Source organism: Carcharodon carcharias, chromosome 10 (assembly GCF_017639515.1).
Source record: "Carcharodon carcharias isolate sCarCar2 chromosome 10, sCarCar2.pri, whole genome shotgun sequence".
NCBI lineage: Eukaryota > Metazoa > Chordata > Chondrichthyes > Lamniformes > Lamnidae > Carcharodon > Carcharodon carcharias.
This window is the reverse complement of record NC_054476.1, coordinates 148572256-148716434: the sequence shown is the minus strand read 5'-3', so window position 1 is coordinate 148716434 and position 144179 is coordinate 148572256. Positions and strand designations below refer to the sequence as shown.

General features: G+C 42.4%; 2 protein-coding genes across 5 annotated transcripts; both read left to right on the top strand.

Annotated features, from left to right (window-relative positions):
* The first annotated feature begins 6576 nt into the window (after window positions 1-6576).
* Window positions 6577-31637, top strand: dhx40 (DEAH (Asp-Glu-Ala-His) box polypeptide 40). Of its 4 annotated transcripts, none has more exons than XR_005944233.1 (17): window positions 6577-6849; window positions 7496-7641; window positions 9349-9468; window positions 10766-10999; window positions 12282-12348; window positions 14569-14700; window positions 16073-16172; window positions 18603-18689; window positions 19194-19376; window positions 21443-21523; window positions 22383-22540; window positions 24183-24297; window positions 25563-25671; window positions 25866-25960; window positions 26059-26106; window positions 26845-26914; window positions 28381-28442. XR_005944233.1 is itself a non-coding variant. In XM_041197835.1 (17 exons), the coding sequence occupies exons 1-17, from the start codon at window positions 6666-6668 to the stop codon at window positions 30526-30528; spliced, it is 2235 nt and encodes a 744-aa protein (XP_041053769.1). In that variant the 5' UTR covers window positions 6577-6665; the 3' UTR covers window positions 30529-31637. The 4 variants fall into 4 exon arrangements, 3 of the variants coding, with proteins under 3 accessions (XP_041053769.1, XP_041053770.1, XP_041053771.1); XM_041197835.1 differs by lacking the exon at window positions 26059-26106 and adding an exon at window positions 30404-31637 and having other exon boundaries at window positions 28381-28609; XM_041197836.1 differs by lacking the exon at window positions 26059-26106 and having other exon boundaries at window positions 26845-27034; window positions 28381-28509.
* Window positions 31638-54171: 22534 nt separating this feature from the next.
* On the top strand, window positions 54172-141858 carry LOC121283003 (clathrin heavy chain 1). The gene is made up of 33 exons (XM_041196900.1): window positions 54172-54329; window positions 54450-54666; window positions 89161-89368; window positions 93418-93686; window positions 94223-94384; window positions 95379-95492; window positions 97586-97759; window positions 104479-104676; window positions 105209-105409; window positions 107299-107451; window positions 111803-111925; window positions 112660-112797; window positions 113849-114013; window positions 114211-114391; window positions 115714-115877; window positions 119279-119404; window positions 119824-119966; window positions 120779-121013; window positions 121627-121749; window positions 122823-122968; window positions 124512-124695; window positions 124786-124978; window positions 125152-125309; window positions 125834-125998; window positions 126520-126627; window positions 126957-127124; window positions 127205-127354; window positions 127995-128126; window positions 130212-130322; window positions 130626-130796; window positions 131637-131858; window positions 139723-139798; window positions 140866-141858. Exons 2-33 carry the CDS (start codon window positions 54625-54627, stop codon window positions 140985-140987), a joined length of 5025 nt encoding a protein of 1674 aa, XP_041052834.1. The 5' UTR covers window positions 54172-54329; window positions 54450-54624; the 3' UTR covers window positions 140988-141858.
* The last annotated feature ends 2321 nt before the right edge of the window (window positions 141859-144179 follow it).

The window sequence follows — 144179 nt, the reverse complement described above, 5'->3', positions numbered from 1 at the left end:
ACCCGAGCAGAACATCTCCAATGGGGTGTTTCAGGACAGTTTCCTCAGCCCATCCAAAGTGAGACAATTTGTGAACACTCTGGGTATGCAGGAGCAGACCAAAGGTCTGGAACTCTCAGAGACAACAGGTTTGGTAAGAGACTAATTGCTTTAAAATGGGTGTAAAGATTGTATCCATAAATGTGCATAGCATTAAATCTACTACGTGATGAGGTGTGACCTTGGAATATCTTGCCAAGGTCAAAGCTGACCTGTTGTTTCTGCAGGAGTGTGCGATACCGCACCTCAGCTCCTACAGGCAATGGTCACGATGGTGGTCCCATGGGCCATGGATCTAGTCGGGAGGAAACGACTATTATTCCTCCGGCCTGGGGATTCTGCTGCAGGGAGGCAACTTCACCGTCTCCGAGGTTAAGGAGGTGGTGGGCGGGCACCTCCTCGTAGCAGGCATAATGTACAAGAATGCTCCACTCCGGGTAATTAACATGTACACCCTGGCACAAAAGGCCGAGCAGCTGGTGGTTTTTCAGCAGCTCCCAGTGCTGCTGGCGACCTCCAGGCTGGTCATTCTGGGCGGTGACTTCAACTGCATCATTGATGCGGCTAGACGATCCGGCAGGACTAAAAGCAGCTTGGACACTACATCCAGATCCCTGATGGAAACAGTTAAGGATGCCAAGCTGCATGGTGTCTTCAGCAACCCTGCAGACGGAGCACAGCGTAGATACACCTGGTCGCGGCCAGACGGGTCCATCCGTTCCAGGATAGACTTCCTGTTTGTGTCCCGTGCATTCGCAGTCAGATCCACTGACGTCAAGCTGGAGTTCTTCTCTGACCACTGCCTCCTACTGGCTTACTGTCACATAGAGAAAGACCAGAGGGTTGGCCAGGGGACATAGAAGCTAAACATACAACTGCTGACCCCACAGAACATTGAGGAGCTCAAGAGGGGTTACAAAAGTTGGAGAATTAAGAAACCCCTCTTTGAGTCCCTGACACACTGGTGGGAAATGATCAAGGGAAACATCAAGAGGTTTTTCATCCTCAAAGGCACCCAGAAAGCTAGAAAGGAACAGAGGGAAATGTCCCGACTCCAGAAAAACATGCAGAATCTGCTCCAGCTGCGGTCGATGGGGGTCGATGTCAAGGGGGATCTCCAAGAGGTGAAGAGCCAGCAATCTTCGCTCTTTGCCTCGGAGGCCTCCAAGATCATCTTTCGGTCCAGAGTCCACTCCATGGAGCAGGATGAGATGTGCTCACGTTTCTTCTTCCAAAAGGTACACAGAGAGAGCTCTGTAATCAGCAGCCTGAAGGAAGAAGATGGCTCAGTAAAGTCATCACAGGCCGACATTTTGAAGATCAGCAAATCCTTTTATGCCAGATTGTATGACGTGAAGTCCACAGACAGCACGGCTTCCCAGTCCTTCCTGTCCTCTATCATGGAGGTCTTAGACAGTACACGGGAGAGCCTGGACAAACCGCTAACTCCTGACGAACTGACTAAGGCCCTTGAGTCCTTCGATAAGAGTAAGACTCCCAGAAGCGACGGCTTGCCGGTGGAGTTCTATTCAGCTCTGTGGGACTGGATGGGCCTAGACCTGCTAGAAGTGTACGAGAGCATGCTCCTGGCCGGCAGTATGTCAGAATCCATGAGGAAAGGCATCATCACCCTCATCCACAAGCACAAGGGGGTAAGGGAGGAAATTAGAAATTGGCGACCCATTTCACTGTTGAATGTGGACTATAAGATTCTGTCCAAGGTCATCGCCAATCGGGTCAAGTCTGCTCTGGAATTGGTGATTCACCCTGACCAGACCTGCACTGTGCCGGGCAGGAAGATCTCTGACAGCCTCGCGCTGCTCAGGGATACGATTGTCTTTGTGCAGGACAGGGGTGTGGACACCTGCCTCATCAGCCTGGATCAGGAGAAGGCCTTTGACAGAATATCACACACCTACATGGTGGATGTGCTCTCCAAAATGGGGCTTGGGGAGGGAATTCACAATTGGATCCAACTGCTCTACACTAACATCAGTAGCGCAGTCTCAATCAATGGGTGGGAATCAGATAGCTTTCCGATTAAATCTGGAGTCAGGCAGGGTTGCCCCCTCTCGCCTGTTCTTTTTGTGTGTTGCATAGAACACTTTGCTGAGTCCATCAGGAAGGATCCGGGCATAAGAGGAGTGACGATCCCAGGCAGTGGAGGCACTCAGATCAAAGTCTCCCTGTACATGGACGATGTCGCCGTCTTCTGCTCGGATCCGCTGTCGGTGCGTAGACTGATCCACATCTGCGACCAGTTCAAACAGGCCTCGGGCCAAGGTAAATCGTGGGAAAAGCGAGGCCATGTTCTTTGGGAACTGGGCTGACCGATCCTTTGTCCCCTTCACTGTCAGGGCTGATGGCCTGAAGGTGCTGGGGATATGGTTCGGAGGGACTGGGGCATGTGTTAGAAACTGGAAGGAGCGAGTGTCTAGGGTGAAAAGGAAACTGGGCATGTGGGAGCGACGGTCCCTCTCCATTGCGGGTAAGAACCTGGTCATCAGGTGTGAGGCACTCTCGCTGTTGCTGTACGTGGCGCAGGTCTGGCCTATTCCACACTCCTGCACGATGGCGATCACTCGAGCCATCTTTCGCTTTATCTGGAGGTCGAAAATGGATCGTGTCCTCAGGGACACGATGTATAAGCCTCTAGATAAGGGGGGACAAAACGTTCCCAACATCGCCCTCATACTGATGGCCACCTTTGTGTATGGCTGCATCAAGCGGTGCGTAGATCCTCAGTATGCAAACACTAAGTGTCACTACATGCTGAGGTTCTACCTGTCCCCAGTGTTGTGAAGGATGGGTCTGGCCACGATGCCGCGGAACGCTCCAGTAGTTGGACCTGTCCCTCGTGGAAAAATTTATGCAGAGAAACACCTTTGCCCACAAGTCCATCAGGCAGTGGTCGGCACGTAACATCTTAGAGGCCCTGAGGGAAAAGGAGATGGTGGATCCTGTGGGATGGTTCCCCGAGCAGACTGTCAAAGTCATTTGGCAGAATGCCTCATTGCCAGAATTTTCCAACAAGCACCAAGACATAGCTTGGCTGGTGGTGAGAAAGGCCCTCCCCGTCAGATCCTTCCAACACACCAGGAGTCTCACCCCCTCTGCACATTGCCCTCGAGGTGGCTGTGGTGGGGAAGAGACCGTTGTTCACCTCCTTGTAGATTGTGCCTTTGCAAAGAAGGTCTGGAGAGAGATGCAGTGGTTTCTGTCGAGGCTTATCCCGAACAGTTCTGTGACACAGGACTCTGTACTCTACGAGCTGTTCCCAGGGACACACACTGAGACGAACATCAACTGCAGCTGGAGGATCATCAACTCGGTGAAAGACGCTCTTTGGTCTGCCCGAAACTTGTTGGTATTCCAGCGCAAAGAGTTGTCCCCGACCGAGTGTTGCAGACTGGCACATTCCAAAGTCCAGGACTACGTGCTGAGGGACGCACTAAAGCTTGGGGCAGCCGCCACAAAGGCGCAATGGGGAAGGGTCACTGTCTAAGACCTTTCTGCCATAGTGCACCGAGGGTCTGGGAACTGTTGAGAGCCCCTCGGGCTGCACAGCTCATGATGAATGTCTGCAGTGAATACTAATTATATTATAATTGTATTGAAGCACCTCAGAGTGCAACATGATGTATGTTGATAACTCCAATACCATTGTCTGATTGTCTGCGTTGACCATATTGAAATGATTGTAATATTCATTGATTGTATTGATGCACCTCGTGATACATGTGTAAAAGTTGAATCTGATTGTACTTTTGTGATTGTGATTTTAAAATGTTTTGGAATGTTCTTCCAGATACTTTATGAATGATGTATATTTTTCAAAAAAAAAAGTTGGGCTGAATGGCCTGTGTCTGTGCTGTAAATACTGTGTAATAATTTGTAACCTAATTTCTGAGGTATTACCCAGGGATGGAATAAAAGCAAAAGGGAACATTTACTGAAAAATATCCCCATAACTTTAAATCCCTAGATATGATATGGCTCTGATTTTTTGGGGTTACACCTTAGATTCGGAGACTGGGAGCTACATTTGTCACAATAGGAACAGAAGGAGGCCCTTCAGCCCCTCGAACCTGTTCCACCATTGAATTAGATCATGACCGATCAGCATCTTAGCTCCTTTTACCCACCCATATCCCTTGATAATCTATCGATTATTGATAATCTGTCAGTAAAAATCTACTGATCTTAGTCTTGAAAGTTTCAAGTGTCCCCAAGCACTCTCAGCTATTTGGAGGAGAGAATTCCAAATTTCCACTCCCCTTTGTGTGAAACCATGATTCTTAATTTCACTTCTGTACATCCTGGCTCTAATTTTAAATTTATGTCCCCTTTGTTTTGGATTTCCCAAAGTGGGAAAAAGTCTGTGTCTCAGAAATTACCTCTTTCACTTTGAAGGGAAGCATAATTCACTGAAGTGATCAAAAATGAAGGAAGAGTCAATATTACTTCTCCTGAATTGGCCTTTTCGTGAAACCTATTAATCCCAACACTATTTTACACCTTCCCACATTACATTGACAATTGGCGACCTCTGCTGGACAGCTCAAGATTTACATCTTCGGTCTGTCCGTAAGCATGACCCAGACCTCCCTGTCGCTTGCCATTTTAACACTCCACCCTGCTCTCATGCCCACATGTCTGTCCTTGGCCTGCTGCATTGTTCCAGTGAAGCTCAACGCCAACTGGAGGAACAGTACCTCATCTTCCGACTAGGCACTTTACAGCCTTCCAGACTGAATATTGAGTTCAACAATTTTAGATCATGAACTCTCTCCTCCATCCCCACCCTCTTTCTGATCCCCCCCCTTTTTTTCCCAATAATTTATATAGAGTTTTCTTTTCCCACCTATTTCCATTATTTTTAAATGTATTTCCATCCATTGTTTTATCTCTACCTTTTAGCCTATTTCGATCCCTTCCCTCCACCCCACCCCACCCCACCCCCACCAGGGCTATCTGTACCTTGCTTGTCCTGCTTTCTACCCTTAATTAGCACATTCCTTAGATAATATCACCATTTTCAACACCTCTTTGTCCTTTTGTCTATGACATCTTTTGGTTATCTCCACCGATCACTGGCCCTCTATCCAGCTCTAACCTCCCCTAAAACCAGCTTTTATTTGACCTCTTTTCTATCTTTACTTAGTTCTGTTGAAGCGTCATACGGACTCGAAACGTTAACTGTGTTCCTCTCCGCAGATGCTGCCAGACCTGCTGAGTTTTTCCAGGTATTTTTATTTTTATTTTGGATTTCCAGCATCCACAGTTTTTTGCTTTTATCAAGATTTACAATATCTCCGCTGTCTTGCTGTGTGAGTACTGGGGCCATGGCCAAACCAGGAAACTCACTGAACAAAGCAAAATGCTGCGGATGCTGGAAATCTGGAACAAAAACAAAAATACCTCTCCGCAGAAGCAGTCAGACCTGCTGAGTTTTTCCAGGTATTTTTGTTTTTGTTCACTGAACAGTAACTTGGGTCACAGGCGCTAGAATCATAGAAGCTTATATTACAGAAGGAGGCCATTCGGCCCATTGTGTCTGTGCTGGTTCTTTGAAGAAGCTATCCAGCTAGTCCCATTTCCCCTGCTCTTTGTTACTCTGCAATTTTTTTCCTTTTTGAGTATTTATCCAATTCCCTTTTGATGGTCACTTATTGAATTTGCTTCCACCACTCTTTCAGGCAGTGCTTTCAATTTTTCAATGCATTAATCTCCTCAATTTCCTCTCGGTTTATTTGTCAATTGTTTTAAATCAGTGTTCTCAGGTTATCAGCCCTTCTTGCACTGGAAACAGCTTCTCCTTATTAGTTCTTCAGCATTTTGTACACCTCTATTAAATTCCCCCTTAACCTTCTCTGCCCTAAAGAGAACAATCCCAGCTTCTCCAGTTCCTCCACATTCACTGAATTCCCTCAACCCTGGTACGGTTCTGATAAATCTCCTCTTCACCCTCTCTAAGGCCTTGATATCCTTCCTTAAGTGTGGTGCCCAGAATTAGACACAATACTCCAGCTGAAGCCTAACCAGTGATTTATAAAAGTTTAACGATAACTTTCTTTGTACCCCATGCCTCTGTTTATAAAGCTAAGGATCCCACATGCTTGTTGTGTGGCTGTGAATGCCAGTTGAGGACACAGACACCTTGGCCGTGCTGACATACACCGGCTCACTGGTGAGGCTCACATGTGGGTCATGCCCACTTGGGGGTGAGGCAATGGAGAGGGTCTAATGGCTCAGGAACTGGAACTCGCTGAGGGAGAAGGGGCAGGGTGGAGAAACTTGTAAACAGAAGAGACTGGCTTAAGCTCAAGATCAGACTCTCGCAGATGGCAAAGAAACTGGAAGGTCCTTTCCCCCCTTAGTTGCGGCTTGTTTATGTAGGTAGTTGCCCTTTGTTTGCAGCAGAGGCTGCTGTTCTGGAGTGAGGCGCCAGAGGGCGGAGGAGTGAGGCAGCAGCTCCTCCGAGGCCCCTCTTTGCCTTGTTACATTCCTTGTTTGTCTTGGCGTGATGATGTCATCAGAGTGCGACATGTTGATGTTCCCTGTTTCCTTGCAGAGAGAGAGAGAGGAGCCGTTGTTCAGTGTACGGTGAAGGGGACTGAGGCAGGATGCCCCGGAAGAGCGATGAAGGAGAGGGTCCATCCCCAAGGGGAACCGGGTCCGGGTCGCTGCCCATCCACCGGCACAGGGAACGGCTGGTTCAGGCGGTCAGGGACCATCCGTTCCTCATAGTGAGCGGAGAAACGGGCAGTGGGAAAACCACACAGTTACCGCAGTATCTGTACCGGGCAGGTAGCAAAGGATTTATATTCCTATAGGGCCTTTCCCCAGGGTTACCAAACCTCGGGAAGAAAGTTAAGGGACACTCTGGGGGGGGAACCTGTGAGAAGAGGGGGTGACGGACTTAGGAACTGGGGATGGCCTCCGGAGCGGTGGGGGTGGGGGTGGGGGTGGGCGTGGCCTCCGGAGCGGTGGGGGTGGGGGTGGGCGTGGCCTCCGGAGCGGTGGGGGGTGGGGTGGGGGTGGCCCCCCGGAGCAGTGGGGGGTGGGGTTGGCCCCCGGAGCGGTGGGGGGTGGGGGTGGAGGTGGAGGTGGCCTCCAGATCATGTGCAGAAGGCACATGTCCAAATCTGTGGAATGGGACTTGAGCTCATGGCTTCCTGATTCGGAGGTGAGAGTGCTATTCACTGAGCCACGGCTGACACTATTGGTTTGGGTGTGACGCCCTCTGCAGTTGAACAGCTGTGACACAGTCTAACCTCTTGTGGGAATCAGAGACGCTGTACACATCCAGTGAAGGTTTCCTGTGTCAGGGTTGGGGGGCAGGGTGTTAATGTTTCTGTTTTTTCTTCTTGTGAAGCGCACAGCTGGTAGTTTGCTTTTGCAATTTCCAATTTTTACTTGTGAACCTCACTCCACCCCTTCCCTGGTTTTTCAGGACTCGGAAGGCATGGAATCATCGGGGTCACACAGCCGCGGCGGGTCGCTGCCATTTCCGTGGCTCTCAGAGTAGCAGAAGAGATGAACTGCACTCTGGGAAAGAGAGTGGGCTACCAGGTTCGCTTCGATGACTGCACCTCCGAGGTGAGAGGTCACCAGATGGGCACGATTTACTTTTCCTGTGTGAAAGGACGTTGACTGAGCTTGTTTGCTGATCAGGCTAGAGGTCAAAGATCAACAGATGTCTGGACACTAAGGGATGAGGAGATAGTGTGGAAAGTGGTTGAGGACCTGGCCTGATCTTATTGAAAGACAAAGCAGGCTCAAGGGGGCCGAAAGGCCAATTCCTGTTCCTGTTTCTTATGAATGTCACTGCAGAACTGCCTGAGATTGAACCTGAGCAGCCTTCGTTCTGTGCAGTCCTTAGGGGTTGCCTGAAGAGTTCATTGAAAAGTGTGAAGTGTTTACACCTCTGTCTCTCATCTCTCTACTGCTATTCTCTTTACAGATTTTGATGGCCACTTGTTGCTGCTTTTCCTGACCTAATAGTTCTGTTGCTTGGGGTGTCCACCTTTCTTGTGTTTTTTTGCTCTCTTGTTCTCGGCCATACTTTTTACGCAGAGATCTAATTAGAGCTAAGAGCTTCAGGAGCAAAATCGGGAAGCATTTTTTCACACAAAAGGTAATAGAAATCTAGAACAATTGCCTCCATGGTTCGACCACATTGTGTGCAGTTCTGGTCATAAATAGATTGCTGTAACACTGGAGAAGCTGCATAAAAGATCTACAGTGATGGTACAATTACAGGCAGTATACTATTTAAATGGAGAGAACCTGGTGGTACAGGGGGATCTGGAAGTCCTAATATATGAATCACAAAAAGTTGCTATGCAGGTACAAGTGATTAGGAAGGCAAATGGGATGTTGTTGTTTATTGCAAGGAGAATGGAAGATCCTGTATTCGTTCATCAGATGTGGTCATCACTGGAAAAGCCAGTATTTGTTGCCCTTTGAGCTGAGTGGCTTGCTAGAACATTTCAGAGGGCAGTTAGGAGTTATGTTGCTGTGGGTCTGGAGTCATGTGTAGGCCAAACAGACTGGGTAAGGATGACAGATTTCCTTCCCTAAAGGGCATTAGTGAACCAGATGGGTAGTTACAACAATCGATGATAGTTGTAATGGTTACCATTACTGAGGCTAGCTTTCAATTCCAGATTTATTAATTGAGTTTGAATTCCACCACCTGCTGCAGTGGGATTTGAACCCATGTCCCCAGGGCATTAACCTGGGTCTCTGGATTACTTGTGACATTACCACTTTACCACCATCTCCTCAAAAATCGGGAAGTTTTACTGCAGGTGTACAGGAGTACTGTGTACAGTTTTAGTCTGTTTATTTGAAAAATGATAAATTTGTGTTAGCAGCAGTTCAGAGAAGGTTCACTTGACTCATTCCTGGGATGAGGAGCTTATCTTATGAAGAAAGGTTGAACAGGTTGAGCCTATACCCATTGGAGTTTGGAAGAATATGAGGTGATCTTATTGAAACAGAAAATCCTGAGGGGACTTGACGGATACAGGGAAGATGTTTTTTGTGGGAGAGACTAGAGCTAGGAGATTCAGCTTATAAATAGGGGTCTCCCTTTTAAGACAGCGATGTGGAGAAAATTTTTTGTGTAATTCTCTTCCGCAGAAAGCCTCTAGATTACTAGTCCAATGACATTACTACGCCACTGTCTCCTCACTGGGAGGAAGCTTGTGTGGAGCAGACACACCGGCATAAACCTGATTGGCCGAATGGCCTGTTTCTGTGCTGTAAATACTGTGGAATGACTGACTGCTTTCTTCCCAGGATACTGTGATAAAGTACATGACCGACGGCTGCTTGCTGCGGGAGATCCTTCAGGACCCAGATCTCAGTCGGTACAGCATCATCATACTGGACGAGGCCCACGAGAGGAGCCTCAGCACAGTTACGTGACATTTTGCTCTCGGAGATTCTATCTGGTATGGTTAGTGACGGGAGTGTTGGATTTTAAATGGGAACTTGATTTTTGTAACTAATGTATTTCTCTGCTGCACCATAAGCTCCTTGCGCAACTGTTTCGTACTGAGGTACAGTTGTGCAGGCACCTTCCCCACCGCACCTGCGCCCCCTCACCCCCCCATACCCCTGGACCTGCATCGTCGCTGCAGTGTGTACAGAGACTCGGCAGCACCTCCAAAACCCACGACCTCTGCCACCTCAAAGGGCAAGGGTAGAAGGTGCATGGGAACACCACCATGTCCGAGTCATGCACCATCCAGACCTGGACACAAATTGGCTATTCCTTCGTCGTCGCTGGATCAGAATTCTGGAACACTCTACCTAACAGCACCATGGCAGCGTCTTCACTGCCCAGACTGCAGCAGTTCAACTAGGGATGGGCCATGCCAGCAGTGAGGATTAGTTTTTTTAAAAAGCTGTCATTTCTCATTAGGCTCATTGGAGACGACCAGCTGCGGCAATGGCTGAAATCAGCAAATTCCACATCGAACCTGGAATTGTGCACTCTCTTAGGTGTCAGTTTGTAGAACTGTATAGCATAGAAGGGGAGACTACTCAGCCCATCATGCTTGTGTCAGCTCTTTTGAAAGAGCTGTCCAATTAGCCCACTCTGCAGCTTTTTTCCTAAGCCCTGTATGTGTTTTTTTTCCATTTCCAGTATTTATCCAGATCCCTTTTCAAAATCATTATTAAATCTGCTTCCATCGACCTTTCAGGCAGCACCTACAAGATCATCATAACTCGCTGTGTAAAATAACTTCTCATCTCTCCTCTAGTTCTTCTTACAAAATCTTAAGTCTGTGTCCTCTGGTTATCTGCCAGTGGAAACAGTTTCTCTTTATTTACTCTGTCAAAGTACCTCAGGATTTTGAAAACCTCTATTAAATCGCCCCTTATCTTTCTATGATCTAAGGGGAACAATCTCAGCTTCTCCAATCTCTCCAAGTCCCTCATCCCTGATACCATTCTGTTAAATCTCCTTTGCATCCTCTTGAAGACCCTTGACATCCACACATGGTGGTGTGTTTGCCCACTGAAATCTACAGATGTGAATGCAGGGCTGGCATCTATCACAGGCAAGCACCCATCGCAGCTGTTGTGCTCAGCTGGTTTACCACAGAGGTGGTGAGGAAGTCAACCCCATTTGCGTAGAATTGTGATAATAAGCAAGGTTTATTGTGCCAAACCATTTTTCCTAATGCAGTGTACTTTCTTCTCTTAGGATATTCTCTTCGGTTTGCTCAGGTCCATGTCGACATGGGTGCCATCGTCACAAGAGCGCAAGGTTCCCCTAAAAGTCATCGTGATGTCGGCCACACTGGACACCAAGAAACTCTCGGAATTTCTGGGCGGCTGTCCCGTCTGCCATGTGTCTGGCAGGACTTACCCTGTCAAGGAACTATTCTGCAACCTGATTGGACCGAAAGACAAAGAGAGCTCAGGGTTTGTTAAAGAGGTGACTCCTAATTACCTACCCCAATATATCAATGTGAGCACATCTCAACAAGGCGGCGACCTCCCGATTTGAGCTGGTCTGTTTTATGGTGGCAGGGGAGGAGTATAGTTGAGTGTTTAACACTTTCATGTTTTTAAATTAGAAGCTGCTGCTTTCAGGACTCAATCTAGGTTGAAACTCCAGTGCTGAGGGAAAGCTATATTATCCGAGGTGCAGTCCTTTGGATGAGACGTTAAGCCAAAGCTCTGTCTGCCTGTTTGGTTAGGTGTAAAAGTTCCCATCGCACTTATGGAAGATGATTAGGTAGTTTTCTCATTCTTCTAACTCTGAGCTCTTGTGCATCGCTCACTTCCATCACCCCATCTTTAGCACCTGTGCCTTCAACCGTTTAGGCACCAAATTCTGAAACTCCCTCCCCTAAATCTCTCGGCCTCTCTGTCTCTCCATCCTCTCTAAAAGCACTCCTTAAAGGCAACCTCTTCAATGAAACTTTTAGTTGCCTATCACGATATCACCTCCTCTGGCTTGGTGTCACTTTTTGTCTGAATATGCTTCTGGGAATTGTTTTGGGATGGTTTCTTAACTTATATCACATTGTGCTACATAACTGTAGGTTGTTGTTGTCCTGGCATGATGGCGCCCTGGAGAGATGGTAGCGTAGAAGTAATGTCACTGGCCTAGTAATCCAGGGGTTTAAGCTAATGATTTAGGGACATGGGTTCAAATCCTCCCATGGCAGCTGGTGGAATTTAAATTCAATTACTCTATCTGGAATATAAAGCTAGTCTTAGTAATGGTGACCATGAACCTATCATTGATCATCATAAAGACCCATCTAGTTCACTTATGTCCTTTAGGAATGGCAGATTTTCTTCCCTACCAGTTCTGACCTATAGACTCTAGCTACCTTCTGAAATGGCCTAGCAAGTCACTCTGTTCAAGGGTAATTAGGGATGGGCAACAAATGCTGGCCTTGCCAGCAATGCCCACATCCCATGAAAGAATAAAGGGAAAAAGTATTTTTGCCTCAGCCAGCAGCACCAAGAACTTGGGTTAACTGGCCTTCTATCTCTGTTGGTCGTTTATCTAATTCTGAGACCTTGCCGTATGAAATAGGCTAACAAACTTGCCGCCATGACAGTAATGGCACTGCAAACTTAATTGACTGGGAAGAACTCTTGCGATGCCCTAGGAATGCGATAAAGCGCCATATAAATGCAAGTTCTTTCTAAACCACAGTGTTTGCTGAATGTCACAATCCTGCCTTGTTCCTCATTTCCAGGTTGTAAATGTCACTTTGGACATTCACATGAATGAATCAGAAGGAGACATCCTGGTGTTCTTAACAGGTGGGTCACTGTGTAATGGGCTGATTCAGCCTATCAGATCATCCCTCCACACTATAGAGCAAGGCACATCAAAGGAACTGAAGTTGCCAGCTTTGATGTCCTTTTGTGTTTATCAGCCATGTGCATATTTTTGCTAGCTGCAGTCTTGGAAAATTCCCGTTATCATGTTAGGCTAGGTCATCATGACTCAGTGGGTGGCACTCTTGCCTCTGAGTCAGGGTGATGGGTTCAAGCCTGAGAGACATGAGCACATAATCTAGGCTGACACTTCAGTGCAGTACTGGGGCGCTGGCATAGGTGCTATCTTTTGGACGAGATGTTAAACTGATGCTCCCTCCAGTGGATGTAAAAGATCCCAGAGTTCTATATGGAGAAGCCCATGGGAGTTCTCCCTGTGGCCCTGGCCAATATTTATCCCACAAACTGCATGACTTAAACAGATTAACTGGTCATTATCAAATTGCTCTTTTTGGAACCTTTATGGAAATGCAATGTGCACTTTAGCAGCCGCATTTCCTACATTACAACCTTTCCAAAAATACTTCACCGGCTGCAAAGCGGCTTGGGACATCTGAGTTCATGAAAGCCACGGAATTTGCACCACCCTTAACTCTTACATTGCTGTCCAGTGCAGGTGGCTGTGCCTTGAGTCAGTTTATGAAATTTTCAGGTCCTGCACGTGGAGTAACACTGTGCTTTAGACTAATAAAATGACCTCAATGTCAAGAATAGTTTTATGATGTGATGTTTACCATAAACTAATGGATTTTAAATAATTCTGTTCAATATTTTAGTTTTTATTTTGTGTTTTCTGTCTTCATTTATTTATTCAAATTTTTTCTGACTTTTTTTTAAATTAACCCTTGTAGCTTCTGTCAGCCATTTTGGATTTAAGCAACTTTTCACCTTTTTTAAAAAAAAAGGAAGGGAATAAAAAGATGGTAGGAGTAACAGTGACCATGAAACTTTCAGACTGAGGTAAAGACCCACCTGGTTCATATCCTTTAGAGAAGGAAACAGATTATCCTTACCTGGTCTGGCCAATATGTGACTTCAGTCCCACACCAACGTGGTAGACTTTTGACAGCCCTCAAAAGTGGCCTAGGAAGTCATTCAGAAGGGCAACTTGGGGCACGGGCAATCAATGCCTGCTTTGCCAGTGATGCCCACATCTTATGGATGAATATATATTAGAAATTAATTTATTTTGTAAGTTCAAAATCCTTGAACGTTTTCTCTAACAGCACTGAGAGTGTATATGTGGTATGTTCAGTAGGCTTCACAAAGAGATTCCGAGTCTTGTATGGTTGAACATTGTATTTATTGATAGCAGGTAACTATGTACATATATACAATATGATTGACTCTTAACTGCCATCTGAAATGGCCAAGCAAGCCATTCAGCTGAAGAAATATTAAGGATGGGCAACAAATACTGACCTTGCCACTGACGCCCACATCCCATGAAAGAATAAAGAAAAAAGACAGGGAATAGCCCAAACTATGAACTAACTCCACCCTTGCTTCTATGCAGGTCTCTGTCCAGTCTACAACTGACTCTGGTCTTGGGTTATGTTTCTCTTTACATCACATGTGGGCGGTGCTGTTTCCCAGTCTCGCATTAACCCTTGCTATATTAGATACACTTATACTACAGTACCTACACCTCAAGGACTGCAGCGGTTCAAGAATGCAGCTCATCACCTTCTCAAGGGCAATTAGGGGCAGGCAATAAATGCTGGCCTAGCCAGTGACTCCCACATCCCATGATTGAATAAAAAAATTAGTACCCAATTTTCTTTTGAACAGTGAAGATTAAGAGGTGACCAAATAGAGGTTTTCTAGATAGGTTTTGATAGAGTTAAGCTATATTCCCCACATGTGGATTAATAACCAGAGGTCATAGATTTAAAATCGTTGGTAAAAAATCTAAAGGGGGATGATAAATGAGTTCACTCTGAGGTGTTGGGACCTGAGAAGGTATTGGAAGGTGAATCCATAAATTTAAAAGAGAGTTGAACACATAATTATGAAGAATTTTGCAGGATTGCAGGCGAAAAGCAGGGACATGGGAGTAAGCACGACTGTTCTTTCAAGATGTCAGCACAGGCATAATGGACCGAGTGGCATCCTCCTGTGCTGTAAGTTTCTATGATTTAAAATGTTCTGTTGCATTGGACGAGTCCCAACATGTGCCACTTAACCATTTTCATTTTATAGGGCAGTCTGAGATTGAGCGAGCATGTGACTTGCTTTTCCAGAAGGGAGAATCAATTGATTACCAATATGATGTGAGGGATAGATCGGTTGAAGGGCTGCTCATACTGCCACTATATGGGTCTATGTCAACAGGTAATGCCAATAGCAAAAAAGTATTTTAAAAAAGAATGTCTTTTTGTAATTCATTTTCTTCACTTCTCTCTCTGGTCTCCTCACTCACAGTCTGTGGGTCAAGGGTGAGTGAATATCTGCTCCAGAACACTGATAGAAAAATAAAAGGGCAGTCACATTGGGCAGAATTTTACAGCCCTGTTTTGGCGGGGATGCGGCTGTAAAATACGGCGAGACATTCTCATTGGCTTCGGTAATGTAAAATCCCACTGCCGTAAAATTTCGCCCATTAAGTTCCTGTCATGTGGGATGGCTCGACTGTCCTTCATTGTCCCACCTGCTAAGGGTGAAGCCTTGGCCCCTAATTTGTGTCTCCCTCATTGATGTAACTGGGCGTGAGGACTCAATATGTGGAAAAATGTGCCTGAACTTTAGTCATTCCCCTCTTGGCCAGACAAGAGACAGGTCATTGGAAAAGCAGGAGAAAAGGAAAATCATATAAGGGCAAAAGCAACTAACGGTTGCTTTGAACGTGTGATGGGGATCACCTACTTATTAAAAGTAGGAATATCTCAAACAGATTGTGAAATTTATAATGTTGGACTTACCGGGTCTAAAATTTAAGTATCTTCACCAATTTAGAAAAACTGTCCCTGCTGCAGATTGTAAAGTAGGAGTTACTGGGAGATACCACGTGTTACACGCTGTCGTTTCAACCCTGGGACCTGAGTTGTAATTCAGATTCCACAGATATGGTGAATTATGCCCCCTCTCACACTTCCACTGTCTCTGTAGCTTCTCAGTGAAAGGAGCTTGCAGTGGTTTCCATCTGCTTATTGGCCGACATTGGTCCCTTGCATAAACTGATAAATTCTCGGTGAAACTCTGAGAGCTCATGAGACTGGCTTCTGTGGAAAATGGAGAGAATTGCTTTGGTGCAATATAGACTTCTCATCTCAAGTCGTTGAGCACACACTCACTAAAGGGAGCTTTACTGTGCATCTGATTGGTGATGTATCTGCAATGGGAGGGTTTATTTGGGCAGTGCAGAAGGAGCTTTACTCTGTATCTAACCTATGCTGTATGTGCCCTGGGAGTATTTGATGGAGCCAGTATAGAGGGAGCTTTGCTCTGTATCCAACTCCATGCTGTACCTGCCATGGGAGTGTTTGATGGGGCCAGTATAGAGGGAGCTTTACTCTGTATCTAACCCTGTGTTGGGAATGTTTGATGGGGGCACAGGGATAAAAAATATATATCCATGCCCAGCACTGACAGTCTCTCTCAGGCAGACGGTTAAGCTAATAACAAACTGTGTCCGACTGTGGAAGCACTGTTTTAGTTGGCATGTACGATTTTCTGATCTCAATCCCAACTGTGATTTCTCCTTCAGATCAGCAGAGAAAGGTTTTTCTTCCTGCTCCACCCCACATCAGGAAATGCGTTGTTGCTACTAATATTGCAGCCACTTCCCTGACCATTGACGGAATAAGGTAACAAAGTGCAAGCTTGAATTTATTGTCTGCACCTAATTATCCTCGATCATTTCGACCTCTCTTTCAAAGGTACTGACATATTGAGGATCCAGAGACACCATCAGCCTACCTCTCTACAGTACCTCGTGACATTGGAAAATCACACACAAATCTAGACTGAACATTGATGTTGTTTGGACGTGGGGGGAATTATTGAACAGATCAAACCTGTTGCCTCTCATGCCCACATTAACTTTCCAAAAGAGGTCATTGACTAATGAGAAGAAGCAGGAGCACTGGTCAATTTCTTCTGTATAGCTGCTGGCTTTGTCAACTGAACCTTTGGTCAGACCCTTTAGCAACATGTTAATGAATGTGTCTGTCAAGTTCCAGCACAGGATGGTGCCCCAACCTATTAAATAGTGCTGAGGGAACTCTGCCAACTGAAAGGGAAAGCATTCCAGAGACTTTAGCGCATTATCAAAGTGAATACTTCAGTGTTGTACTGAGAGAGTGCTGCACTGTCAGAGGTGCTATCTTTTGTTGAGACATTAAACAGAGGCCCTTATCTACCATCTCATGACATTATTTGAAAAAAGAGCAAGAAGTTTCTCAGCTGTATCCTGGCCAAATGTATCCCACAAGCAACACCACTAAGACAGATTGGCCCATAACCCTTGAGCTCTGGGGTGTCATAACTGGGAGGTACCCTGAAGACGTGCTGGGGAAACCCCCCAGAAGTTCCTCGGTAAGGTTTGCATGGCAATTGCCTGGGAAGTTCAGTTGGGCAATTGCTCTGCAATGGGAACCATCTGATATTGCAACTTAAATCTCAAACTTCAGACGGTTCGGACTGTCCTACAGTAATAGTTACCCAGAAAAAGAAGAATTAAAACCACTTCTAACTTATGGGTAATTATAGTACTGACCCTGACTTCTCCCATCACACCGCAACCCCCGATAAACACCCCACACCGTGCCCCCACCCACACAACCATCAACTATCCCCTACAGGACCATCCTGACCATCCTGCTGAGCTCCCATGGAACTCCCGGTCCCCTACAGGATCCTCCCAAATACCCTCCACACCCCTTGCTGGCCACCTAACCTCCCAAGCCTCCCCGCTAACCCTACCTCATCGACCTCCCGACTGCCCCGTACTGACCTCTGGAACCCCCTCATTGATACCCCCTGACTGACCAGCCGACCCCACTGATGACCTGATCCCCACCAAAGACTACCCCCTCTACTGATGACTCCCCCACTGATCACCCTCCTCACCACCTGACGCCCCCCCCCAGCTCACCACCCAAAGTGCCCCCCCCAGCTCACCATCCGACGCATCCCCCCCAGCTCACCACCCGACGCCTCCCCCCAGCTCACCACCCGATGCCCCCCGCTCACCACCCGAGGCCCCCCACCCCACTCACCACCCGACCCTCCCCGCCGCTCACCACCCGACGCCCCCCACTCACCACCCAATGCCCGACAATTGACGACCACCTGAATCCCCCCCCCCCTCAAGACGATCCAACATCTCCCCCCCACTGGCCACACCCCCTGACCATCTAACCCCCCCACTGACCACTCATTCCCACTGGCCACACCCCTGACAACCTGACTCCCCATTAACCACCACTTAACCTCCCCCCCCCCACTGACCTCACCACCTGAAGCTCCCCCTGTCCACCCGAAACCGCACCACTGACCATCCGACCCTCCCTCCACTGACCACCCGATCGCCCCCCCTCCTAAATCCACTTACCTTTTCCCTGGTTTCTCAAAGTGGCTGGTCCTTTAAATTTACCTGCTTTACAGCAGCTAGTGCTATAAAAAAGGGGCGTGAATCCCTTACCTCCGACTCTCCAACCTTCAGCACAAGGCGTCAGGAACTAGACTGTATCACCTGGCCTGAGTTGGAAGTTCAGGTGAGAATGGAGCAGCTTCATTTCTGGCTATGTAAGTAAGAGCGAAGTGGCATTCTGACTCTGCCACTCCATGGACGTTACGGGCCAATATCTGATCATATCTCATTACATGTTTTTAGGACCTTGCTATGTGTAAATTGGCTGCTGTGTTTCCTATGTTACAGCAGTGACTACACCCCAAATGTACTTCATTAGCTGTAAAGCACTTTGGGACATCCTGAGATTGTGAAAGATGCTATATAAATGCAAGTTCTATCTGTCTATCAGTTAAAAAGTTTATTTACTGGTAAGTCAGATGATAGACTCCGGAATTACAACTCAAACATATAGCAGGATAGAACTGGAGTTCAGCCAAGGAATGAGAGATTTAGTTTTTCCTCTGAAATATTCCAATATAATTGAGTATCCCTTCACCCAGACTGTACATTATCAGGCAATGTGTACTGCATTTTGTGATTGGGGCTAGTTGCTGGTTGTGTGTAATGTTGAATAACAGGCTTCGCATCCCGTTAATTACAGGTATGTTGTAGACTGTGGCTTTGTAAAGCAGCTGAATCACAATCCGCGGGTTGGACTTGACATACTGGAGGTGGTTCCGATCTCAAAGTAAGTTTCAAAAAAATAATTAAAATTCATTCCAAGTAGACAGAATTTCAGTCTGTTCCCGATGAGTCTCATTCTATAGAGTCCCAATGTTCCAAAACCTCCTTATTTATACTGTATGTGAAGAGAGTGCTGATTGGTTGGTAAGTGGCATTGCCATGGAGAATGCACCACTGGTGACTGACAGTTAACTGCCAAGCATTGTTTGAAATTTAAACCTGACAGCTTAATCCTGATTGGTCAAGACATTGGCCTGAGGAATGAGTCAGCGAATGGCTGTCACTTATTTTGTTTAGTTGAAACAGGTGCAATGTATGGACATGTTCTTTCTGTCTGCAAAGAACAGGACCCTGTGTATGAATATATGTAGCTTCCAGTACACACAGATGCATCACACTGCGAGCCCAGCTGACAATCTTAACTTGGTTGTCAGTGTAATTCTTAGCACACTGAGGATTATTTGTGGAATAGTTCAAAGCCTAATCCCCTTGCATTTGCCTGTTGCAGGAGTGAAGCTGTGCAACGAGCAGGAAGAGCTGGAAGGACATCTGCTGGGAAATGCTATAGGATCTACAGCAAACAATTCTGGGAGATGTGCATGCCTGATCACATGGTACCGGAGATCCAGAGAACAAGTTTAACGTCCGTGATCCTTACCCTGAAGTGCCTCGGAGTAAACAATGTTATTGGGTAAAGTAGTTCAGATACCATTCCTATTCCTCCTCCTCCCCCCACTTTCTGGAGGATGTTGTCTGGAATCTGTATCTCTGCACATGAGTGAAGTGTGGAAATAGGGACTGTGTATTTTGTAGTAACCAGTTAGAGATAAGCAGCTACAGAGACCCTCTGGTTACTGTAGAATCTTAATAAGCCAAACCGCATTCCATTCTGCTGTGTAGAATCCCAATGGACCAAACCCCTTCTCACTCACTCCCATTGTGTAGAATTCCATTGGACCCCACCTTTTCTGATTCACTTCCATAAAGTAGAATCTCAGTGGACCAAATCCTTTCCCATTCTCTCATGTTGAATTCTTTTCACACTGAGGGTTTACATGTAGAAGGTGGGGGTTAATTAAAAAGAAACGGGCCATCTAATTGATTCTGCCTGCTGTAGGACCTCCGTGCTCTCTCCTTAATGGCCCTGAACTCATTGAAGAGCATAATTTAACCCTGGCTGACAGGTCTATGGTCCTCACAGCTACAGCTTCCCACATCATACAGGATCTCACTGCTGAGGGCACTAGCCTGCGGTTCTTTCAAGGCTGCATTGACTGTAGAACTGCAGTCCTAGCACAAAGTGAGTTCTCTTTACATCAATATTATAACTATATGATAAACTTAGTCAAACTTCAGAGTCCAGCCCCAACTGCTTCCCCTCTCTTTGAGGAGCTTCTCGCCCTCTATTCATTGCCTCCCTGGCAGCCCCGGCTTTGACAAGTTGAACAGATTGACAATTTGCACTGTAATGGACTGAGCTTGTGAGCTGTCTTCTCCCAAGAGATTTGTGGATGGATTTCATCAACCAATGATATGCCAATGAGCTTGGGAAATTAGTCCCATCTGAATATTGTCTCCTGAAGCTACCATACCCCACTGGCCGTTTTTCATGAGCATGTAGCAGGATTACCAACTATGGAAGGCATCACAGCTAATCACACTCGTGTTCCCTCCAGGTGTCCATTCACATGCACATTCCAGCAGGTATCATTGGTTAGTGATGCATTATTGGATTTCTAGCTAACTTTCCTCTCTTCCACCTCTGAGGGGCACCAAGGACATTTTCTTTTGTTATCAACTGGTTGCCTTCGTTTCTCTGTGCACCAAGAGTCTCGTGAGAAATTTATGCCTGCCAACCGCCAGACTTTTCCTTTGCCTGGTGTGAAGTGCAGACTCTTCATCGGGGCTTGTTCAACCTTGACAGCGCTTTCCAAACCCACGACCACTCCATCTAGAAGGAGAAGGGCAGCAGATAGATGGGAACACTACCACCTGGAAGTTCCCTCCAAGCCACTCACCATCCTGACTTGGAAATATATCACCGTTCCTTCACTGTCGCTGGGTCAAAATTCTGGAACTCCCTCCCTAACATCACTATAGGTGCACCTACACCACAGGGACTGCAGCAGTTCAAGAAGGCAGCTCACCACCTCCTTCTCAAGGGCAACTAGGGATGGGCAATAAATGCTAACCTAGCCAACAACGTCCACATCCCGTGAATAAATTAAACAAAAACCCAAGCCTGGAGGTTTGAGGGGCCAGCTGGCAGAGCCGGAATTCAGTGCTGGGGGTCCTGCTGAGGCTAACCAGCTAAAATGGCATTTTACCAGCAAAGAGCACTGGTAAGGTAAATCTTGCACCATTTGTCCAGCTAAGACTAACCCACTCTGGTTAGGAGGATTATCCAGACTAGAGCGCAAAGGAGTGATAGGTCTACCTGTCCGGGCTCCTACAATGAGAAAAGCTAATTGTCATCAGGATTATTGCAGAGCCTATTGGCTCAGGGATGAAATCAAATCAGCTACTGTAGTTGACCCTAAATAGACCTCACCCCTCCAAGACAACTAGGAAAAGCCAATTAGAGCATCCTGTAGACTGAGATCAAATACAGATGGGGTCTCCCAGATTGGTGCAGCTTGGCACTAACTCACACAGTCAACTGTCTCACTTAACCACCCACCACAGGGGGAGCTGACAGAGAATATCATTCTCATGGATGTTTCCACTCTTCCTGATGTTTGTTTGGTTACTCCCTAGGTTTCCATACCTTGACAGTCCAGAGGAGAGGCATATCCTGGAGGCGCTGAAAAAGCTGTACCAGAATGATGCTATTGACAGGTGAGTGAGTGACCCCACCACTGACTGTGTTCAGTTTAGCAATTCATGTAAAGAATACCAGTGTAGGCCTCCCCCAGTACTGCATTGCAAGTGTCAACCTGGATAATGTGCTTATGTTCTGGAGTTGAGCTTGATCCCACAATTTTCTGACTTGGGTAAAATATGCTGCCAACTGAGCCAAGCTGACATTTGGTCACTTTGACCAAAAACCTACCCAAATTGTTACACTAACATTCTCTTGCAGTTGCTAAATAACTGTTGGTATATTTCTGACATGTTCTGATTTTATTTGAGGAACCCTAGCTTATAGCTAACCTAGTCCCGCCCCCAGGACTTGGAGGCAAATTGTAGCTGCCTCCCCATCATTGAAGGCAGCTGGCACTTTCGAGACTGGGAATCTAACCTGAGGCACATGGGGTGAATGCTAATCAGTAATACAACAGCATACCCATTGGGGACCCGCATGCTCTCTCCTTAATGGCCCTGAACTCATTGAAGGGCATCATTTAACCCTGGCTGACAGGTCCCCATTAACTTTCCTCCTGAAAACATAAAAGGTAGAATGATTTACATTTTCATAACGCCTTTCATGACCTTAGGCCCAAAGCATGATTGGAATATAGCAAACATGGTAGCCAATTTGTGCACAGCAAGCTCCGACAAACAGCAATGAGATATTGGCTGGATAATCTGTTTTAGGGATGTTGGTTGAGGAATAAGTTTTGGCCAGGGCACCGGGAAGAATTCCCCTGCCCTTCTTGGAATAGCGTCTTTGAATTTTTAACATCCACCTGAAAGAGTAAACAGGCCTCAGTTTTTTGAGTCATTTCTTGTCTCTGTTTCTCCTTCCCCTTCTCAGGACAGGCTGTGTGACCAAACTCGGGCGGCTGATGGTGGAGTTTCCTCTCCTGCTATCTCTGACACGGGCGGTAATAAAAGCAGCGGCGATTGGGTGCGAATGTCTTTTGCTTCCGGTGGCTGCTCTGCTTTCAGTGGAAAATGTTTTCATCCGACCAGGTAAAAATGGAGCTGAAGAACGGCCTCGAGCAAGAACCTGAGTTTACACACATGTCGTCCCAACAACTGAACTGTAGTCACTATTATATGGAAGAAGGTAGCAGCCATTTTACAGCAATGAGAAAGATGATTAATTCACAAACATTTTGTTACGTTTAAGGTGCTATATGAATGCAAGTTGTGTTTTTGGTGTTGGTTGAGGGAGGAATGTTGGTCAGCGCACCAGGAGAACTTTTTTTGCTTTATTTTTTTCATAGGATGTGGGTGTCACTGACAAGGCCAGCATTTGTTGCCCATCCCTAATTGGCCTTGTACTGAGTGGTTTGCTGTGCCATTTCAGAGGGCTGTTAAGAGTCAGCCACATTGCTGTGGGTCTGGAGTCTCATGTGGGCCAGGCCAGGTAAGGATGGCAGATTTCCTTCCCGACAGGACAATAATGAATCAGATGGGCCTTGACAGCAATCGATGATAGTTATCATGGTTACCATCATTAGATTAGCTTTATATTCCAGATTTATTAATTGTATTTAAATTCCATCAGCTGCTGTGGTGGGATTTGAACCCACGTCTTTAGAGAATTAACTTGAGCCTATGGATTTACTAGTCCAGGGACATTGCCACTACGCCACCATCTTTCCCTCCCTACCCTGCCCTGTCCCACCTATTTTTATCATCTACCTGGACAGACCTCAGTTTAACTTCTCTGACCATGCAGCACTCCTTCAGTACTGCACTTGCCTAGGTTATGGGCTCAGATTTCTGGAGAGAGGTTTGAACCCACGACCTTCTGACTCAGGATGAGAGTCCGTCTAAAGGAATTGACATTGGTGACTTGATGATTCAGCAATTTAATGTGGGAAAACATTATTGAGAGTAAATGGTGTATGTGACAATTGCTTTAAGGCTCCAAATATTGCTGGTCACGTGCACAATACAGAGAGAAATGACACATGCACTTGTTGAGTGAACACAGACAGATGGCAGTGGTGTTACTACAGTTGTCCTCAGTGTCTTGATCTGGGGAGGAGGTAAATTGGAGGAGCCAGGAATGGAGCTTCTGATCACTGCCACTGTTGCACTGGTGTGGGTTAGGGACAGACAGGATTGGATGTGGCTACCATCTCTCCCCTGCCCCCGCCCTCTGCTGAGATTCCTTAACAAGACTCCTGTATGAAGAATGACCACTTAGTTACAAGACTCCTGTATGAAGAATAACCACTTAGTTACCAGCAAAACAGCTGGCTAACACAAGGGTACACCATGCCATGGCGAAAGTCATGGCCTTCAGGAAAATAGGGAGGATGGAGATTTGGCAATGGTAGGGTACGGGTAGGAGAAACACAAACATACAGACAGTGGGGAGCAATGAAGATGAGCAGTGAGCTCCCAGCAAGGGAAGGAACGTTAGTAGGGAGAGCTACTCTGGGCGCACTGTCACAGCTCAGGGTTGGTTTAATGAGAGATGATGGAGTATCGTCACCCGCTAGCTCGGCACAGAGGTGCAGTAATGATATTGGGAAAACCAATCGCAAACCTCCTCAAACAGTAACAAGGAAAAGCGGGAGTGGTGAGGAAAACATGGGGTGGATGTATCAGTCTGGTCAGGAGGATGCTGGCTGAGTATCTAAACTCTATCCTACAGGGAACCCAGAGAAACAGAAGGAAGCTGAGCTGAGGCACCGGGAGCTGGCGCTGGAGGCTGGAGGCAGCAATGACTTTGTCACCTTACTCAACGTGTTCAAGAGGTGCCGAGAGAGGTAGGGGTGGAGTGGGAAGTTGAGGAGACTGACTCAGCTTAACCAGGAGAGACATGGTGGAGTACAGAGCTATAATAAAATCAAAATACTGCAGACACTGGAGATCTGAAATAAAAACAAAGTGCTGGAAAAACCCAGGTGTGGCAGCACCTGTGGAGAGAGAAACATTTAACTTTTCGAGTTCAATGTGGGTTCATTGGAACTCTTTCAATGAAGATTCATATTGGACTAGAAACATTAACTGTTTCTCTCTCCATAGATGTTGCCAGACCTGCTGAGTTTTTCCCTCACTTTGTTTTTATTAGAGTATGGAGCTAACTGGGCTTGTGCAAGCACTGCTTAGTGGGAGATAGGGGAGGCGGAGAATCCCTGGACTTAGCTGTGTTATACTAATGGAGGTCAGGGATTAATAAAAAGAAATAATTTGGAATTTCTATAGCACCTATCGGAACCTGGAAGTCCCAAAGTGCATTGCAGGCAATGAAATACTTTTGAAGTGCAGTGAAGGTTGGAACGTAGGAAATGTTGGGTGCTTCAGTTCAAGGTCTCCTCTGAAAGCACCTCTGACAGTCCAGCGCTCCCTCAGTACTGCACTGGGAGTGTCAGCCTGGATTATGAGTTTGAGTCCTTGGGATGGGACCCACGACTCAGAGGCAAGCGTATGGCCCTCTGTGCAACCAAGTAGAAAAATCCAGAGAAACCCTGTCTTGACTGTACACACTTGAATTGGGTCTAAGAGCAGGTTGAAGGGAAACCAAGAAAGGAGTGAAAAAATGACCTTGATAAGAGGGAATTGCAGTGCCACCAGGGTTTAGTGGATACACCCACCACTAGATGTGGTGCTGGCCTTTGGAGGCCATGAAAGCACTAGTCCGCACTGAGGTAGCTGGTCTCAGCAGCAGCACTACAATTTCACTCAGTGCACCTCATTGGGGAGGGGGAAGACCTATCAGAGCTTCTGTTTGCTATTCACCTCTGGAAAGTGTATGGTCTTTGGGTGACAGAATCATGCATGGCGACAAAGCCCCCATGGTCAAATTGGCACCAGAATTCACTGTCAGGGCTCGTTGGACATGAAGAATGGCCACATGGGCAAAGTGTTGGAGGGCACCCTCAGGAAGGGATTTTGATGAAATAGGAGACAACCCTGTGTGAGTCACTGCCCTCGACGCAGAGACTGTCAGGAGCTGTTTGTTCTCTGTCATTGTTGGCCAGCTGCAGCTCCCCTGTTCCTGTGTACTCACAAATGTGATATTCACCCTCAGTGACTCCCCAGCTTCTTGGTGCCGTGAACATTGGATCCACTGGCGAGCAATGAAGACTGCATTTAGTATAGAAACACAGCTACAAGAAATACTCAATAAACTGAAACAGGTGGGATTGCCCGAGTGTCTTTTTAACTGAATTTCAGCTTATAATTTTTTTGAATGCCTTCGGTGAAGAATATATTTTCCCTCTCCTTCACTCTGTTGCTTGCCCGTTTGTACTCTCTCACTGGCTGCCTTGGGCTGCCTCACTTGCTCCTTAAAATTTAACCAAAAGGTTCATGTCCCTATTGTTGTTTGCAGAGGAAGGACTTCCCCGTGGAGACATTTGATGGCTCCAAGCCTGAGCTACTGAGGAGATGTTTATGTGCTGGGTATTTCTGCAATGTGGCCAGAAGGTGAGCAAGCAGTTCCTTGCCATCGTCGGAGATTCTTGTCTCTTGCTAGCCTTGTGAGTCTGGGTTTTTTTTACTTCTTTAATTTTTCTTTCATCAAGAAGAAGGAGCCAGCGGCACTGATCCCAGCTCAAGTATGGGTGAGCCAGGTGAGGAGAAACAACTCCCCTCAGCCCCGTCATTGTGACTGCAACCTGTCTGAAATTGTTGCTCCAATTTTGTGTCAAATTCTGGAGACTTTTATCCTGTGGCCCTGCCCCATTCCCCACTTTGAGACCGCCCAACTCGTTTAACACAGGACCCTTGCAGCTAGCAGGCCTGGGGTGGATCAGAATCTGTACCAGAAGTGAAAGGTCAGAGTTGAATCCACTCACCCCTCAGTAGCACTTTGATTTGAGGACCGTGCTGTAAACAGAGCCACTTTCATATGTAGAGAAACCTCCTGTCTGTTCAAAGTCTAATCCTCGTTTATGGTTTGAGGAACTCTGAGGAGATCTGATGGTCAGAGATTCTTGTTCAGTTGAAATTAGCTACACACTTGACCCTTTTTTAGAATTTATTCACTGTATGTGTGCATTGCTGGCAAATCCAGATTAGTAATCTGTGACCAAAATTCCCATCCTTTCATTGACAGATCCTAGATCCCTCACACCATGTTCCCTGGATCCCACTTAGGAGTTCATGTTTACTCTGTGACCAGTAGAAGCCCCACACAAGGAGGGAATGAAGGAAACCATCCTCCTGAGACTGTTGCCCAGCGACCCTGAAAAGTTGGTTATTGCACATGATGGCAAAGGACTGTGCCAGATTGTTCACAGAATGTAGAAGAACATATAACCAGACAAAGTATAAATGCTAAGACTAAAACTTGATGTATTCCTTTGCAGGTCTGTTGGTAAAACCTTTCACACCATGGATGGACATGGATCAGTTGTCCACATTCATCCGTCTTCTGTCGTATGTAATACGTTGTTATTGGGTTTATCTGTAATTCTATTTCTCCTTGCAACATTTCCACCGAGGGATGTTCACAACTGAGCCTGATCCTGTCCTCACGCAGGCACCTCCAGCCGCATGGTAAACAGAAACGGGGAAACCTTTGTGGACCTTTTCCCTCAATCCCTGGCCCAGGTGATGTTGAGGCTTATCACATGACCTCGGCTGAGATTAGCTCATTTAGGGATTGCGCCTGGAGCTGCCCTATCCTGGTATACGTGCACAAATTGTTGAGGGTGGCAGGGCAGGTTGAGAAAGTGGTTAATAAGATGTACAGGACCCTGGGCTTTATAAAGGAAGGCACAGAGCGCAAAAGCAAGGACATTTTGGTGAAACTTTATAAGACATTGGTTCAGCCTCAATTCCTCTTGTGTCCATTTCTGGGCATCACACTAGCCAGAATGTGAAGGCTTTGGAGAGGGTGCAGATAAGATTTATGAGAATGGTTCCAGGAATGAGGGAATTCAGTTACAAGGATAGATTGGAGAAACTGAGGCTGTTCTCTTCGAGAAGAGAAGGTTGAGAAGAGATTTGGTAGAACTGCTCAAAATCCGGTGGGGTCTGGATAGAGTAGATAAACTGGTCCCTTTGGCAGAAGGGCCGAGAACCAGAGGGCACCAATTTAAGGTGATTGGCCAAAAAAGCAAAGACGATATGAGTAAAAATTATTTTAGGCAGCGAGTGGTTGGGATCTGGGATGCACTGCCTGAGAGTGTCATGGAGGGAGATTCAATCATAGTTTTCAAAAGGGGCTGGAATAAATATCTGAAGAGAAAACATTTGCAAGAATGCAGGGGAAAGACGGTGGAGTAGGACTAGTGGAGTAGCTCTTAGCAAGCTGGCATGCACATAATGGGCCGAATGGCCTCTTTCTGTGTTGTCACCATTCTACAGTTCTATGATATATCTCAGTGTGCTTGCCCACGGAGTATTCAGGGATCTGAGCAGCAACAGCTTGCATTTATATAGCGTCTTTCACATCGTACACACCTTGTCCCATGGTGTTTCACAGGAGCATTATCAAACAAAAACAATTGACATTGAGCTAAAGAAGGATACATGGGTACAGTTAAGCGATGCTTGGTCATTGGGGTGGGTTTTAGGAGCATCGTAAAGGGGGAGAGGAGAGGTTTGGGCGTGGAATTTCCAAACCTTAGAAGCTAGACAGCTGGAGGCATAGCTGCTAATGGTGGGGCAAAGGAATTAGGGGATGCAGAGGAGGCCAGAACTGAAGGAGTACAATGTTCTTGGTGGGTTGTCAGGCTAAAGGAAGTGACAGTTAGAAAAGAGGCTAGATCCAGAGATCCATGAGTGGATTCTCCCTTGAGCTGAGAACATTGAGAGGTACAAAGGTGGGAAGAAGAAGGTAAATTTCAAAAGGGAAAATTTTTAAAAAACTACATTGGCTTTCTTAAACTTGTCCCCAGCTGTTTGATCAAGAAAGCCAGCTCGATTGGATCATCTTTCACGATGTTATGGTCACATCCAAGATTTATGTGCGGACACTGTGCCCGGTTCGTTATGAGTGGGTGAAGGATCTGCTGCCCAAGTTACACGAGATTGATGTGTACCAGCTGAGCAGTGTGGCAAGAGATGAGACGAGCACAGGCACCACCCAACAGAGTAAAACACTACAGAAGACCAAAAAACAATCAGGTGAGCTGCTGGCTCCCCACCCCCAAATCTTCTCTCCTTGTGACCTATGCTTGGGTGTGATTCCTTAGGCCTCAGTTGCCATCTGGTAACTCACTCCAGTATCCATTCCTCATGTCTAAGCATGAGGTTTTTTTTTTTTACAATTTCATTCCCGGGATGAATTCACAAGTGTCACCACTGAGACTGACATTTATTGCCCATCCCTGGTCGCTCTTGAGAAAATGGTGGTGAGCCGCCGCCTTGAACTGCTGCAGCCTGTGTAGTGAAAGTGCACCCACAGTGCTGTTAGGGAGGGAGCTCCAGGATTTTGACCCAGCGATGATAAATAAAAGACTGAACTGGATGGATGGTGTTCCCTTGTGCTTGGTGCCACTGTCCACCTAGTTGGCAGAGGAGGTGGATTTGGGAGTGTTGGCCAGCTGTTCAGCTGAGCCCAATTGCATTCTCACATGGCATTTGGCAGCAGGGACCATTATATGGCGAACAGGAGCAGGATTCTCATCCCAAGCTGCAGTGGCTCCATTGCTACCCTGGCTGAGGTCAAGATATCAGGCTTGGTACCACACCATACAGCCGGTGCCTTCACCAACTGCCATCACGGCAGCCTGTGTTAGTAAGTTAAATCAGTCTTGGTATCATACTGGTGAATCGTTTTGAAATCTTGTCAAATATTGAATCAACCCAAGATGGAACATGAGAAAAAGAGAGGTTTGGATTTACGTTGCTCCTCGCTGTAATGTCCCAAAGCACTTCACATCCAATGAATTTCTTTTGAGGAGTACACTCATTGTTGTTATGTGGACAAATGCAGCAGTCCATTTGCAGAGCAACATTTCACAAAAAGTAGTGTGATGGACAGTCTGTTTTGGGGGATGTTAGGTGGAGGTGTAGTTTTGGCCAGGACAACGGGAGAACTCCGCTGCTCTTTCAGTAGCACCATGGTCTCTGTACTGTCCAAAACAAGGCTTTAGTTCAACATCTCATCCAAAGGGCTGCAACTCTGATAATGTAGACCCTGGTGTTACATTTGAGTGTCAGCTCAGATTTAAGTGAGACCTGAGCCCACAGCCCTCTGAGTCAGCGGAGACTCCTGCAACGGAGCCAAGCTGACAGCGTATGAGGGAACGATTGTTTCTGTTGTATGTGCAGAGTACATACCCTGAACATATTCTGAGGCTTGAGATCAACTGCCCAAATTTCATTCTTCTATTTTGAGATGAAATTCCTTGACTGAATTTCTGTTTAAATTGTACTTGGTAGATTTTGGGTACAAAAACTATCTTGTTTTTTATCCTAGTTTATCTCCGTTTCTCTCTAGAAGGTACTTGGTACATAGTTCCACATGTACTTTCTGCCCTTTGGTACTTTGCCTTTGTGCTGATTCCCTCTTAGCTTAAACGGAAAGTATTGTATAGCTATTCGAAAACATGCCTGCATGCAGATCCATGCACTTCCCAGTAGAACCCATTGGATAGCAATCAAGAACAGGAATAATGGTTGTATTACCTGAACCCATCCTCCCTGCCCTTCTTTGCCCAGAGATACTGAGGTAAAATGTTGTATCTCAAATACTGTCTCATCTGACAACAGCCAGCTCAACACAGCAGAAAGCAAACCTGGGTGTCCTCCCCTTCTCTAAGCAATGCACTGGGCATGAAATTTTATTTACTGGAGTTTACCATGTGTAGCTTCAAAATGTCGGAACTGAGAGTTAACCTGCGCCCAGGAATGCTGAGCGTACTGCTTTGAGGTTTAAATGGAGATGTTTAACTTTCCCAATCTTCCCCCTTGTAGACCAAGCCCTACAAGAAGTCCTAAGGAAGCTGGAAAAGAGGAATGATGAGAAGTCCATATCTGACGCAAAGGCTCGATACCTACAGCGCAAGCTAGATAAGTCGCAGAACTGGACGGGCCAGTGAAGGTTCAGAGGGGATGACAGAAAATGAGGATGCCACACGGGAGCCCCAGATGCCAGTGCCTGACTAGGGCTGAATGATGCACATATTCACAACCATTTCCAGGCTCCAAAGGAAAAAGGCTCCATATCTCCATAAGGAAATTAATGAATACCAGTTGATCTCCTGTGGCAATGCACAGATGGAGGACAGGTCTACTACTCAGATAGTGGGGTTAGAGCGGAGGCAAAATTTTAAATGTGTACATACTTTTAAAATTTGGTTCCATCATAAATTACATTTATAGTCGAAGGGACCTATGTAAATGTCATGCTGAAATTGCGTCCTCTCGCCACTGCAGTGCCTCCTTTCACAGGAAGGTGTTATTACAGCATAACCAGTTTTTGTGCGCAGTTTCCATTATAAATGTGGACATGGGAATTTATAATGGAAAAAGTTGATAAGGAGTATATGCAGATGTAAGATTTTTAAAGATTGATATATATAAATACCTATTAAATCCTTTTCAATTGCTGTCAACCATCTTGAAGCATGAGAAGCATCAAATAGTTCAAAACCTCTAACGTTGCTACCTGAGAATTGCAAAGCTACCTGGACCTTGACTTTCTTCCGAAAAAACTGAGTATCTAAATATTCAACATGTAACTGGCTTTTAAACAGGTTGGAATCTATTGGACAGAGGAGCTTCATATGAGTTAGTTATTGTGCACTAATATTTGTACAATTTATATTGTGCTTTTAATGTAACAGTCACTTTGAAGCACTTCACAGAAATGGAGAAAGATTAAATAGATGATATTAAATTACAGTCATTTCAAGGCTGTGATTTATGAATAGGTGCTGTGATCCTTTTTTGTTGAACTCAGATTTATTTTTATAAAGTATGAAATTGAACAAAAAAATTTGTTTTATAAGTACCTTTTGTAAAAATGGTCAATTCTTTTTAAGATTGAGAATAAAATTTAAATTCTTTAAAATCCATAATAGGGAGCATCAAGGCTGAATTATTGTTTTTAAATAAATTTAGGATCGACCCTTTTACAGCAGAATCAGGCAGAGATGACGAGGCTACTGGGACACCATGCTATTCTGATTACTGCATAAGCATGTTCATGTTTTATTATTTAATAATTCTGCTGAAACTTCTTTTAATTTCACTGAACTAATTTACTTCAAGGAAAATATTTCCTTTGGTATTTTTGTTCCCCCCATAGCACTGCTTCCTGTCCTCTTATTGCTGACTCATGTTTATACGGCAATCCTTGACACACAGCTTGTCTTTAGCGTTCTATTCGCTCATGGGAGCCTGGCCTTGTCTGCTCACAGCAACCACAAATGCACATTCCATGTTTCACTAGATAGCAAACAGGAGCGCAAATCCCAGCTGATTTAAGCCATCCTCTTGAACCTGGCAACCCAATGAAAGCTGGTACCTTTCTGATTTGTATAGCATTTGCTCCCCATGGGCACTTAGAGACAGGAAACTGAACAATTGAGTTTTTATCTTAAGTGAGCTTTAAACTAATGGTGTTGACGCAAGGTCCCTTCTACTGTGAATGTCTGCTCTTGATTTTGCCGCAGACGTGATTCCAGCCTTGGCTGGGCTGTGGAGGGGTATGGGAAAGTGGGGCAGGTGCTAGCTGGGAGTGACAGTTCTTTTTTACACAGAAATAACAAGAATGTTAAGAGGACAAATTGAACTGCTCCACTGTTATGCAACTGCTTGTCGGGCCTCGGCGTGGGCCAATTGGACTCCCTTTCAGTTGGAGGATGAGTTCAGTTGGAGGATGAGTCCAGCCACCGGGTGAGCTAATGAGATAGGCATGAAATACAAGCAAAGAAATAAAGTTTAATGCTGCGGTTCGTTCACATATACATTTAGGTTTGTGTCAGTGAAAGGGTAAATTGTTTCCAAGTATTTAAAATACCATTGTATTTATTTAAACATATAATAATTGCAAATCTAAATATGCTTATGATCAGAAGCATGTGCACAAACATCTGTGTTTTATTTTCATGGCTGTTGGATTTACACTGTAAAGGTCGAAAAGTATCTGCATACAGTGGAGAGACCTTGAACCTATGGTGCAGCCAGACGTGTACAAAGCTTTGGAATTGACTCAAAGGTTTCACAAAAGACAAAATCCAATCCATAGTAAATCTGGTGTAAATTTTTTGCAAGAGTATTCCTGACAAGAAAAATATTAACTGCCTCCCTTCCTTCAGATCAGGGCAGAATACAACCTTTTCCAGATTCTTGGCTAGTAGCTGTAATTACTAGTAACCATTGCAGACTGTCTGAATAACAGTAAAAAAGATTTGCATTTATATAGCACTTTTCATTACCACTGGATATTAAATTGCTTTATAGCTGATTAAGTATTTTTGAAGTGTACTGCACATGCGCACAGCAAGCTGCCACAAACAGTAATGTGTTAATGACCAGATAATCTTTTTTGTGATGTTGATTGAGGGATAAATATTGGCCAGGACACTGGGGAGAACTTCTCTACTCTTCTTCAAAACAATGCCACGGGATCTTTTACATCTACCTGAGCAGACGGATGGAGCCTCAGTTTAATGCCTCATCCGAAAGACATGGATGTCTCCATGTGCAGCACTCCCTCAGTACAGCACTGGAGTGTAAGCTTTGATTTTCTGGTGTAGGACTGGAACCCAGATCCTTGTGACTCAGGCAAGAGTGCTACCAACTGAGCCATGGCTGACAAAACATGGGGCAGCTGACAGTAAAACTTTGCAAAATAAAAGCAGAAAATAGAGACACTCAGCAGATTAGGTGGCATCTGTGGAGAGAGAATGAAAGGTCAACAACTTGAAACGTTAACTTGGTTTCTCTCTCCACAGGTGCTGAGCGTATCCAACATTCTCCGTTTTCTTTTGGATTTGCAGCATCTGCAGTGTTTTCCTTTCATAAAACACACCTTTTTTAAACTGTGCTGGAATATAGTTGTATGGATGCCAGCAATGCTATAAGATCAGATGGTGAGTCACGGCAACCTATCAGCACTCCTGGCTGGCCTCCCACTTTCCACCCTCTATAAATTTGAGGTCATCCAAAACTCTGCTGCCCATCTCCTAACTCACACCAAATCCTGTTCACCTTTCACCCCTTGTGTTCGGTGTGTCACAATGGCCGCAGGCTTGGCAACGCCACAACTTTAAAATTATCATCCTTGTTTTCAAATCCCTCCATGGCCTTGCTCCTCATCATCTCTGTAATTTCCTGCAGCCCTACAACCCTCTTGGAATATCCATGGTCTGCTAATTCAGACTCTTGAATGTCCCTGATTTTAACCGCTCCACTATCAAAGGCTATGCCTTCAGCTGCCAGGACGCTAAAATCTGGAATTCCCTGCCTAGACCTCTCTGCCTCTCTCCTCTTTCCTCCTTTAAGATGTTCCTTAAAGCCTACCTCTGACCAAACCTTGGTCATCTATCCTATATCTTTATGTGGCTCGGTGTCAAACTTTGTTAACGATCCTATGAAGTGCCTTTGGGATGTTTCATGATATTAAAAGTGCTATACAAATGTAAGTTGTCTTTGTTGTTGATGCAAATAGTATACAAGCATATTGTTCAATGGGGAATAGTTATTGGGCAGCAATCAAGTGTGGAAACCCTGGGCTGGTTTCCCCCTGCCCAATACAGGGACACTTCCCCACTGAATTAACTAGGGGCAGATATTTTGCGAGGATAAGGTGGTACAACACATCAGTACACCAACACCCTGACTATGGAGTGAAGGGCTGTCAGCGTGTGTTTGTGATTCACTCACACAACCCATCAGAGCCAAGCTGCTAATCTCCTGGGTGTGAGGAGAAATTTGGCAGGCGAGGTTATTGGTTGTTGTGTTCCTCCTATTGGATGGATACAGAGGAGCAGGTTAATTTCTAACTCCCTTGGTGAAACGTTTGCTCAGGTAGATTGGTTGGGGTCCAAAAAAATTAGTTCTGAATCTGATTGTAAAATATATCGAATGGCAGCTTCCAACTCATCATTTTAGAAGCTGCTTCTGTCTGGGCAATTTACCAAAGGAAACAATGTTGTGAGTGAGAATGGAAGAGGTTTCCTGCACTCTGAAAAATCTTGGGGGGGAAACAAAATAGATACACAAATCAGACCATGTACAAATAACTGGCAGACCCCAATACATAATTCTGCTCCAGTACAGATCCATATTGGAGAAACTAAGATTGGTTGGAGATTATTGAATGCTAATATCAAAGATTTTTCAATGCAGATAACACTGAGAAAGTCAGAGAGGACATCCTGTGAATGAGACACTAAACTGAGATCCCTCTGGTGGTCCAGGTGAGCACTAAATAACCCATTGAGCTATTTAAGGGAGAGCAAATGATTCTGGCTCACCTTTCCCCTCCAACAATACCACCGAATCAAAATGGACATTCGTCTTTGGGACTTTGCTGCGTGCAAGCTGGCTGCCGTGTTTGACAACAGTTATGACATTTCATTGGCTATGCAGCAGGTTTGGGATGCCCTGGGAATTTGTTTAGTGCAATACCAGCCTGTCAGTGGTTAAATGACTAAAGGTGCCTAGTGCATTATAGACCAGATGAACTCTGGTCTGTGCTAAGTCAGCTGATTTCAGTTGAGGCTGCAGTACAAATCATGAAATGAAGTAATGCCCACTGTCCTGTGATGCCTGATGACCCACACATATCCAAGCTGCTAGCACTCTTGGCAGAGGCTGATGAATGAAGAAGCATCATGCTGGTCAGGCACTGTAGGACCGGTGTATGAAAGTACTCCAGAAATTTTGGAAGATGGGAGTGGAGTTGGGAGAAATCTGGAAACGAATAACCCCTGGGGTTAAAATCTAATATTTCAGTATTTTATAGAATAGTTTGTCCAGATAAATTCCCAATCTCAGCCATACTGCTAAGTGGAAGGAAGGGAGAGAGCTATCCAAGGAGTGCTTCTGGATATTTCCTTACATTGTCTCAGCTGAAGGTTGTGGAAAGTGTAGAGGCATGAGGCATAAAAATATTTTTAATTCAGAAATACATTTTAGTCATACTAAGTGACAGTGGGAAGATGATGGTGCAGTGGTAAAGTCACAGGACCAGTACTCTAGAGGCCCAGGCCAATGTTCTGGGGATGTGGGTTCAAATCTCACCATAACAGCTGGTGGAATTTAAATTCACTAATATATCCTGAAAACAAAACTACTCTCAGCAATGTTGATCATGACAACTATCATTGATTGTCATTAACCCATCTGGTTCACTTAAGGCCACCAGGGAAAGAAATCTGCTGTAATTACCTGGTCTGACCTACATGTGACTCTAGACCCACACCAATGTGGTTGACCCTTAACTGCTCCCAAAAGCCAATTATGGATAAGCAACAAATGCTGGCTTTGCCAGTGATGCCCACATCCCATGAAAAAATAAACTAGCATTCTATTACCAACGTAAACTGGAAGATTGAGAAATACTCAGTGCCTATGCATGTGTTCCCTCTGCTTTTATTAACCAACTCTGCTCCCACCCCCACATTCTCACACCCACCTCCCCAGCCTCCAGGTAAAAACTAGAAGGCAGAAAGCCGACCTGATTCTACTCACTCCACAGTGGATGCAGATTTTTAAAAATTTATTCTTTCATGAAATGTGGGCATCACTGACTAGGCCAGCATTTATTGACCATACCTAATTGCCCTTGAGAAGGCGGTGGTGAGCCACTTTCTTGAACCATTGCAGTCCAAGGATGTAAGTACACCTACAAGGCTGTTAGGAAGGGAGTTCCAGGATTTTGACCCAGAAGATAAAATATTGTGACTTTCTCCCTTTCATACCTCTTGGACCCACCAGATATAGGACACTCTCCCTCCTGGAAGTGAAAAGAAGTTGGGTACTTAATCCAAATCAGTTTGTGGTGACAATTTGGCTAGTTTTCTAGGACACATCTTGCTACTCCAGTAATATAGCTGGTTAAAACAGTACCTACCAGATATGGCCTGGGATCAAACCAAAGGTAGCTGATTTGACCTGCAGTTGGGGTAGGAGTGCAACAATTGGTCTAGCTCGGCCTGGATTAGGAAGCGGAACAGTACACAGGATTAATAATTGATCATTCTTAAGTGACCACTGGAGGGAAATGTTTCTTTGTAGATATTGAGTGAGGACAGGCTTGGGCTTGGTTCTGCTTTGTGCGAAGATGTATTGATACTCACTGTCCTCGATTACACATGAAGATTTAGAAAGGTATTGGAAGGACCTGGTGGAACTGAAACCACAGCAAGGAGCCAACCACCTTAGAGAAAAATTGACGAGAAAAGGACTTAGACCAATTTTTCTTTGAATATACGGAACAATAGGAGGCAATGGCATAGTGGTATTGTTGCTAGACTAGTAATCCAGAGACTCAGGGTAATGTTCTGGGGACTCAGGTTTGAATCCAACCGTGGCAAATGGTGGAATTTGAGTTCAATAACAATTTGGAATTAAAATGATGACTATGAAACCATTGTCAATTGTTGTATAAACTCATCTGGTTCACTAATGTCCTTTAGGGAAGGCTGCCCTTACCTGGTCTGGCCTGCATGTGACTCTAGACCTACAGCAATGTGGTTGACTCTTAAATACTCTCTGGACAAGGGCAATTTGGGATGGGCAATAAATGCTTGCCTAGACAGCAATGCCCACATCCTATGAATAAAAGAAAAATCAGATCTTCCTTTCACTTACTTTTGGATAGGGTGCATTCTTTGGTCTTCTGTTTTTTGTGCAAGGGGCTTTGTTATATTGAACCCACTTTAAGTTTTTAATTCCGGACTGAAACTTGAACCCACTGCTTTTGTAAGGAAGGGGTTAATCAGACTGTCTTAAAGCCTGCTAACGTTATACTGCTATTGATTTACCTTGATATTGTAGTAATAGTAACCTTTAACCTTCACCTGATAAGCAGGGAAGTTTAAGTCAATTGAAAGTAGTGCTGGGCTATTGATCCCAGGCTAACAAAGCATTTGTCATAGTCACTTTAGGGAACCTAACTAAAAGACAAGCTGCTGAATATTGATAAATATGGCTAAAGGAGTGGTGTGGGAAAGAGGGGTTCCATTTCATGGGGCACTGGCATCAGTATTGGAACAGAAGGGATCTGTACCGTTGGGACGGTCTCCACCTGAACTGATCTGGGACCAATGTTCTAGCGAAAAGGGTAAATAGGGTGGTCAATAGGACTTTAAACTAGAAAGTGGGGGGGAAGGGTAAAACTCCAAGAAGTATGACTAATGGGAAACAAAGCAGCAGGTTAGCGTGTGGGGGGGTGGATTCAACTTCATGGAAAATTATGAAAAATCTGAAAAGAAAGGAGAGCCCAGAAGAGGCTATTAAAGTCCCCAGAACACAAAATAGGACAGAGGGTTTGGAAAGGGCTAGGAATCTAACTTCAAGCACATCAGATAAAGGGACAACAATGAGAAAGGGGACAGGAAATACAGGACTGAAGGTGTTGTATCTGAATGCATGCAGTAAACAAAATAAGGTAAATGAGCTTGTGGCGCAGATTGAAATTGGCAGGTTTGATGTAGTGGGCATCACGGAGACATGGCTGCAAGGGGATCAGGGCTGGGAGCTAAATATCCAAGGATATACATCCTATTGAAAAGATAGGCAGGTTGGCATAGGAGGTGGGGTTGCTTTGTTAGTAAGAAATGAAATTAAATCGATAGCAAGAAATGACGTAGGGTCAGATGATGTAGAATCTGTGTGGGTAGAGTTGAGGAACTGCAAAGGTAAAAAAACCATAATGGAAGTTATGTACAGGCCTCCAAACAGTAGTCAGGATATGGGGCACAAGATACACCAGGAGATGGAAAAGGCATGTAAGAAAGGCAAGGTTACAGTGATCATGGGGGATTTTAATATGCAGGTAGACTGGGAAAATCAGGTTGGTAGTGGATCCCAAGAAAAGGAATTTGTAGAATGTCTACGAGATGGCTTTTTGGAGCAGCTTGTGGTGGAGCCCACAGGGAACAGGCAATTCTAGATTTAGTGATGTGTAATGAGGCAGATTTGATAAGGGAGCTTAAGGTGAAGGAACCCTTAGGAGGATGTGACCATAATATGATAGAATTCACCCTGCAATTTGAGAGGGAAAAGCTAGAATCAGATGTAACGGTATTACAGTTGAATAAAAGCAACTACAGAGGCATGAGGGAGGAGCTGGCCAGAATTGACTGGGAGATGAGCCTAGCAGGAAAGACAGTGGAACAGCAACGGCAGGAGTTTCTGGCAGTAACTTGGGAGACACAGCAAAAATTCATCCCTAGGAAGAAGAAGCATACTAAAGGGAGGACGAGGCAACCATGGCTGACAAGGGAAGTCAGGGACAGCATAAAAGCTAAAGAGAAAGCATACAATGCGGCGAAGAGCATTGGGAAACCAGGGGATTGGGAAGCCCACAAAGACCAACAGAGGACAACTAAAAAAGAAATAAGGAGGGAGAAGATTAAATATGAGGGTAAACTAGCCAGTAATATAAAAGAAAATTGCAAGAGTTTTTTTTAGATATATAAAGGGTAAGGTAGAGGCAAAAGTGGACATTGGGCCACTGAAAAATGACGCTGGAGAAGTAGTAGTGGGGAACAAAGAAATGGCGGAGGAACTGAATAGGTACTTTGTGTCAGTCTTCACTGTGGAAGACATGAGTAACATCCCCAAAGTTCAAGAGAGTCGGGGGGCAGAGGTGAGTATGGTGGCCATTACTAAGGAGAAGGTGCTAGGAAAACTGAAAGGTCTGAAGGTGGATAAATCACCTGGACCTGATGGATTACAGCCCAGAGTTCTGAAGGAGATAGCTGAAGAGATAGTGGAGGCGTTAGAGGTGATCTTTCAGGAATCACTGGAGTCAGGGAGGGTCCCAGAGGACTGGAAAATCACTAATGTAACCCCCCTGTTTAAGAAGGGAGTGAGGCAAAAGACGGGAAATTACAGGTCGGTGGTAAGATTTTAGAGTCCATTATTAAGGATGAGATTTCAGAATACTTGGAAGTGCATGGTAAAATTGGGCAAAGTCAGCATGGTTTCATCAAGGGGAGGTCATGCCTGACAAATCTGTTAGAATTCTTTGAGGAGGTAATGAGTAGGTTAGACAAAGGAGAGCCAATGGATGTTATCTACTTGGATGTCCAGAAGGCCTTTGACAAGGTGCCGCACAGGAGGCTGCTCAGTAAGATAAGAGCCCATGGTGTTAGAGGCAAGGTACTAGTATGGATAGAAGATTGGCTGTCTGGCAGGAGGCAGAGAGTAGGGATAAGGGGGTCCTTCTCAGGATGGCGGCCGGTGACTAGTGGAGTTCCGCAGGGGTCAGTGTTGGGACCACAACTTTTCACTTTATACATTAATGATCTAGATGAAGGAACTGAGGGCATTCTGGCTAAGTTTGCAGATTATACAAAGACAGGTGGAGGGACAGGTAGTATTGAGGAGGCTGGGAGGCTGCAGAAGGATTTGGACAGGTTAGGAGAATGGGCAAAGAAGTGGCAGATGGAATACAACGTGGGGAAATGTGAGGTCATGCACTTTGGTAGGAAGAATAGAGGCATAGACTATTTTCTAAATGGAGAGATAATTCAGAAATCTGGAGTGCAAAGGTACTTGGGAGTCCTATTCCAGGATTCTCTTAAGGTTAACTTGCAGGTTGAGTCGGTAGTTAGGAAGGCAAATGCAATGTTGGCATTTATTTCGAGAGGACTAGAATATAAAAGGGATGTGCTGCTGAGGCTTTATAAGGCTCTAGTCAGACAACATTTAGAATATTGTGAACAATTTTGGGCCCCATACCTCAGGAAGAATGTTCTGGCCTTGGAGAGGGTCCAGAGGAAGTTCACGAGAATGATCCCAAGAATGAAAGGATTAACATATGAGGAACGTTTGAGGACTCTGGGTCTATACTCGATGGAGGTTAGAAGGATGAGGGGGGATTTGATTGAAACTTACAGAATACTGAAAGGCCTGGATAGAGTGGACGTGGGGAAGATGTTTCCATTAGTAGGAGAGACTAGGACCCGAAGGCACAGCCTCAGAGTAAAGGGAAGACCTCTTAGAACAGAGATGAGGAGAAACTTCTTTAACCAGAGAGTGGTGAATCTATGGAATTCATTGCCACTGTAGGCTGTGGAGGCCAGGTCATTGAGTGTATTTAAGACAGAGAAAGATAGGTTCTTGATTGGTAAGGGGATCAAAGGTTACGGGGCGAAGGCGGGAGAATGGGGTTGAGAAACTTATCAGCCATGATTGAATGGCAGAGCAGACTCGATGGGCTGAATGGCCTAATTTCTGCTCCTATGTCTTATGGTCTTATATATTTAATCAGTTGATAAAAGGCACAGAAAAATACTTACCTGGCAGGGAAGTGACCATGATCATGCTTCTGCGTGTGTGTAAGTGTTGTTTTTGTAGGTATCTTTTCTTTTACTGGGGGTTTTCAGTAAAGGCTTTTGCCTTTTTGCCCTTTGGTATTGGAAGCTCTTCTGTGGTTCTTTGTTCTCCTTTGAAGGGGCTTCAGTGCCTAACATCGGGAAATTAAAGAGGTGATGGCTGAACCAGTCGAGCCCCAAACCAGGGGGCACATAACACCGTTAGGGTGGCAGTAAAAGACAGCGAAAGAGGTACACCCATTGACCATGTCTTCTTCATTAAGAAAATCTTGTGGATTTGAAGCAGCAGAGATCTACTGTCTGCAGGACTTCCCCAGCGCTGGATACTTCAATGTGACTTTCAAGAATGTTGCTACCTGCGTCCAAGTTCCTGAAGGTGTTCAAGGAGAAGAGAGACCAACCGCAGATGAGGATCCTGACGGTGGAGCCACTCTTTGCTCTGTCATTGCAAAGGGACCATGTGATGACTGTGCACCTTTACAAACCCCATCTTCCTATCACCGAAGTGCGCACCTTTCTCCCCAGGTACGTCAACAAGGTTGGGAACTGCACTGAGGTCAAAGATGCCTTTGGGATTTGGACCAGCAAACGCCAGGTCAAGGTCACACTCAAGAAGGATGGTAAAGGAGCAATCATCCATCCTTCTTCCAGCTTTGCTATTGGGGGAAGTTGTGGCTACCTTCTCTACACTGGGCAGCCCAAACTTTGTTGTTCATGTGGCAAATCTGGTCATGTGGCGGCCAACTGCAGCGCCGTCCTCTGCAAGAATTGCAAGCAGGAAGGCCACCAGATAAAGGACTACAAACAGACTAAGTGCTGCAACCTGTGTGGCGAGGTAGGCCACCTCTACAAGACCTGCCACAAACACTGCCTCACCTATGCACAGGTGGCCGAAACCAACGAGATGCAAGCAGACAAAATGGTAAGTGTCACTACTGCCAAGGACACTTGCAAACCTCCACCCATCATGGCCTCCAGTGAGCACAATGGGACAAAGGAGGAGACAGAGAGAGACAAGAGGAAGGAGAAGATTGAGGTAGCAGACGGCCAAGCAACTGCACCCTTTGCCGAACCTCCCACTCCTCAGCAGAGCGAATCAATGGAGGAAGATCAACTGGGGGATTGGCAGCTGGTGAAGAGAACCAAAAAGAAGAAGAGGCTGAGAAGGGACCAAGCCACTTCCCAGATGAGTGGCAAGAGGCAACTCCCATCTGACTCAAATGACAAGGGCTGTTGCTCTTAGGATGAAGAAGGGCAAAAGCAGCACCTACAGAAGAAACAGTAAGGGTCGAGGGGAGCTGGAGGTAGAGACAACCGAGTTCCAGAACATTGGAGACAATGAAGGGGCCAGCACACCCCAACTTCAGCCTCAACTGGAAGAGGCTAGCGCACCCCAGCCCCAGGAAGCTGGGAGCAGTGAGGTGTTCAGCGCACCCCAGCTCCAGGAAGCCGGGATTGGAGAGACTTCACCAACAGAGAACAAATCAAACCTCATTCCTTGCACAAATTCCCCAATGCCATCAATCTCCAATGGGGAGGTTCAGGACAGTTTGCTCAGCCCATCCAAAATGAGACAATTTGCGAACACGATGGGTATGCAGGAGCAGACCAAAGGTCTGGAATTCTCAAAGACAACAGGTCTGTTAAGTGCCATAATGCTTTAAAAATGGGGTTAAAAATTGTATCACTAACGTGCGTAGCATTAAATCTACTACACGATGTGTTAGAACCTTGGATTACCTTGCCAAGGTCAAAGCTGACCTGTTGTTTCTGCAGGAATGTGCGATACCGCATCTCAGCTCCTATAGGCAATGGTCACAAAGGTGGTCCCATGGGCCATCGATCTGGTCGGGAGGAAATGACTCATGTTCCTCTGGCCGTCTGTATTCTGCTGCATGGAGAAAACTTCACCATATCTGAGGTTAAGGAAGTGGTGGGCGGGCACCTCCTCGCTCGAGTTAATTAACGTGTATGCCCCAGCTCAAAACATCAAGTGGCTGGCAGTCCTTCAGCAGCTCCCTGCTGCTGGCGACCTCCAGGCCGGTCATTCTGGGCGGTGACTTCAACTGAATCATCGATGCAGCTGGATGATCCGGCAGGGCCGACAGCAGATTGACGCTATGTCCAGACTCCTGGTGGAAACAGTAAAGGATGCCAAGCTGCACGACATCTTCAGCAACCTGCAGATGAAGTGCAGAGGACACCTAGGCACCTATCTAGGTGTCTATACACTTAGATTGACCAGGTGTATTTAGTACCTGCAGACTAGATACACCTGGTCGCAGCCAGACGGGTTAATCTGTTCCAGGATAGGCTTCCTGTTTGTGTCCCGTGCGTTCGCAGTCAGATCCACCGACATCAAGCCGGTGTTCTTCTCTGACCACTGCCTCCTACTGGCTGACTTTCACTTACAGGAAGACCAGAGGGTTAGCCATGGAAGCTGAACTTGCAACTGTTGACCCCAGAGAACATTGAAGAACTCAAGAGGGATTACAAAGTTTGGAGAACCGTGAAGCCCCTCTTTGAGTCCCTGACACACTGATGGGAAGTGATCAAGTAGAACATCAAGAAGTTTTTCATCCTCAAAGGTGTCCAGAAGGCTAGAAAGGAACAGAGGGAAATGTCCCAACTCCAGAAAACATGCAGAACCTGCTCCAGCTGCAGTCAATGGGGCGCGATGTCAAGGAGGAACTCCAAGAGGTGAAGAGCCAGCAAGCCTTGCTCTTTGCCTAGGAGACCTCCAGGATCATCTTCCATTCCAGAGTCCATTCTGTGCAGCATGATGAGACGTGCTCATGTTTCTTCTTCCAAAAGGTACACAGAGAGAGCTCTGTGATCAGCAGCCTGAAGGAAGAAGACGGCTCAGTAAAGTCATCACAGTCTTACATTTTGAGGGTCAGCAAATCCTTTTATGCCAGATTGTATGACGTGAAGCCCACAGACAGCACAGCCTCCCAGTCCTTCCTGTCCTCTATCACGGAGGTCTTAGATGACAGTACAAACCGCTAACTCCTGACGAACTGACTAAGGCCCTTGAGTCCTTCAAGAAGAGTAAAACTCCCGGAAGTGACGGCTTACCAGCTGAGTTGCATTTGGCTCTGTGGGACTGGATTGGCCCAGACCTGCTAGAAGTGTACGAGAGTATGCTTTTGGCCAGCAGCATGTCAAAGTCCATGAGGAAAGGCGTCATCATCCTCATCCACAAGTGGAAGTGGGAAAAGGGAGAAAATTAGAAATTGGCAACCCATCTCACTGTTGAATGTGGACTATAAGATTCTGTCCAAGGTCATCGCCAATCGGGTCAAGTCCGCTCTGGAATTGGTGATACACCCTGACCAGACCTGCGCTGTGCCCGGCAGGAAGATCTCTGACAGCCTCACGCAACTGAGGGATACGATTGCCTATGTACAGGACAGGGGTGTGGACACCTGCCTCATCAGCCTGAACCAGGAGAAGGTCTTTAACAGAATATTGCACACCTACATAGTGGATGTGCTCTCCAAAATGGGATTTGGCGAGGGAATCTGCACTGGATCCAACTACTCTACAGAAACATCTGTAGCGCAGTTTCAATCAATGGGTGGAAATCAGAAAGCTTTCCAATTAAATCTGGAGTCAGGCAGAGCTGCCCTCTCTCCTGTCCTTTTTGTGTGTTACATAGAACCCTTTGCTGAGTCCATCAGGAAGAATCCAGACATAAGAGCAGTGACGATCGCAGGCAGTGGAGGCACTCAGGTCCTCCTGAGTGCCCAGAAGGCACTTCCTTGCACATGGACAATGTTGTCATCTTCTGCTCAGATCTGCTATCATTATGCAGACTGATCAACATCTGCGACCAGTTCGAACTGGCCTCAGGAGCCAAGGTAAATTGTGGCAAGAGCAAGGCCATGTTCTTTGGGAACTGGGCTGTCTGATCCTTTATCCCCTTCACCGTGAGATCAGACCGCCTGAAGGTGCTGGGGATATGGTTTGGGGGGACCAGGACGTGCGTTAGAAACTGGAAGTTACAAGTGACTCTGGTAAAAAGAAAACTTGGCATGTGGGAGCAATGCTCCCTCTCCATTGTGGGTAAGAACCTGGTCATCAGGTGTGAGGCACTCTCGGTGTTGCTGTAGGTCTGGTTGCAGGTCTGGTCCATTCCCCACCCCTGTGCGGTGGTGATCACCCAGCCATCTTTCATTTTATCTGGAGGTCGAAAATGAATGTACAAACCTCTAGATAAAGGGGAAAAAAAATGCCCAACATCGCCCTCATCCTAATGGCCACCTTTGTGTGCGGCTGCATCAAGCTGTGTGTAGATCCTCATATGCAAACACCAAGTGTCACTATATGCTGAGGTTCTACCTATCCCTTGTGTTGCGAAGGATGGGTCTGGCCCCGCTGCCGCGGAACACTCCAAGTAGTTGGATCATGCTGTACCACCTGCCCCTCGTGGAAAAATTTATGCACAGAAACACCTTTGACTACAAGTCCAACAGGCAGTGGTCGGCACATATCGTCCTGGAGGCCCTGAGGGAAAAGGACATGGTGGATCCTGTTGGATGGTTCCCTGAGCAGACTGTCAAAGTCATTTGGCAGAATACCTCATCGCCAGAACTTTCCAACAAGCACCAAGACGTAGCTTGGCTGGTGGTGAGAAAGGCCCTCCGTCAGATCCTTCCAACACGCCAGGAGCCTCACCCCCTCCGCACATTGCCCTCGAGGTGGCTGTGGTGGGGATGAGACTGTTGTTCACCTCCTTGTGGAATGTGCCTTTGCAAACAAGGTTTGGAGAGAGATGCAGTGGTTTTTGTCGAGGTTTGTCCCGAGCAGTTCTGTGACATGGGGACTCTGTGCTCTACGGGCTGTTCCCAAGCACACACACCAAGACAAACATCAACTGCAGCTGGAGGATTATCAACTCGGTGAAAGGTGCTCTTTGTACTTCCCCAAACTTGTTGGTCTTCCAGTGCAAAGAGTTGTCCCGATCAAGTGTTGCAGATTGGCAGATTCCAAGGTCCAGGACTACATGCTGAGGGATGCACTAAAGCTTGGGGCAGCCAATGCAAAGGCACAATGTGGAAAGGTGGTTGTCTAAGTCCATTCTGCCATAGTGCACCGAGGGGCTGGGAATTGTATAGACCCCTCAGGCTGTATGACTCACATTGAATGTATGCAGCGCATACTACACTTATCACAAATGTATTGAAGCATCTCAGAGTGCAACATGATCTATGTAGATAACTTAAATAGCATTGCACTCTCTGACTATCTGTAATGACCATGTTGAAATGTCTGTAATGTTCATTGATTGTATTGAAGCACCTCGTGATCTATGTGGAAAACTTGAATGTGATTGCACTTTTTGTGATGGCCACTTTGAAATGTTTTGTGACATCCTTTCAGATATTTTCTGAAGAAAGTATATTTTTCAAAAAAAAACACAGGAAAAGCAGTTGATTCTGCAGAAGGAAACATCTGGATATCTATAACAAAAACAAAAATACCTGGAAAAACTCAGCAGGTCTGGCAGCATCTGCGGAGAGGGACACAGTTAACGTTTCGAGTGTGAATGACCCTTCAACAGAACTAAGTAAAAATAAAAGAGAGGTGAAATATAAGCTGTTTTAAGGGGAGGGTGGGACAAGTAGAGCTGGATAGAGGGCCAGTGATAGGTGGAGATAACCAAAAGATGTCACAGACAAAAGGACAAAGTGGTGATATTATCTAAGGAATGTGCTAATTAAGGGTAGAAAGCAGGACAAGCAAGGTACAGATAGCCCTAGTGGGGGTGGGTGGGGTGAAGGAATGGAAAAAGGCTAAAAGGTAGAGATAAAACAATGGATGGAAATACATTTAAAATAATGGAAATAGGTGGGAAAAGAAAAATCTATATAAATTATTGGAAAAAAAAGGGGGGCGATTGGAAAGGGGGTGGGGATGGAGGAGAGAGTTCATGGTCTAAAATTGTTGAACTCAATATTTTGCTTTTACCTGGATATCTATAATCCTTTTTAACTGGGGTTTCAGTAGAAAGAGATTGACTGGTACAGAGTGCTGCCAAATGAAATACAGAGTTTTAATTAAAGTTTCACTTGGTGGAATAGCAAATATGGGATACAAAGTAAGGGAATTGTACTTGTCTATGAAAAAAAAAGTACAAAAAAAGCTAAATCAATGAAATTCTGACGTAGGGTTTCATTTTTATAATTATGTAAGTCAGAATTGTGCAGATGGAGTAAGAGAAATATATACACATTGGCTGCTTGTAATAAATATCCATAAAGGCCTAAGATACTAAGCTCAGACTATTCAACATATTTCAGTCTTTCAACTAAACCAGTAAAGTTTTGTTGTATGTGCCATCTTTTAAGTGTATCTTTAAATGCTACTGTACATGTGCTGTATATTTAATAAATCTATGAAGCTTGATTTTCAATATTTAGAACCTTATTGATTTCGGGAGTAAATTATAAATAAAAATGACAGTCCTAACACTTTCAGAATCACTGAAAAATGAGACTTGCTGTCTCAGCTTTTTGTCTTTCCTTGACGTGCTATTTGAGAAATCTGCCAATAGGTTCTTGACTACTGTCTTCCCCAAGCCGATCTTCACTGGTCAATACACAAATTGGGATTCCTACAGCTTTATGCGCTATAAGATTGGCCTTATCAACAATCTCATAAATAGGGCCCAAGCCATTTGCTCACCATGCAAGCTTGATGCTGAACTATGGCACATCAACATCATCTTACAGGACAATGGCTACCCTAATCAGGTCATTGCTCAGTATATATCACGCAAACTCATTAATGGACCTAAGGTGGCCACTTTTAGTCCTGAGGTAGCCCAGTCTACCTCAGATTACCCTGGAAGATTAAGGTATCTGAAGAATTTGAGCAACAGGTGAAGTTAGCTGTTGCACGCTGTTACTATGCATTAGCAATGCGAGTGGTGTTCTCCACTAACAGAATGCTACCATCAAGCCAAAAAGATGTCCTGTCTATCACACAAATGAGCAATGTGTATATGAATTTCAGTGCTGGTGTGATGCCAGATATAAAGGCCATACATCCCAACAACTGGCAGGTCATATCAAATAACAAGTACATTCAGCTATTCACAACAGACAAAGTACTGGCATACGCAGCCAGCCCGTGCTTATAAAACTCAGAACATAGTGTCCAACGTTAGATGTGATTCCACGATTGGACAACACTTGCTAAACAATCCTGATTGTGCTAAGAATTACACTGAAAAATAATTTAAGATAATCAGTTGAGCTTGCAGCGAGGTTCACTTACGCATGCTAGAGGTCACATATATTCACACACAGGGCCTTGTCCTTTGCAGACAGAAGGAGCATGTGCACACATTGCGCCTTTTTCAACTAAATAAAAGCTTGGGGGACAGTCATTCCCTGGTTCATTCCCCATGGCAATGCCTTGACCAATCAGAGTCGACCTGTCTTGTTTGAATTTGAAGAAAAGCTTAGCAGTTAAATGTTTCTTGCTGCATTCTCCATGAGTCCACTCGCCAACCAATCAGCACTCTTTCTTCATGCAGTATAAATTGTTGTTCCCTTTACTATTGGTAATCTTGTGATCTGTCCTGAGGAATGCAAGATGAAACGCTTCGACAATATGTCTCTTTTTTCAGCAATAATCAAGTCCTGTACTATCAAATGACTACTTCCACAATTGTATGCAGTCATCCTTTGACTTACTTGTACTGCAATTTGTTGTTATTTCTACCAAACTAATTTCTTATTATTTATTTTACCCCAAATCTTTCTGTGGGAGGTCTTGTGACATAGCGGGTAGCATTCTTACCTCTGGGCCAGAAGTTCTGTGTTTGAGTTCCACTTCAGGACTTGATTGTCATGGAAGATGCATTCATATTGTGGCCAAATAGGTTGGTTATCATTCTGTAAATCCTTCCAATACACCTGGCAGTAGGAGCGGGAGAATTTTCTGGTTAGTTATGTCTTAGAAGGCACCAGCAAACCATTGTAGTACTTTGCCAAGCATCGTCATGGACTAATCCAATGGAAGTCCATGATTGCCAATACCCTCTTCAGGCGTGGTACCTGAAGGAGGAGAACATCGCTCTGCCTCTCTGACTCTCAGTCTACCTTTAATAAACTCCTTAATACCTACCTTTTTGACTAAGTTTATGTTCACCGGTCCTAATATCTCCTTGTGTGGTTCAGTATCCAGTTTGTTTGATCCTGTGAAGCACCTTGGGACATTTTACTATCTGAAAGGCATTATATAAATGCAAGTTGTTAGTCTGAACTGGCGAAAGGTGGTGAAATAGCTCAGGATAAAGTTGAGAAATCTAGAATTTTAGCCGACTCGTGCTCAACATGTAAAATCCTGTGGAGCAGCAATCAACAGGCCAAATATTGAACTATTTAGCTAAAAAAAAGGCATTCATGAAAAAAGACAGCCTTGGTTTTACTCTGCATCTTTTAGAACCTCAGGACATCCTGAAGCGCTTTATAGCCAATGAAGTAATTTTGAAGTATTGTTTGCAGCTAGATAATACCATAAAATGATAAGAAGTAGGAGCAGAAGTAGGCCATTTGGCCCGTTGAGTCTGCTCCTCCATTCAATGAGATCATGGCTGATCTGATAATCCTCAGCTCTACTTTTCTGCCTTTTCCCCATAACCCTTGATTCTCTTACTGATTAAAAATCTGTCCATCTCAGCTTTGAATATACTTAACAACCAGCCTCTACAGCCCTCTGTGGTAAAGTATTCCACAGATTAACTACCCACTGAGAGAAGAAATTCCTCCTCATCTCTGTCTTAAACGGGGGACCCTTTCCTCTGAAATTATACCTTCTGGTTCTAGACTCTCCCATAAGGGAAAACAATTTCTCAGCATCTATTCTGTCAAGTCCCCTAAGAATCTTATATGTTTCAATAAGGTTGCCTCTCATTCTTCTAAACTCCAATGAGTACAGGTCCAACCTACTCAACCTCTACTCATAAGAAAATCCCTCCATACCGGAATCAACCAAGTGAAACTTCTCTGGATTGCCTCCAATGCCAGTACACCTTTCCTTAGATAAGGGGACCAAATCTGTTCACAGGATTCTGGGTGTGGTCTAACTAGTGCCTTGTATAGTTTTAGCAAGACTTCCCTATTTTTATACTCCATTCCCTTTGAAATAAAGGCCAACATTCCAGTTGCCTTCCCTATTACCTGCTGAACTTGTATGTTAGCTTTTTGGGATTCATGTACAAGGACCCCCAAATCCCTCTGTGCTGCAGCTTTCTGCAGTCTTTCTCCATTTAATATTCAGCACTACTATTCCTCCTGCCAAAGTGCATAACCTCACGTTTTCCCACAGTACATTCCATCTGCCAAGTTTTTGCCCTCTCACTTAACCTGTCTATATCCCTCTGTAGGCTCTTTGTGTCATCCTCACTACTTGCCTTCCCACCTATTTTTTGTCATGTGCAAACTTGGCGACAGCACATTAATTTCCCTCATCCAAGTCATTAATATATATTGTAAATAATTGAAGACCTGACACTGATCCATGTGGCATTCCACTAGTTGCCATCCTGAAAATGTCCCCCTTATTCCAACTCTCTGTCTTCTATTAGTTAGCCAATCCATGCTAATATACTACCCCCAACACCATGAGCTCTTATCTTATGAAATAGCCTTATGTGCAGTACCTTATCAAACACCTTTTAGAAATCTAAATATATTACAGCTACTGGTTCCCCTTTATCCTACATGCTACCCTTTCAAAGAATTCTAATAAATTTGTCAGGCATGATTTCCCCTTCATGAAGCCATGCTGACTCTGCTTGATTATATTATGCATTTCTAAATGGTCTACTACTAAATCCTTTATAATGAACTCTAACATTTTCCCAATGATGGATGTTAAGCTAACTGGCCTATAGTTACCTGGTTTTGTCTCCCTCCCTTTTTGAATAAGGGTGTTACATTGGCAATTTTCCAATCCTCTGGGACTTTTCCAGAATCTAAGGATTCTTGGAAGATGACCGACATTGCATCCACTATCCCTGTGGCTATTTCCTTTAATATCCTAGGATGCAACCCATCAGATCCAAGGGACTTATTGGCTTTTAGCCCCATTAGTTTCCTTAGTACTTTTGCTCTAGTGATAGTTATAGCATTTATTTCCTCTCCCACCACCCCCCCACTATTTTAGCCCTTGATTATTTAGTATTTTTTTTGGAATGCTATTAGTGTCTTCCACCATGAAGACTGATGCAAAATATTTATTCAACTCCTCTGCTATTTCCTTGTTCCCCATTATTATTTCCCCAGCTTCATTCTCTAAGGGTCTTATGTTCACTTTGGTCTCCTCTTCCTTTTTATATATTTAAAGAAGCTCTTACTGTCTGTTTTTATATTATTTGCTAGTTTATCCTCAAAGTTTATTTTCCTCCTTTTTTTTATTTTGTCATCTTCTGTTGGTTTCTAAAACTTTCCCAATCCTCTGGCTTACCACAACTCTTTGCCACAATGTATGTTTTTTCTTTCAATTTGATACACTCCTTAACTTCCTTGGTTAACCATGGTTGGTTTATCCCCTTCCTAGAATCCTTCTTCCTCACTGGGATATCTTTGTTGTGAGTCATGAACTATTTTATTAAACCACTTTTTTTGCTAAACTCCTTTCCTAGTCCACTCTAGCCAACTCTGCCCTCATTCCTTTGTAATTACCCTTATTTAAATTTGGCACAATTGTTTCTGACCCAAGTTTCTCAATTTCAAAATGAACGCTAAATTCTCCTATGTTATGGTCATTGTTTTCTAAGGGATCTTTTACTCTGAGATCATTTATTAAACCTGCCTCATTACACATTACCAGATCCAAAATAGTCTGATCCCTGGTTGGATCCACAACATATTGTTCTAGGAAACTGTCCCGAATACACTCTATGAACTCTCGCTCGTGGCTACCTCTGTCAATTTGATTTTTTCAATCTGTATGAAGATTAAAGTCACCCATGATTAATGTACTGCCTTTTTGTCGATGATAGATGTTGACTATATTGCTCTGGTCAGGCTACACGTTGAGAGTTAGGTTCAGTTTGAAACATCAAGACATGAGGTTGTGCAGAGAAGAATGAATTAACTGACTAATGCAAATCAGAACAGGAATAGTCTTTTCAGCCTCTTGAGCCTGCTCCGCTATTCAATAAGATCATGGCTGAGCTGATTTTGGCCAAATCATGCCAAGTCCTGTTCACCCATCACCCTTGTGTTAGCAGCTTACATTGGTTCCCAGTCCAATAATGCCTTGGTTTTAAAATTCTCATCCTTGTTTTCAAATCCTTCTGAGACCTAACCCCTCCTTATCTCTATAGACTCCTCCAACTATAACCAACCGAGAACTCCTTCTTCCTGTAACTCTGACATCTTGTCATCACCCACTTGCTTTGCTCCACAATTAATGGCTGCTGTCTCAACCTTAAACTCTGGATTTCCCTCCCTAAGCCTTTCCACCTCTTTCTGAAAAAGCTTTTACTCACTTGCCCTAATGTTTCTTTCATTGGCTTGATGTGAAGCAGCTCAGGACATTTTGCGACATTAAAAGTGTCTTTTAAATACAGGTTGTTCTATCAACGAGTTTTTAATCATGAATCCACAGTGGACTATCTGATCATTTATTTCATTGCTATTTGTGGGATCTTGCTAAATGCAGATTTGCTGCTGCATTTCCTTCTTTATGACAATAACCGCATTTTAAAAGTACCTAATTGGTTTTGATTGCTTTTTGAAATGGCCTGAGGTGGGGCTGTGAAAGGCGCCACATGAATTCAAGTATTTTCTTTAAAAGATTTAAAGAATGGATGATAAATACTGATACTCTTCAGGTTATCCCCCAGTATTCTGTGGTTGAGTGCAAACACCTTCATGATGAGGTAGAGCAGTGGCAAGGGAGAAAAGGAAGCAAATTATGCACTTTGGATCCTACTACCTCATGGGATGTCCTATCCCATGTGCCCAAAGTTCTGCGGGTTGAGAGTTGGCCTGTTCAGTCACATGATGACCCATGGCAGAAGCTCACGACCCTGATTAGGCATCATCCTTGAATCATGGGAGAGCCAATGATGTTGTTTTTGGCTTTGAAAGGAAGTGACTGAGAGATTACCACACAAGGGATAACAAACGTTAGAGCAATGATAAATCCAGAACGCCACTGCAGGGTAAACTGTGATTGACAGGTGTGGGGACACATGTTCCAATAAGTAAAAGGTAAACATAGGATTGATGTTGTTATTTTTCACACAGCTGCTGAATACATGGAATACAGTGTGTTAGAAAATCAAAAACAGGGAATTATTTAAGAAACAGTCTGAAGCAGTGCTAAGTATTGAGAGGCATGCTGCGCGGTTGACATCTAATTTTTCAGATGAGATGTTAAAGAGGCCTCATCTGCCCTCATAGGTGAACATCAATTATTTGAAGAGTTAAGCAGTTCTCTCCCAGGTCTGGGCCAACATTTATCACTTTATCTACATTGTTAAAAAGGATTATCTAATAATTTATCTCATTTCTATTTATAGGATCTTACTATATGAAAATTTGCTGCTGCATTTTCTTCTTTATGACAGTGACCATACCTTAAAAGTACCTAATTGGCCGTAATTGCTTTTTTGAAATATCCTGGGGGTGGAGGGAAGCTGTGAAAGACGCTATATGAATTCAAATGTTTTCTTTAAAAGACTTAAGATTAGAAGATAAATACACAAAATCATGAATCTATCTGTAACGAGTAATCTACATATGTATGTAATTTTTATAATACGTGTATAATTGGAATAAAAATCATCGTGATAAATAACGTGAACCCCTACTAAGAGAGGGCACAGCAACCTTCTAGCATTCCAGATAAACGCCAGCTTTTCAATGAATGAAGCCAGGAGGCGGAAGGGAGGTGGAAAAACCCGGAAGCCGGGGCGGATGCGACGTCACGTCACGTGCCAATGATGTGGCAGAATATGAGACCTCCGCGAACAAAAATAGTCCCCCCGGCTTTCCTCAAAAACACACACAACAGGAACTCCGTTCGGGGACCCGAACCAAATCCAATGTTTTTTTTAAATGTCGAATTGAATAAACGAGAGGTGTGGAGGGAGTGGGAGAGGGGTGGGGAAGGAATCGGGGTTTTTCTCGAGCCGGTGCACTCCCTCTTTTCCTCCTCTGCCGTGGCTGGAAGGCGGGGGGCGGCCGGCCGGTGCGGGTGACCGCGCGGGCGGGCGGGTGTGTAGCCCTCCGCTGCTTCCGGTTTTCCGCCATTGCGGCTCCGCTGCGGCTCATCCGCTTCGACGGTTTCATAAGAGGGAGAGAGAGCGCGGGGCAGCCGAGCTAAGGCGACACCGCTGAGGGACGCAGGTGAGGCTTCATGAGCGACACCCGGCTCGGTCGCTTGCCCGCGGTAACCCGCCCCTGCCGTTAGTCACCTGAGGTAAAATTCGGTGTTAAAAATAATGTTTTTCTCTCTCTCTCACACAGATCCACACCCCCTTTCCTTCCTCCTCTTCCTTCGCCGCCGCTTTTCTCCCGGAGGTTTCACTTGACGAGCCCCGACCGACCGACCGTTCCCAGGTCTCTTCCTTGTTTCTCCCCCCTCCCCTTCTCCCCACACACACCCTTCCCCCCCATCTCTCTCCACAACATCGTCGTCGACATGGCTCAGATTCTGCCCATCCGCTTCCAGGAGCATCTACAGGTAAGAGAAAGATTTAAACCTCCCGAGGCCGAGGCTCCAACCCCGGCCTGAGCTTCAGTCCCAGCCCTGAGCAAATGTCAACCCCCCCCCCCCCCCCACAACTCTCAACACTAGAAACCCTTCCCTATAATCTCCCTCTGTCTGAATGTAAATTGTTTAATCCGGATTTGCTTTTTTTCCCCCCCTAATCCTTCACAAATATGTTTTTTCAAAGTGTTTCTAGGGGAAGGTTCAACCTTGAATTACACCGTGGCACAGTTCCACAATGTCACCCTTATGAGGAAATACATTGGGAATGCCCACCCATGGATTTATATTTTTGTTCCTCTTCCTACCCCACCCCTGGTATAAAGCTTCACCTTCCTGGTGGCCCAGGAAATGCTGATGTTGCTCTAGGATTGTGTTTTATCAAGGGAGTGAGGTTGGGTTATGATGGTTTTTGCTAAATGCTGGAGCCCATTTAGTTCCCACCCACAAAAGCACCCCCCCCCTTTGATGCAGAAGGAGACCGGTTTCATATCGAAACCTATTTCTCAATGGACTTAAATTACCTGCATACTTTAATCTGAAATCCACCTCGAGTTCCCTTGTTGTAAATTGATGCACTGCATAGGTTTTATGATCTAACCTGACGTTCCCTTATGTTAATTTGTTAATGGCAGTTATTAATGAAATGATCACTTTTTTTGTTTGATTTAAATTGCCTGTAATTTAACTGAAAGTTCTGGAGTAAATTAGTAATGCAGCTGTGCTTAAAAAAAGTACTTTGCCTTCAGGTTAAGACCCAATTTAATTTTAAAGTTTAATGCTTGAATACTTTGTAGTTTTAATGCTGGTTTACATGGTGTATCTATAATGGGTAGTGCTGTTACAATGTTAAAGTACAAATTTACATTTACCCTTAATTCTTGGCTTGCAATGCTTTAACTTGTGTGTATATAGATTAGCAATATCTTGGTATTTCACTATTTGTAAGTGAAGATATGTTAGTTGGATGCACTTCCAATACTTCACCAGTAAGCAACAGGTGTGTAATACATTGTTCATTGTAGTTTGAGTTTATAAATTAAAATGTTTTAAGCTAACTAGGTTAATTCTTTTATTTCAAAAATGATTACTCAGATGTAGAGTTCCTGTAGATAAAATCTAATTGGGTTTTACTTGGACTGGTGATGTAGGAGTTGTTTGGAATGTAGAAAAATCGTTTGTAATGACACAATATCATTGTGTGCCTCAATGATTGGAATTTGGTTGAAATTCCTTTAATCGCCTGTTAGCTCTAAAACTAAACTTGTGGTTTGAAAAGTAAGTGGAGGTGTTTGATTTGCTCCTTTCTTATTACCTGTGTAATTCACACTTTCCCCTTCTGTGCAGAGGATGGGCAAAAAGGTATTATAACTAAAAAAAATTATATTCTAAAAGTATGCATTCAAACCACGGAGATGCTAATAAGCTAGATGCCTCTTTCCAGTATTTGTTTCCTAAAGTTATGGACCCATTTGTAAATGGGTAGCCAAATGTTTTGAACAATTAAGCTTGGATTGGTAGTGATGCTGATGACAAAGCTCTGCTTCAATTAGAAACTCTCTTCTTAACTGGTCAGTGATATTTCAGCTAGGCTCAGCCTTGGTGAAAAATGTATAAATTCTGGTTGACCTGTTGCTCGAATCTGTAATGTCCTTTGCTAAGAACTTTGTACTCATAGCATGCAAATAAAGGGACTCCAGGCAATGATTTTTGTGACCATTTAGTAAATTAAATGATAACTTTTTTTCAAAAGGCAGTCCAAAAAAAACCTGCTAGCCTACTAGCTCTTTGGACTTGCACAACTTTTCTCTAGGTCCAAAAGGCCATTGGGTCGGCGGGGTTGGGAGTGGGGTGTGGGTGGTAATATTGCAGAGAATCATATTAGACTCAGTCAGTTTTGGATGCAAAATCCATGTAGCTGTTTGTGAGCTGGGCCACGCATGCTCTTCACTGACTAGCCTGTAAGTTGGCTGGTGAAGTATTGATCAACTGTTATGGCTTGTAGTGAATATGACATATTTAGTATGCAGTTACATATAGGGCAGAGGTTATTGTCTAATATTTTGCATTCTAATTACATAAAATGGAAACATGAATCTAAGTCACATGCTTGACCACATTCTTACCAACCACATTGGGTTGGAATATTTAAATCTGTATTTTGTGACCTCTGGTAATTGGCCATTTCCTTGCTGAGATGGGCAGCCAGTTCAGTCCCTAATATAATAATTACACCTTTACAGGAGGGGGCATATTGAGCACCCTTGCAAAATAAGCAAATATCTGTCTGCCTGTATCTATAATTTGGTTTTTTCCTGTACATGTGTGCTACAACAAACATGCTCAATTTTTCCAACTGAGAACCTATCAGTGATTTCCCCTTGTGTATCCTAGTATGCAAATCTGCATAATATCAGTAGAATCAATGTATTGACCTCAAGCAGTGTTGGAGTGCAAACGTTGGAGTGCAAACAAGGAGTGCTGCCTTGAGTAGCTTTTGATCTTTGGTATCACTCGAGTTACTCTGACCACTGCGCAAACTCTGCATCTTAAACTTTGTAGCCTTTTTGCTTCTGTACTCAACATTTGAGGTACTTCAGATCAGGGCCCAGCAAAATAAAAGCTGGGCTTTGACCATCACTGTTTGTACTAACAACTAAAGGAGAATGTTCTAATCTAGAAACACTGCCAGTTTAATGAGATTAACAAATATTGAAGCAAATCACAGCTGTAAGCAGGTGACACTTGATGCAGTACCAAATAGTTTAAAGCAATTTACTGGCTCCATAGTGCATCTGTTTGCTTGCTCTTGGCCATTATAAAATTGCTTTAGATGCTGGATTGGAACCTGGTTAATTTTGATTGTTACAAGGTATATTCAGTGTGGAACACTCCAACCATTGAAAGAGCAATAGTCTTCCAATTGTGGTGAGCGTAAATCACATTGTAGCCTATTGAATCTTGTTTGACTACTGTCCTTTAAGGTATTTTATGTTTACCTGAACTCCATGTTAACATATTTGAATGTCATTGTAATGTGTCAAATTATTCTAACTGAATTAAATTGTATTCGGTTGAACTATATTGTGCCTGGGTGGGTAGCAACAGGGGGAATGTTTGCATGTAACTGTTAAGTCGGTTGACTAGCAAACTGTAGATGGGCTGCAATGTTTTGTAACTAAACGTTGGCAAAACTGTTGTATTTTGCCCTGCCCAGAAAGTTCACCCTTCCATGTCCTCTACAGATGCTTACACAATTTCAACTGAGTGGAGTTTCAATTGCCGTAGTCAGTACATCGAAGACTGACTCACCTGATATTGTATCCACACCTCTATCTGCCAGATCAACAGAACTTCCAAGGCACTCACTGTCCTTAATGTAGCAATTATTACTGATAATTTGATTCTATTTGTAACCCCACTCTGAATCAGCTTCAAAAAACCATAACCTTCAAATCCTTCCATAGCCTTGTGCTCCAGCCAGCAGCTTCCTGTCCACTACTGTCATGCAGTTCTCCTGCCCCACTGTACAATTGACAGTCTTCCTTGTGCCTGCATATGGACTTGAATCTTCATGCTACACCTGTTCCATCTTTATAGCTTTGTTTATTTTGATCAATTCTGCCTATTTCTGGACTAGGTCAGCTCCCTAGCCAAGGTTAGCTTCTGCATTGTGAAATATCTTTTGCTACATAATGAAACCAGAAGCTTTATTACTGCAAACCTGTCTAAAGGTTTGCTGTGTATGACCAGATGGGATTCCTGTTTTTAGCTTTTTCTCTGCATCATTCCCTTCCTCCGCTTGATCTAAACTGGTTCTAATTGCTCCGTCAGTTTACTTAACCTGTTTTGTATGGGATTAAGGGGGAATGTCAGCTGTTGAACTGCCAGCAGGTGATTAGAAGTACTTGTCACCTAGCATCCAGTTAAAATCAGTTGACAAAGTAATCTTTAAGAGTACCTATACGCTTGCACCTCATGATTGATTTGCCACAGGCAAACTCAGCAACCCCTGCATTTCTGTTGCCCTAACAGGTGATGTAAGTTGTTTGAATTGGTTCAAACTTGTGCAGCCCTAGTGCTATAACTTTGTATTTAAGTAGTGCCTTAATGTAAATTGTTCAAAGCCCTTTTCACTGGAGCAAAGATTTGAACCACTTTCAGCCACAAGCCCAAAGTCTAGGTCAGAGGTAAGTTCTAAGGAGATTGACGAAGGTAGAGATTTAGGGATGGAATTCCAGAGCATGTGGTCTAGGCAGCTGAAAGTGTCTGCCAATGATGGAGGGCTGAAATCAGATGTGCAAGAGGTTAGAATTAAAGCGCAGAAGTGACTTGTGCTGCAGAAGATTAGGGAGGAGTGAGATAATAGAGGATTTAAAACCAAAGATGAGCATTTTAATTGTCAGGAGCCAATGTTGGCCAGCAAAAGGTGGTGCACAGGTCTTGGTGTGAGTAAGAAAATGTCATCCAAAACTACCTGAGTTTATGCAGTATAAAATGAATAGTCAAATTTGAAGTAACAGCATGAATGAGGATTTCAGCAGCAGATGAGCTAAGGCAGGCCAACGGTAAGTGATGTTGTCGAGATGGAAATGGGTGGTCTTTGTTCCGAAACTCATCTCTGGGGGAAATGTGACAAGTTGCAAGCTGGTTCAGCCTCAGTTGCAGAGCACAATTGTAATGCATTTATATTCTTGTACATTATTTACCAAGTGCAGTAAACTAAGATTCCAAATCTCTTGCACTGTTAGAAATGAGCAAGCTCTCCTAAATTTATTTGGGATTGGTAACTAACAAAATGGATTTAAATGCTCCAGAAAAGCTTAGAAATACACATGCAATAGTTATATTTGAAACTACCTTCAACTACCATTTCATCTTGTCTCAATTCACTGAATTGATTTACATTACATCAAACATTGACAAATCTGATTTTAAGCCCAGAAAACTGGCTTCTTGTCAAACCCATTCACTTCCGGTAAGTGTCTGACACAGAAGAAACAGTGGGTTTTTAAATAAGTCTTCTTCCTGTGTATTTTCAGAGTACAAATGCAGTATTAATGTTTCCAGCTGTATGCTTTGTTTTGGTTCTTCATTGGTTGTAGTATTTACTCACTAGCTCTTTATATTGAGCTGCAGTAATCTGAAGTTGTAGCTGTTCGCTTGGCAGCTTTTTTAAAATCAAACCATGGCTCTAGAATTGGAATAAACAAGTTTCCTTTCTTCAGTAAAGGGCTTAACACAGGATAACTGAGAATCAGCTGCCTGCATACTGATTTTGAATTTCCTAGCTTTCAACTCCATTGTACAGTTAGTGCATGTGTTGGCTTAATTTTTCTTTGGGAGTGGTAGGCCTAAATTAATCGACTGGCTTGGATATACTAAATACTTTAATGCATCCATGCTCTTGGCATAGAGTGGCGATGTAGCTGCATCAGTGTTGCCAAAGTTCTGCTGTGCTTCTCCTGTTTGTTCTAGTACAAAGAGAAGCTCAAAGGGAACTTGGAGCATTTTAGTATTGGAGCACTGCATGTTTTTAAATTATTCAGAATGAAATGTGTATCTCCCTCGTTAAGCTTACCTCATTTAATATCTAATCATTGCAGTCCCTTGTTTAGAGATTTTTTGCATAATTGCCCTTAAAAGCTAACTAAAGAGCATGCTCTTGTCTGTACTTGAGGTGCCTCCCCACAGTGGCATTCCTTGGCTTCAATATAATATCACCCTCAGCAAGCCTTCTGTTTTGCAAAAACCATGGCATTTTTATCAAACAACATTCCAAGGTGCTTCATAGCAAATTTAACACTGATTCACAAGGCAATATTTAGGCAGATGGTCAAAGGGGTAGGTGGGAGGGTAGAGGTAAAGATTTAGGGAGTGACTTCCAGAGCTTGGGGGTTAAAGCAGCTACAGCACCAATGATGGAGCAGTTAAAATGGGATGCTTCAGCAAGATTAAATTTCTGCAGCCTCAACCCTCTAATATCAGCAGAGGCCCTGGAGGGATTTGTAAACAAAGAATTTTTGCGTTGTTGAATGGCAGTATAGGTTGGCAAGCACAGGGTCATACATGAACAGGTATGGTAGCAGAGTTTTGAGTGACCAGTTTAAGATGGCAATGTGGGAGGCTGGCCAGGAGTGCATTTCAATAATGGGAACAAGGGCATGGAAGAGGATGGCTTTTATTTTATTTTGATCTTTGATTAGTAAAATGATGCACACCCAAGTGCTTAATGAAAGCAAAAAAAAAAACTGGATGCTGGCAGCACCTCGGGAGATGGTGTTAATGCATCAGGTCAATGTCAGATGCTGCTAGACTATTTCCAGGATTTTGATTACTTGAAATGACTGGATATTATGCTAGCAAATCTAATCCTGATTGTCCAGATGACACCACCTGGCTAAAAGCAGCCACTGGCATGCTTGTATGTGTTCTGTTTTTTTAAAGTCAGTCTACTGCCTGCAAGGTAAGGTATCAGGAGATTGCTGTGCTTTTAGAGTCCAATATTTGAATGACTATTGGTTTAGACCTGTTCCAACTGAAGCAAGGTGCAGCTCTTGGTAGTCCCTATTCAGAAGCCTTCCATTGATGTTTATGCTCTGAAGACTTGGCTTTCTGTCCATTTTGGGAAGCTCTTCAGTTGAAGGTGTGAGATTGCTTTGTTTAACCTGGCCCCAAATTGTGATTTGCTGCTGTAAATGGTGATGGACTAGTTTGGATTTTGCTGCATATGTCTGACTGGCTGTATATAAATCCAGAAATCCCAGCATGGGCCACATGGCTGCCTGTGCTGTAAATGACGGATGACTTTAAATTATAGGTCTTGGTCTCTTTGCACAGCAAACGGAGTTGGGTTTTACATGGTATGTATGACTCTTCAGGCATTTCAATACCTAATATTTGGTCAATTTCAATAAATTGACCTTGGTACTTGGGGGATGGGGGCACATTACATTATTGATGTGGGTCATGGTTTGACATGAAATTTAAATGTGTTGCTTCATGTAAAGTAATGCTGGTCCAAATGGTGCCTCAGTTTACTTAGCTGTCCATGGGCCATCTACAGCTTTAGAATTGAGAACTTTGCCCACCTATATGGGACTGACAGCTGCACTAATGCTGACAGATTACCATTGTAAAATGTGACTCTGGATTCATTCTAATGATCTTTGGCAAGAAAAATGGGAGTCCTTGATTACTCCCAAGTCCAAGCATAAATTCGCTGGTGTCAAGGTCATTTTCTGTTTCTCATTTCACAAGGGACAAGCTGATATCAGTTCTAATCAAAGATAAAATAGCTCGATCCTAATCATGAACTGGATAGTGTGTATTCATGGGCCTTAAGATTACTCTTAGTGTTCCAAATGAGTACAGGAGTACTATAACGAAGTAATGAATGATACCTAAGGCAGAAAACTAATCTCTTGGATATGAATTTGGAAGCATGTATAGTGGGATGTGATGCACTATAATTTCATGAGTCCTGGAAAGTTTTCCTTCAGTAAGGATTTTGACTGAGTTACTGAAGTGATATTTCAGATATCTGAGGAATGATAATTGAATGGTGTAAACATTTTAAAATTTCCCAGTCAACAGGGTGGCGTTTGCCTAGCACAATTTTTAAGACCTGCTTTTAAGTGCAGTTGACACATTGTTTTAATGGACCCGAATGGCCTGGGATGGCTGAAATTCTGAATTTTATTTGTTTTCACTTCACCTGTTCAGGATGTCTGTTCCACCTGACTTTCTTGATAGTGGCCCATGTTGGTTAAAGATAGTATCCCTTCATCTGATATAAAGCAGAAATGGAGGGAGATGGGGTTGAACTGTGGATTATATGGGATCCCTTGCTGCCCTCTTAGTGGCTTGTAACAAACTTGAGGCATATCTAATTCACCCAGGCCATTAAGATAATGTACAAAGTGAAGAAAAATCATTGAAGATGTTGACTTTTCTGTTGTTACTCAGCACACTATCTTTTGGGCTTTAACTGTCAGTTTTGGGGAGATAGTAGTAATGTCACTGGACAATAATCCAGAGGCCCAGGCTAATAATCTAATCTCCCAAAGGCAACTGGTGGAATTCAAATTAGATTAGCTTTTCTAATTCCAGATTTTTAGTCCTGATGGTGATCACAAAACCATTTTCATTTGTTGAAAGACGATCTGGTTCACTAATTTCTGTAGGGAAGGATATCTGCTATCCCTTATTGGTCTGCCCTATGTGATTCCAGAACCAAGATAGTGGTTGACTTGTCCTCTGAAATGGCCTAGCAAGCACTCGGTTGTATCAAATGGCTACAAAGTCAAAGGAATGAAACCAGATGGACCAACTGGCTTCCACCTAGGCACTCCCTAACAGCTCCAAAGGTGTTCCTACAAATGGACTGCCATGATTAAAGACAGCACCACCTCGAAGGGAAATTAGGAATGGACAATAAACACTGGCCTAGCCTGTGACACCCACATCCCATGAACAAAAAAAAGTTGTTTAGGTGATTGGTTTCTTGCAGCCTTGACTGCCAGTCTGTAATCATTTAGCACACTTTGGATACTAAAACTGACCCAATCTAGGTCTTGAAGTGAAATTAGCAGAATTCTAGTTACTATAAGAACTCTGCACCTCAGCTAATGTTGTGGCCCTCCACAACTTTTTAAATTGTGGTGGCACTCTGCTTTTAACATGCTGCCTTAACTGTTTGCAATCGAGACTGGAAATGATCCATGCTGCACATTAACCTCAGTTAAGGACAGAACTAGGATTGGATTTAATTTTGTCCCCACCCCCTTACACAAGCTGCTTTCTAAGTACCCAAATCAAATTAAAATGGTGCCAAAACTGCCAAACATGGGCTTCAAATGTTCCATGTTACCTAGCTTGTGGCTGGATTGAAGGCTTGAAGGTAAATACACGGGGCTGTCAGTTATACTCTTGGTAGAATAAGTGCCTTTGATTGAAATATGGGGTTAAAACTAGAGTGCAGCCTAATATGGGATGGTGTTCCGTTCAAACTGCCTTCAATTATAGGGGTTAAGCTGAGCCACAGATTTTTTCAGAATTTTAGCTTTTAAGGAAGCTGAGCTTCTCGAAGGATGGGGCATGTTATCAAAACATTCTAGTAGAAATTGGCATTGTATTAAACTTCCTGGTGGCTGGTCTTCAAAACTTATCTGGGTTGCCACTGACCAAGGCTTACTTTTTAAACTGGTAGTGCAGCATCCCATGAAACAATAAGGATGTGGAATAAAGTGCAATGGTGCATTTAAAGCAGCTGCTTGGGGCCTTGTTACCTTTGGGCCTTTTCTTAAACTTCTGATCTGTAATGACCATACTGAATATATCTGAAATTTCTTGCACTGAGATGCAATTAAATTATTTGATGGGAAGTCATATTTGGTCACAGAATGAGTGTGTTGCTGGTTAGTCCAGCATTTATTGCCCATCTCTATTTGTCCTTGAAGGTTGTGGTGAGCCACTTGAACTGCAGCAATCCATGTGGTGCAGTTACACCCACAGTGCTGTTGTGAAAGTTTCAGGATTTTGACCCAGTGACTAAAAGAATGGTGATATAGTTCCAAGTCAGGATGGTGGGGCTTGGAGGGGAACTGGCAGGTGGTGTTTCCATTCCTCTGCCCTTGTCCTTCTAGGTGGTAGAGGAGCAGACTTGGAGGGCGCTAGCCAAATAGTTTGTCCTGGATGGTGTTGAGCTGCTTGTTGGAGCTGCACTCATCCAGGCAAGTGGAGTGTATTCCATCATGCTCCTGACTTGTTCCTTGTAGATGGTGGGCAGAATTTGGGGAGTCATGAGGAGAGTTACTCACCGTAGAATTCCCAGCCCCTCTAGTTACAGTAGTTTACATGGCTAGTCCAGTTCAGTTTCTGGTCAATGGTAACCCCCTGGATGTTGATACTGGGAGGGGGAGAGTATGTCAATGCCATTGAATGTCAACAGATGATGGTTAGATTCTCTCTTGTTGGAGATGGTCATTGCCTGGCATTTGTGTACTTGCCACTTGTCAGCCCAAGCCTGGATATTGTTCAGGTCTTGCTGCATTTGGACATGGACTGCTTAAGTACCTGATGTCTCCAAATGGTGCTGAGCATTGATTGAACAATGAACATCCCCACTTCTGGTTGTATTATAAAGGGACAGTCATTGATCAGTTAAGATGGTTGGGCCTCGGGCAGTACCCTGAGGAGCTCCTGCAGTGATGTCCTGGGATTGAGATGATTGACCACCACAATAACAATCTCCCTTTGTGCTGGTATGACTCCAGCCAGTGCTTAAGTTCAGTTTTGCTAGGGCCCCTTGTTCCCACACTTAGCCAAATGCTGTCTTGATTTTGAGGACAGTCACTCACCTCAGCTGGATTGCTGGATGTATCAGCCAGTTTGGCTCTTTCAGTAAAGATATGTTAATAATCACTTGGTGGTCAATGCTTCCAGTCTTAACAATGTTCTGTGGTTGAAGCTGTCTCACCTGGTAGGTTTGCTGTTTGCACAAAATATTTTCAGTGCATTATTGTTTATAGGTTGGTCTAAAATTTGCCTTTATAACTGCCAATCTGACTTGTTTAAGTCTTGTTCCAATTATTATCATTTGGTTTGGGGAAACGAGTTCAAATAGCCTTTTTGTGGGCTTGGTAGATTCCTGTCAGCCCAGCTTCAATTTCAAATTTCTTTTATAATGTAACCCAAATGCTGTTCTACAGTTTTTTTTAATCTAGATATAGAAATCTTTAGAACAGACAAAATATAGTGGGATTTGATCCATTTTTTTTCAAAAAGGTTGGCTTATGTCCACTTAACTATATTTGCATAGAATCAGGCAGTTTGGTCCATCAAGCCAACACTGGTGCAATGCTCTAAGGCTGCTGCTGTCCTCTTTTCTCCCTCATACCTAAAATGCATCAGCTACTCCATGTGATGATGAATTCCTTATTACGATGCAAGTTCATTGTCCCGTATTTGTCATCCCAATTTTGGATTCCCACAGGTGGAAACTTCTTTGTCCTATTTTATTACTGCTCTATTTTATTACTACGCTATTGCCCACATTTTGCTGTAGGTCACCTGATGTGTAAATGGAGGGAAAAGGTGTCATCTTTGAATGCAAGTAACTCAATTGTCTCGTGTAAAATCAGTCACTTCTCTTTCAAATTTCACTGCCAGTTTTGCAGTATCTTAATTCACTTATAGTGAACATAGGAATAGGAGGATTGATTAAACATGTGCCTGGAGAATTGGTGTAGGAAGGCAGGCCTCATATTTGAGGCTTTGTGATCAGTTCTGGGACAGGTGGGACCTATGCCAGATGGATGGGTTACACCTTAACAGGACCAGGATTATATCGTCGCAGGGAGATTTGCTAGTGCTGTTGGGGAGGGTTTAAAGGAGGGTTTAAACTAGCTTGTTGGAGGTGGGAACCTGAGGGGTAGCTCACATTGGAAGAAAGTAAGCTGGTCACAGGAAGTAGAAAAGTTGCAAGTGAAATTAGAAGGCAGGTGAATCAAAGACAAACATCAACTAAGCTTAGAATGTGGAATAATGTTAAGGGCACTCTACCTGAATGCATGTGGTGTTTGCAACAAGGTAGATGATATAAAGGCACAGAGGCAAATGGCATGATCTAATTGCCACTGCACAATTATGGCTACTTGGTGACCAAGACTGGGAACGGAATATTGAGCATTTAGCAAAGGTGGCAAAAAAGGAAAAGGGGTTGTGCTGATAAGGGATAGGATCAGCTCATTAAGGGAGGATCTCTGATTGGAAGCACAAAACGTGAAATCTGTTTGGAGCTAAAAGTGAGGGGTAGTAAGTTTATAGGTCACCAAACAGTAGTGGTGGGGGCATGGTGGTAATCTGGAGATTAGAGGCATGTAGCATGGATAATACAGTAATCATGGGTGACTTCAATATAAGAACAAAATACCTTAGATGCTGGAAGCCTGAAATAACAGAAAATGCTGGAAAAACTCAGCAGGTCTGCGAGAGAAACAGTTAATGTTTCGAGTCTGACCCTTCAGAGCTCTGAAGAAAGGTCAAACAGACTTGATCCCCCTCACCCCCCGATGCTGTCAGACCTGAGTTTTTCCAGCATTTTGTTATACGGGTGACTTCAATCTTCAGACTAATGAAGGGTAAACCTATTGAGCATTAATGCTGTGGGGGATGCTTCTGGAGTGTTAAGGATGGTTTTCTAGAGCAGTATATTGAACTGACCAGAGAACCTATTTTAAATCTAGTATGTAATGAAAAAGGGTTAATTAATCTTGTTGTGAAGAACCTTATATAATAGAATCTTATATTGAGGTAGTTCAATCTGAAGCCAGGGTGTTAAATTTGAAGAAAAGAAGTTAAGGTATGAGGGGAAAATTTGCAGAGATGGATGGGAAAATAAATGAAGGTATGACTATAAAGACATTACTTATGTAAAGAATTAATATGGTTTACAGCAACTATATATTCCCTCATAGCACAAAAACCTAACAAGTCAGTCAACTGTGGCTGAGAGGAAGGTAAGGATTGTATAAGATTAAAAGAAAAGACCTATAAACTTGCCAGACATAGTAAATCTGAGCATTTTAGAATACTGCGAAAGAGGACCAAGAAACTGAAAAGGAGAATATTACATGAATGTAAGCTAGCAAATGTAAAAACTTCTGTAGACGTGTAAAAAGGAAATATCTAAAGTCAATATTGGTTCATTATAGGCAGGCCAGGAGAATTTATAATTGCAGAGAAGCTAAATGATTACTTTTGTATTTTTTCAATGAAGATACGAGCAATCTCAGGTTGAGGGAGAATGAGGAATTGAGTTACTAAGAAGGTTGTATTGGAGAAATTAATGGTGCTTATCAGGTCCTGTGGGCTGGAGGTTTCTAGATCCTACTTTTGAGGTAGCTATGGAGATGATGGATGCATTGGTGGTGATCTTCCCAGATTCTATGGATTCTGGAACTGTTCCTGCAGATTGGAAGCTTACAAATATCATCCCATTAAGGAAGGGAGAGGGGAAATGGGGAACCATGGACCTGTTAGCCTTACCTCAGGGAAAATGTTGGAATCTACTATAAAATATGGTGAATGGACATTTGGATAATTTGGGCAGCCTCAACATGGATATATGAATGGAAAATGTTTGAACTTGGAGTTTTTTGAGGATGTTACTAACAGAATTGATAAAGGGGAGTTGGTGGATATAATATACTTGGATTTTCAGAAGGCTTTTGATAAAGCGCCCCCCCCCCCCCCCCCCCAAAAAAAAAATTAAAGCATAAGGGATAGGAGGTAATATATTGGCATGGATTAAAGATTGGCTACCAGGCAGAAAACAATAGGAATAAATGGGTCGTTCTCATGTTGAGTCTGTCAACTAGTGGGGTACTGCAAGGCTCGGTTCTTGGGCCCCAGTTGTTCACTATATATCAATGATTTGGATGTGGGGACCAAATGTAGTATTTCAAAGTTTGCAGATGAAAAAGCTAGGTGTGAAAGTGAGGAAGATGCAAAGCAGCTTTGCGTTGGCAAGAACATAGCAGATGGAAAATGAGGTTATCCACTTTGGTAGGAGGAACAGCTGTGCAGAGTATTTTTTAAATGGTAAGACATTAGAAAGTGTAGATGTACAAAGGGACCTTGCTGTCCTTGTCAATAAGTCACAAAGCTAATATGCAAGTGCAGCAAGCAATTCAGGACAGCAGACAGCTAATGGCATGTTAGCCTTATCACAGGATTTGAGTACAGGTGTAGCAGAGTCTTGCTTAAATTGTATAGAAACTTGGTTAGACCACACCAAGAGTAATGTGTGTAGTTTTGATCCCCCTTACCTTGGGAAGGATATTATTGCCATAGAGGGAGTGCAACAAAGGTTCATCAGACTTAGCCCTGCCATCCCAGCAACGTCTTATGAAGAGAGATTGGGGAAAACTGGCCTGTATTCTCTAGCTTTTTGAAGAATGAGGTAATCCCATAGAAATATATAAAATACTTAATGGTAGATGGAGGTAAGATGTTTCCCCTGGTTGGGGAGTCTAGAATGACAATTTCAAGATAAGGGGAAGCCGATAAGATGAAGGTTTACTAGACTATACTTGGAATGGGCAGGCTTTCTTGAGGAAAGGTTGGACAAGCTAGGCTTGTATCTGCTAGAGTTTGGAGTAAGAGGTGACTTGATTGAAACATGATCCTGAGGGGACTTGACAGAGTGGATATGGAAAGGATGGGAGAATCTAGAACTAGAGGTCACTCCTTAAATGGGCAATCCCTATTTTTAAGACCGAAGTTTCATGAGTCTTGGCACTCTTTCTCAAAAGGTGGTGGAGGTAGAATCTTGAATATTTTAAAGGCAGAAATAGGTAGATTCTTGATGAGTAAGGGGGTGAAAGGTATCGGTTAGGCTGGAATGTGGAGTTGAAGTTGAAATCTGATCAGCCATTTTATTGATTAGCAGAGCAGGCTTGAAGGGCAGTGGCCTGCTCCTCATTCATGTTTGTATGTAACTTTTTTACTTGGGTTGTGAATCTTTGGAATTCTCTACCCTGGAGAGTTATGGAAGCTCAGCCATTGAGTATGTTGAAAGCAGAGATTAGTATTAGAAATCTGTCAATGACAAAGGGATATGGAGATGGGGTGGGGGGGACGGGGTGAAGAAGGCATTGAAGTAGCTGATCAGACATGATTATTAAATGGCGGAGCAGGCTGGCTTATTCCTGCTCCTATGTTCCCATATCAGCACAGTTTTATTTTGTATGGAAGTGAACTTTGGTCATTATGAGGAAAGATCTGTTCGGGCAGAGGATTAGTAAATCCAAAACAAAAACAAAAACAGAATTAGTAAATCAAGACTGATTTGGCTGTATTTACTTTAATTCTGAAGCCTTGTAGGCTGTTAATTTTGATTTGCACAAATTGGGTGTAAATACATGAAATCCAGGCTGTATGTTTAAATTCATAACAAAAACAGAATTACCTGGAAAAACTCAGGTCTGGCAGCATCGGCAGAGAAGAAAAGAGTTGACGTTTTGAGTCCTCATGACCCTTCAACAGAGTGAGTGTGTGTGTGTGTGAGATGTCACAAACAACAGAACAAAAGAACACATAGGTGTTGAAGTTGGTGATATATATCTAAACGAATGTGCTAATTAAGAATGGATGGTTGGGGAATTAAGGTATAGCTCTAGTGGGGGTGGGGGGAGCATAAAAGATTTAAAAATAATGGAAATAGGTGGGAAAAGAAAAATCTATATAATTTATTGGAAAAAACAAAAGGAAAGGGGAAGAAACAGAAAGGGGATGGAGGAGGGAGCTCAAGACCTAAAGTTGTTGAATTCAATATTCAGTCCGGAAGGCTGTAAAGTGCCTAGTCGGAAGATGAGGTGTTGTTCCTCCAGTTTGCGTTGGGCTTCACTGGAACAATGCAGCAAGCCAAGGACAGACATGTGGGCAAGAGAGCAGGGTGGAGTGTTAAAATGGCAAGCGACAGGGAGGTTTGGATCATTCTTGCGGACAGACAGCAGGTGTTCTGCAAAGCGGTCGCCCAGTTTACGTTTGGTCTCTCCAATGTAGAGGAGACCACATTGGGAGCAACGAATGCAGTAGACTAAGTTGGGGGAAATGCAAGTGAAATGCTGCTTCACTTGAAAGGAGTGTTTGGGGCCCTTGTACGGTGAGGAGAGAGGAAGTGAAGGGGCAGGTGTTACATCTTTTGCGTGGGCATGGGGTGGTGCCATATGTGGGGGTTGAGGAGTAGGGGGTGATGGAGGAGTGGACCAGGGTGTCCCGGAGGGAACGATCCCTATGGAATGCCGACGGGGGGTGAAGGGAAGATGTGTTTGGTGGTGGCATCATGCTGGAGTTGGCGGAAATGGCGGAGGATGACCCTTTGAATGCGGAGGCTGGTGGGGTGATAAGTGAGGACAAGGGGGACCCTATCATGTTTCTGGTAGGGAGGAGAAGGCGTGAGGGCGGATGCGCGGGAGATGGGCCGGACATGGTTGAGGGCCCTGTCAACGACCGTGGGTGGAAAACCTTGGTTAAGGAAGGAGGACATGTCAGAGGAACTGTTTTTGAAGGTAGCGTCATCGGAACGGAGGCGAAGGAACTGAGAGAATGGGATGGAGTCCTTACAGGAAGCTGGGTGAGAGGAGCTGTAGTCGAGGTAGCTGTGGGAGTCGGTGGGTTTGTAATGGATATTGGTGGACAGTCTATCACCAGAGATTGAGACAGCGAGGTCAAGGAAGGGAAGTGTCAGAGATGGACCATGTGAAAATGATGGAGGGGTGGAGGTTGGAAGCAAAATTAATAAATTTTTCCAAGTCCCGATGAGAGCATGAAGCAGCACCGAAGTAATCATCGATGTACCGGAGAAAGAGTTGTGGAAGGGGGCCGGAGTAGGACTGGAACAAGGAATGTTCCACATACCCCATAAAGAGACAGGCATAGCTGGGGCCCATGCGGGTACCCATAGCCACACCTTTTATTTGGAGGAAGTGAGAGGAGTTGAAGGAGAAATTGTTCAGTGTGAGAACAAGTTCAGCCAGACGGAGGAGAGTAATGGTGGATGGGGATTGTTCGGGCCTCTGTTCGAGGAAGAAGCTAAGGGCCCTCAGACCATCCTGGTGGGGGATGGAGGTGTAGAGGGATTGGACGTCCATGGTGAAGAGGAAGCGGTTGGGGCCAGGGAACTGGAAATTGTTGATGTGACGTAAAGTGTCAGAGGAATCACGGATGTAGGTGGGAAGGGACTGGACAAGGGGAGAGAGAAGGGAGTCAAGATAACGAGAAATGAGTTCTGTGGGGCAGGAGCAAGCTGAGACGATCGGTCTACCGGGACAGTTCTGTTTGTGGATTTTGGGTAGGAGGTAGAAGCGGGCCGTCCGAGGTTGGGCGACTATCAGGTTGGCAGCTGTGGGAGGAAGAGCCCCAGAGGAGATGAGGTCAGTGACAGTCCTGGAAACAATGTCTTGATGTTCAGTGGTGGGGTCATGGTCCAGGGAGAGGTAGGAGGAAGTGTCTGTGAGTTGACGCTCAGCCTCCGCGAGGTAGAGTTCAGTGCGCCAGTCAACAACAGCACCACCCTTGTCAGTGGGTTTGATGACAATGTCAGGGTTGGACCTGAGAGAATGGAGTGCAGTAAGTTCAGAGAGAGACAGGTTAGAATGGGTGAGAGGAGCAGAGAAATTGAGACGACTAATGTCGCGCCAACAGTTCTCAATGAAAAGACCAAGAGAAGGTAAAAATCCAGAGGGAGGGGTCCAGGTGGAGGGAGAATATTGGAGGTGGGTGAAAGGATCTGTTGAACAGGGAGAGGACTCCTGCCCAAAGAAGTGAGCCTGGAGACGAAGACGGCGGAAGAAGAGTTCAGCATCGTGCCGAGCCCGAAATTCTTTGAGGTGAGGGCGTAAGGGTATGAAACTAAGTCCTTTGCTGAGCGCTGAACGTTCAGCATCAGAGAGGGGAAGGTCAGGGGGTATAGTGAATACATGGCTGGGGCTGGGGTTGGAAGATGGGGTGGGGACGGAGGGACAGGCAGGAGTGGAGGGTCCTAGATGGGTGTTGGTGTCGATGAGTTGTTGGAGCTTGCGTTCCTTAGCACTTGAGAGAAAGAGAAAAAGTTTCTTGTTGAGGCGTTGGATGAGACGAAGAATAAAATTAAACTGGGGACCCGTGCAGCTTTGAAAAAGGGTGCGGCGGTGCTGCTGGAGGGAGAGGTCGAGTGTGTTCATATGGCAGCGCGTGGCACTGAGTGTGGATCTCAGAATATGACGGGAACAGCAGTCCGAGAAATGTTTTATGTCCCGGAGATACCTGTAATCCTGGGGGGGTTCGAAACATGAGGGGTGGAATTTCAGTTGAAATCCACGTGGGGTAAGTGGGAGATGGAGACAGTCACTGAGAAATGAGATATGGCTGTGAAAGCGTGTTTTAGTAAACACCTTGTCAAACACCAGGAGAGAAATGGAAAGCAATGAAGGTGAGCAAGGCAAAAGTTTAAATTCATGTTTGATTAATTCATGTACATTGGTTCAAAATGGTCACTATCAAGAACAAATAAAGCAAGACGAGGTGACTTCCCACAGGCCTACAAATCAATTTCTCAGCTCAGATGAGACTGAGCTACTGTTCCTTGATGTAACAAATATTCATGTCAGTGTCTTGCTTTAAACCTTACATTTCCTCTGTCCTATAATTGAACCTACATTTTTTTTTGCAGCTTCCATAGATTGGAACTGAACAGTTAGAGGGCTGAGATAATGCTGTTCACAATATTACAAATTTGGAAAATATCTCCAAATAGACTCCAGACTAATTACACCACAAGGTCAAGGTGATATCTATTCCTGATGTGCACACCAGTAACATTGCGCAGCATCACACTATCCTGTGTGCGCACTTGGATTCTCAATTGTCTTAAATGCTTAATGACCTTTCAGGTGTTGCACTTTCATTGACTGGCTAGAAAGGCCTAGTTCTGAAGATTACTGCCAGGTTAGACCTGTATGCTGAACTTGTGGACATCCCCTGAGGCCGTTGTTTTTATTCATTCATGGGATGTGGGCTTCACTGGCTGGGCTAGCATTTATTGCCCATCCCTGTTTGCCCTTGAAGGTGGTGATGAGCCGCTGCAGTTCATGTGGTGTAGGTACACCCACAGTGCTGTTAGGGAGTTCCAGGATTTTGACCTAGCGACAGTGAAGGAATAGTGATATATTTCCAAATTGGGATGGTGTGACTTGGAGGGGAACTTCCAGGTGGTGGTGTTCCCATCTATCTGCTGCTCTTGTGCCTCTAGGTGATAGCAATTGTGGGTTTGGAAGATGTTGTCAAAGGAGTCTTGGTGCGTTGCTGCAGTGCATCTTGTAGATGGTGTATGCTGCTGCCACTGCGTCGGTGGTGGAGGGAGTGAATGTTTATGGATGTGGTGCCGACCAAGCTGGGCTGCTTTGTCCTGGATGGTGTTGAGCTGCTTGAGTGTTGTGGGAGCTGCACTCATCCAGGCAAGTGGGGAGTATTCCATCACACCCCTGACTTGTGCCTTGTAGATGGTGGACAGGCTCTGGGGAGTCAGGAGGTGAGTTACTCATCACATGAATCCTAGCCTCTGACCTGTTCTTGTAGCCACAGAATTTATATGGCTAGTCCAGTTCAGTTTCTGGTCACTGGTAACCCCAGGATGTTTATAATGTAGGATTCAGTGATGGTAATGTCATTGAACATCAAGGGGTGACAGTTGGATTCTCTTGTTGGAGATGGTCATTGCCTGGCACCTGTGTGGCATGAATGTTACTTGTCACTTGCCAACCCAAGCCTGAATATCGTCCAGGTCTTGTTGCATTTGGGCATGGACTGCTTCCGTATCTTGAGGAGTTGCGAATGGTGTGCTAGGTATGACTCCAAGCAGCTAACGCATCTAGAGTTGCTGTTCACCACATCTTGTTTCATGCTTATCTAGCAGCAGATCAAATGATTTCATGTCCTGACCAGTTACCTCCATTTTCTGTCTGACTTAACCCAGTGCTTCCCCAGTTTGTTCCAAGTGTGACCTGGGGATGGGGACTCCACAATCACCATTTAAAGCCTCAGCTGTGACCCCAAAATCTCCATGGGATCATGACCCATGGTTTGGAAACCCCTAGTTTAATTTGCGCATTCCTCCTGATCTCATTTTATGCAATCTTACACTGGCTTTGCTCGAGTTGAGCTAGTAAAGCAGAGCAATTCAAGTGAATACTTCAGGGGGTGGAGTTTGGCAGCTGTTGTAAATGATGGCCACTGTTTGGAACCTGTAGGACTAAGTTACAAAAGGAAATGAAGTCTATGCAGGAGCTAAAATATCTTTACAGCCCAAGTATGGAGTTTTGAGATGAAAACATTTTTAGCCTCTAATTAGAGTTAGTGTTTATAGGGCATTATTGTTTGAAACTTTGGGTAATAGCTATGCATTAACTTCTAGCCTATGATAGTAATTTAATGATCTAAACTAGAAAAATCATTGAAATACCATAATTAGCTATCATATATGTGTTAAATTTTTGTCCTCTGGACAGGATTTTGCACCATGATCATAATAGCTTGTTGCCTTCATGCAGCAGGTGGCATGAGCTCTGGCAGGTTGTGAGGCTGCTTTTGATTGGAGTTGGGAGGTCATAGACTATGGAAATTGGATACCAATTCTTCTGTATTGTATTTTTCAAACCTGCATTTCTGTTGGGTTGTTTGTCAGCGTACAGATCATGGCTTATTAAGCTTGAGTTTCAAATATGATGTTGACTGGTGCCCAGGGAACTGTCTCCCAACTTCTCCCAAAATAGTGTGGGGAAGAGAAACTTCTATTGAAGTGACAACATTTGGGTGGTGTACTGTAAACTTCCCACTGCACTGACAAGATTATCCAATTTTGAGCTTGGTAGGATGAAAGATATGAACTTGCTGACATCGAAAGTGATGGTCTTGTTTCCTCTGTAATGCAGTACTCCAGAGCTGAAAAGCAGCTTTAGATTAACCCTTCCCAAATATACCATTTAAGCCTGCATTGGAGTCCAGTGACTTGGCTTTCCTGTTGCAGTTATGGTTTTCACAGCAGTTTTGCATCCTTCCTGGAATTCAGAATTAAGCATACAGTCCTTTCTGTTGATGGAAGCAACCTTCAAGAAAGTGGCACATTGTTTTCAGAACTTGAGCTGAGCTTCCTGAAAGATCCTATCTTTGTAGGAATGTTGGGGTTTAGCATTTTTATTCGTGACGACAGTGTCCACAACCTGTTCAGTGTTTGCTTTTACTGTTTGACTTCACACTTGTCTAGAACACAGTTTACAGTTCAAAGCTTGGCATTGGCCATAATGCAGATTGGCCCTTAAAATACAGTAATTTTCTTTTCAGTTTTAACTTCTTTGTAAAGTGGTGTGAAAATTTAATCACCAGTCATTATGCCCTCAGTACTATACTGAGAGGTGCCATCTCTTGGGTAAGACAATAAACCAAGCTTCTATCAATTGAGAAGGAAAGGGCATGCAAGAGCTCCCATGGCTCTATTAACAAAGGATTGTGTCCACCCTTTCCCTGCCAAAGACTAATCTTGGTCCCACAAATCAGTAGTGAAACATGTGTATTTATCAGTCAGACTTTACAGCTAAGGAATTACTTCTTGAAGTATCTTGATGGTCCCAGAGAAGTTAAAAAAAAAAAGTGGTCCACATTAATTAAACTTAATTTTAACAGCATGCTCAATTCCATTCATTACAGTTTTATGTAAATATATCAAGAGAAACAGACAATTCCTTTCTACCAGTGTTGGTAATCTATAAGCCCTCTCCACATTAATCACCACTTATTAAAGGCCTCATTTGCATCAAGCCTCCTGTAAATGTCAATGTTTTCTGCTTCAACCATTCCATGTTGCAGCAAGTTCCACATAACTTAGCAGTGTTTGTTCTAGCTGTTCAGCCTGATGTTCCTGAAGTCAGCCCCTTATGTTACCATGCAAAGAAATTAAAGGGACTGTGCCCTTGGTATATTACAATTTCGTGAAAAAATACTCAATTCACTGATCTGTAAACCTAGAGAAATGTTAACCTTTGCACAGTACCATTATAGACAGCTCACACCTTTAATATTTAGGGCAAATTATATTGAAGCTTCTAATCATGGAGCTGACTTAAAGCATTTTCAAAGCTGTTGTGCAAGGGGGAGTTTCTTCACACCAGCTTTGATTAGTTTAGCTCCTAAACTTCAGAGTTTTACTCATTTGAGGAATGAGGTGACACTGGATTCAGTTTAGACTACCTCATTTCCCCTTCAGGTTGTTTGGACCTTGATATCTGATTCTGGTCAAACTAATGGTTTTGCCCTGGAACTTGCAGACTATCAGGTTTCCATGTTCATGGTCAAATGTGCATGATTCTAGATTTGGGGGGGTGGGGGGTGTGTGCGCATTTATGGACATCTGGCTGTGCCTACCTTGGATGTTTGTTCAGGTTTAAACAGATGAAGACATCTTATTCTCTTATACTAATCCAGTGCAGGGACTTGCTTTTGTGTGTAGTCTCTTCATGAATTTTTGAAGTGCAGTCACTAATTTGGGAAACACAGCAGCCAATTTGTACCTGAGGTCTTGAAAACTGCAGTGATTAATCTTAGTGTTGCTAGTTGAAGATAAATAATGGTCAGCATACTGGCTGAACACTGCTGTGCTTCAGTGTTGTGGGATCATTTGCCTCCACTTGAGTGCAGTTATTGAGATCTCGGCCAACTGTAGCGCTCCCATTTAAAGTGCCAACCTGGATGTATGCCCGAGTGATAGCTGAACCTATAGCATTCTGACTCTGGCTGTGGTGTGGCCACTGAGCCAAAAGTGACAAGCTCTTGCTTTGTAGTGGACAATTAAGCAGACATACAGTTATAACAAGGACTTTGGTATGGCCACCATTTTTATCCAGGTTGTAGACAAGATTGAAATAGCCAGTTTTAATACTGGCTTGCATGAAGCTTCCCCAGTCATTCATCTACATGTTTATTACACAGTTTGCAGCATAAAAACTGATGTTTCATTGAGTGGTTTGCTTAAAGCTCCTCATACCTTGCCCCTCAGCCCTGTGTATTCTTTTTTCATTCATGGGATGTGGGCATCACTGGCTAGGCCCATCCCCAATTGCCCTTTTCAGAGGGCATTTGAGTCCACCCCATTGCTGTGGGTTGAGTCACATGTAGGCCAGATCAGGTAAGGATGGCAGATTTCCTTATCTAGAGGACATTAATGAACCAGATGGGTTTTTATGACAATTGGCAATGGCTTTGTGGTGGTCTTTAGACTTTTAATTTGATATTTATTGAATTCAAATTTCTGCTGCTGTCATGGAATTTGAATCCAGGTCCCAAGAGCATTACCCTGGGTCTCTGGAATGCCAGCCCAGTGACATACCACTATATCACTGCCTCCCTGTATTGCTTAAATGTCCTGTTTATTAGTCCCCACAACTTGTATATTCAGTGTCTGTAACAAAATGAAACATTCCAAGGTGCTTCACAGAAGCATTATTAAAGTATAACAGGACCACATAGGGAAATATTGGGTCAGGTGACCAAAGCTTCAGAGGAAGGTTTTAAGACGTCTTGAAGGAAAGCAAGGTAGAGGTGGGGAGGAATTCCAGAGCTTGGGGTCCTTGATGGAATGGCTAGTGCCTACAAACTGATCACTTTCTGCTTTTTGTATTCTGATTGCCCAACCAGAGGAATGGTCTTTTGCTGCTTCATTCTATCGCAGGCACATTCTGCCTTTTCTACCCCATTGAAAATAATTTCTGTTAAGTTTCTCAGAGCTCACCCTAGATTTATAAGCCTTATCTGATGGAGTATCAAACTATAGTCTGACCTAACCAATGCTATTTGTTCTTGCGTATTAACTAAAATTTTGTCTCCTCTATCTGCACTCAATGAACCTCTCCCCAGTCTCCATTAATTCATGCTTCTTTATGGGATTATATCAATCCATGTTTTCCCCTCAAATTATATAATCTGATTTCACACCAACTTGTCTCTGCACAAGCTGCCCACCTTTTTGTCCCCCTGAAGTCCTATGTGGGAATGGAGCAAGTTATGTCATTCAATTAGATAATTTTCTCTTCACTCCATTTACCTAACTTTGAGCAAAATAAGTAACAGTTCACCTTGCTGTAAGCCATACCAGCAAACCTGTAAATTGTCTTGCTCTTAATCATGATCCTAAATCTCAGCTGGCACTGATCCCCTGGGGTCACTTCCAGCCCTTATCCAAACCAAGCAACATTCATAGTTTCATGTCTGAAACCATTTTTCAATCTGTTGCCTTTTTGTACTTAAGACAAATATACATGAGTTTCTTAATGCAATCAAAACTTTGGAATTCATGTAATGAAAATAACATTTGCCTAGTTCAATATAAAAGACTCCCTTTAAGACAACGAACAGCAAGGCTGTCCTTGGTATCATGTGCCAGGTGACTAAATACTTAATGATGCAGATTGTCTTACTGTGTGCAATATTGAATGCAGTTTTTGAATTGACCCAGTAAGTGGGGGCATTTGAGTTGAAACTACCTGTGCCCTAAATTGTTATTGAAATACACTACAATCCTGGTCCCTATACAGTTGCATTCATTACCTGTTTGGGAGAAATATTGTGGCATGTAAGGAGAAAGGAACATGAGTTAATGAGATTGGGCCCTTATGTTAACATGCTGCAGCAAACTAAACCTACATATTAGTACATTAAGAACTGCAAAATAGTGTGGGGACTTGACCTGATCCAGACATGGTGTTGCCATGAATGCAACTGACTCATTGAATTCCCTATTGAAGGGTTCAGAGTGTGCACAATCAAATTGAGGCACTATTTTACTTTTGAGAAGTGTAGTTGTAGTTCAAATAAAAATAAACCAGGTAACTTAAGAATTTCTGGAATGGGCATAGTCCTGTTTAATTTTCAAATAAGTTGGTAGCCATTCACCAATTTGCTTACCTTTTGCTAGAAAATACAGTTGCTCATTCTGTTACTAGAGCAGTAATCCTGGTTTAATTCAGGAGTTCAAATTTCTCAGTTTAAGAAATTGAATAATTTTAGTGAGGCAGTAGCATTGTCACTGGGCTAGTAATCTAGAGACCCGATCCAGGTTCAAATCCCAATCCGGCAAATAGTGACATTTGAATTCAATAAAAACCTGGAATTAAAAATCTAACCATCAAACCATTGTTCATTAATTTAAAAATTCACAAATGCCTTTTAGGGAAGGAATCTCTCATCCTTTCCTGGTCTGGCCTACATGTGACTCCAGATCCACAGCAATGTGGTTGACTCTTAACTGCCCTCTGAAATGGGCCATCAAGCCATTCAGTTTTATCAAATTAAAAAGTTTAAAAGGAACGGAACCTGACAGACCACCCAGCATCTACCTAGGCTCTAAACTGCAATGGCAAACTTAGCCTTGTCGACCCTGCAAAGTCCTCCTTCCTTGCAATGGGGGGGTTGGTGCCAAAACTGGGAGAGCTATCTTGGACTAGTTAAGCAACAGCCTTGCATAGTCAATGTCTGCAAGGTATGATTGAGACTGTCCTGTCCTACCAGCTGGATAGATCCAGCAGAGGTTGCAGCGCACAGACTGGAGGAGATGCCCAAGGTGTCCTCAATGTTGATTGTGGACCCCATGAAGTGTCATGGAATCAGGTTGAACATGGGCAAGGAAACCTCCTGATTATCATGTACCACCCCCTCAACTACTGAATCAGTACTTCATGTTGAACACTACTTGGAGGAAGCACTAGGGGTGGCAAGCTGCAGAATGTACTCTAGGTGGGGGATTTATCCATCACCAAGAGTTGCTCACTAGCACCACTACAGACCAAGCTGGCTGAGCTCTAAAGGACATAGCTGCTAGATTGGGTTTGTGGCAGGTGGTGAGGAAACCAAGAGGGAAAAATGTAGTTGATCTCATCCTCACCAACCTGCCTGCTACAGATGCATCTGTCTATTGGACATGGCAACCCCACAGTCCTTGTGGAGGCTGTCCTGCCTTCACATTGAGGATATCCTCAATATTGTGTGGCACTAACACTGCTGTGTGGGACAGATTTTGATCAGATCTAACAACTTGAGACTGGGCATCCATGAGGTGCTGTGGGCCACCTGTGGCAGCATTGTTCTGTACCACAACCTGTAACCTCATGACCTGGTGCATCCCCCACCAGGCCAGGGGATCAGCCATGGTTCAATGAAGTGTGGGAGGGCATGTCAGACCAGCAGCAGGCATAACCAAAAATGAGGTATCAACCTGGTGAAGCTACAACACAGGATTAGTGCCAAGCAGAAAGTGATGGAGCTAAACAATTCCACAACCAACAGATTAGATCAAAAGTTCTGCAGCCCTGACACATCCAAGTTAATGGACAGTTAAACTCACTAGAGGCAGCTCTACAAATGTTCCCATCAATGATGGAGGAGCCCAGCTCATCAGTGTGAAAGATAAGGCTGAAGTATTTGCTACAGTCTTCAGACAAGTGTCAAGTGGACGATCCAAGTTGGTGGCCTCTGGAGGTCTCTAGCATCAGTTACCAGTCTCAGCCAATTTGATTCACTCCCCTTAAAGTCAATGACTGAAGGCACCGGATATTGCAAAGGCTATTTGACAATACTTTAGCAGTAGCACTGAAGACTTGTGCTCCAGAACTTGCACCCCTGGCCAAGCTCTTCCAGTACAGTTAGAACACTGACATCTACCTGGCAATGTGGAAAATTGTCCAGCTATGTCCTCTGCAGAAAGCAGGACAAATCCCAACTTGGCCACTTATTGCCCCATTAGCCTACCCTCTATCAGAAAAGTGGTGATAGGGATATAAAGTGGTGCTTGCTTCACCCTGACACAAGTTTGGGTTCAGCCAGGGTCACTCGACTTCTGACTTTTATTACAGCCTTGGTTCAAACATGGACAAAAGAGCTGACGTCTGAGTGACTGCCTTTGACATCAAGGCAGCATTTGAGTGAGTCCTAGAAAAGAGGCCAATGAGAATTGGGGAAGGGGAGACTAACTGCTGGTTGCGTTTCACTTAGCTCAAAGGAAGATTTTGGTTGGAGGTCAATCATCTCTGTTCCAGGACATGACTGCAGGAGTTCCTCAGTGTCCCCTGCCCAACCATCCTCAGCTGCTTTATCAATGACCTTCCTTCCATCATAGGGCCAGAAGTAGGGATGTTTGCTGATTGCACAATATTCAGCACCATCCACAACTCCTCAGATACTGAAACAGTTCATGTCCAAATGCAGCAAGACCTGGACAATATCTAGGCTTGGACTGATAAGTGGCAAGTAACATTTGTACCATAAGTGCCTGGCAATGACCATCTCATAGAATCTAATCACAGCCCCTTGACATGTAATGGCATTACCATTGCTGAATCCCCTATCATCCTGGGTGTTACCATTGACCAGAAACTGGACTAGCCATAAATACCGTGGCTACAAGAGCAGGTCAGAGGCTAAGAATCCTGTGGCAAGCAACTTGCCACCTGACTCTTCCAAGCCTGTCCATCTACAAGTCAGGAGTGTGAAGGAATACTCTCCTCTTGCCTGGATGAGTGCACCCCCAACAATGCTGAAGTTTGACACTGTTGAGGACACAGCCCACTCGATTGGCACACCATAAACATTCACTTCCTCCACCACTGCAGTGGCAGCAATGTGCAAGATGCACTGCAGAGCTCACCAAGGCCCCTTTTATACAGCACTTCCCAACCAGTGATTGATATCATCTAAAAGGACAAGGGTAGTGGGCAGATGGGAACACCACCTGTAAGTTCCCCTCTGAGCCACTTGCCATCCTGACTTAGAAATATATCACTTTCACTGTCAAAATTCTAGAACTCCCTCCCTATCAGCACTGGAGTATGCCTACACCACATGGACTGCAGCAGTTAAGGCAGCCCACTACCACCTCATGGGCAATGAGGGATGGGCAATAAAAGTTGGCCTAGCTGGTGATATCAACATCCCAATAACTAAAATATTGTCAAATAGTGCCATTTTTAGGGAGGGTACCTGACTTAAGTGATGGTCCCATGACAGCACAGTTGACTCAGCTCTGCAAACTATTAAACAACTACAGTTTGAAGCCTATTATCACCTTGCTGGCCAATCCATAATTGGCCCAATACCCATGAATAAGAGTTGAGTTTGTTTAATATTGGTGAGGCTTTTACTAATTAATAACTAATTTACTAATTCAACCTTGTCTGCATGCTACTTGAGCAGTCCTGTGAAGTGTTAAAACTTTCATTGATCACTTGAGTTGCCTTTGAGAACTGATGCTGTTGCTAAAATCAGTACTTCCCAAAATTGTATAGCAAATTAAAGTACTGATGTATTGGAAAGTTACTGCTTAATTGTACAGATTTCCTTCTGAGCAAATATAAAGTAGGAGTTGAGTAATGCCCAGGATGATTTTAAGAGTAGGATCAGCCTTTTCACATCCTAGTGTATGAATTGATAAGTTTGTTTTCTTCCCCTCTTACATGTTTCTTTTGAGGGGAGGTGATTACATAGGATTACTGGCTCTGAAGTTTGGCTTCTACAATTTGTGGTTGCACATGTGCATTTACAGATTTCTGAAAGTGTTGAGCTGAAGTTGTTTTTCCCCCATTTCCCTGCTCATCAGCATTTCATTGTGCTACCTTTGGCCTCTGGTATCAGTGAAATGGTTGCGATTGGAACTTGTTCATAAGTATTAGGATACTTGCCACATTGCTACTTGATTTTTAAAAAAATCTAATTCCCATTTTCTGTAAAGTCAAATTTGGTGTTTGAATGCACCCTTTTGATGGCCCCAACTTGTAATGCCAATAAGTGAAATGCAGATTCAGTAGCTTTTTTGTCTGTATGCAAAGTTGCTCATTTTTCCTCCTGCCTAAGGGTATGAATTTGGTCCATCCAATATTGATACTGCATCAATATGTAACCCTGAGATCAGAATGGGGAATTCATGTAACTTCCTCTTTTGAGGTAATCCACCCCACATTTTATCCATTGACTTAGCTAAGTCTAGGAATCGTGGTATTTACTGCCCCCCCTGTGTAAATTGAGGGGAAAAGATTCAAACATGCACCCTTTGACAGTGTTTTGAATGCCATCCAAAAGGTATCTTTTGTTCACTAATTAAATGACTTTCCTAAGTACGTAGCCATTAATTTTGCATGCTAGGGTTCTTAAAACAAACGACCAAGAAGATTAATTTATAAGACCATTCATTTATTTTTAAGTCAAAACAATCTTAAGTTGTTTCAACAGTTTCTAAATGTTTTCCATTTTTTTTCCATCCTGAAGGTTACTCATGCTGAGCTATAGCTCTGAGCATTGGCAAGCTGCCCACACCTTGCACATCTCTTGCTTGTCTCACTAAGCCTATGTTAGGTATCTGATATTTGTCGGACAGCAGCACAGCTGGACTTGGATAATGTGATGGAAATTGTGGTTTAGGATCCTTTTCCCCCCAGGCCAGAAGGCAGCTGTACAATTTTGTCCCTCTGCAGCTGAAACCTGTAGATTTCTCAAATTGGGAATCCAAATATGGGAGCTACTGGACCAGTACGAAGCACTAGTTTTATCTAGTACCTGTTCTACATTGATATTTCCCATTAGCACAACTGTTTTGTGAAAAAATGAACTAACTGCCACACCCAACTTTTGTTCAATGTTTAGTTTCTTGTAACTAGGCACAGAAGGTGTGGCTAATGTTGCTTTTAAAGGTCGTTCAAAACTAAGTTATTTGGTCAGATCACTGATTATCAAAATGCCAACTTTCCTATAGAAACTTCATTTGTTATTGACGATGCTGTTTTTTCCCTGAAAAGTGGAAATGCATTTTCTGGTTGGGGAGTGAAAAGGCTGTTTTAGTTTGGAATTTCCTCAGCTGTTAGTGAGCTCTGCAGGAATGATTAGTATTTTTAGCTCTGCCCTGAAAACCAAGGGTGAACTTGCTGAATATCTCTTCACTTAAACCAGGCCGGTAATTATTTACCTAAGGAGCTCTCCTGATTGCTTTTTTTTTCTCCAAAGGAGCTTGGTTTAGCTGAAGTAAACCATTAACCATATCATTATTTGGACACCCTGCAATCTTGAGGCCTCTAACTTCTAAATATCTGAATTAATTGCTCTAATGGATGTATAACAGCCCATTGTTGGAGTATGTGGATAGGCCTGGTTCCTCCACACCTAGATGCTCAACTGTTAATTCCAGTGGTCAGTGTCATGCTAAAAGGTGAAGACCTGGCTGTGCAAGTTATACAAAAGCACCTTGGCTAGAGCATCTCTTTCAACCAATGGTATTACAGTAGCAGCTGAGTAAAAGGGAGTGTAATTGCACAGTATCTCCAGGATCAAAATCTGGGCCACAGCTGTAAAATGAACATGTCCCCTGTGCTGGATTTCCCCCCCACCCCCCATGATTTATTTAAGCCAGAAGCTTTGACTAACTGGATTAGGGATACCAGTTTTGTGGTATTTTAAAACCAACACATCTTCAATTATACACTTATTGTGAAAATGAAGTAACAAATACAAACTTTAAGTTTGGCCCTTTCACTTGGTTTGCAAGAAATGTTTACAAAATAAAGTACCTGTCCCAACTTCAACTCTGACTCTACCAAAATGGTGTTTTCAGATAGAAATTTGACAGCTGTTTGGAACTTGAATGGGCCAGTGCCTTAAAGCCTTGTTCAGCAACTGCTTAAGTTACCATGTGGAAACAACGAATTACATCCATTTTGGTTTTCTTAAATGTCACTTGATCCTTCTATACTGTGCTGTATAGCACCAAGATATCCTAGCAGGGTTCTAATGTACACATGCTATTCTTGTAACTCTTTCGAGTACAAACACGTTTCCATCTGTTCCTATTCAGATGAAGTTACATTGTTTCATAATTTGCCATTGTGAGATTTGAACTCTTGATAATCTTTTAAATGGGCTTGGCCTAAATAACCAAGTGGTTATGGTACTGGGTTTGTAACCCCAAGATCAAGAGTTCAAATCTCACAATGGCAAACTATGAAACAATGTAACTTCATCTGAAACAGATGGAAACAGGTTTGAACTCTTGATCTTGGGGTTACAAGCCCAGTACCATATCCACTTGGCTATTTAGGCCAAGCCATGCTATTCTTGTACTATGATCCTGGATTAATCATCCTGATTGGCATGGCAAACCTTCATTGAGAGTGGTAATGATCTCCAGTGCAGAATGCTAGCCATGCTGGACGTAGGTTCTAATTCTCTCCAGGTTTCTGCCTTGGCTCAGTGTTAGTATTCTCAAAGCCAATTTTATGGATCCAGGGCTCACTTGTGACTTATGATTGAGGAAATGCAGGGTTATCAGATTATGCTGTTTTTGCATGAGGCATTAAACATGACCTCAAGTGAACATGATACCACAGCACTATTCAAAAATAGATTCACTAGTGTCCTGGCCAACATTATCCCTCAACCTGAAACAGATGCTCTGGTCACTTGTTTCATTACTGTTTGTAGGATCCTGCTGAGTGCAAATTAACTTCTTGCTACATTACAACAATGACTAGTTTTGCTGCAAAGTAATTTTGGGATGCCCAGAGGTTGTAAAGTGCTATACAAATGAAAGCTCTTTGCCTCTGAGCAAGTAGTCGAGAATGCTTGCACCTAGTTCCTTTATCTTATTTAAGCATCTTCATGCATGATTCAAGTGATTTGAACAGATGATGTTAGATGCTAGGAGCAGGAAATGCAAAAGATGGCTGCTGTAAGACTTGTGTAGCTACACAACTTAATACTGTTGCTTCATCAATGCCAATGTTCCCTTCTTTCCATACAGTTAAATTGTCGGGTACTGTAGTTGGGCTTCTGATCTCCTATAACATAGTTTGTGCTGAAACACTGCAGGGCACAGTCAAAGGTCATTGCATTAAGCGCATAAATATTTGAAGCAACTGGGGCAGCAGCACTGCAGGCAGAGGACAAGACAATGGGGTTACCTTGTCAAAAATGGTCTTGTGCTGTAAAATTTCTATCCTTTCAAAGGACCACTTCTGCCACCACTGCAGCTGGTCAACAACAATGCTCTAGGCATGAGCAGCTTGCCTGCCCTCAGCTGTGGTTGGCTCTTTGAAAAACAGGTATAATACTAGTTTGATAATCTCCAGCACCTATAGTCTGCTACTTTTTGCAAGTGTTCAACAGTGTTCTTCTGTTACCTGAGAATCCTTTCAGGAATTGTTAAGTTCATGTATTGCTGTAACAGCACAATAAGCCATAAAGCAAAACAATTCAAAACCAGTCTGAACAAGCTCCTAAGGAAAGCTTGATCTTGACATCTGAAATCTAATTTTGGGTTTGTGGGCAGGCGGGTGGGGGGGGTGGGTGCGGGTGGTGGTGGTGGGGGGGTGAAGAGAGAGAAAGAAATGTACAATGCATCAAAGCAGCCTGATTCTTGAATAATGCAGACAGATGGCAAAAACAGCATGCTGTCTGTCTTAAGATACAGGGTGTCTTTGCAGGAGGAATGTGACTTAGCAATTTTGATGCGATTTGAATTTGCACAGCAATCACTCAAGGGATGTTTTTCTACCAGCTGATTAGAGCTATGACTCAAGTATCCACCAGGATAACTTTTCAGTATCATTAACAATGAATAATGTAGTACTCCAAATTGCTATCTCTACAAAATGACCAAGAACAGCTTTCTAACTCCATTTTAAACTTACAGAATTGCTTGCCTTGTCTAAATCCAGCTTTCTTTTTCATGTTGAATGAAACAGCCACGTTATACCAAAGTGACAAATATCTGAATTGTGAATACATAGACTACATTGTGACACTGACTTGTACAAAAAAAGCATGGTCAAAATGTTTCTAATCAATTGAAATTACATGCCCTGTAGTATGCCATGGTGTCTCAATTTTTTAAATAGTTTGAACTTGTGATCTGGAAGAATGCTATATTAATTCTCCTGAATTCATAATGTTCAGATTTAGTCGTTTTGTATTTGAACTTGTGCCATGAATATATTCTTTCCAGAAGTAGTAACTTGGAACCTCAGCATCTTACTGCCTTGTCCAGCTTATGTTCCAGCCCTTTAGACCCTTGCATAAAGTGTAGGTTGATTTAATGCCCTAAATCAAAATGGCCAGCTCTTGTGGTGAAATAGAATTGTAGCATTTGGCTCAGTGTTCTGGAATGGAGTATTGATAAAACCAGTTGCTCAAGACTATAAAGGCATTTCAGTTACAGAATTGACTAAGCATCTGTTACTCCCAACTCCTAATCCATTCCTACAGCTTCCCATTGCAGTTTGGAGCTCCTGCTGCACAGGTTCAGATTATGAACACAGTACATCACACCCACTTTATCAGTCATGTCAGCAGGGTGAGTGGTCTTGTCAGTTTAAAGATTGGTAACTTTTTGAGGTATGAATTATTTTAAACCTTGGAGTGTTGGATGTTCACATCCACTCTGTAGAAGTCAACATAAATTTGATTAGATTTTTGAATTATCCCTGGTTTCCCTTAATTCAAATGAAAAGCCTGAGTTCTGATCACAATTGCTTAATTTAGACCTGGAATTAATTTTTCAAATGTTAGTCTTGCTGATTAGCTAACTAAAATGTTTGCAGTTTTTCATGCAGGCATCATGCTTGATCTATATTGTAGTCTTGAGATTTTTTTTTCTTGAATATTGCAGTGTTCTGATGCTTTCATTGATTCTTAATTTGAAAAAAATCATGTCTTGAGTTTGAGGCAGCCGCTGCTCTGGCAGGCAATCAATTGTACTAAAAGGCGAAACCAATTCTTGCCCATTGCATTTCATTTAAGAGCAACAGAGGTTGAAGTGGAACTAATTGGCAGCATGCAATTAATTGGTGTATAAACATATTGGCTTGGCCTAAATAGCCAAGTGGTTATGGTACTGGGCTTGTAACCCCAAGATCAAGAGTTCAAATCTCACAATGGCAAACTATGGAACAATGTGACTTCATCTGAAACAGATGGAAACAGGTTTGTACTCGAAAGAGTATCAAGAGTTCAAATCTCACAATGGCAAACTATGAAACAATGTAACTTCATCTGAAACAGATGGAAACAGGTTTGTACTCGAAAGAGTATCAAGAGTTCAAATCTCACAATGGCAAACTATGAAACAATGTAACTTCATCTGAAACAGATGGAAATGGGTTTGTACTCGAAAGAGTTCCATCACTTGGGCTTGGCCTAAGTAGCCAAGTGGTTATGGTACTGGGTTTATAACCCCAAGATCAAGAGTTCAAATCTCACAATGGGAAACAATGTAACTTCATCTGAAATGACAGATGGAAACATGTTTGTACTCAAAAGAGTTACTAATTCTGGTGTAAGTGCACTGGTAAAGAACCATTATTTGCTTGGCCTAAATAGCCAAGTGGTTATGGTACTGGGTTTGTAACCCCAAGATCAAGAGTTCAAATCTCACAATGGCAAACTATGAAACAATGTAACTTCATCTGAAACAGATGGAAACAGGTTTACTCAAAAAGAGTATCAAGAGTTCAAATCTCACAATGGCAAACTATGAAACAATGTAACTTCATCTGAAGCAGATAGAAACGTGTTTGTACTGGAAAGAGTTATAAACATATTGCTTCTCAAAATAGAGAACCAACCGAACATTTCAACCTTCCTTCCCTTCAACTCTTGCACACCTACATGTCCCCTTATGTACTAGTTTAGGGCAATTAGAATGAGGAAAACTCTGAAATGTGAAGTTTAGTTGGAACCATTGAGTCCCTACTAGAACAATGGTCCTTGTTTTTGAGCGCTCAATGTTGTAGGACTTGTAGTGATGAATCTTTTTTAGGGATTTGTTTTGACATCTGTCTTTGCACAGGATCCACTAGCCTAGCTTTTCAGGCTTTGCACTTTGATTCATTGCAATTTTATTTTCAGCTCCAAAACCTGGGCATTAATCCTGCAAATATTGGGTTCAGCACTCTTACGATGGAGTCCGATAAGTTCATCTGCATTCGGGAGAAAGTTGGCGAGCAAGCCCAGGTGGTCATCATTGATATGAATGAACCCAACAATCCCATTCGCCGTCCAATTTCAGCTGATAGTGCCATTATGAACCCAGCCAGCAAGGTCATTGCATTAAAAGGTAAGAATGAGTTCAATGCTTAACAATTGACTAAATTGATTAAAAGATATTGGGTGTTGGTCAGTGGGTGGTTTTTTGTCTGCTTTAGTACTGATTTGCTAGGCCAAGTATTTGGTTCAGATGGTTTTCATTGACTTTCAAGATTGCTAAAGATCCATGCAAATTTGTGCAGACCTGGACCATCACTCTTTGTCAATGCATTGGAATTCAACTGGAAATGGTTTTCTTCAGCTACCTTCAATGGTGTACTATTCCACTATGCTATCTATCAATGAGTTGGTTTGTACTAGGGTGGGTTTTACTTCAGCAGATGGGGAAAAACCAAGTTTGTTTTTCTGGCTATCAGGTTGACTTTTGGATTGACCATTACTTGTGTATAGATGATATCTTGTTAAATGGTATGTCTTACTAGCCCAGTTTTGGATGAGCTATGATCGTTTCCTCTTTAAGCCAGCAGATTGGAATTCTGCAGTGATTCAAATAGGAAAATTCTGGTGTCTGCCATTCTGGCCATTGCAGTGATCAAGCTGAGAATGTATTTGTTCAACTTCCAGTTGATCAATTTTGCTGTAAAATAACTTTAATGTTGGTTTGATACCTCTGCACCAGGCTTTAATTGAATCGATTGTTAGTGTGGGTTTTAACTTTAGATTTGGATAATTTCAATTAACTTCCAAAGACAGTTTATTTAAATTACTAAAGTCACATTAGAATAGATTTCTTCCCAGTGCGTGCACTTGGGTCATTAATTGTAATCTTAGGGAACATAACATACAAATGAGGAGCAGGGCATACAGCCCCTTGAGCTTGCTCTGCAATTCAAGGTCATGGCTGATTGTGGCCTGAACTCCTCATTCTACCTACCAGCCCCATATCTCTGATAACTTTTGATTCCCTTGTTAGTCAAGAATCTTGCTTCCTCCACCTTTAAAAGCTTTCATCGACCCTGCCTCTGCTGCTCTCCAGGGATGCGCAACCCTCAATTTCTCATCACCTCCATCTTAAATAGGAGGCCTGTTACTTTTAAACTGGTGTCATGTAGTTCCAGTCTCCTCAGAGGAAGCACCCTTTCTGTATCAACTCAGACCCCTTAAGATCTTGGGAAACATTGCTGTCCTTACGTGGTCTGGCTTATGCATGACTCCAGCTTCACACCAGTCTGGTTGACACTTAAACTGCTGTTGGTTGTACCTATACCTTGAAGAGTGGGTACTGAAGGCCAACCTTGCCAGTAACACTGATATCCTGAGGATGGAAAAACCAATTCCAGGCAAGCCTGTGCTCCCTAACGAAGGAAAACTTGTAGATCGTGTCACGGGGCAAACCTTGTGTAGTTAATAGCACAGCCTGTCCCACCAACTCCAATGCAAACTTAAAACTTCTTTGTGGGGCAAAAGGGAAAATGCCGTTCTTTTATCAGATTGCTCAGAGGTCTTAATGTCAGACTTTGAACCTAGCTCCCTGTTATTCAGGTTCTTTTTTACACACTTGTGGTTAGCTCTAAAACTAGCTTTCAGACATCAGTGGTGAAATTTGTACTATCACTGGATTCACTAATTCTACTTCTGGCTAGCTAAGTGTGGGGAACCAATTATATTGTGAATGCAGTGATATGTGCAAAACCATTCCTGGTTGTAATTGTCTTGCAAAATAAACTGGGCGATAGAGGCACTTCCACACTACAGAAATTATAAGCATCGTATTAGTTTTGCAGCCTGTAATAGTGCTTGTGTAACCTGGAAACCTAAGAAATCTAAGTGTGGTCATTAAAATAAATAAAAATAAAAGCTGCATTGTGTTCAGTTGATCTTGAGCAGGTATTTTAATTTTGGACTATCACTTAATAGACTTGATAGTCCTTAACCTCTTAAATTTTCCAACCTGAATGCAAAGACTGATGGGTAAAGTCAGTTTGTGCTCACATTATCTTGGAGTTTTGACACTAAGTTTCTAACAGCTGAATTATCTTAAATACACCCTTAAGAGCTGCCAAACCCACAAATACTCCTTTGAAAAAGAATTAACTATTTTGTTGAATTTCTTTATGCAGGGAGTGCTGACAACATCAGGAGCTGATTTTGGATTTACTGTTAAACTTAGATGCTTTAGCTAATTTGAGATTTTAGTAGTTCCCCTGGCTATTATCCTTGATGTCCTCTGCTTTGTCTAAATGCACAATTGTTCTAAATTTAAGTGCAAATTTAGAAGCTGAAAGATTTTTGAATACATAAGCACTTGCTAGGTACTAGTAAAATGCAGTGACTGCTTTATATTGCTTTTGTTTAAATAAAGCAGTTGGAGATTTAAATCTCCAGACATTAGGCTTCAAAAGGTAAACTTTTATATATAGCTTTTTTGGTGACACGTAATACCTGGAGTTTGTTTTACTGATTCAATTACTTTGCATTTCTTTACTGCTTTCTTTGTATAAGCAGATGGTGAGTTACTTTAAATCTAGACGTTTGATTCTGGTCCAGTTTATAAAACATTTTGGGTTTTAAGACCATTTTGCATGATATTTCAGAACTGATTCTGAAATGTTAGCTGTTGTACCAAAAGATTAAACTGTTCCTAAAGTTGCAGGACTATCTGTATTGAATTTTAAACTGACAACCCTGAACATTTGTTTTCTTTGTAAATGCCTTTATCAATATTGATTTGACAAGATGTTAAAAGCACTCTCAGCCTGAGCCAGTTGTGGTTCATTTTTCTGCCTACATGAAGGGGCAAAATCCTAAATTGATAAGACTCGAGGCCTTTTTTTATGCATGGCTGAGTTTGAAGAATTAACTGACTAAGTTTGTAAACCTTTCTGGCTTCTAGCAGCTTGGGGTATAGGAAATAAGTTTGGAGTCCGGGTCATGTTGGGCATCTTAAGTCTGAAATTTATCTTGTGCTGACATTTAACTAGCTACATCCCACAGCTCGACTCTTGGGCATTTTGTTTCCATAGGTCTGAATTCTGAAACTTCAGGTGGGTGAGGGAATACAAGTTGCACTTTATGAACTGGGCCAGAACAGCCATGAGCCTGAATTTTGCATTTTGAATTCTATGTAGTGTTGTGTGCAACTGGATATTTGGGATGGGAACAAGCACTGAGCAGTTGGGTTTTTCCCCTGTACTTTCTTGTACTCTTAAATGTGTTTTATAGATCAAGGAGTTTTACAACTTCTGTCCCAACACAATTTAATGGGTTTTTCTCTTGTATTCCATTAATCAATTGTCAGGCTCAATAGGAAAAGGTTGTTGAGTCCACTAGTGTGTCCCTGTTCTGGTCCTGTTAAGTCTTGGAATGTCTGTTGATAAGGCTCTGGAAATTTAGCAATTTAACACTACAATGATCCAACCTTGTAGTGAATTGTGGATGAGCTTTAGCACAAAGAATAAAACTTCAAAATGCGTAGAGCAAGATACTTGGTATAGGGATTGTACTGTTGCCAAAAATTCTCTTGGCTATGGTCTCTGTCAATTTTTGTTACATGTGGGAAAACTTTAATCTCATTTGAGTGCTAGTTGTAGATGTTCCCATCCTTTTGAGTGCTGTGTTGTGCTCCAGAAATGCATACAGATGAATGCTGTTTGGTCTAGACCTGCTACCATTCACATGTAATGCAATTTTGTAAAAGGTTATCTTTTTACAAAGCATCAACATTATAGACAGATACTGCATTGCTCTGGATGGCTTTATTATATACCTAGTATCAAATGGACAGCTAGTTAGCCCTGTGATTCTCCAGTTTCTTGACGCCAACCAATTTAACTTAATTTCTAACATTAACTTTTGCCAGTTCAGTAAGAAATGACAGATGTTTGTTTGAGGTATATAATTATCCTGGTTAAATTGTGGGACATCAGATTCTCTACTATTAATTCTCACCTTTTGAAGGGAAACATGCAAGTGACTTTATTGTGGCATTTGAGCTTTACAGGCCTGCCAACAAAATCTGAGGGGAGGGGTATAGAGAGCTGAATAAAGATTTATGGAGCATTTTGGCAGTATCTGTTTAGTCTTAGTCTTTGGATTCACTATTTCTTCAAATTCCTACAGCTGGAAAAACACTGCAAATATTTAATATTGAAATGAAAAGTAAGATGAAGGCTCATACCATGGTGGATGATGTCACTTTCTGGAAGTGGATCTCGCTGAACACAATTGCCCTGGTAACGGACACTGCAGTCTATCACTGGAGCATGGAGGGAGAGTCTCAGCCAATGAAGGTCTTTGATAGACACTCCAGTCTAGCAGGCTGCCAGATCATCAATTATCGCACTGACGCCAAACAGAAATGGTTACTGCTCATTGGTATCTCTGCCCAGGTATATGAAGCATTCACTAGGTGCAACTGTTATAATTTTGTACTCTTGGAATAAAGGTTTTTGCTGTATTGCTTTCTATGTGCAGGTTGGCTGAAGATGCCAACTAAGTTTGTCCCATTGGCTGTTTTGGGGTATGTGGTGGCTCGGTGTCCCTCAGTATTAAATCTCTGGCATTCATACACATGTGCTATTAAACAATTGGTTTATTTTTATTCAATGCCTTTGCTGCACAAAGAATTCTAAGTGGCGGGGGTGAGGATGAGCAGGGAGCACACGGGTGACTAGCCCCAACCAGAGGGCAAATGTACAGTTGGGACATTGGGAGCTGGCCTTGTTCATGCTGTTCACTGCAGAGATAGCAAAAGTACCCAAATTGTTTTAGGGAGTATGATTTTCTTGAGTAAATTGGCCAATAAAAGCACTTTCAGTAGCTGAGGTACTGACTTTAGGCATCCTTTTTCCAAACATATTGGAGAGGAAAGCACAAGTAGGCGCTTTGAGTTCCTCTAACTTTGTAAATTTGAATCTTTGAACAGCAAAACCGCGTGGTGGGTGCAATGCAGCTATACTCTCTGGACAGGAAGGTATCTCAGCCAATTGAAGGGCATGCAGCAGCCTTTGCACAGTTCAAGATGGAGGGCAATGCAGAGGAGTCTACTTTATTCTGCTTTGCTGTCAGGGGACAAGCTGGAGGGAAGGTGAGCCTGCCTTGGTATCATGTGTTCATAAGATAATACAGTTTTAACCAGTACTGGATAATTGCTACAAAAAGAAAAATAGTTGGAAAGACTCAACAGGTCTGACAGCATCTGCGGAGAAGAATACAGTTAATGTTTCGAGTCCATCTTCATCAGAACTAAGGAAATATAGAAATGAGGTGAAATAATAATTTGCCTTTTGAATTGTTTCTATTCCCCTTTTAACATGCTGGGCCTTACTGCAGAATGGCTCCAAATCCATTAACAGCTAAGGCCACCTTGGCTTTTAGGTTTATGTAGTTGGCAAACACCACTAGCAGAGTTAGGGGACAATACTGATAGCCAAACACTTTCTTGTCCATGCAATTCATTTTTTTTGCCTTTCTCACTGTTCCTAGTGAAGGTGCCAGTTTGATCAGTTCAGTGGTGGCCTATAACTAAGATGGAGGCCCATTATAGGTGACTTATCCCTCCCTTGTCTGTTCCAGTAACAGATTGGAGGGATCTTGAGTGGCAACATGGGCAGTTTTTCTATTCCTAGCCTAATAGTGCATTACAGCCTTCTGTGCAGATTGAATGCATAGAATGTTTCTAGACTGTTTGGCCACTGAACAACTGTTTGGCCAAAGTTCATTCAAAAGTTTTCTACCAAATGGGTTTTGAGGCCTAACATTAAGACACATTAGGAAGAAAGCTGGACAGGCTTAAATCTAAAGTAACTTGTACTGTGGCTCTACTTTGTACTTGTGTAACTATATGCTGTGGTTTAGGCAGTTAGTTTTAAGCAGTTTTATTCCCAACAGAACATAATATGGAAAACTTAAACCAGTTTCTTTTGAGTTAGCACTTGCCCCTGCAGCACCTAATGAATTCTAGAGAAATTAATCCAAAAATATTCTTTTATAATGCTGAGCCCGGTATTTAATGTATTATTGCTGCTTGATTCCACTACCTCTGTACACTGACTATTAAAATATACCTTGTTTCCTTGTAGCTTCACATCATTGAAGTGGGTACTCCTCCTACAGGGAACCAGCCCTTTGCCAAAAAAGCAGTGGATGTCTTTTTCCCACCAGAAGCACAAAATGATTTTCCTGTTGCTATGCAGGTGATTAAATATATAATAGATAAATTGTACATTGTCACTTTATCCTAGTTCCCTCAAAACTCTGTGGGGTTATATCTAAGCCATTATGCTGGTATATCAAACTGATTAATCTGGTACTGATGCAGGTTGGGTTGACATTTAAGGTTTTCTAAGCAAAACAGATAATTAATATTTAAAATGGCTGAACCTAATCTGTTCCTTTACTGAGCAAGTGCTACATATCTGTATATTGGCTGCTCATGTACCAACAACATAGTATTTGTCAGGTCGTTGACCCAGTTAGTTTTCCTGGTGCTAATGGATGTCTATTACCATGTTTGGATATTGAATTTACATACTGATGTAAGTATCTGTTCATGATCAAATATACAATTCAAAAAAACACTTCAAACTGAGCCAAGAACCTTCAGTACACCAAGCCCACTTTCACTTGAAAGGTCAGGGCGCAACAGTGGATTTTTAGAAACATAGCTTTGAGGAATGGAGAGCTCTTTTACCCACATGAGCATCAACCACGATTCATTTGGCAGCACCCTTGCCTTAGCCACAAGGTTCTGGGTTCAATTCCCACTTCAGGGCATGAGTATAAAATCAATACACCAGCAGTGTCGTCAATGTTGGAGCACTGACTGTTTGAGGTGCTGTACGTTGGATGAGACATTAAGCCAAGGCCCCATCTGCCTGCTTAAATGGATGTAAAAAATCCCTTGGCTCTTGTGAAGAGCTGGGGAGTTGTCTTCAGTGTCCTGGCCAATATTTATCCCTCATCAACATAATTGCAACAGATTATCTGGTCATAATCACATTTTGTGGGATCATGTGCATAAATTGGCTGAACATTGAGACATCTGGTGGTCATGAAGAATGCAAGTTTTTAGCATCCATAGCAACAGAGAAACAGCTTTACTTATGTGATTGGATGCATCCTCCAGAATGGTTTATCTGAGGGAAAGAGCTTTCCACGTCCTAGAGTTTGTTTACCTTGCCACAGGTAAGTGCATGTGAACTTGAGTGGGGGGAGGGGTGGTGATAGCAGTACAATGTTTCCTGCTCCAATTTTGCATTCACAAGCTAGGAAGAAACAGCCATTGTCTTCACCTGATGGACCTGCTTTTTCTTGAGCTTTGAGCAAAGGTGGATGCTGCCCCATGTCTGTCTGCTTTATAAAATGAATAAGTCAGCTACAGGGTCAGTCTTCCTACAGATTTGTACTCAACCTGAGAAACTGCAGCTTTGCCCTGACAGAGACCTGTTGTGATTTCCTTCCCAGATGTTCTTGATCTGTCCTAACACTTTTTTTGGTAAGCTCAAAGTGCTGGTATAACCATTTGTCATTTGATTTTTTTCCCCTAATGCTGAAAATGCAGTTAATTATTGAAGTTACATGGCTCCAGGTGCCATTTGAAATGGGAAATATAGACTGCCGAACTAGTGAACAAAGCTGAATTGTGTGGGAAGGGGATTCTTGACATTGTTGCAGCTAATTGAGCTGATCAAAATCTGTTGGCTCAAGATTGAGAATTTTTCAGTCCATAAATTTTAGACAGCTGATACCTTTGAGACAGTTATCATACTTGCAGGCTTCTCAGGCCATGCAGAAAAGTACAGAAAAGACCTTGCAATGCTCCATGTTTGGAGACTAACAGCCATCGTCTAGTGACCATAAAATACACTAGCCTCAAAATACCTCAATGGACTTGAATTCCAAACTAATGCCACTGGGAAAAAAAAACAATTCTTGTTGTCAAATGTTACAAGTCTACCACCCTTGTTCTTTGGACAGAAATCTCCTTCCTTCATTAACACTAAAGAATTAATTTACTGTTTTATACCTTGATGCCTGCATTCTTCCTCTGCCTTGTACAAAGGCATTAGTCTTTTCCATCAATGCATTTGCAACAGTTCAAAAATCAGATGTAATTGGTTCTGTTGTAATGGAACAGTTTCTGCAGAGATACTGTAGCCATTGGACTATTCTATTTTTGTAGGCAGTAGTTGCAATTTTATGTAAAAACTACAATAGAAAGTTTTCGTGATTCTATGGCCTTGTGTGGGTATGCAATAATTAATGTCTGTCTTTCTTTCCTGAAAAGATAAGTGCAAAGCATGATGTTGTTTTCCTAATCACTAAATATGGATACATCCATCTATATGATTTGGAGACTGGGACCTGTATCTACATGAACAGAATCAGTGGAGAGACCATCTTTGTTACAGCAGGACATGATGCCACATCTGGAATAATTGGAGTGAATAGAAAGGGTCAGGTAGGCAAACAATGTATTTGAGCTGGAATTAGTTCACTGTAAGGTTCTGATTTTACACTTGAACTGCATGTATGAGAAGTTTATGAACCAATTCACGAAGGTACTTGTAATTCAAAAACAACATCACAGCAGTTTTCTTAGCTTGTCCAAGAAACCTGTTTTACTAATACTTGAGGTGTTGATTCTCATGGCTTTGCAAAATTTAAGAATAAATAGTTCACATCAATCTTCCTGTCAGTGTTCTTGGTTTTCGATGATAGATTCCATTCCTGCCCCCAAAAGTTGCCTCCAATCTGCTGTGGATTTGTACTACTTCACCTTGACCCCATCTATATGCTGCCTCTTGGCAGAACATCCATGAACATGAGGTCAGCCACCATGAGTATACTGACGCTTCTCAACCCCTTAGTTCATACAAGACAAGCTTGTTTCTTCCAACTAGACATTGGTAGCAACCCTGGTCATCAACCACCACCATCTGTGGATCCCAGTCTCTTCCTGGTCCACTAAGCTGAACCAGACTATTTGCAACTTTTTTTTTTTTGCAAAAATGTACTTTATTCATTAATGTTCAGAAACATTTCGAACATTTTAAATCACCATTACAAAAATACAAACAGGTTCAACTTTTACAAAATGAAACACAAGGTGTATCAGAAAAAACAATGAATATTTCAATCATTGGCAGACATACATTTTAATCTGTACAGACTGAGGGGCTCTTTACAGTTCTCAGCCCCCCAGTGCACTGTGGCAGAAAGGTCTTAGGCAGCGACCCTTCCCCATTGCGCCTTTGCGGTGGCTGCCCCAAGCTTAACTGTGTCCCTCAGCACGTAGTCCTGGACCTTGGAAAGTGCTAGTCTGCTACACTCGGTCGGGGACAACTCTTTGAGCTGGAAAACCAACAAGTTTCGGACAGACCAAAGAGCGTCTTTCACCGAGTTGATCCTCCAGCTGCAGTTGATGTTTGTCTCGGTGTGTGTCCCTGGGAACAGCCTGTAGAGCACAGAGTCCTCTGTCACAGAACTGTTCGGGATGAGCCTCGACAGCAACCACTGCATCCCTCTCCAGACCTTCTTTGCAAAGACACAATCTACAAGGAGGTGAACAACGGTCTCTTCCCCACCACAGCCTCCTCGAGGGCAATGTGCAGAGGGGGTGAGACTCGTGGCGTGTAGGAAGGATCTTACAGGGAGGGCCTTTCTCACCACCAGCCAAGCTACATCTTGGTGTTTGTTGGAAAGTTCTGGTGATGAGGTTCTGCCAAATTACTTTGTCAGTCTGCTCAGGGAACCATCCCACAGGATCCACCCTCTCCTTTTCCCTCAGGGCCTTTAAGATGTTACGTGCCGACCACTGCCTGACGGACTTGTGGTCGAAGGTGTTTCTCTGCATAAATTTTCCCACTAGGGACAGGTGGTATGGCACGGTCCAACTACGTGGAGCGTTCTGCGGCATCGTGGCCAGACCCATCCTTCGCAACACCGGGGACAGGTAGAACCTCAGCATGTAGTGACACTTGGTGTTTGCATACTGAGGGTCTACGCACCGCTTGATGCAACCGCACACAAAGGTGGCCATCAGTGTGAGGGCGATGTTGGGCACGTTTTTTCCCCCTTTATCTAGAGGCTTGTACATCGTGTCGCTGCGGACACGATCCATTTTCGACCTCCAGATAAAGCGGAAGATGGCTCGGGTGATCGCCACCACACAGGAGTGTGGAATGGGCCAGACCCGCGCCACGTACAGCAACAGCGAGAGTGCCTCACACCTGATGACCAGGTTCTTACCCGCAATGGAGAGGGAGCGTCGCTCCCACATGCCCAGTTTCCTTTTCGCCATAGACACTCGCTCCTTCCAGTTTCTAACGCCCTGGTCCCTCCGAACCATATCCCCAGCATCTTCAGGCCATCAGCCCTGACAGTGAAGGGGACAAAGGATCGGTCAGCCCAGTTCCCAAAGAACATGGCCTCGCTCTTCCCACGATTTACCTTGGCTCCCGAGGCCAGTTCGAACTGGTCGCAGATGTGGATAAGTCTGTGCACCGACAGCGGATCAGAGCAGAAGATGGCGACATCGTCCATGTACAGGGAGACTTTGATCTGAGTGCCTCCACTGCCTGGGATCGTCACTCCTCTTATGCCCGGATCCTTCCTGATGGACTATTTGCAACTTTGTCCTATTCAACATAATTCCAGCTCTTTACTATTGCTTATTACCACCTTTGTCTTGGACTGTCTGCTCCAATTCCAATACTTTTCTGGTCAGCCTCTTATTCTCTACCTTCCTTTCAGCTCCTCCCAAACTCCAACTGTCTTAAAACTTCTGCATTTGCTGACTTATATTGGCTACAAATTCCAATCAATTCCATGTTAAAATCCCTCTGATCTTTCTGTTCCCGATCTAACGTCATTTGCATCTCTTGCCGCATGAATCCCACTTTTGGCACACTAACTTCCTTGGGTCCCCACGCTTTGAGGGATTTGAAACTTCATACCACAGACTCTCTAAAACAACCTTTTAACCAAGCGTTAATTTCTCCTCATCTCATTTGGTACAGTATCCTGTGCACCACTGATGTCCCTTGATGCCTTTTTTGTTAAAGGTGCTATATTGAATAAATCATCTGGCCAATAAAACTACATATCAATTTGCATGGTGGCTTTAGTTTGTTTTAATTAAAGCAAGCTCCTGCTCAGTTCAGAAACTAGCTTATTGCTTCATAAATTATAAAACATACTTCTTGATTTCACTTTAAATTCTGAAGTTTTTGGTGAGCAGGTAGTGGATTGGATTTTTGGCTGATTTACACTATTTTCTAGAATGCTAATTCAGATTAGGGGAACTGTTAGTGACCTTTTATTGCTTTGCAATGCACAGAAAATAGTCTTGTGACCATTTGTAATTAAGTACAATGTGTTCAGGTGGCAACAGCAGCATGCTTATGAAGAGGGAGTGTTGTTCCAAAAGTCAGTCAATTGATTCATCACTTGCCAGTTATAGCAGCATTAATTTTTAATGTTGAAATGTGATTGGTGGTGGCAGTCATTGTACTTAATCAAAGTTTATTGTTCAGTTTTCCTTTTGGCAGACGGGGAAGATAGTTGCTGCTTGAATTAGTTCTATAAATTTGAACCTTTTGTGTAGAATATCAGCATATTATTTGGTATCTGAAATAAGTTTTCATCTTGGCACCATTTGTTTTTGTAGGAGCAGGGACTGCACCTTTGTTTAAACTGGCTTCCATTAATTTTAAAGAGCTTGTACAGAGCGGAGGTAGTTTGTTTTGGAAATAGCTGCAGTAATTTGGTAGTCATAACTTGTGGCTGGGGGGTGATGGGGAGGAGAGGGGCTAAGAAATTGAGATGAAAGATGTCGCAAAGTGCAACCAATGAAGAACTTTTTGAAGTGTAGTCATTAATGCAAGAAACCTGGGAGCCAATTTGCACACAGCAAGCTCCCTCAAACAGCAGTGCAATAATGAGCAGGATCTTTTTTTGAAAAGAGTGCCATAGGATCTTTTACACTAACCTGAGAAGGTAGACTGCAAGTCTCATCTGAGACTGCATTTCCAACCATGTAGTTACTGTTGGGACTGCACTAGACCGTCAGCCCAGATTTTTGCACTCTAGTCTCGAGTGAAACTTGGAACCCACAACTTGCTTAATATCTAGTTGAAATGGGAGACTGATTGCAGACTCTGCAGTACAGAGGGACCTGGATGTCCTGGTACATGAATCATGAATTTAATATGCAGGTACAGCAAGTGATTAGGAAGTGGAATGCTTATTGCAAGGGGAATAGAGTATAAAAGAAGGGAATTTGATTTGTACAGTTGGTGAGACTGCATTTGGAGCAATGTACAGTTTTGGTCTCCTTAGGATTTAATTGCTTTAGAAGCAATTCAGAAGGTTCACTTTTTCATTCCCTGGGATGAGGGACAGGTTGGTCCTCTGTCCATTTAGTTTAGAATGAGGTGAAGGGGCTTGACAGGGTAGATGCTGAGGATGTTTCCCCCCCCAACCTTGTGGGGAAAACTAGAACTCGGGGCTGAGTTCAAAATAAGGCCTCTTATTTAAGACTGAGGAATTTCTTCTCCCAAGATGTCTTTTTCCCCAGAGCAGTGGAGGCAGCGTCATTGAATATTTTTAAGGCTGAGTAAGATTCACTCCCTTGCCAATCAAGAACCTGCCAGTCAAAAACATATGGTTCTAGGGGAGACCAGAAAGTAGAGGCCACAACTGCATCAGTCATGATCTCATCAAATGGCAGATTAGGCTCGAGGGACCAAATGGTCTCTTAACAAACAAATTAGGAGCAAATAACTTCCCCTACCTCACCATCCTTCAGTGGATGTCTGCCTCCTATTGTATACAAAACTGAATAACTGAAATACCATTTGCTGTTTTCAATTGTTTGGACTGTAATCCTGACTCTACACTTCCTAGAACAGTTTGGCTCCATCAAATGTGAATAGACAAATATTTCCTCATTTACTCCTTGCTTCCAGGTTGAGTTTTTATCTTGCATTAATCTGAATGCAGAAGCAGCCTGGAATTTCTTCCCATACAAGCAAATGGCTGTCCATAACCACAGTGCCAATGCACTGCCATGGTGCATATAACTTTTTGTTCTCACTTGGTATACAATTTCATCTTTGCATGTGGGTTGGTAATGCAACTCCTTGCCTTTAATGTCTAACTGTAAAATGTTACTGTTTGAGCATATTTACACTTAAATTAATGTTTGTCATGCAGCTAAGTATCTAATTTTTGTGGAATGGGGCAATTACAAATCTGACATATAGCTGTTGCCATTAGTTGCATACAAACCATTTTGGGCTTTTCAGAAATAACCATCCTTCTGTTGCTCTAAAGTTAGATTTACCAGTGTAAACCTGCCGCGTATGCTAATACTGCAACTTTGCAGTGTCTGAACTAATTGCCACACTTATCTCCTGTGTAGGGGCACCAGAAATGGGCTAGGATCAAGGCTGGAGTTTGTCTATGTTGATAGATTAGATTAGTACTTGCTTTGGTGCTGTGACGTTGAACTACATAATTGCATTTCATATCCTGTTCTTGTTCTCATCTAAAAAATGCACTGATATCCTGTTAACTATAGTTTTAAATAGTCTGAACAAGCACTGGCCTGATCCTGAATTCCAAAATCCATTTTAAGTAAAATTCTTTTTGGAGCTATGCATGACCCTATATCGGCTGTCATTGTTAGGATCCTTGTCCCAAAAATCTGACTTGATCCCCAAGCTTCAGTCAGCACAAGCTTGGCAGATTCTATCTGGGCCCATTTCAGCAAAAATTAACCTGTCAGTGTAGTGGACTAGAATTCTTCCCATTCAACACTTGACAGTTGCTAGGTTGGTGTCCTAATGCATAGGCTGCTCCCAGATGTGGCAGGTTTCAGGGTTTTAGTTGGCTTACACCAGTAACTTCCCAGTGTAGTGTGGTATTGGTCTCCTGTGCTGTAAATGACCTTAAGCCCATCAAGTCAATGCTGGCTCTCCCAAGGAGCAATGCAATCAAGGAGCCTTGCAAGCTTTTCTTAGTGCCCATCCAATTTCCTTCTGAAGTCGGAGGGTGGTGGAAGCAGGGGCAGAGACAGAGTCCCAGGCAATTACCAATTGAATTTACAAAAATCTTCCCCTCATTCTCCTACATCTCATACCAAAACCCTTCAGTTGATTTGTTTATTCACGTTACCTTTTTTATTCAAACCTGTCTGTCTTGTATCAAATCTCCTTTGCTCAGAGGAGGACCACCTCTGCTTTTCTGACCTAAGCTTGTTAAAATCCCTGATCCTAATCATTCTGGTAATCATCTCTGCACCCTTTTTCATGGGCCCTTATCATTACTAAAAGTGACCTGAACTGATACTAAAGTTTAAGGATAACTAACTAACCACTTCATCCCTGTGTTACATAGTTTTGGAACTGGGTTTCTCTTCTCGAATAGAGCACAGATGCAGGCAACCTGATTACTGCCAACCATTTTCTGGTATTTGTTTACTTCCATATACACCATGTGATGGATTAATCAGGTCAATATTTATCATCCAGTTGGCCTTTGTTTTTAAAATCAGCATTCAGGAATCACTTATTGAATACTTAGTTTTGGAGGGTAATATTTGAACAGTGAAATTGGATGGAATAGTAAGTGAAGTGCTAAGCAAGTGAGCTAGCAGTTCTCCAAACATGAATTTTTTTTTACCTTAATCCCAAGGGCACATCCTCCTCCCAGGGACATAAAAACAAGTAGAACATCTAACCTCTTCTGCAAAATGTTAAACTTGTTTATACCAATACCATGTTGCTGTGTTGTGAAAAGGCACTGGGGCCAGCTCTCCAGAAGGAAATTTGGCATCTTGCCATTGAAGATGGTATTTATAGAACTTTGCATTTGAATAAATTGCTTTTCCTTAAAATCTTAAAATATATAGCATTGGACTGACTAGAATTTTTCTTAGTGAAACCAAGCAGTTTAGTTTTCACGCTGTGGTGGTATTTTTCCCATAAAGGTCAACCAAAATGATCAGTCTTCATGATGTGAAAATACTAGTGATATACCAGTTTTCAACATTAAATAAAATTTGAGTTGGTTCATGTTTTAACTACACTGAATGCTATCCCCTCTGCAGCCAGCTACATTAAATAAAAATGGTTTCCTAAAATGCTAATATTAAGCAGCTGTTTACTCTTACAGGTGTTGTCTGTCTGTGTCGAGGAAGAGAACATCATTCCTTATATCACCAACGTGTTGCAGAACCCAGACCTTGCTCTGCGCATGGCTGTGCGCAATAACCTGGCTGGGGCAGAGGAACTTTTTGCTCGCAAGTTTAATGCTCTCTTTGCTCAGGGAAACTATTCCGAGGCAGCAAAAATAGCTGCAAATGCACCAAAGGTAATGCATTATACAGTGTGGTACAAATTGAATCTTGAGAGTTGACTGCACGCATCTTTTACTTGCCAAGAAGTGGACCAAAGGTTCATTGGATACAACAGGTGTATTTACAAATGTGAGATGATGTGCAAGAAATTGAAGCATTTAAATTGTGCTACTAGTTGCTTTCTGCACTTAGTGACTTAGCCTAAAAGTTTGCACTCAGGATATTTTGCAAGTTTAATTTTAATGCACAAGTGGTGTTTGGAGCCACTTTGTGGTAGTCATTGCAGCATTTAGTGCCTTAATTTACCATTATGATACTGATGTTGAACCTCTAGCTTGAGTCCTGCTTACCATCCTAATCTGCTTAAATCATGCTTATATAATGTATTAAATCTATTTAGTGGCAGCTATGAATTTTGAATAAGGGGACATTTTGCTGACCATTTTGGCCATTGTCTCCAGCAGTATTTCATAATTTCAGTAGACCTGTGGACTTGATTGTTTGCTTAAGTTTGTGCATTTCACTATCTTGTGCTTTTTAAACCAGGGTATCTTGCGCACTCCAGACACAATCCGACGTTTTCAGAGTGTACCTGCCCAGCCAGGACAGACCTCTCCTTTGCTTCAGTACTTTGGGATCCTGCTTGATCAAGGGCAGCTGAACAAATTTGAGTCTTTGGAACTGTGTAGGCCAGTACTACAGCAAGGCCGCAAGCAATTGCTTGAGAAATGGCTAAAAGAGGATAAGGTAATGATTTGACAAATGGAATTCCCACTTAGGTTCATCCCCAGGCTAGTCTTAGCACATTCTTGTCCATAGTAGTTCAGACTTAATGCAATTGTATTAGTATCAATATACTTGCTGCATGTTCTTTATAGTGATCCTGGCAAATAAGTGAAACTTGAATTGTCCCCCACACTTTTGCTGTTTAACTGCAGTCTAAGTGTTTTCATGACACTAAGAAAACATGAATCTCAAGTGTGTTCTACTCTCCCAGGTGTCTAACTCTTTCTTTCAAGTTACATTTCTGGTCCTAATGCATTAGAGTTGAGGTTGATAGTCAACCAGAGAATCTTTAAGATAGGCTTTGCAATTTGTTGATTAGTGGCACAGTTAAATAGTTGATGCTTTGGGTTATGTTGGAAGGACTGCATGTATTTTCTTATCTAATTGCCTTGAAGGCTACTATCTTGAACCATGCAGTCCCGGTAATGAGTTCACTGGCATACCTGGCCTCTCTGGTCTTGGTTCTAAAGTTGCTCACTTAGCTATTCTGGGGCCTATCTACAAGGCTGAATGCTGAACATTGTAGCTGTTCCATTCAGGAGCACAAATCCTACATAACCCAGGACCAAATAGTTTACTTGATTAACTGAAGTTGCCAGCCATGCTCTCCAGCATCAACAGACTGCAGTATGCACAATTGTGATGCATGGCAGTACCTTGCCAAACTCACTTTCATCTACCTTATCTGCCTTATAACCTTTATACCGAAATAGAAATGAACAGTGTTATAGGACAACCATAAACCTTAATTTCCTCTTCCCAAGTCACATGATCCTGATTTGGACATGTCACTAATGCCAGGGTTTTGACCCAGTTGTCCAAAGGTGCCAGTGGTTCATGGTCCATTACCTTGGCAACAAGGGATGGGTAATTGTGCCTTTTCTAGTGTGTCCCTTGAAAGCTGAATCCTTGGAAAGACTAATTGGATAGTTTTGGGCAGGACAAGGTATTGACTTTAATTTGCCGAAACTAGGTTGAAGCAACTCCAGACAACAGGTGCCAATAATTGTTTGGTGTATTTAAGAGCAAATTAAACCAAGTAAGGAGAAAATTTGAAGGTGGATGAGACGAGATGACTTGGTTTTTTTATCCTTTTGAGTTCAAGCTTAAATAGTGACCTGGAAAGCCATTTTGACAGCAGCTTCTTGTAACCTGGTTTCTTCTATGAAAATTTGCTTTCTATCAATAGCCCAATTTGAATCACCTGCTTAATGTCTTCCATTGGTTAAGATGCCATTGTTATAGCATTAGTGTTATATAAAGGGTCTGAAATTAGCTGCTGCCCATCAAATTTGAGGCATTCCAGGTGGAGTTGATTTTTCCAAATATGGAAGGAAATATTAATCTGTCGCACCTGTCTCCAACAATTGCAATAACTTGGACGTGTTGTCTCAAACAATGTAGACTAATGCAAATTTATTTCACTTACTGTTAGCAAATATACTTAGTATCTTAATCCACCTGTCAAGTCTACAGTTGAACGTAGGCACCACTAATTTTTGTGGCTAGCAAATTGCATTGCATTGGGCCTAATAGCATCTCCAACTTTCTTTGCCTACAATGATGCAAAAGCTTTATGATTTTGCACAGGCTTTAGACACTGGAGAAAATAATTTAAACTTGCCAAGAATTGCTATCTGCTTCTTTGTGCTGAATTCTATTTAAAGTTTGCCTTGCAAACCCAAACATTAGTCTAAAGCTATGGCACCTTTTATAACCCTTCCTCTAGATACCACATGCATGTACCACAACTGGTTGAGAATGTTTGACTGATTTAGAAAAATGACCTCTAAGCAATATTCTGAACTTTGGTAACTTGTGATTTTAATGGATCTGTTTTGTTCCTGTAGCTGGAATGCTCTGAGGAGCTTGGTGATATTGTGAAGTCTGTGGATCCCACACTGGCACTGAGTGTTTATCTGAGGGCAAATGTCCCCAACAAGGTGATCCAGTGTTTTGCTGAAACTGGCCAGTTCCAGAAGATTGTGCTGTATGCTAAGAAAGTAAGTTTGTTTTTAATATGGCAGTGTGATTTAAAGTTTATTTGCTTAGCTTGGACTATTGAAACAATTTACAACTGGTTAAATCTGCTTTCGAGTTTTCCTTTTGAGAATTTTTGTTTGAACAAACCTTTGTTGAGTTCCATTCTTTTGTGGCCCATTTGGGGCAATTGCAGAACTGGTCAGTTGTAAGACTCAATTCAAGTCCAAACCCTGTCTGGTTTCTTTGACCTAAATATGACAATTTTTAATTGTCATGGAGCTGTGTAAAATCCCTCTGTCTTGCTCTTATGATCCCAGCTGGTACTAACAGACACACCACATCCCAGGATGGAACCTGGCTTGATAGATCCTAACTTTTTTTATTTGGAAATGTGGAGGGTGGCTACTGAACAGTCAGAGGAGTCAGCTGATGAACCTTACAAAAAACATTTAAACAAGAAAAGATTAACTATGTTACAATACTACTCCACCCAAAACTAAGCCTTTACAGATATATACAGATTTGTAAGGAGAACACAATTGCACTGTAATGTGCACAGTCCGTGTAAACCAATAGGTGACCTGTGGTCAGACAAGCCACGCTCTTGAAACCAAGTGACAGATGCCACCCCAAACAGATCCCACTGATCTCCCATCAACCACCCCAGACACTTGTCACACTGAGCCAACCAACCAGTGAACTGTCTTTCACACGAGGGTTTCCTATCTCAGTTTTCTAAGAACCTGCTTTGGAATCTTTGCCCAAACGATGTTTCTCTTGCATGTCTTCCACAAGGGTCCACCTCCAGAATTTTGAACTATCCTTCTGATGTTCTCCCCCCTGCCTTTCCCCTGGATCACCACATGCACTCAAATGCTCAGTCATGCTAACGGAGCACCACTGCTTCACATGCCCATAGTAAAGAGTTACAGACCTTCAGCTATCTCCTTGGATGGTTTCTCGCAAGTCTTTGTGGTTTAAGTCTGCGTCCTGCAGCTTTCTCCCTTAAGCTTGGAGCCACCTTCTCTGCTCACTTAACAGGATCTTTTCCAGATTCCTGTTCTTCCTTTGACTAAGTGGTCTTAGGGCCTTTCTCCTTTCTACTCCCTCCTTGGCTTTAGGACCTTCAGATTATTTTGGGAAATCTGCAGCTCCCTCTGCTGTGTCTAGCCTCTCATGGCACCTGCTTCCAACTGAACTGAAATTTCTTTTTCTCCCTGTCTCTGGGCCTCCTATTGCTAGGCAACAGCCCAGTATTTTCTACCTTTTTGTTTTAACACCCTTGCAAGAGTCATAAAACCTCATTTAGAATGCAGGCATCTTTTTTTAAAGTAAAGCAGAACTCAAGTCTCCCCACCTTCTTCAGTTTTAATTTGTATGTCTAAAACATCCTAACACCCACAAATACAGAACTTAAACTATCTCTAGTTCCTAACATTCCTTAGGAATGCAAGGCTAGGAAGGGCCATATGGCCCTACCAGTCAGCTTCACAAGATCATGGCTCATATACCTCGTTTTACTTTTCCATCCTATTCCAAAGCCTTTGATTTCCTTAGTCAAATCTATCTTGGTCTTGAATATACTTAGTGACAGAGTATCAAAAACAATTAAAATATCCCCATCCTCAATGATGGGAGAGCCCGGCACATCAGTGCAGTGCAAAAGATAAGGCTGAAGCATTTTCAAGAATAATCAGCCATAAGTGACAAGTGGATGATCCATCTTGGCCTCATCTGGAGGTTCTCCATGTCAGATGCCAGTTCAGCCAATTTGATTCACTGGGATATCAAGAAATGGCTGAAGGCACTAGACACTGCAAAGGCTATGGACCCTCAGTATTCTTGCAATACTGCTGAAGACCTGTACTCCAGAACTTTCAGTGCTCCTTGCCAAATTGTTGCAGTATAGCTGCAACACTGGCACAATCCTGGCAATGTGGAGAATTGCCCAGGTATGACCCATTCACAAAGTACAATCCAACCTGGCCAATTATTGCCCCATCAGTCTATTCATCAGTAGTGAAGTGATGGAAGGGGTCAACAACAGTGCTATTAAACAGCACTTAGCATCAGAGAACAGGTTATTTCTCAGTTTGGGTTCTGTCAGGGTCACCCTGCTTCCGACCTTATTACAGCCTTTGTTAAAACATGGGCAAAGAGCAGAATTCCAGATGTGAGGTGGGTGAGTGACTGTCCTTGACATCAAGGCAGCATTTGAGAGTATGGCATCAAGGAGCTCTAGCAAAACTGGGGTCAGTGGGAATGGGGTGGTGGAAGAGGAACTCTCCACTGGTTGGAGTCATACAAAGTGCAAAGGAAAGTATTTGAAGGTCAATCATCTGTTCCAGGGCATCATTGCAGGGGTTACTAAGGGTAGTGTCCTTGGCCCAACTATCTTCAGCTGTTTCATCAATGATCTTAAAGTCAGAAGTGGGGATGTTTGCTGATTGCACCATTTGTGACTCCTCATACTGAGGCGGTCCATGTTCAAATGCTGCAAGACCTGGACAATATCCAGGCTTGGGTTGATGACAAATGGCAAATTATATTTGCACCACAAGTGTCAGGCAATGACCATCTCCAAGAGAATCTAACCATTGCCCCTTTAACATTCAATGGAATTACCATTGCTGAATCTTAGGGGTTACCATTGACCAGAAACTGAAATGAATAGCCATATAACTATAACTATGAGCAGGTCAGAGGCTGGGAATTCTGTGGAGACTAACTTGCCACCTGACTCCCTAAAGCCTGTCCACCATCTACAAGGCACAAGTCAGGAGTAATGGAATGCTCTCCACTTGCCTGGATGAGTGCAGCTCTAGCAACACAAGAGGCTTAGCACCATCCAGGACACCAACTTGCTTGATTGGCACCCCATCCACAAACATTCACACCCGCCACTGACAGTGGCTGCAGTGTGTACCATTAAAGATGGTACAGATCTCAACAAGGCTCCTTAGACACGCCTTCCAAGCCCACTAACATCTAGAAGGACAAGGGGAGCAGATACATGGCAACACCACCTGGAAGTTCCCCTCCAAGCCACACACCATCCTGACTTGGAAATGTATTGCCATCCCTTCACTGTAACTGGGTCAAAATCCTGGAACTCCCTAACAGCACTAGGTGTGTCTACACCACGTGAACTACAGCAGTTCACCACCACTTGAGGGCAGTTGGAGATGGGCAATAAATGTTGGCCTAGCCAGTGATGCACACATGAATTTAAAAATCCCTCTGGGAGGAAATTTCTCAACCCTTGGGGGAGGGACTGAGCTGAAATTTCTTCATTGATCAAGTCCCCATCCTGAGACTAAACTGTTAGCTCTAGACTTTACAGAAAGGGGAAACTGCCTCAGGTAAAATCTACAAATTTGTTTCAAACAGGACCCTCAACTTTTACTGTTATACTGATTCCTGAGATGAGAAGACTATCTCAAGTGAATGCTTGCTTATCCTTAATTGTTTAGAGACTTTGTGCATAGTACTCCAGGTGTAGTGTCTCTGCAGCAAAACTTCCTCACACTTGTACTCTTGACCGCCTTACAATAAAAGGCTGAAATGCCATTAGCCTTCCTATTGCTGTGCCTACATGTAAACTTTTCTCATGTACAAGGACCCTCCAGTCCTCTGCATATCAGCATTTATTGGTGTCACCTTTAAAATATTCTTTTATCAGTGGATAATTTCAATTTCTCATTCTATTCCATCTACCATGTTCTCACCCAAATTGTGTAACCTATAGGACTCCTTGTGCCCTCCATGCCACTTTCCCACTCAACATGTATTGTCAGCAAACTTGGACACATCACTGCCCCCTCATCCAAGTCATTGATTATAGATTGTTGTAATTAGCTGACGCATAAGCACTGATCCTTGCAAAATCATTGTGACCTAAAAATGGCACTACTTCTGCATTGTTTCCTATCTGTCTGCCTGTCCTCAATCTAAGCTTTAATTGCCCCCTACTAGTGAGTTCTAATCCCAGAAACCTTATCAAAATGCTCTTGAAATCACATGGCAGTGCCTGACAGAATTCAATATCTGGGATTGTATTGAGACCAGCTGTATGATATCTACTTACAGCAGGCATGAATCTTATAGTTAAAACTTTCCCATTTTAAATGGGAACATTTAAATGTGGTTTTAGGTTGTGATTCTGAAATTCAAAACCTTGCAAATCACTGAACTTTGCTGTAATCTGCCTTCTCAAAATTGAGAAATTCATTGCAAACCATGCATATCTATGTAGCTATTGAGAAGTTAAAGGAAACTGGGTCTGATGCAGCTAGCTGGTTGCTTGGTGTAGGAGTGATTTGTATCCACAATACTAGATTTAGTGCTCAACTGTGGTCTGTCCTTGTTCAGGTTGGTTACTCGCCAGATTGGATCTTTCTGCTGAGGAATGTAATGAGGGTTGGTCCTGATCAAGGACTTCAGTTTGCTCAGATGTTGGTTCAGGATGAAGAACCTCTTGCAGATATCACCCAGGTAAAATAAATTTCTCCTTTTGAAAGTGAGCACACTTAGTGCATGATGGCAGAAATTAATCTTTAATTGCAACTTTCCTTCAGTTGCCTTCACTATTATATTACAAGGAAGGCCATTCATTCTTGTAATGCTGAAACATTTTTTTGAAAACTAACTCAACATTTGAAATTATTAACTTTGCTTAAAGTCCTATTTTTTAATCTGTACATGTTGATTTTCCTATATATCCACCAGGAAATTTCAGTGTATTTGGTGCGCTCCTCCACAATTAGTGGATGATGGAGAACCCTTCAGTAACCAGTGAACGCTGCAGGATGGTCATTGTAATAATTGATTAAGAATGGAATGCTGATCTAGTTCGCATTGAGGGGATCTTGGATCATTTTTGGTGACTCAAAGTGGAGAACTTGCAGTACTAAACTTAAACCTGGTGACATTGGGGGAACATTTATTAAGCACACCACTGAGCCCCTAACCTTGAAGTAAATTTTGTATCTGGCTCTAAGATATGGTTTGTGTTGGGTTGACCAAACAGATAAAAGCACATTGGCCCACAAAATACATTCCTTTTTCTGATAAGTTTGGTTGATTGCAATGCACAAATGATTGCAAACAGACGTAAATCATTTTGCATCCACTGTGAAAATTCTCCATTAGTATGGCAAATGTTGGGTATTTTTGAGTAGGTTTTGTACTCAGTCACTAAATTTCCCTTGATTATGATCTTGTTGCAGATTGTTGATGTGTTCATGGAATACAACCTGATCCAGCAGTGCACTTCCTTCTTGCTGGACGCCCTGAAGAATAACCGTCCATCTGAAGGCCCACTGCAGACTCGCCTCCTGGAAATGAACCTCATGCATGCTCCTCAGGTACAAGTTTGCTTCGGTATAAAAATGAAGCAGGTTATGTGACCTTGTAGGTTGTAGAGAACAGTTTTAACCTCTGGGTGGGAATGGGATAATTGAATGTTGCATTCCATGTGGATATTGCCAGTGCCCATCTAGTGATCAAGCTGAGTGGATTTAATTGTTTCCATGATATCTGACCCAGTTGTAACAAAGGGTTAAAGCTAATTCTTAAATGAGCCAGCCAAATCTGAGAAATCCTTTTACCCAGAATGTGGAACTTGTAACCACAAGGAGTAGCTGGTGTGAGTAGCATGGTGGTGTTTTAATGGAAAGTTATGTAAAACATGAAACATGATATGCTATTGGGATTAAATGGGCAAGCTCATGAGCTGAACACCAACATAGACCATTAAGGTTGAATGGCCTGTGCTGTATGTTCTGCAGTACAAATCTTACCTCTCTTGCTATTGGATCTCCCTTCAATTGATCTTATTGCTTAGCTTCACCCTTACTTTAATTCATCCTCAAATTCTACCCAAATTCATTCTTCAAAATTGTTTGATTCTACCACGTGTACTCGTGCTTCACCCCCGTTTCTGCAGCTGATAGCACCACAATGCAACTTCTGGTTGACATTTCAGCCCCCTCTAGTGGCTGTATGGCTGGTGTGCATTTTGGTCATTTTTATCCAGTTGTATTGCATTTCCAACATCAGTTTTAATGTCAGACACCTGGTTCTTGGGTAGTTGGCTGACATCATTGCTGTGTTCAGCATGCTTTTTGAATTTTCCCCTTCTGTTCCAAGACTCTTGTGCATGTATCCTATGACTTGATCACGGGTGCCCTGCTATTTCTCATCTGTGCTGGTTTGCCACCTAGGAGTTTTCAGCTGCCCAGTTAATTGCATCTTCAGACTCTATACTGTAAAAATTGCTTGTTTTAGCATGAAGCAAGAAACTATTTATGCTGATGCAGTGCTTTTGTTGTTTTCTGCCAATATTGCTTGCTTTTCTCTTCAGAGCCCCAAATACCTTGATTTAAATTTGCTTATATAGTATCAATTGTTTTTCAGGTTGCAGATGCTATTCTTGGTAACCAGATGTTCACTCACTATGACCGTGCACACATTGCTCAGCTTTGTGAGAAAGCTGGACTGCTGCAAAGAGCCCTAGAACATTATACAGACCTATATGATATTAAGCGTGCTGTTGTGCACACACACCTTCTCAATCCTGAGGTCAGTAAATAGATTTTATTCCATGATTGAATTTGGAATTAGTAATTTAATGTAACTTGGATCTGGAGGTTGCTTTAAATATTTAACATGTTACTTGACTGAGAATATTTGGCATTGGAAATGTAAAGCTAAGATTTACATTTTAAATTCATCTACAATTTTGACATTACAATAAATCTTAATCCCACTTCCCACAGTGGCTTGTCAATTACTTTGGCTCCTTGTCTGTTGAGGATTCTGTTGAATGTCTGCGTGCCATGCTGTCTGCTAACATCCGTCAGAATCTGCAGATCTGTGTACAAGTTGCCTCCAAATATCATGAACAACTTGGTACACAGCAGCTGATTGAACTGTTTGAGTCCTTCAAGAGTTTTGAAGGTAGGTGCCAAGAAGTTTGACTCAATTTCATGTAAATTCTACTTGAGGAAGGGGTTTTAAGTCATGGATCATCCATAATTGGTGGTTGGCAGGAATGCAATGGCAGACTGGGTGATTGCCAATGCTGCTTATCACCCAAATATCCCCTGCAGGAAATCACTGTACAGTTTTTTTAGTAGTGAGTAGTTTGCCTGTGTAAGCTTTCTTGTATACCAAGATAAGTGAAGCAGCATAACAGTGTAGCCTGTGCAGTCACTATCTGAATTTGATTTGTTTTTATTGATCCCTGAGTAATTGTGCAAAAGCCCCTATAAGTTTTCACTTAGGCCCATCTATAAATTGTTAACCTGGCCCACAACCCCTATCTGCAAGTGATACATAAAGCACTGTTCCAGCATTTTCTACCTAAAAGTACATAATGATGTACTGCACACTATTCAGAAGTTCTTTTGTTCTACATTCTAATATTGTCCAAAACACTGCCACAAACCCTTGTCTCACCCATCATTCTTTTGTCCTTGCTGACCTACATTGACTGAATTCTAAACCCTTGCCCTTTATGAACTGCATGTTGGTTGCCTGCCTTTTTTAATTTGAAGTCTCCAAGCTTTAGTACTCCTGCTAAGTGCTCCCTTCCTGATCTGCCCCTCTATCCTTCCCTGCCTCACATCACCAATGGCTATAAGTTCAGCTATCTCCAACTTTAAGCTTTAAAATTTGTCCATTTTCCTCACCCTTTGTGAATTGCCCTTTGGGCATTCCTTCATATAAAGTGCAAGTTTAAGATAGTGGTTGGCTGGATTGAATTGCTGTCATGCTATGACATTAAATCCCTAGTTATCTAGCCTACAACAGTTAAATCATGCAAGATTCAGTATATAGATGCATATGGCATTCTTGAGAAACTGTCCATAGCAATTTTTCAAGAGCTGGAGATGTATAGACTGCATTTAAATGGTGGAGAAGGTGCGAAGGGCCAAATGGCCCACTCTTAATCCTTATGCTAGTCCACCTGCACTGATTTATTTTTTTGAATTGGAAGTCTCAGGCTAAATGTATGAGAATTGGCATGATTATTTGAAAATTAGAATTATAACTAATAGTCTGACATCTGTTAGCAAGTTTTCATAGCATATTATCTCTTAGTCTCAAGTCATGGGCTACTAGATAATTGGAATGAATCCTGGAACAGAATTGGAGAATTTCTGTGTTGTTGGGTCAAATCATGACAGACAAACTGTAGTGTTGATAGCTACCTTGACCTCCAAACAGGATTCCCTGTTTATCTCCATGTAACAAATTTGCTTTGCTTGATTTGTAAGGTCTGTTCTACTTTTTGGGCTCCATTGTAAACTTCAGTCAAGATCCAGAAGTTCATTTCAAGTACATTCAGGCTGCCTGCAAAACTGGGCAGATCAAAGAAGTGGAACGAATCTGTCGTGAGAGCAATTGCTATGACCCAGAACGTGTGAAGAACTTTCTTAAGGTAAAAGCAAATGGCTTTTATTTCTTGGTTCTCTTGCATATACTGTATACACATAAAAGCAAGTAAATGGCTTAATTTTTAAAATGTTTAAATGATGCAGTGTGAAAACTGGCTATTTTGGCAGAATTGCCAAATCCAAACAAAAGTAGCCTAAGCAATCACTCCGATTGTCCTGTAACCTTTAAAGAAGCTACTGTCATGTTTTGATCATGCTGTGGAAACAGATGCATTTCTGCTATCCTTTGGTATTTGCGTAAGCATATGTGTAATTGCTTATTTTTGATCACCACCTATTTCTGATAGTTGTCTGGGCAGTATGGGGTACAAAGTGAATAGTGTTCAGTACCGTAATTGAACATGACAATTGTCCTAATTCCATCAGATATTCTCTGCCCAAGTTAGCACTTAGCGCTACACTCCCAACTTTTGAACATTTCTTTGGAATGTTTGAATCCAGTTTGGTTACGGGCTATCGGTTTTGGAATCCATTTAATCAGCTGTCCTGTTGTAATTCCAAACTGTAATTCTCGTCATGTGAAAAAATAAAAATCGTGACTTACAGGCAGCTCATATGAACTGGGGGTCTGATAATTTAATTGCCAGTACCTCAAATTGAAGCTAGTCTCAATTATCTACACTAAACAAACTAATGTTAGCAATGTAACTAGTTTTAATGTGTATTTGTATGTCTAAGCTATTAGACTAACGCTTCAGATAACTGCAAATGTGACCAAATGTAGTTTTTTTTTTTGAACCATATATTCATCAAGTTTAAATCCACAAAGGTAAATGAAATTACAGGATGAGTAACTACAAGTAAATAGGTTTTAAAGAAACATAACCTATTCTACCTGCTTTCTCAATTAAAGATCTATAAAGCTCATGCAGAAATATAGAACAGATTAAACTGGGTTTGCAGAATTCATCCTCAGCTATAATGCTAAATTTGAGGTATGGGTTGAAGACCATGTTAAACTTAACTGCTTATCAGTTTGTATAATGTTGAATTGAGTGACCAGCTCCTGATAGAAGCTATTATTTTTTGTGCTGTTCCTCCTTGTCTGGAATGGGCAGGACATGTACCAGGTAAATTTTGCAGCGCAGGCCGCCTCCTTTCCTTTCCTCCCCTTATTTCTAGCATATTGTGCCCTCTCCAGTTTTTGTGCAGGACAGTGCTCTTGGATGTGGCAAGACATTAGCAGAATATCATTGTAAAGCTGGCTGAAATATATCTTGCTGTTTAGATTAGAATTAATTTTTCAGTATATCTAAAATTGATGTAGGCAGTATTTCCAAAGCTTAACCCAGCTCAAACTTCAAGAAGATAGTCATATTTATTACCAGTTACTATTATGTCAAAATGCACTTTGAAATCTGCCTTTGGTCTGTACTTTAAGTGAAAGCTAGCATGTGCAACTGTTTGCTGAGGCCAGTTGAACATTGTCACCCTGTTTTTAGGTTTCCTGTGAACCTCTTTACTAGTGAATGGATGATCTCTTGGTTTACATTTGAAAGTTCTCATTTTGGACTGTGTTGGATGAAAATTATCATTGCATATAAAGATGAAGGTGGATTAATTACTTAAAATCCTATTACCATAAGTTGAGTTACATTTAACGCTGCTTAACCCTAGCCAAGACAGCGAGTACATAACTTTATTAGGAACTGATCTGGCTTGCTGCAAAGTCATGTACCAGACTTGGTGATGGCATTTTCCTTGAGCAAAGCAGTGGTTGGGTACCTGTTGCCAGAAGACAAGGATTAAATTAGACTGGTAGTTGTAGCTGTATGATTGCACAGTTTTCAAAAATGATCTGTATTTGGAAGCAGGTTAAGACTTGGCCACTTAATTGGCTCAAGACTTGAATTGGCATGAATGCCTCATGATGTCAAGTCAGCAAAAATTGCCCCATGAAATTGGAAGACAGCCTGCAGCTTGAGTCATTGGCAATACTAACAATGTCTTTTATCCATCGGTCATTCCCCATGGGTTTCCTTGAACCACTGCAGGTTTGTGCAGCTCATGTTGGGTACAGATTTTCAGTATAATGAGCATTTGGCCCTGTTGGGTCAAATTGGGATATTGTTACTTTGGTACTTGGTCACAGGAGGAAGGTGCTTTAAGTGCAAGTTACCTGTTCATCTTTGCCTAAAGCAGCTTTTGGTGCAGTGGAATTTAAACAGTTGCTTTCACTATGGGAAAGAATGCTACTGAAATTGTGAAGTTGAACTGCAGACTTTAGTCTACTTTGACCCTGGTGCTATTCCACTGTTGCAGCTATCTGAAATAACAGACCACTAGGTTTTAAAGGAAGAAATTCCATGGGAGTTTAGTTGGAGTTAAATGTTCAGACTCTAAAGTGCATAGTGAATTTGCTTAATCTGAAATTGTGTAGATTAAAGATGATGTAAATCCATATAGCAATGCCTGCTTCCCAATCCCAGAGTGCTATTCCTGCATTCTCTGCTAGCTTCAATACCATCACTATTGTAGATGTAGGGTAGGGTTTTTGATCTTAATACTGTTATGTTGTACCAGTAATTTGGGGATGAGGTTTTCACTAAATCATCAATAATGGTGAGAACTTTTGTAACCTGAAACACTAATCTTAACTCCCAATGTGTCGTGTCCTATCTCGGCGTAAGATTAAGCATTTGGTTTGATATTCAACCTAAAAGTTCAATTTCTAGGCTGAGTAGACTAGAAATGTTTGTAGTTCTTGCTGCCAAGTGTCTAGCCTGTTTTCCCAGCTATGTTTGCTCAAACTGTGTGCTCATGCTTAAGAGGAATGTAAATTAAAATTCATCCCAGTTTAATGTATAAGCTAAAGCTCAATTTAGACTGTAAAAGCTTATTTTATTCAGCTTGGTGCATCCCAAAGTATTTGCACTCAGCAATTTGAGCCATTTTCTGTACGTGCACACAGCAAGAGATTAGTGATTAGTTGTCTTGGGATCTTTCAACATATGAACTAACAGCACAGGCATAAAATGTAGATTTTAAGTGATGGTTAAAAATGACCAATAGTTAGGTTGTGTGAAAGATCAAATACTGATCTACAGTATAAATCAGTACCTCTAGTTCCCATATACATCTTTTAATGGAACTGAAATGAACCATCTGTAGATGCACCTAAAGACATGGTCACTTTTGCTATAGTTTTAACTTGATTGTGATCTAACTTACTGACCATTAATCATTTCAAGTATATACATTTGACCAAATAGTCAGTGGTGCCATTTCTACACCATGTGGTGAAAATATAGAAAATATTGTGCTTTAGTTCTGTCCAAAGGAGGTTCAGAGCAGTTGAAGGAAGTGGGTTTATGGATGTATTCAAATACATTCATGGTGCATAAAGACTGAAGCTATCAGATTTTAAACTGTTCTGTTTTCATAGGAGGCCAAACTGACTGACCAGCTGCCTCTGATTATTGTTTGTGATCGCTTTGACTTCGTGCATGACCTGGTGTTGTATCTGTACCGCAACAACCTGCAGAAGTATATTGAGATTTACGTTCAGAAGGTGAGATTGTATATGATAGAAGGGGAATGCGTAGTTTTGTAAATTTTTCTCTAGTAGCTTGGGACGATGATTGTGTTGACTTTCCAGAAGGGGGTGGCAGTACAGCCAAATTTTTCCTGTCCATAAGCTGGGTTTATTCTTTTTATGGGATGTGGGCATCACCTGAGGCCAGCATTTAATGCCATCCCTAGTTGCCCTTGAGCTGAGTGGCTTGCTAGGCCATTTCAGAGGGCAGTTTGTCAACCACGTTGCTGTGGGCCTGGAGTCATGTAGGCCAGACCAGGTAAGCACAACAGATTCCTTCCCTTTATTTTGCATTAATGTTATGTAACAGGCTCTGAGCAGTTCCTGTACTATCATTTTCAACTTATCCACTTGTGTTTATTGGGACAAGAATATGATCTATTGTGCTTTATTAGGTGAACCCAAGCCGTTTGCCAGTAGTGGTTGGAGGGCTCCTTGATGTAGATTGTTCGGAGGATGTCATTAAGAATTTAATCCTTGTTGTGCGTGGGCAATTCTCCACTGATGAACTGGTTGCTGAAGTGGAAAAGAGGAACAGGTATGGTAATCACCCCCTTCTACTCAATTAACTTTTTTGAGAGAGACATCTTATCCACTTGGGCTTAATTGGTTTGGTAACTTGAGCATTGCAGATTCCAATTCATAATTTTGTGATAGTTGCATTTTTTAAAAAGTACTTTAACTGACAAATGGTGCTCAAAATTTCAACTGGGCCACTAAAGGACTTGTTCAGCAGATTGGAACTTACATTGGTGCACAGGTTTGATTCTGACGATATAAATTGTGTATATAAGTATACCTCCACTTTGCCCATCAATCCCTGGGTGAGCAATTGGCCATTGCTTTGCGAAATTACCAAATGTGCCAGAATGGTGGTTTTGCCAGTCAGCCTTGGTCAAACCATCCCTGACCGTCTCACCTTTGGTTATATTCTAAATCTCTGGTTGCTTGGAGACATCTGAGGATTGAACATCTGAGCAGGAGACCATTTGCCCCATCAAGTCTACTATACCATTCAATATGGCTGATCTGATTATGGCTTTAACTCAATTTTCCTGTCTTCTCCATACCCCTTGACTTGTGCATCAAAAATTTGCTCAACTCAAGCTTGAAATATATTCAGTGACCCAGCCTTCACTGCTATCTTGGGTAGAGAATTCAAATGGCTTTTCCTGCCTTTTCTCCCCACCACTGCCCTTTTGAGAACTTGTCCTAAGCTTCTTTTGAGGAGTTGCCCTAAGCTTCAGTTAGTTTCTGGGGGCCAATCCTGCCTTGTATGATGCTGCATGTTGGTACCTGAGTGCACTGGCTACTAGCATTTAAACTTATAAGTACATTATTTTTTTGCAGGCTCAAGTTGCTGTTGCCCTGGCTAGAATCTCGAATTCATGAAGGCTGTGAGGAACCTGCCACCCACAATGCACTTGCAAAAATTTACATTGATAGCAACAACAACCCTGAGCGTTTCCTCCGGGAGAACCCGTATTATGATAGTCGTGTGGTTGGTAAATACTGTGAGAAGAGAGACCCCCACCTGGCTTGTGTAGCCTATGAGCGTGGCCAGTGTGACATGGAGCTCATCAATGTGAGTGATAAAGGAAATGCTTCTAACTATTTCCAGTTAATATATGAAATGCAAACTAGGCTGTTTGCACTTGTCTAGCTTTTGTCCTTTCCCAACATATCAGTTCTTCACAAATTTCCAGGTTCTGCACTCAAATATAATATATAGCTAGGATAAACACTTGTGAAGCACAGTATAAGCAAATGTTTCAGCCATTTTGAGCATAGCAAGAATTCACTGAAAAATGGTGATTAAAAATAAAACCTCTCTGCTTTGAATGTTGGCCAGGGCTTCAGTGCTTATAGGGTCATGGGATTGTTAAATGGCCCCCTGAAAGAGGAAAGTAATTAGTAATATAGTCATAGCTCAGTCCTCCACAAGAATGTCTACCTAAGTTTGTACTCCAGCCTTGACTGCAACCATTTGAGCCTAGTTTATTCAATAGGAACATTTCCATGCTCTAAAGTATTACCTAGAAAGTTGCATTGTAGCTTTTTTCAATATATTTGAAACTGCATGTTTGTTTTTGATTTTAAATTTAGCTTGACTTGACTTTCAGGGGTCTGGGGCTTTAAAGGAAAAAATGCTTGCTCTGAAACTGAACTTGAGATACTTTTTTTTACCTTTAACACAGGTGTGTAATGAAAACTCATTGTTCAAGAGCCTGTCTCGTTACTTAGTCCGCCGGAAAGATCCTGAGCTCTGGGCAAATGTTCTGCAAGAGACTAACCCTTACAGGAGACCTCTTATTGACCAGGTAAGGATCATTTGATTGTGAGACATTATAGAATTGAATTATTTGCAGAGTAGCTTATATACATTTAGCTACAATGTAGAAGCTTCATTGTGGACTTCTGTTGAAATTAAATTTTCCTGAGTGACAAACAACTGTAACCTGGAATTGCATCATCCAAAATGGAAGGTTAATGCTATTTTGCAATACACCAACCTCAACTAATCTGAGTTGTTCTACTATTTAAAAGCTTGTGAAAACCTGCAGTTTTTAACACTAACTCTCTGACTTAGTCATTTAGTTCATTGTCCATCACAATCCCAATTTTTCCACTCCCAAAATGATCACCCTCGATTTAGATCCACTCTGGAAATGATGGTTCCAAGATTTATACTAATGCATTTTCTAGAGTCTTGAGGGTAGAGCACATAACTGAATAATAAATTACCTAGATTAAAATTCCATATATTGAATAATGTGCTATGCTGTTTTAAGGAGCCTTAAATGAAAAGGACCATGGTGCAGGACATAGAGCTGGAAAGTGAATAAGGAAAATCCAAAGCAATAGTTGGACAACTCCAAGAATGTGACCAAAAAGATTTTTTTCTACTGTTTTTTAAGGGTTTTATAATACGCATATGCAGAAGGGTAGTATGCAATCCTTGATACTTAACTCAACTGCCATAGCAAACTAGAGATTTTTGGGTGTTGAATATTGACTGGCTTCCTTGTGCCCAAAATACCAATTGCTTTTGAGTGCAGGAGGAAGAATTTTTAAACTCAGCCACACTATTAGCAAACCATCCAACATTATCCTTTTCCTGAATCCAGCTGTTGCGTTACTTTTAAGACTTGGTCTACCCTCTGGTTCTCTAGAGAAGGTTAGTTGGAGTAGCAGCACAAGGTGTCAAATTTGTGATCCCTCATTATAGGACACCTGATATTAACATGCCTAGTTACCTTCCATTTTGCCCCTAATCAGAATTGATCATTGAGCTGTCTGATCCACATAAAATAGCCATGCTTTTAAGAATAGACTTTGGAAATCTAACTTGGGTATATGGTGTTGAAGTTCATCGTTCTCATGGCTTTTCCAGGTTGTACAAACTGCTCTGTCAGAAACTCAGGATCCTGAGGAGGTTTCTGTTACTGTGAAGGCTTTCATGACTGCTGACCTTCCAAATGAATTAATTGAACTATTGGAAAAAATTGTCCTGGACAATTCTGTCTTCAGTGAGCACAGGTAAAACAAATCAGTCAAGTTAATTTTAGTTTACAGTTGGACATGTTAATGACTGCTTTATAAACTGGATGCAGCCTGTAATCCAGTGGCTGATGTTTGGAGTTGTTTATCGGTCTGCTGAAGTTGTTTTTCCACTAGGATCTCTGATCCATGACCTAAAACAGTGCCACTAAATCCAGTTTTGCAACAATGGCCCCCTTTGGCTATATTTAAATACTTAACCAGTGCTTTTTTCTGTCCAGCCTCAGCCTGGGTCCTATTTCTCTTTGGCCTAGTATGCCTAGTGTCAACAAGTGTACTGATTGCTGGATCATGGAGGTTGGATTTAGAACTTCTGGTATTGGCCTGCCACTTCTTTGTCACTGCAATTGCCCAGGATGGGCAGAAGCTGCATCAAGCTGGTTGAAACAGATATATACAAATCTGAAGGATACAGGGTCTTTGGTTGTCTTAAATTCAGGATATGCACAGTGATGGATTTAGCAGAAGAAACACTTTTTTCTTTGAATTTTATTACCCTGTCAGTTAATTTTGCACTAGCAGAAAATTATAAACCTAATTATAAAGTACATAGAATTAGGCACAGAAGGATACCATTTAAGTCCACATCTGTGCTTGCTCTCCTTCAGGAGCAATTCACCTGGTGTCACTCCTCCACATCTGGGAAGTGCATTCCAGAACCTAACTTGTTTTTAAAGTTTTTTCTTATCACCATTGTTGCTTTTGCCATTACCTTTTAAATCTGGCTTTTAATCCTTCCAATGGAATAGTTTCTTTCTATCTAGTCTGTATAGACACCTCCAAATCTCCTCAGCCATCTCTTCAAGGAAAATAGTCCCAAATTCTCCAATCCAGTAACTGTGGTTCTCATTCTTGTGAAATGTTCCTGCACCCTCTTAATGCCTTCACGTCTTTTCTAAGTGTGGTGCCTGAAACAGAATACTACCCTCATTGAAGCTGAACCAGATTTTATACAGGTTTAAATAACTTGTATAATTCTATATCGGTCATGCAAGTCCTAGAATGTATCTAGTTTACTGGTTAGTAGATGACCCACTAGTACAAACTCTACCTATCACCTGCCCCACCCATTTCTTCTAGCTTATATTTCATCTCATTTCTGTCTTAGTTCTGATGAAGGGTCAAACGGACTCAAAACATCAACTGTACCCCTCTCAGCAGATGCTGTCAAACCTGAGTTTTTCCAGGTATTTTTTGTTTTTGTTCTAGGTTTCCAGCATCTGCAGTATTTTGCTTTTATCTACATAGTGGCTGACTTTCCTCATCATTAAGCCAGTGGCACTCAGATTATCCTGTAATCGTTGTTTAAATCTTCGAATAAAGACACAGCTGGGCTTCTGATTTCCTAATTCACCTCTCTTCAAATTGAGAAAACAGCCCACTATCCTGCACTAGATGAGGTGCAGGAGAACAACTGTCTATAAAGCCATATGTAGGCAATCTGTTTTGGTGTCCATTTGTGTAATTAAGGTACTCTAGCACTATTGTACAAAAGCTGCAATTTTCCTCCCCCTCAATCTAGAAATTTGCAGAACCTGCTGATCCTCACTGCTATCAAAGCTGATCGTACACGTGTGATGGAATACATCAATCGTCTGGACAATTATGATGCACCTGACATAGCCAACATTGCAATCAGTAATGAACTCTTTGAAGAGGCATTTGCCATCTTCAGGAAATTTGATGTGAACACATCTGCAGTGCAGGTGAGATGAAATGTGCCAACATATTGGAGATTTGCTTTAGCACCTTTTTAGTAGTTCAATTACATTGTTTAATGCTGCGCTGTACTCTAGGTACTGATTGAACACATTGGAAATCTGGATCGTGCATATGAATTTGCTGAAAGATGCAATGAGCCTGCAGTGTGGAGTCAACTTGCTAAAGCCCAGCTTCAAAAAGAGATGGTTAAAGAGGCCATTGACTCCTATATCAAGGCAGATGATCCTTCATCCTACATGGAGGTTGTAGAAGCAGCCAACAAAAGTGGTAATCTTATACTGCTGCTCTTCACCTGAGTTCTTGTGTACCTTTTCTGATTTCAAATTCTGACTTGGCTTTAAGACCTTAACAGTGAGCTTGTTTACTGTCTACACAATTCTGCATTAATGACTATTGTGAGCATACTGGTTGCCTCTGTACTTATGTTCTGTTCATTTCAGGTAACTGGGAAGATCTAGTTAAGTACCTGCAGATGGCTAGGAAGAAGGCCCGTGAGTCCTATGTGGAAACGGAACTTATTTTTGCACTGGCAAAAACCAACCGCTTAGCAGAGCTGGAAGAGTTCATTAATGGTCCGAACAATGCTCACATCCAACAAGTATGTGTTTTCAATCTTTAAATTGCATTCTGTTTTGCTGCTGATTTGCAGTACAGTCAAAATACATGAGAATCCAAGTTTGAAATTGAAGCAAAAACCATCTTGTTGCTAGAGAGGGTTTGGGAGTAGAAAATGAAAGTGATCAAATCCCTTAACTCAATGACTGCAGCTAGTTGTAGTGCTATTGAGCGTGGTAGGGATTGAACAACTTATGTGGGTCACTACTTTTTGCCTTGACAACCTCTGCCACTGATGCATCTTGATGGCCTCTGATCTCTCCGATTTAACTTCAGTGACAGGATGCAAGTCTCCTTTTTTCAGTTTGTATTTTCAGAACCAGATAAAAGGTTAGGGATTCTAAGTTAAGACAAAGGGAAAATTTACTAGTTGGATATTTTCACAACACATCTTGTTTATTTTGAAGCTGTTTATTGAATTAGAGCATTTATGTTGGTAGCACTGGTATTCTGGTTTCTATATTGGTACTGTTGGAACTGTTCAGTAATGCAAACCTTTGTTCACAGGTAGGTGATCGCTGCTATGATGACCACATGTATGAAGCTGCTAAGCTGCTGTACAACAATGTCTCTAACTTTGGCCGTTTGGCATCAACCCTGGTTCATCTGGGTGAATATCAAGCTGCAGTGGATGGTGCACGCAAAGCAAACAGCACTCGTACTTGGAAAGAGGTACGCTTTTTTTTTTCCTATGCCTTTCCGGCTTGTACTTGATCACTTAAGATTAAAATCAGGACATCGTGATCCCCCGCCCCCTCCTTTCCAGTTACATTCCACGATTGAAAAGTTAAGTTGGTCTCCATGATTGTTGCCCTAAAAGCAATAGAGCACTGAGCAGAAGTTAGTTCCCCATGGCGATGGAAGTGAACTGAGCTGGTTACTGTTCTGCTGGGAGAATTGCTCAGATATGCTTTGGGTGAAGTGGTGAATTTTTCTCTATGAACAGGAATAGAAGCAGAATCGTGAAAATATCTCCGTTTGGATTAGTAACAGTACAAAAATTTAATTTGCCTTTTGGATACAAAGTCCAATTTTAAACAGTGAAGTTGGAAAAGGCTTCCAGGTGACACCTGAGTATTGCTCAATCAAGTTTGCATTTTCTATATCCAGTATCTAGTGAAGTGATTTGTTGAAGTTTGATGTTTGGCTTAAATCTGTTCATGACTCTAACTCTACTTTTCTGCTGTTTTCAGGTGTGTTTTGCCTGTGTCGAGGGAAAGGAATTCCGTCTAGCTCAGATGTGTGGCCTCCATATTGTTGTACATGCTGATGAACTGGAGGAACTTATTAACTACTACCAGGTAATGCCTGAAATAATCAGGAAATTTAGTCTTGTCACAGATTACAATGTAACTTTAACTTGGTTAAGCAGCTGTTTAATGCTGAAATTTGATTTTTGCCCATCAAAGCTTTGTGGAAGTCAGCCAGCTGAAAAGTTTCCCTGCTGACCATGTAAAACCATTCAGAATAGCAGTATGTAAGAATGAACATTTATTGGATATATTTAAAAATACAGCTAATCAAACTAGTCTGCATAAAACCCATAGGTGCTCATCTTTTGGTGTATGGATTAAACCTAGAATAACTTGTTCTGTGCTTGCACTGAGCTCTTAATGTATTCTCTTCACAGGACCGTGGTTACTTTGAGGAACTCATCACCATGTTGGAAGCAGCTCTTGGTCTGGAGCGTGCTCATATGGGAATGTTTACTGAACTGGCTATCCTATACTCCAAATACAAACCACAGAAGATGAGGGAACACCTGGAGCTCTTCTGGTCCAGAGTCAACATTCCCAAGGTAATCTAAATGTGCTTCCATACTTGATCTGGTGGAGCCATGTACTTTTAATTAGTTACTAACTGGCTGTAATTGCACAGGTGCTGAGAGCTGCTGAACAGGCTCACTTGTGGGCAGAGCTAGTCTTCCTGTATGACAAGTATGAAGAGTATGACAATGCCATCATTACCATGATGAACCACCCAACAGATGCATGGAAGGAGGGTCAGTTCAAGGACATCATCACCAAGGTGAGCATTACTCATCAGGTAGACAGAATTCTTCTGAATGATCCACTCAAGTCAGGGGAAGTCTGTTGTGTGCTATTTACTTTAAATTTATCTTGTGGCTTGAATAAGCTTCTGTCGTACAAGGGACATGTTTTCTTTCCATCTATGCCCTGATTTAAATGCACCAATTGTCAGACTAGAATGTACTCCAAAGAAGTGACTTTCAAACTAGCAAAAATAAGGTATTAGTCTTATACTTGATGAAATGCCCTGCATTTCTTGCCCTTGAAGGTAAGTCAACAAATGCACAAAAGGGGATAGAATCAGGCTATGTTTTAAAGACTGGCTGAATCTGGCCAGGTTCAGAAAGCTAATGGTGTGGATTGTTTTTAATACCAGCTCTAACCACTAGGTGACACTAAAGCCAAATCTCTTGCACCCTCCTCCAGCCACGAGGTGGCACTTTGTATGTGTCCAAGGTGGAAACTGAAAGTTGCACTACATTGAGAGTGTGTGTATATACCCTTGGAATTTATTCTAATCCTCCTGTAGATTTAGTTGCATAAGCACTTGTGAAGTAAGTATGCTGAAGCCAAGTTTTGGCTTCTGTCAAATAAACTTGCTTTCATAAACTGCTAATATTCAAATTTCATTTTCTAAGGTCGCAAATGTGGAACTCTATTACAAAGCAACACAGTTCTACTTGGAGTTTAAGCCTTTATTACTGAATGACCTACTCATGGTGCTGTCCCCTCGCCTGGATCATACACGTGCTGTGAACTACTTTACCAAGGTACTTCAGTTTATGCCAATACAAATAAACGAAACTTCATAAACACATCTGCTATAGAAGTGACTGCTTTGGCTATACTAATCAAATCATTTGTGTAACTTTTTTTTAAGCCCATGGTTGAGAATGCTTCTCACAGCCAAGATGTTTGAATTGCAAAAGCAAAATTCTGTCATGCTGGAAACCTGAAACAAAGTGTGGAGGAAAAAGCTTGTTTCCAGTATTTCCTGTTAGGGTCATTTCCTTTCACAACTCCTGTTTCAAAATGGCACTGGTAGCTTTACTAGATTTCAGGGTAAAACATTATGTACCCTGATTTTTCCCCTGTACCCCTTTGTTAACTGTATCTAATTTGGGTACAGTTCTGCAGCTGTTAGACATTCACTTCAGAGCTGTGGCAAGTACCAGCAAGTACCTTTTATGGGGTGTTATGCCTCAGTACGGTCCTGTTTACTCCATTGCCAATTCCTCCTTGCCCATCTCCCGTAAGGAGGAAGAATTCTTGTTTATCCTTACTGATCAAAGAATGGTTGGGTTTTAGCACCCCAATTATTCATCCAGCTGAACCATAGAACCATTTTGGAACCATAGAAAAGTTATGGTGCAGAAAGAAGCCACTCAGCCCATGTCTGTGCGTGCCAAAGAGAACCTAGCTGCTCATTTTAATCCCACTTTCCAGCACCTGGTCTATAGCCTTACAGGTTACAGCACTTCAGATGCAGATCCAGGTACCTTTTTTTGTGTTTCAGCCTCAACCACCAACATGCGCAATGAATTCTAGACACCCACCACCTTCTGTGAAGTTTTTCCTCATGTCCTCTCTAATCCTTCTACAAGTCACTTTAAATCTCTGGTAATTGACCCCCTCAGCTAGGGGAAACAAGTCTTTCCTGTCTACCCTATCTAGGCACCTTATTTCGTGCACTTCAATTAAGTCACCCTTTAGCTACCTGCTTTCTAAGGAAAATAACCCCAGCCTATCCAATTTCCTCATTGATTCCAGGGCTTGAAAATTGCAGCTTTCTTGTAAATCTCCTCTGTATTCTCTGGAGAACATTTGTCCTTCCTGTGATGTGATGACCAGAACTGTGCACAATTCCAGCTGTGGCCTAATCATTTTATACAGCTGTCATTACATCCTCTTTGTATTCGGTACCTTGCCCAATAAAGGAAAGCATTCCACATGCTTGTCCACCCCTATCACCTCAAGGACTTGTGGATGTGCACTCCAAGGTCTGTCACCCCCTCAACTCCTCCTCTCAAACCTCCTGTTAGAGTATTCCCTTGCTTTGTTTTTCCTCCCCAAATGCATTGCCCCTCACTTTTCCAGATTGAATTCCATTTGCCACTTCTCCACACTGCCAAACCATTGATATCATTCTGGAGTCAACAGCTATCCTCTTCACTATCAACTACATGGCCAATTTTTGTCATCTGCAAAATTCCCAATCATGCCTCCCACATTTAAGTCTAAATCATTATATACAATCAACATTAAGCTCTGAGAAACAGATTAACAATTGAATGTGGGATTTTCTGGTCTTAAATGGCTTGGTATGTTATGTAAACTCACATAAGCCAATTAGGGGGTATGGGTTGACTTGCTAATATCAGATCTTCTGTTTGACCTACCCTATAGTGGGTGCAATGTGATATAGGTAAATATGGGTAAAATTAGGAGCAGCAATAATGACATCTAGGACATGGGGAGACTGTTAATGTGCATAAGTTAGTTTGCAAGAAGGTGGTTAACATTTTGAGGACCGATCCTTCAGAATGTAGTACCTTGAACTGGCTTTGACCAAAAGAACATAGTCACACCTTTACATAGCCCTCTACATAGCATTGCCATAGAAGTCAACAGGCTCCTGGGTACTGGTAGCCCCTAGAGTTTGCCTAATAAGCTGGTGATCCTGAATCTCTGTTCCACTGAAATCCTACTTAGCATTGCATGGTGCTATGATGTTTTTCATGAGCAGCTTTAGTGTAGTGTTGAATTTGTTTACTTGGAGCATCTGTCCTGTGGGTGGTTAAATTGACCCTAAATAGGATAGTTGCAAACAAATGAAACTTGTTTTGATTTTTCAGGTGAAGCAGCTGAATTTGGTTAAACCCTACCTACGTTCTGTACAAAGCAACAACAACAAGTCTGTGAATGAATCACTGAATAATCTGTTCATCCAGGAGGAGGACTATCAGGTAGGTGAAACAATCAGTTGTGCTCAGTGAGCAGCATTTTTAGCACCCTTGTTTTGAGCGCTTATGACAAAGTTGCAGTGTAGAAATTAATTTTAATTAAGGTGTGGAACAATTTTTAATTAACCTGTAGATATAGGAATTCCTAAATTGTCTGCTTTACCCTATGATAAGTTAATGGAGTTGATCCTGGTCAATTCAATTCCTGCGGCTTCCATGCAGGTAGATGCGAACAGCCTTTTGTTTGGGAGTGAGATGCTTTTATCTGTCTGCTTATACTGAAAGGTAAATGTTCTTTTTACATAGGCTCTTCGCACATCTATAGATGCATATGACAACTTTGATAATATCTCCCTGGCTCAGCGGCTTGAGAAACATGAGCTGATTGAGTTCCGACGAATTGGTGCGTATCTGTTCAAGGGCAACAACCGTTGGAAGCAAAGTGTGGAGCTATGCAAGAAGGACAGGCTGTACAAAGTAAGATCCTCTTCATTGCTTTAGTGTTAATTTTGATCACCACCTGTTGTTTGTATCTTCCTGGGGTTGAGCTCAAAACAATCCTAGATAGACTGGAGGGCCAGTATGCACAACACTCATTAGAAGCATCAGACTACTCGAGCAGTCTGGCAAGCTCCTAGTCACTGCCCCACATGACTGGAGGATTAAATAGTTTCTACTTTTCAGTCACCTTGGTGCTATTAAACTTCAAATTTTATTAACTTTTGCTGTTTCATTTGTATCAAACTGAAAGCTGATATTTTGGCATCTGCCTCATGAAAGAACTTGAAGCGCACTTCTGTAGTTTAGATATCAATCAAACTAGCCAATTGTAGCTGCATTTTATATTTAAAGATATAAAAGTATTTTCACATTTTGAATCGGGGTGCAGTGAATGGAATGGCAGAGGGTGACCTGAGGGACCTAGATGTCTGGACATATACCAAAATACTTAATGTATGTACTTTGCCAGACCCCACTTAGTTCTGGTCACATGCCATGAGCTGGTGTGCCAATAAATGGAGGATACAAGGATTACAACAAATGCTAGTGCTGTTCCTCCCATATGGAAGATGCACATCAATTGGGCTGCATAATTCAACGCTGGCTTTTCTATAGTAAGAGTGAGCTATACATGTAGAATTACTATATGCATGCAATTGGTGCACATCCTTGCAATATAGAATACTCAAGCATACATCTGCCACTGAACTTGTTTGGGTGGGGAGTTTGGTGATGAGTCACTATGTAAATTTTAAAGTCAGTCAGCACTTGAGTGCAGTGTAATGTATTACCCTTTACTTATCTTGTGTTTTTTAGGATGCTATGCAATATGCGTCCGAATCCAAGGATACTGAGCTAGCAGAAGAATTGCTGCAGTGGTTCCTTGAGGATGGGAAGAATGAGTGCTTTGCTTCCTGTCTATTTACATGTTACGACCTGCTGAGGCCAGATGTTGTGCTTGAGCTCTCTTGGAGGCACAACATTATGGATTTCTCCATGCCATACTTCATCCAGGTGATGAGGGAGTATCTCTCAAAGGTATGTGACCAGCATGCTGAAGTAAGCTTGAAGAAGGTTGATGTAGCTTCAAGGAGCATACCATCTTGTGTTAGAGGCTCTACTGTCTGCAGTAACCACTATAGCTCAAACATCAGACAGTAGTCAAATGGTTTATAGTGAGGTTTTGCTATGAAGATTAGAACTTTGAAGTCTACAGTACACTAGTACAGTTTAACTGGTAATTCAAGAAAAGTTGCTGTTTTGATGCTTTTGTCAACCTAATGATTGGGAAATTATGGTTAATCCTAGACTAGCAGGTCTAGTAAAATTCCTGCTGAAGATTACTGGATTATTGCCAGTAGCTCATCTATTGGTTATCCAGAATAAGTTACTCTGGTTAACTCAGATTAAAACTGAGCACTAACTCTGGTCCTCATGTTCCCTATTCTCCCATTCTTGTTAAATTTTAATTTTTTTTTCCGAACTAATCCCTTCTTCCACCTCACCACTTAGCATTCTAAATCTTGTCCGTTTCCTCTGACCATCCACTCTAGGACAAGTTTAGGAAAGTTCTTAACTTGAACCATTTGACAGTCGAAATTTTGGCACAAATGTGGCCAGGCCAATCTGCCAAGTGCTGGGCTGCTGAGTTTGCTCAACCACCTCATGCTTAATGGCTAACACACAAGAACTTTGATGCTAAAGTCCCTGCATTTCAGTTAAATATTTAAACTCTACCATAAATTTTACTAATTGAATGTAATCTGGCTAGCACTATAGGCTCTTTGCTTTGAAAAATTCCATTTGTGACTTTATTTGTCTCAAGTTAAACCCCCTTCTTTGAATGCGTTACTGTGCAGACTCCCTTTTTTGTATATATTAAAATTGGTCCTAGACTATTGCAGTTACTACAAGATTGCAGATGAACAGTCCTGATTTTTTATAAACTTTGTGCTGGCTGTTAGCAGGCGACCTGTCTGAATATTCTGCAGCACCATTAAACTGTTCATTTACAGTGTGATACTGTTTTGGCCATGTCTCCAGTGACATACAAGTGGATGCCAGATATTACATTAAATTGCTGACCAATAACTGGAGACTGAGCAGGTTTTGTATTTGCAGAACTAAACCAAACAACTTGTTCAAGGACTTGCTTTTCTAGGACCCTTGTTGGAGAGTTGTTATCCTTTTATATTTTTCCTGTCCTACTTTGAACAGTGCGCTGATGTTACACTCACTGCTCTTGAGGGACGATCATTTTCCTTGGTAATGTTAAACAAAGTTTGATTAGCTTAACTAATGACTTGGCTCTCAGCCTTGTATTGAGTGTCTTGCCATAATTGTGCTTTTTTGGGATGTGACAAGAATTATGCTATAGTTGAGGATTCTGGTAGTGACAACTAAGTGTTGAATTTGTATGGAATGGGATTCCATAAGTGAGTGTTCTCAAACTTTGGTTTGGGTATTTGGAATTGTCAACTGCTGTTTAGACAGCACCAAAAAGTTAATAAAATGTCCCTAAACATGGGCGTGTGATTTGAGGGCATTCTCTGTATAGTTCGTGCTGTACTTTAATGAAACCTGGTCTGAATAGCAGTTCTTGAATTGAATCACATCAGATGCTGAAGCTGCTAAAATTGTGACAGCAAGAAACTGAGTTGGCAACAGACTTTTTATCAGGTTCCTCTACTTGCACCTGCAGCACTTCCGTTTACACTAATGCCTTATCTAATGACCTTGCATTCCTGGCCAACTTTTCTGTGCAGAGTTATGATCTTTTAATATGCTTGCAGTGTCTTATTTTGATATTTAATTGTTTTTCTGTACCTGTTGCAAGCTACCTTTTTTGCTTGCAGATGAATGGCATAATAAAATTTAGGTTTGGAATCTAATTCAATTTGCAGCCAGTATAAATTTAAGTTCCATGTAGAAGGGTTGGCCACATTTCTTAAGCTATTCTAGTTAGTAATGGCTATAATTGGGGCAACGCTTCATTTCTGCGTTTTAGTATACTGGACTTTAGGATAAGCAGTACTTTCTGCTCTACATTGAAGCAAAGATTTGCTAATTGTCCCTTTTTCACCCTGGTAATGGTCAATTTTAGTCAATTCATGCAACTTAACATCTATCTAGAGAAGTTAGTTGGTTTGGGAAATGGTAACTTCTAAATGTGTAGGTTTCAGTGTAGTCAATACAATCCCAAAATTAGGTATGGGATACTCAAGCCTTAGAAGCTGCACAGTTTAATTAGTGGTGTATGACATTTGGATCAGGTTTTTACTTAAGTCAAACAATTGTAAAAGATGGAAGCTTGATATTGAATTACTTTTTACAAATTTTATTCTGCCATCATTCATCTGTATGTTTGTCCTTCCTGATGTTTTGTAGTACACAATGCTGCTATTTACTGTTCCCTCCCCCTCCCCCTTTTTCCATCTCCCCTTCCTATTCTGGGTTTTCCTTCCTTGACTTTTGCTCCTTCTTTTGCTGTTTTCTACCTGCTTTATTGTGCTGGATGAGTTTGGATTCTAAGCTGCTACCCTCTGAATTCCCTTGCAGGTTGATGAAATAAAGAAAAAGGTGAAAGTTGACTCAATTTCCATCTTAATTCTGGAGACTGAAACTCAGGATATCTGCATGAATTGTTTCCTTCCCATCTTACACTGCTGCTTTTTAATTCCACTAGATCCACTGCAAATCCTTCCGAGCAGAGTTAGAGCAGTTGAAGTGTTTAGTGAGGGCTTCATAGTGACCCTTTAAGTCACTGGCAGGAATTGGCAGGTGGCCAAATGGTGACTGGTTCACAATCCCTGCCATTCAGAATTTAAAACTGGACTTGTTTTTGCTGCTCTTTTAACTTTTATAGTATAATACAACAGTGGAAAGTTTTCAATGTGAGTAAGATGCAAACTGCCTTGCCTCCTCCAGAGGATTGTGAACCAGCTTATGATCTAGTTCTGTTACTTTCTGACAGACATGAGGCAGTTTGAGGGGTTTCATGATGGGACCTGTTCCCCCACACTGTTTCTCATGAAGTTAGTCCCTGTGGTGCCTCTGCTCCAATACTGGCTTTTGCCAAGTGTTTTCAGGGTAAAGAAAGAGCTCTTCATCTCAGGTGCTCTTTGTGTTCAGTCTAATGTCCCAAGTTTAAGAGGCGACGACTGATCAGCTAGAGTTATAACGCAACATCAAGGGGTTTAACTTGTGCCACATCCAAGTGGCTCAACAGGGTGAAAATAATTTCCACAGGGACTTTTGGGGCAAGTGGGCAGCAGTGTTGTGGGTACAGCCATTCAGTAGCCCCTTCCCAGCCACTGTGTGTGTGAAAAACGGGTAACTGAACTGCGGTGTGTTTGTTTAACACTTGAGCATGTGCAACTCCATTTGCAAAGGGAATCACGTTTGAGGCCATGAAGCATTTTTGCTTGGCTGCGTGTGTGCTTTTGAAGAGCCTGTTTGGCAGAACCATCTCGAGGCCATTTTTTTTTTTTGCTTCAGTACTTTTGCCTCTTTTTCATGCACACAAATGCTAAAAATGAGACATCAGCATGTTTTTCTCTATCAAAACTGCAGTTTGCTGGCTGTAGTTTATGGAAAAGCCTTTGTGCTGCAGTTCCTGTTCTGCATTTTCTTACTAACTGCTTTCAACAAGGGGGTATGTAAAGAATTTTAAGCTGTTTCATGCAGATCAGTTTAAAACACTAATTTTATGCAACACATTCTAGCCCCACAGTGAGTTGATGCTTGCAATTATGCTTTATGCTTCCTCTAGTCTTGTTGTGGCTGTTGGACACGTACAAAATATTCTCTTGGGCAAAGCATTGTCCATGAAAAGTTTCATTTTTAGAGTGGATTTTGAGGTTTGTTCACTCTTGCAGCTTAGGTATGGTGTACAGTTAAGTATTGATTCCTTTAAATTCAATGAGGAGGAATAATCTAGAAATGTCTCCTAAATGGCTAGGCATATTGAGGATAGGTGAAGTCATGTTTTGGTATAATAACTGAAATTAGCAGTTCATTTCCCCCCTCCCATGTGTTCATGGTAATATTGGCCTCACTGGGGAGTTCTCAAGTACTGAGACCTCTTCCCCCACCCCCCTGCCCCTCACTAAGAAGGGAAATTGCCATGAATTTAGTGGCTAACTGTAGCATTAGTTTTGGGTTGTCTGTAGAAGGCACTTTGTGCACTGAATGAAAGTGGGAGTAGAATATGCAGGGAAACTTAATGCTCACTGCAGTATGTGCACTTATTGCCCCATTTTAATTAAGTTTAACTTTAAGCATTAAACCTTTAACTACATCATTTCAACTAAACTAATACAGCTAACCAAAATCGGTGTGCAGGAAGGAGCACAGACTGCATAATGTGATTCCTGAATAGAATCTTTCTGTATCCTGTGATGCAGGTTGAAGGTTTCCTTTTAACCTACTCAGTTGTGAATTTTAAACCAGAATTTATCCTATAGTTTTTAAATACAAGTCTTAAAAACAGGTTGCCATGAAATACATTCATGTTAAAACTGTAATCCAGGCTATGTTCAGACTAAACCGCCTTATGCTGAACAAATATTCTGCCTCCTGTGTGTTGGAGATTCCTAACTCTGAGCTTCTCCCATTGAAATCACTTGATTTTGGCAATCTGAGTTACACTTTGGGTTTGGATTATTTCATCCTCAAAGACCGTCCCAATAGAAACATTGCCTGACCCTCAAGTTCATTGGCCTTGGTGCATAGATTCTTGGATTTTTTGATTAAATGTTGCTTTTAATGAGTTACAAGGTTGTCTTGTTACTTTTAATGAGTTACAAGGAGATTTAATGGTGTGAACAGTTATAATTTTAACAAGAATACCCTTATGCTGGTTAATCCCAACTTTAACATGGTATTTACAATCCCTCAATATTTGAGGAGAATGTCAGCTTTTAAAACTGCTGTAAGAGCTGTGTTGAGGGTTTGCAAGTTTTTGAGTGCATAGTTTATTTTCACTGGTTGACAAGGAGGCAGAATTTTGTGCTTTTCACAAGAGGATTGTGTAGTAGAGACCTTTTCAGAAAGGAATAAGTTTGGAAAGGGAAGAATACAAAGCTGCAGGGAAAAGAGATTAAATTGCTCCTGTTTGGCCACTCAACAGGCAAAGATGTGAATCTTTATAACAATTCACTATTAGCTTCCTCAGAAGTTGGTTCATGCTATAATTCCACAGTTTTGCCCCATGCTACTAGCTTCATTTGATAGCTTGTTCTGGATCTGCCTTTCAGCTAATTTCTCTGCATACCTCTGACTAATGCAGTAATATGTTAATATTAACAAGCATGAGGGCAGGAGACCATTCAATGGATAAAGTCCAGGTGCAAATATCGCATGCAACAGTTAATAAGCATTTCTATATCCTGTGATCTAGCTCTCATACTAACAGCTTGAGTCTTTGCATAGGTACGTTTGAAATCTTTGTTATTTTAACACTACTTGAACCTTAAAGGATTAAGCAGTTATATGGTTTGGGTTATGAAGGCAGATTTGCTGAGTGGCAAGGTCCTTCTTGAGTTAGCTGCTGTCCTGAGGAGCAGGAATGCTACAATTGTTCATTGCCCTTAGCCACACAAGGGAGGCTGCCATTAACCAGGGCACTTGCTCCTGATGACTGTCCATTTGAGCCCTATTGAAAATGTGTAGGCCTCAATAGTGCTTTGCTGTATTGACCACACTTCCTGTTGTTAAGCTTGTATGTGAATAGTCACTTGAATGACCATCAGTAGTAAGAATTGGGGCAATGAGCATGAACCTTCTGTGATCTCTGTAGCCACTAACCTTTAAAGAAATTTGAATTTCTAGTTGAATGACCTGACGAGATTTCATGTTTTTAAGAACGTTCAAACTTTATAACAAATGACTTGAATACTATTGACTAAACACTTTTACTTTTGGTAGACAACTTAAACTACAGAGATTCCCCATTTAACTTTTAGCCTAACTGGAAATCTCCTACATGTTGTACTGCCTATTAAGTGTAGACTTTATTCTTGGCTCCTGATGGCTGGTTTCTGTTCTAGTTTCCCAGTGTGTACTGATTCCAGAACTGACCTTGACTGAGGGTTATGCTGGATTCTTTCCCTCTAGCTCAAGCTAGGTGAATCTTCCAGCCTCCTTTTGAAAGTCCTGTCAAACTTGGTTTCTTCAGTCTGAGCGCAAGTTCCACCTGTATTTGTGGTGAGCAACTTGTCAGCATTTTGCTGCTTCATGTGCAAGACTGGCTGTCTCTAGCTTGCTCTGTCTTGCAGATGAACATTGACCACCTACAAACAGATTGCCAGCTCTGATATTCATGGATTTGTAGGGAAACCTGAAATCTGATCTCAAATGGCTCTCTGCCCCCTCCCCTGCTGTTTTGAAGCATATCCATGTATCTAGGTAGAAATGCTAAAAGGATCTTTGATTCCAACTCCTTGCTTCTCAGAAGTAGATGGATAGTTTACAAAACTATTTTTACAGCCCAATATCTCTAACATCTGAGACTTTGGGAGACTCTGGGTCTAATTGTGATATACTGACCTACTTCCTTTGTCTCCAAGTGTAAATGTCTTGTACCTCAGTAAACAATTCGAGCCCTCTAACCCTCAGGCAAACTTCAGAACACATCATATGATCCTCTTTTACCAAACTTATAGCTAAAGTCCTAAAATATACCTTACTCTAACATTTAACATAGCACTAGAGGACATTGGCTACTACATTTGGAAGGGAAATTGACTCTGGATTTTCTTTAAGAAGGAAAATTAGAGCTATGTAGTTCTAAATTTAAAATTAAAGATCTTAAGTTCACTTACTCTACCAAAAAGGACTATTCATAGAGGATATTCTTGCTTCATGCAGTTCAACCTGGATTGCACAATGATGGCTTTTATTCATACCCCAAGAGATTGCAGATGTAGGATGTGGCAAAATGGCTTCTATTACTGCCTTACTAGGTGTGCTCTTGAACTATTATTGAATAACTCAGCATAGGTGCAAAGCTCTGACTCGAGTTTTGTCTCCCTTGCATTGGAAGGAATATTCAATGCTGCTATATGCACAGGTTTGAGGCCTTGTGAATACATTGTACAATTGCTTTCACAGGAACATCTGCTTTAAGAAAGAGCTGGTTCTCTTCCCTAGTCCCCACAGGTTATCTGCAACTTTTTTTAAAAATCTAACTTGGTGGCTGGCCCTTTTATGGAACTGGGTATAAATGAGGTGAGAGTATCCTGACGCATCCCTTGATAGCAATAGGTGCTTGGTGTATGAAAGTCATTGATTTTTGTAGCTTTTTGGCATGTGGCTTCGATGTTCCCAATCCAAAAGCCATTGCTGCTACTTGGTTAGTTGGAAACATCAAAGTAATTAAGTTGAATTAACATGTCTTGTTTCCCTTTTCTCTACTGCACACCTCCCTCGTCTTCACCCACCCCACCCAAATCTTGCCTACTGAAAAAGTGAAAACAAGCGACTTGCTCCAAATGTTCCTCAAATGACTTTTTCTTGATACCACAGGTGGAGGCTTCAGTATAGTTCCAAAAGCCCTGCATGTTGGTGTTGCAATTTACTATTAATGAAGTGTATAATTACCCTTCTGATAATTAAAACGCTTGCCCAGTAGTTGTAGAGAATGCAATATTCTGGCCTTCACTCTTAGTGCCTTAAAAATCAGCTGACTCCAGAAATTGAGCAGTAAACTGAATTAATCAGCTTTACCCTACTTTAGACATTTAAAACTGAGTTGTCGTTTGTATTGCAATCCATTGAATGGTCACTTGTTCCCTGATTTGGAAATTTCTAACAATTTTAAACATTTGTAAGGCTTTTCCTTCTGATCAGCAGTATCTCATCAGTGTGAGACAAGTGATTGGTAACTGTTTGGGTTTTGCAGGTGGATAAATTGGACATATCTGAATCGCTGAGGAAAGAGGAGGAACAGGCTACTGAGACGACACCCATTGTTTATGGTCTGTATTGTTTGACAGCATTCACATTTTGGTGCACTCTTAATGGCCATTGGTTAAAAATTAAAATTCCATATTTCTGGATTTCAATAAATTGAGCACAAGTGCTGCAACTTACAAATTTTGATAAAGCAGGAAGCTTTGTTCCTTAGGAACAAAGGTACTGGATCAAAGTGATGCAGGAAAACACCAGTCCTTGTCTTAAATGCTAACATGTAGGTATAAGTGGCACTTGGACTGTGAGCACAGGTTAAAAGTCTGATTAGAGGTCATAAACTTCCCTTCCCCCACAGCTGATTATTGTTAGACCAATTAACATTGGACTTCAAATTAAGTGAAATCATGGGTTTAATAGCAATGACCTCTGGACCAAGTTGTAACTACTGGGTTTTCAGTTCATTGCATAAGCTTAAATGTTGCCCCACAACTTTAAACTCCAATCCTAATGACATGTCAAATGGCACCACTTTGCACATCAGTGAAAGATCACCCATGCTGAAGCACTTTAATGTCAGCAGCACTAACCTGTTGCTCAATAGTCTTAATTCATTAGCTGTCTTCCAGCACCCATGACATTCGTCACCTACACTGAACCTGAGAATACAAGGCAAGTCCAAAAGGTTGGTCTAGTGAACTGTTGGATGCTTTTGACAGTACAAGTGGGCATAATATAAACATTTGTCTCAAGAAATGAAGAGTTTGGAGAGCGAAGAGCCAGACCAATGATTTGTTATTTTACAACTTCAGGCACTGTGTGTCCTGATGAAGATTTCTAGCATTTACTGTTTATTTTACTTTCCTATTCTTATCCAACATTTTGAAGGGGCTTAAATATTTGTAATTGTTTTCTGGCTGAGGTAATATCATTTTGCAGTGGAGATGTGGCTTGCTACAGTAGATATGATAGTAAAAAGCTGGAATTTTGTTACTACTTCAACTCTGTACAAAGCTTTCCTGTAATTAAGAGCATTAGATCTCTATAATCTGCAGAAAGTGGATGCTTTGAAGTTCTTAGGGCACTTGTAGTCCACTCAACCTGGAAATGCACTAACTTTTTTTCTCCTTTGCAGGTCAGTCACAACTCATGTTGACAGCAGGACCCAGTGTAAATGTCCCTCCACAGGCAGCCTATGGCTACAGTTACGGTGCCCAACCATATGCTCAGCCTGGCACATATGGGTATAGTATGTAAGGCAAAAGTTTCCAAGTTACCCACCTGCTCAGCATCTGCCAGTTTCCCTCCATCTCGCAACAGGGAAGAGAAAGCAAAGCTCTTTATTGTATGTCATGAAGGACTTCAGTCTTTTTTGTTTTTCTAGTTCTGAATGTTTGGATCACAGCTGTCTAACTCATCCCTCACATTCCATGTTAATTAGATTGTGATTTTTCTTTTTTTTTGAAGGGGAATGGTTGTCGCATTTAAGGCTCTTGGTGCGAGCTCATGTCCTGCAATACAGTCTGTTTGTAAAGATTTGCACTCTAGTGAGACAATACTTTGATGTAGTATCTCCCAACTGTGTGAGCAGCTTGTGGGCTGTATAAAAAAAATAAAGCAGTAAATCTCATTGTATTCATAAAAGTTATGATAGAAGTTGAGTACAGGACTTGGCTGCTTATCTGATATGTTAAGCAACAAAAACACTAATCACAGTGCACCCAACACCATGATCTGAAAGTTGGAAATTTAGTTCTGTATAAAAAAAAAAATTGTTTGAAGGCATAAAAGTTCATCTGACTTATTGATTTAAAACTTGGACTCTTCCCAATCTATGCAGGCTCTTTAAAACCATGTAGAGGTTTTTAAAGTTTCTACTACAACTGTTCACTCCCTCTTGGTTAAGGATGGCCTCTTGTGCTAATATACAGTGCTGATGTGGGACCATTGTTTTGACAAACTCCCTGAACCCAGTCTGTGTTTCCAACCCTGTGCTAAGGTCTTGCATTTACTGGATATTGTGGTGTGTTAGGTCACTGTTTTTGAGTGTACAGAATAAAGAATTAAACTGTCCTGTCAGTTTTGTGCAATTTGAAAGCAGATTGGAAATAAAAATAACAGGACTATGGATTTCTGCTGATTGTGTCCTTTTGTTTCGTTTTATCACTAGGATCATGACCCTTAATTGATAATGGAACAGGAGGAAAATGGAACTCCAGCTTAAAGTCCTAGTAAACAATTAAGATGTTCACATGGGACACTGGTGTCATTTAAAGCTCTATTGAATTCAGTAACTTATGTGCCTGTATCTCAGTTAAATTATTTCTCAAGCAGTCTATAGGATAAGGAGGCTTGTACCTTGTATATGCTGTCTCCTAACTAAAACTTGGAGAATTGTTGAGTTTAAACCTGCATCTGAGAAAATGCCCTCATGTGGATAGACATTCTGAACCATATTTATGTTGCCACTAGTGCCATGTAGTTGCCCTAACTTTCCAATTTATCTCAGCCAGCGTAGCTGCCTTCAAAAGATGCAGTTCCATGGCCAGTGGGTGCCTACCATCCTTGAGCCCATTTCTTGTCCAGCAGAATTCAATTTGCATACAATCCTGTTCATGTGCACATTTGATGTGAAGAGTGGCAGGCCCGTCTTCCTTATCCCAGCCAGCTGAAGCTTGGGCATGACATTCCTGACACTGCACCTTTAGCCTTATATCTTGGGTGGGACCATTCTTGTGCATGCATTAAATCTCAATTTTTCATAGTAATTTTATAAGCAAAATGAAATCATGACTCAAAAAACAAATGCTGGAAAAACTCAACATGTCTAACAATTTGTGGAGAAAGAAACAGTTAATGTTCTATTGCTACTTTTTGTCAATTGATATTAAAATCTGTAGTTGTGCCATAACACTGACTTAAGCATACCAAACAAAACACTATCCTTTTCTGAGAACTTGACAGAAACCAGAAATCTGCCCTCAAGCTCCCATCCTGCTTGTCTGGTTTGCTTCCCTTATTCTGCTCTGAATACTCTCCGCTCCTGTCCTTTCTGAATATCGTACCAAACTTGAGCTAAAATCTCCCCACTTTCTCTCCTATAACACTTCATCCAGCTGGTAGCCTTCTCCTTTCATGCAGATAGCTCCTATCCTCCTTCGCCCCCAAGCTCTTGTTCATAGGAAAATAATTTTGGTAAGCTAGTAAGTTGATTTTAAAAATTGAAAAGTGGATGTTACACCTTTTCACTGTTAGTGGTTGGGGTAGATGACAGGCAGTGCATGTATGTTTAGGAGTGATACTTAAAATATTTTGATTAGTTGGTGCTCCCTGATGGGGACTGGCCCTGATCTGTTTTCACTTGTATCGTTATCTCAGTCAGTCTCATTATTAAACATTAATCTGATCAAGGAAAGAAACACCCTGTTTAATATTTCAGTGGCAAGTGATTAGTAATCTATCAAAAACCACTGCAACGTGAACACAGCTGCTGAGCTCTTCCATGTGAAATGTGGGGGCTTGGAACACTTGGTTGATTATATGAAGAGGAGCAAAAGCTGCTTTGATTACTTTATTAAAATGCATTTGATAAACTCCAAAACTGATTACATGGTGGACATAAAATTTGATTTTTACTGGATTTCCACTACACATCTTTGTGCATCCTATGCCCAGCAATTAAACTCATGATTTGATAAAGTTGGGAGGAGGCTCAAGCGGAGTTATAAACTCTGACATGGATTGGTTGGGCTGAAAGGTGCAAAAAGTTTGTAATAAAAAATAGAAACAAAATAGGAGCAGGAGTAGGCCATTCAGCCCTTCGAGTCAGCTCCGCCATTCATTATGATCATAGCTGATCATCCAACTCAATAGCCTGCTCCTGCTTTCTCCCCATATCCTTTGATCCCTTTCGCCCCAAGAGCTATATCTAACTCCTTGAAAATATACAATGTTTTGGCCTCAACTACTTGCTGTGGTAGTGAATTCCACAGACTCTCCACTCTCTGGGTGAAGAAATTTCTCCTCATCTCTGTCCTAAATGCTCTACCCAGTATCCTCAGATTGTGACTTTGAAGTAGTTAGTGAGCATTCAGTGTATAATCATTGTCAGGCTTACATAAAATCCATTACAATATTGTTTCCAATGGCTGAAGGGTTAATAACTAGAGGGCACAAGGTGACAATGTTCAGCATCATTCGTGACTCCTCATACTGAATATGTCTGTGCCCTTTTACAATAGACATGTTTGTGCTGATAAGTGGCAAGGAACATTCATGCCACAGAAGTGCCAAGCAATGACATTCTCCAACAAGAGAGAATCCAACCATCTCCCCATGACATTCAATGGCATTATCATTTCTGATTTCTCCTATTATCAACGTTCTGGGGATTACCATTGACCAGAAACTGAACTAGATCAGCCATATAAATACTGTGGCTACAAGAGC

Coding starts and splice junctions, on each gene's coding strand:
- dhx40 (XM_041197835.1), top strand. CDS start 6,666: ATGCCCCGGAAGAGCGATGAAGGAGAGGGTCCATCCCCAAGGGGAACC. Junction 18,690..19,193: donor GAGGTGGTTCCGATCTCAAA/GTAAGTTTCAAA, acceptor TGCCTGTTGCAG/GAGTGAAGCTGTGCAACGAG. Junction 24,298..25,562: donor TTCAAGAGGTGCCGAGAGAG/GTAGGGGTGGAG, acceptor ATTCACCCTCAG/TGACTCCCCAGCTTCTTGGT.
- LOC121283003 (XM_041196900.1), top strand. CDS start 54,625: ATGGCTCAGATTCTGCCCATCCGCTTCCAGGAGCATCTACAG. Junction 112,798..113,848: donor ACCTCATGCATGCTCCTCAG/GTACAAGTTTGC, acceptor ATTGTTTTTCAG/GTTGCAGATGCTATTCTTGG. Junction 126,628..126,956: donor AACTTATTAACTACTACCAG/GTAATGCCTGAA, acceptor TTCTCTTCACAG/GACCGTGGTTACTTTGAGGA.